The following is a 144179-nucleotide window of genomic DNA, read 5'->3' on the forward strand; positions in this document are numbered from 1 at the left end:
AAAATGTCTCCAGATACTGTTTAATACCCCCCAGTAGGGCAAAATAGAGCCAGGTGGCCAACCAAGACTTCAATGCGGTGGTGGAGATACACACCTCTTGCCAAGAGTGCCAGTTTTGATGGGTTCAGCAGACACCTTCCTTCAGAGCAAGTCTGCTGCACACCTTCTGGCAATGGGAACTTACGAGAAAACATTTTTATCTGTGATGATTTGCAAATATTTAATATGTTATTATCATTTGTGGATCAGAGCATCTTGTGCTTCCTAAACTTTTTGCAATGGTAGCCCAAGCAACTCTTCCAGCCCAACTTGAGTCTGAGATGGTTATCACAAATGTGCCCATTAGGTGGATGGAAAAGCGAGGCCTGGAAGGGTTGAGATGCAGGAGCAAGGCTGAGACAATATGGCACTGGAACACAGACCTTTTAAGCCCTAAGCCCTACAAAACCATTAGACTTTGTTGCTTTAACATTTCTTTTCTGGGGAGTAATTTGGCTGATTTTATCAGAATCTCCTGCCAGCCATGTGGTTATTACATTCTTGTTGCTTCTGTAGATTTTCTACCGGATAGCTGGGTTTAGGGAATCCTGCCCCTGAAGTGGGTCCACTGAATCCAGGATGCCTTGCAGATTCTGGCTGGGTGGCATGCGTGTTTCTATCACTGAAAAGAAACAATTGGACTCACTCAGGGGACTGGAATCTCAGAATTTCTTTGCTTTTCCAAAGGCATGGCACTATTTTTGTATGGCACTATATTTTGCAGATGCAAACAAGGGCTTTGGCAGGCAGAGGTGGGCCCAGCTGGGAAGACAATGCAGTTAACAGAAAGTCATTGTGGAGACAGTGCTGGTTAGCCCAGCTGCCGCAGGTTTGGGTAGACTCACAGCTAGCAGCGGGCCAGGAAGTTTGGGAAACATCATCAGGCTCTTCCGGAAATGCTAATGAGCCCCCACTCAGCTGTTGCTTTACCTGTCTGTTTGACGGGATGTGTGGGTGGGCATTGCGCTTGCCCGGAAAGAAAGCAATAACTCAGGCTGAAACCCTGGGCACTAATAAAATGCATCCAGAGGAGATGATGATGGCTTTATGTAGGAGTCACGAGGTCTTGGCAACAGCAAAAACAAGAGAAAGTGAGTTGGTAATGGGATGATCAATAGCACATTAAAGTACAGTAAACCCAAATTAAAGTCAGTGTTTAGGAACCAGCAGAGGCATTGTTCTGACTCTAATTGTGGCTTCCATTAAATAACCCTCTTTGTCTTCCAGCTTCACTGCTAGTCCTTCTATCTCCAAGTACAATAATGCCACACATTGGGTGGAAGTTGCAGTCAGCAGTAGTTCTCAGTACCTCTAATTAGCAAAGGTAGGAGGGTCTGCAGCAGCATGGGACAATTTCTCAGAGATTGCTACTAGTATCATCTATGTAACAAGCAAGTCAGCTCTCACCTGTTTTTAGATTTAGCCACTGCCTTCTCATACATCTGCATCCCAAATAGACCCTATGGTGTAACTGAATTTAGATCCTTTCCTCTTGAGCAGCATTATGAGTTTCTTGAGGTTGCCATAACAAATCACCACAAATGTGGTGGCTTAAAACAGCAGACATTTATTTTCCAGCAGTTTTGGAAGCTGGAAGTCTGACCTCAAGGTATCGGAAGGCTTTGCTCCCACCGAAGGCTCTAGGGGAGGATTCTTCCTTCTCTCTTCCAGCTTCTGGTGGCTGCAGATGTTGGCTTGTGGCTGCGTGGCTCCTGTCTCTGCCTCCATCTTCTCATGAACTTCCCTTCCCTGTGCATCTCTTCAAATAACACCTTTTATTGGTAGCCGGGCGTGGTGGCGCACACCTGTAGTCTCAGCTACTCGGGGGGCTGAGACATGAGAATCATTTGAAACTGAGAGTAAGAGGTTGCAGTCAGCTGAGATCATGCTACTGCACTCCAGCCTGCACTCCAGGGGGACATAGCAAAACACCATCAAAAAAAAAAAAAAAAAAAAAAAAAAGAAGCCTGCTGTTGGATTTAGGCTCCACCCAGATAATCCAGGATGAGTTCTTCTGAGTTCTTCACCTACAGATCCTTCACTTGGTTCTTTACTCTGCTGTAGACTGAATGGTTACGTCCCCCTAAAATTGAACATGTTGAAATCCTAACCCAGATGTGATGGTATTAGGAGGTGTGGCCTTTGGGGGCCAATTAGTTCATGAGGACAGAGCCCTTGAGAACGGGATGAGTGCTTTTATAAAAGAGATCTGAGGGAGCTTCGTTGCTCCCTCCACCATATGAAGACACACCAGTGAGTCGGCCATCTGTGAACCTGGGAAGTGGCACTCACCAGACACCAAATCTGTTAGCACCTTCTTCTTGCGTGTCCCAGCCTCCAGATCTGTGAGAAATAATTTTCCATTTTTTATAAATTGCACAGTTTATGGTATTTTGTTATAATTGCACAAATGGAGTAAGACATCCATGGATGTGACCCTTTTTCCAAATAAGGTCACATTCAGTGGTTCTAGGGGTTAGGAGGTGGAAATATATTTGGGGGGCCATCATTCAGCCCATGACAAACAATGATGCATCTGAAAGGCCTGGCGTGCAAGAAGCAGTCACTACTTACTTGTGCTTCTTTTTGTGCAATGCCCTATCATTATTGGCCTGTGGATCTACAGTCGTCAAGCCTGGGAGGGTGTGGCTGGCTACATCGCCTCTCATGTCTCTGCTGAAGGGCTTTCACGTTTCAGAGGAGTCTTTCATCCTGTTGGGGATCAACTCAAAGCTGTTGTCTGGACAGAGGTGGTTGGAAAGACAGCAGAGGCCCAGCAGGTGTGAAATGACTTATGGGCAGACAGATTTGCCCACATCTCCTCGGAGCATGGGGTCAGTCTGGGAACACAGGTGCCTGCATGTGGAGTGCTGTGTCAGGCGCTGTGGCCTCCCCTCAGGGTGTTGAATGTCTTTGACACCTGCTAGGGAAGGAGGGAGCACTACGGTCATCAAAGAGAAAGTGGAGGCTCAGCAGGTGCTGAATGAGCCTGATGACTTGCGGAGTCTGTTATCCCAGTTTCCCTAAGCCCTGTGCTGCTGAGGCCTGAAGGGAGGCAGGGGTATAAAGAATGGATGTGAACTGGTCCCCAGATAGAACTCTCTGCTCTGTCTGTCTCTGGGCTTCCTTGTTGAATCAGGAGACTGTTAGGAGAATGCGAGACTTCTGTGAGCCTATGAAAACATAGGCCTCAGTAATGGGACAGCTAGGGAGTTCCAGGTCCCAGTCTCCTGGCCAGCACCTGTAAGGACCCACACTTTCCTCCTGGTCTTGTGGACTGACTTCCCATCGGGATTTCTGAGCCTAGAGTCTCTCCTGAGGAATTTCCAAAGTCTACAACTCAACAACATATCACTAGCTGGTCTTAACCTGCTACCGCTAGGTTGGGCTCAAGTGACTGCTTTCCTTTTAAAACCATTGTCCTCTTTGACAGATGAGAAAATTGAGGCCCAGAGAGCTCAAGAAGCTTGCTCCCAATCACAGAGCTGATAAGTAGTAGATCCAAGATGCAAACACAGGTGATCTGCCCCCAGGCCCACACTCCTAGCCACTGCACACAGAGTCTCAGGAGCCCATGCTTCCAGCACAGCTGTGCTGGAATGAGTTCATGTACGTCTATGAGTAAGAGTTCTGATAATTTCTTTATTTCTTTCCAATTCTCCATGCTTTCTTGAGTAGTAGATGGTATTTTATATAATGAATACACAGTAAATGCTGAATCAAAATCAATTAATTATAGCATGAATGAGGCTAATTCTGTAATTTATCATAGTTATAGATTTTCTATATTTCAAATAAAGATGATAGAATTTGCTGCCTTGTAGCCTTAAATATAAGATGAGAAATGTAAATCCCAGCTCCAGTGCAATGCGCTTGCTGGAGAACCCAAGGGGGAGAAAACGAGACTGCCATTTGTAACTGTCATTGAGCACATTCAGCTGAATTCCAGGGACAAGTGTGATTCTATTTTGGGGTCCAGGAAGAGGCTATTTTGAACCTTCAGATCTGGGTTGCCTCCTCCCTTCTCACTGCAGCATCAGCTCTCAAGATAATCGTGGCATCAGACACATGGAGATGTTAACCCTACTGCAAGAATCCAGCTTATTAGTGAGGCCACCAATTCCACTGAAAACCCCGGATGCCCTTTTCCAGGAAGCATCTACCTGCCCTCTCATGAAATAACTCTCTCCTCCCTCTTTCCTTCTCTCCCTCACTATCCCGACCCACGCCCGATTTTCCAGATAGACTTATCTCAAATAACTTTCTGTGTCATTCTGTTCATGATGTAAAGAAAAATAAATTAAAATAGGACTACTTCTTTTGTACCAGAAATTAGTCTATAAAGATTGGCGTTTGTAACATGAAGGAAGGACAGAGCTCATGAAAAGTTCAAAAGAGGTGATTCTCAGATGAGCTGAAATTTTAAGAAGTCATGCAGTGGGGAGGGCCATATGATGGGAAAGTTCATGGGGTGGGAGGTCCATGAGGTGGGGAGGCCCATGGAGCTAGAAGGTTCCTAGGGTAGGGAGGTGCATGTAGTGGGAATGTCCATGGGGTGGGGAGGTCCATGTGGTGGGAGGTCCATGGGGTGGGAATGTCCATTGGGTGTGGAGGTCCAAGGGGTGGGGAGGTCTATGGAGTTGGAAGGTCCCTGGGGTGGGAGAATCCTGGGGTGGGAGGTCCATGTGGTGGGAGGTCCGTGGAGTGAGTAGATCCATGTGGTGGGAGGTCCATGGGGTGTTGAGGTCCATGGGTTGTGAAGGCAAATGGGTGGGGAGGTCCCTGGAGTGGGAGATCCATGTGATAAGGGAAGTTCATGGGGTGGGGAAATCCCTGGGGCAAATGGGAGATCCATGGAATGGGGAGGTTCCTGGGATGGGGAAGTCCGTGGGGTGAGAGGGAGGTCCCTGGGGTGAGAGGGAGGTCCCTGGGATTAGTGGGACTTCCCTGGGGTGTGGAGGTCCCTGGGGTGGGAATCCCACAAGATGGGGTGATCCTTTACTGACAGCCTCTCTGGTCCTTGGTGTTTCCTGAAGCTCCAGGCAAAGAGCCAAAAAGTGGGTCAGGGTATCTCAGCACATGGAAGGGGAAGGGCTGCCCTGTGTTCTCCTGTCGTTAGCCTTCCTCTGCAGCATATCTTGTCACCAGAGAGCACATTTATTGACAGAGAAGATGATTGAGAAAAACAGGAACCATCTTTCTTGTTCAACTTCCACTCAAGTATATTTATTGAGATTTGTGATACATTAAAAACAAAAATAATATTTAATATTAAAATTTCACTGGTCATGTAGTATATAATTATTTTGGAAATCTCAAAGAAGACACCTTTAGCCAAAAAAAAAACCCAAACAACCTGGGATAATTACTGTTGACTATCCAGGGTTAATCTTTCAATCCTTTATCAATGTAATTAAAAAGTAGGTCAAATTGCAAATGTCTTATTATTTTTTTTTTTTGTCTTTTCTCAGTTCAGTGGAAGTTTATATAATAAAATCTCTAGTGGTGAGTGTACAATTTGATGAGTTTGACAAAAATATATAGTCATTTAGCCATCAGCACAATCATAATACGAAACATTGTATTCAGCCCCAAGTTTTTTTCTGTATGATTTAGCTATCAATCCCTTTCCCAAGCCTCCATCACCTGACAAACGCTGATCCATTTTCTATCACCATAGTTTTGCGTTTTCCAGATCATCATGTAAGCATCACCTTATAGTATGTAGTCTTTTGTATCTGGCTAGTTTAACTTAGCATAATACTTTCATGATTCATCCATATTGCAGCATACAGCAGTAACTTACTAGTTTTTACTATTGAGTAGTATTTCTTTGTATGGAGTTCTACAATATGCTTATCCACTTTCTGGTTGATGGACACTTGGGTTCTTTTCAGGTGTTGGCTATAACGAATAATGCTGCTAAGAATCAACAAACAAATATTTACATGGACATATGTATGTATTTCTCTTGGGTAACTACCTGGGAGTGGAATTGCTAATGTCTTATAGTAAGTGTGCATTTAACTTGGTGAGATATTGCCAATCTGTTTCCTAAAATGTCACTGGCATTTCCCAACCCATCAGCAATGGAGGAGAATTTTGGTTGCTCCAAATTGTCGACATCACTTGATATTGTCAGTCTTGTTAATTTTAGTCACTCTGTGGTTCAATTTACATGTTGCTAATGACCAAAAAAGACAAGCACCTTTTCATGTATGTATTTGCTATATGCATATATTCTCTGGTGAAGTATTTGTCCAAATACTTGGACTGATTTTAAAAAAAAACAGGTTTTGGTCAGACCCAGTGGCTCACGCCTATAATCCCAGCACTTTGGGAGGCTGAGGTGGGCAGATCACGAGGTCAGGAATTCAAGACCAGCCTGACCAGCATGGTGAAACCCTGTCTCTACTAAAAATACAAAAAATTACCTGGGCGTGGTGGCGGGTGCCTGTAATCCCAGCTATTCGGGAGGCTGAGGCAGGAGAATCTCTTGAACCCAGAAGGTGGAGATTGCAGTGAGCTGAGACTTCACCACTGCACTCTAGCATGCGCAACAGAGCAAGACTCCATCTCAGAAAAACAAAAACAAACAAACAAACAAAAAACTGAGGTATTTCCTAATTATTGAATTAAAAATGTGTGTGTTACATTCTGAATAGAAATACTTTACTGAATATATGTTACTCAAATATTTTATCTCATATAATATTGTAGTTTACCTTTTCATTTTCTTAATGGTGTCTGCTGTAGTCTAAATGTGTTCCCCAGAAACCATGTGTTGGGAACTGAATCCCCAAAGCAGTAGTATTGGGAGATGGGGACTTTTGGCAGGTGTTTTGGGCCTGAGGGCTTGGCCTTCAGGAACAGATCAATGCCACTGTAAGAAAGGCCTTCAGGAGGGGGTTGGTTCTCACCTGTCCTTTTGCCTTCTGCCACGTAAGGATGCAGTAACAAAGCCTTCACTAGATGCCACACCTAGATCTTAGGTTTCCCAGCCTCCAGAATGTGAGAAATAAATTTCTGTTTTTTAGAATTTACCCACTGAAGTAGGCTGTTCTTGCATTGCTGTAAAGAAACAACTGAGACTGGTTAATTTATAAAGGAAAGAGATTTAGTTGGCTCGTGGTTCCACAGGCTGTCCAGGAAGCACGGTGTGCTCAGCTTCTGGGAAGGAAGGCCTCAGGAAGCTCACAATCATGGTGGAAGGCATAGGGAGAGCAGGCATGTCACATGGCCACAACAGGAGCAAGAGGAAGATGGGAGAGGTGCCACACTTTTAAACAACCAGATCTTGTGGGAACACACTTACTATTGACAGGACAGCACTAAGAGCATGGTGCTAACCTGTTCATGGGAAATCTGCCCCACGATCCGTCACCTACCACAAGGCCCCACCGCCAACACTGGGGATTACAATTCGACGTGAGATTTGGGTGAGGACCCAGATCCAAACCCTGTCACCTGTTCTCAGGTATTCTGTTATGGTAACACAAACCAGATGAAGATGGTGGCTTTTGGAGCACAAAAGTTTTAAATTTTGATGATGTTTAATGTAATTTGTGCTTCCTAGGCCTTCATTTTAAAATCCTTGCTTTTCCTGAGGTTGCAAAGTTTTTCTCTCTGTTTTCTTCTACAAGTTTTATAGTTGTAGCTATTATTGTTAAGCCTATTATCCTTTTTGAATTAGGTTTTTTAATGGTATGAGTTTAGGTCCAGGTTTGTTTATTTTTAGTATAGATGTCCAAGTGTTCTCTCACTATTTGTTGAAAAATGTATCCACTTCCCATATGGAATTGCCTTGGCATCTTGTTGAAAATAAATTTCCCATATGTACATGTCCTGTTTCTGGACTTTGTCTTTTGTTCCATTGTTCTGTGTGCTTATGTGTACACCAACGCTCTTCGGCTACTATAACTTTATAGTCAGTGTTTTAAGTAGTGTGGACAATCAAATTTTGTTCTTTTTCAACATTGTTTGGCTTTTCTACATTCTTTGCACTTTAATGTAAATTTTTGAATTAGCTTATCAACTCTACAAATAATCCCGCTGGATTTTGATTGGAATTACATAAAATCTATAGATCAACTTATGGATATTTGCCTACTTAATATGTTGAGTCTTCTAATTTGTGGACATGGTATATGTCTCCATTTATTGGGGTTCTATTTACTTCTGTCAGCTAATATTTTGTATTTTTTAGTGTACAGATCTGGAACTTTTTTGACAATTTTTTCTTTATATATTTCATGTTTTGATGCATTTGTAAATGGTATAGTATTATTTTATTAATTATATTTATATTTCATTGTTAGTATACAAAATTCAATTAATTTTTGTATTATTGTATCCTGCAGCCTTGTTTGGGAGATTCAATAATATTTTCCAAATAAAAGATCATTTTATGTTGTTGGGTGATGTCTGTTTGTTTTTTGTCTTTTAATAAAAAAAGAAAAATCTTTGCTTTAAATTGCAGAACTTCAGTGTTCCTGAGAAGAAGAGAATGAGTTATTTTTCCCCTATGGACATAGAAGGAATGGTAGGAATTAGCATTTTAAGAAGTCTCAATACCCGATCATTCAGATCAGAGCACAGTGTCTTGCAAAGATGCCTCTTTCTTTGCTTCATTCATTCTATACCCAGTTGGCATGGTTGGAATAGAACAGGGAGACGGAAGAGAGCAGTAACAGATGGGAGGAGAAGAGCAACAATAGAAAGAAACCCCATTCTGCATTCATCCTGATTCTCTAAAGAAGGAAATCCTGGGTGCTTTCCAAGCCGCTTTCCAGGGCACTGCATGTGTCCCAGGCAGCCAAGTCCTGTTCCCACCCCTCGGATTTGAAGTCCCACACTTGTCAGGGAGGTTCCACAAAGTAGCCACAGACAAAAGGTGATATGGCCTGGAGCCAACTTCCTGCAGAGAGGAAACCCCATCAGCCTAACTGGAGCAAAGACTGTGTAATCCCAAATAATGGACTGAACATTCACGTGCCAAGGGAGAAGGGATTTACAAAAAGGGAATTAGGAAGTCAAAATTTGTCAAATTTTAATTGAGCACTGAGCTGGAGAAAGAAAGGTTACTTGTAGCATTGACGGGTCCTCAGTCACTGGAACTGTGCACTGCTCCTGTGTTGAGGAAACCTCACCCCATCCCACTGCTCCCTCCCTACTCCCCAACCAGGGCAGATCTCCAAATGTGGACCAGAGCACAAGGGCGAGGGGAGGGAAGAATGTATGGGAACGTCTGTTGACATCCCTCTTTTACTTTTCATGTTAGAGTTTCTTTTATAGCATCTGTAGCGCATTAATATAACACTGTAGACTCAAATGCAACACACACACATTACTGTACACGGTCAAAAGTATCTTGTATTGATGTCGAATGTCATGAAAAAGTGCGTAAACGTATGGTCTTGAGAAAGCGTTCAATTATATCCTTAGATCTGGTTTCTGAGCCTGTGTTTACTAGCATATTTGGGATTTTGTATGTGCTGTGATACTGAAAAGAAAGCCTGTCCAAAGCTGATGATCACACGTTGGGCTGTGGTGGTCCTGCCAAGGGACCTGCCCCTGACAGAACCAGCCAGCGCCTCTCACCTGCACACACTTGCTTTTGTAGAGACTTTATTTTACCTTTACCTTCAAGTGTTTTTTCTGAACTTTCCCCAAGCAGAAGGGCATCTGCATGGTGCTACCCTGGACCATCCCAGGGAGATTTCCTCTAGACAATCCAGAATAAAAATGGTTCCTCAGGTACAAGCCAACCCCTGTTGCTGTTCTGACCACCTACTGGTGTGTAACAAACCTCTGCAAAACACTAAGCAGCAATGTTATTATTTCTTGTGGTTCCCGGTGTTGAGGGACTCAGCTGGTTGTTCTTCTGCTCACTCTAGAGCCTACAGGCATTTGCACTTTGGTAGCAGCTGAGGCTGGAGTCACTGGAAGACTCATTTGAGATACTGGTGTCACCCGAAAGAGGTCCCCGATGCAGACCCCAAAAGATGGTTCTTGGATCTTTTGCGAGAAAGAATTTGAGGCGAGACCGTAGAGTAAAGTGAAAGCATGTTTATTAAGAAAGTAAAGGAGTAAAGGAATAGCTACTCCATAGGCAGAGCAGCAGCAGGAGCTGCAGGTTGGCCATTTTTATGGTTACTTCTTGATTATGTGCTAAACAAGGGGTGGATTATTCATGAATTTTCTGGGAAAAGGGTGGGCGATTCCTGGAACTGAGAGTTCCTCCCCTTTTTAGACCATACATGGTAACTTCTTGATGTTGCCATGGCATCTGTAAACTGTCATGGCACTGGTGGGAGTGTCTCTTAGCATGCTAATGCATTATAATTAGCATGCAATGAGCTGAGGTCACTCTCATGGCCATCTTGGTTTTGGTGGGTTTTGGCCAGCTGTTTTACTGCCACCTGTTTTATCAACAAGGTCTTTATGACCTGTATCTTGTGCCGACCTCCTATCTCATCCTGTGACTTAGAATGCCTTCACCATCTGGGAATGCCACCCAGTCGGTCTCAGCCTCATTTTACCCAGCCGCTAGTCAAGATGGAGTTCCTCTGGTTCAAACACCTCTGACACTGGGACAGCGGGCCTCTTTAGCTCTCCATGTAGCCCCAGGGACCCTCCTCATAACCTCAGGGTCTCTCCGTGTAGCTACCGGGTCTCCTGATGGGCCCCCAGTGTCTGTCCATTTAACCTCTGGGTCTCTCCCCACAATCTCTCCAACAGGGTAGCTGCACTTCCAGTAGAGCCGCTCAAGGCTCCCAAGAGCATGAAAACAGAAGCTTCTAGGTCATCTCAAGGTTTAGACACTGGTACAGTCTCGCTTCCAAAACATTATTGTTCTTCATGAAAAGACCATAGGCTGGTCTAGAGTCACAGTGTAGTTCCCCGACTACCTGACAGAGTGAATGTTGGAAAATGGTTTATCCAAGGCCATCCACAACCCGTTATCATTCGGATTTAGGGAAAATGATGAAGAATCAAACTTTTGGAGAAGACCAGGGTATATTTTATATCGAGATAAAATGACAGGTATATCTGAGCTATATGTAACCATCTGATATCGGAAATGAGATATGGCTTTTTTTTTTTTGAAACTAAATACCACATATTTATGATCAAAACACAAAACAAATTAGTAGAATTGAGGATGTCCTGAGATAGCCACTGCCGTTTCTTGAAACTTTTGGTTTTTAAGTCACAAATAGTAGAAGACAAATAATTCTTGTTAGGATCATCTGCGACAGGGATAATCTTTTTCTCTCACTGATTTTAGAGGCTTTGAAATGGGCTCATAGTGATTTGTCATTGTTTTTCTTGTTGTTAAGGATCTCTCCCATTTTTGGTTTATATCTGATTGTCATGTAAAGGCTTTTAAGTCTGTCTGTGGGTTGTAGATAAGATTGAGTTAGCTAACCACCAAATTCAATTTTATTTGCTTAAATAAAACTATTTATTTGCTTCACTGAGCAGAAGTGGAACTCTGCATAGTCTTCTTCTTAGGGTCTGGATCAATTGAGACAGTGACTGGATCTATTAGAGAAGAAGCTTCAACTGTGCCCTTCTGCTCTCTACCTAAAGCGTACGTGACCTTTGCACACTTTCTTCAGCACTATCAATATGCACAATGTGCTATTTCATGCTCAAAGAGTGACAAGACTGCCTGTTTAATGAAGAATTGGCCTATCATATTTCTTTTAAATTTCTACTAAAATGCTAGCTGGAACTAGATAGCTAAGAGCCTTGGATATGACCTTCAGAAAGTTCCACTGGAATGAAGATCTGAAATAATTATCCCAGTGTATTCCATTTATTTATCCACTTTTTGCAGTTAGTAGATATTTACTCTGCACCTAGTAGAGCTCATTCAGACACAGTGCTAGGCACAGATGCAGAAAAGTTTTCAGAAAGGAAGTTGGTGTTGGACTGGGCCTTGGAGGGAGCACAGCTGGGCACAGAGTAGAATTAACTGTAGAGGGGGCAATAGGGGCCCACAGGACCTGGCATAATTAGCACATGTCCTGGAGCAGGAGTCAGCAGGATTGGTCTAGGAGGGGTCAGGTAGTAAATAACTTAGGCTTTGAGGGCTGTCAGGCCTCTGAGCCCAAGCTAAGCCATCATATCTCCTGTGACCGCAGGCATAAGGGGCCTGAAGCAACTGAAGAATCACAAAAGAAGTGAAAGTAGCCAGTTTCTGCCCTGACTGATGACATTCCACCACTGTGATTTGTTCCTGCCCCACCCTAACTGATTAATTAACCTTGTGACATTCCTTCTAGACAATGAATCTCAGAACATCTCCACTGAGTACCTTGTGACTCCTGCCCCTGCCCGAAAGAGAAAAACCCCCTTTAACTATAATTTTCCACTACCCACCCAAATCCTATAAAACAACCCCACCCCATCCCCCTTTGCTGACTCCTTTTTTGGACTCAGTGTGCCTGCACTCAGGTGATTAAAAAGTTTTATTGCTCACACAAAGCCTGTTTGGTGGTCTCTTCACAGGGACAAGCGTGACGGGGCCACATGGCCTCTGTTGCAATGAGTCATCTCTGCTGTGAGCCTGAAAGTAGCCATAGACAATATGCAAATGATACTCTCCTTATGTTACACTAACACCTCACTTAATTAACATAGGTGGTGGGCCAGTTTGGGCCCATGGATCACGGTTCATGGAGCCTTGTTCTAGAGAAGTTCTCAAGCCCTGTGTCCCTACAAATCTCCTGGGAGGCTTATTAAAACAGATTTCTGGATCCCACCCCCAGGGCTTCTAATTCCATTGGTCTGAATCATAATAGGGCCTGGGAATGGGCATTTGGATTCCCAGTGACAACGTAGCTGAGGACTCCCAGCTTGCTTCATTTGCATTCACCTTTCTTGGTAACTTAGTGCTTAGGCTTTCCCCAAAGCCAGTCCTCTGAGCCATGACAGGTGTTGATGGCAGGTGTGGCTGTTTGATCAGTGTACGTGTGTAACTAGCTGAGCTAGTTCCCAGATTTGACTGCCTGTACCCTGTCCCTTCCTTGTTTCTCTGTACAGCTACAGCCTCTCCTCACTGATCTTCCTGCCCAGATGGATCCAAATGCCCTTGACTGGTGTCATAACATGCTGGGTGGGTTAAGGAACAATATTCCCTCCCCTCTAGGTTCTGAATTTGTTGAGAAATGGTCATAAGAGACAGAAAGGGATCAGACATATCATTCTTAAGATAATAATCATTGCAAACACTTGTACAATACTTATGAGGGCCAGGTATTCTTCCAAGGGCTTTACCAGCTCATTTACACAGCATGGCAATTCCATGAATTAGTGAGGGTGACTGTCACCGTTTTACTGATGCAGGCAGCAAGGTATGGAGAGGTGAGTCACTCCTTAGAGTAAGTACAGTTATGATTCCCATTTTGCCAATGTGCATGCTCAGGTACAGAGGCGTGAGTGACTTGCCCAAGGCCACACAGGTAGAGCTGGGGGACCTGTCCTGCAGAACTACTGCTGGGTCTCAAGGTCAAAGTTTGCTCCCTTGACCTCTGCTCTCAACTACTCCTGGTCAGAGGAGACAGGTCTCAGAGGCCCGAGCAGGGAGTGCCGTGAAGTTGCTAAACAAAGGAGAGAAGAATGCTGTTTCTCCTAGGTATACAGCCAAGACTCTGTGACCACACAGTGGAGCTATGCACTGTGGTGACTTTCCCCACCTGGACAGGTGACGTTCCTTTGTTAGAGGTTTGTTATTTTTCTTATAAGCACTGCCATCCCATATTCAGGCAGCATATGCTTTTGCATAGTTTTCATGGAATATTTCTGTAGGCCTCAGGTCATAAAGTTGAGTATGGCTTTAACATCAAATACTTTATATCTGGTGTTGAGAAACAGGATCAAGGCAAACAGTGTAAGGAGGTTTTCATCATCATGCTGTGAGGTTGTAAGTTGACCCAGGGAATCGCTGACTCCATGTGGAAACTGGCCACCTTTGGAATTCTGCCACATATTTAAAAGTCACGCTTGTGATTTAAAATTTACTTATTTTTACTCTTTTGTAACATGATTCAAAAATTCATGAGATAAAAATCATTTGGCATTTTAACAGTGCTGTCTGACTCATGAGACATATTTATGATGGATCTTTCTTGTGTAGTCATTGCTTCTAAGGATTTCACAAATCAAGGGGTGGTTTCCTTGATGTGAAACTCCTGTGGTGTTGAAGGCTTACAAAGGCAACAACACTGAGCCTCCTCTGGAGCCAGGATCCTCTGCACGGAGGTGCCTTTCCCAGCTGCTGTGACCTGGGTGCCTTCCTCGTATGCGTGTCCTGGTGGCACTGGGAGTCCTCCAATGCCTGCTGCTCTGGTCCCTCAGGATCTCGTCTTGGAGGAGGTGGATGGAACGCCCTTGAAGGAATCCCACAGCCCCTGGGCATCCCCATTGCAGAGCAGCATTTCCCACTGGCCTTTTTTAGTTCCCTTTTGGATCTCAAAAGGCCTATGCTTTCTTCTCTTCATAGAGAGTTCACTTTGGGCTACGTCTCCATTAATTCCTAAATTGTGTCTGAGCTGGATTGTTATCCTCCTTTAGCTCCTTGTGCTCAATCATCACTGTCCTGCCAGTGTTCTTTCAGTGATTGTGTGGTTTGATGCCACAGTTTGGTTTTCCTTTTATGTTCAATGTATTAGAAAGGCTATGCATAAGGACCCCATCTCTGCTGACTCATTTATTGAGATGGAGAAGCTCACTATGGGCATGACTAGGAAAGTGTGTGCCGTATGTGCACTGGCCACTGGGCGCGGTGGGAGAGAAAACAAGGGAGACGAGAGTAGAATGCACGAAGGACTTTGGAAAAGAATAGAGACATAATTTCTTAATCAATGGAGTCTAGAACTTCAGCCTTAAAAATAGTAAATCATATTTAAATGTTATTTATATAAGCAATGATAAGTAACACAATATATCAAAAATCATGCAACAGAAAAAAACATTGGGTGCTCTTAGTGGGAGGCAAGGTCCAATATAACTTTGACCTGCAAAGTTTAATAAGCTTTGTGCATGCAATTTCCGTTTCCCACTAGAAGATCATGAGAATAAGATTTTGGTTGCTGTTTTATTTTGTTTATTTTTATTCAGTTGCTTTGTTTGTTTGAAGTGTGACATGAAAATGTTACATGTTTTGAGTGCTGCATCTTGCCAAGGGCTTAGCTACAGCAAGGTCAAACCAAAGTAGGCTTGTCCACAAGAATAAGAAAGGAGCTTGGTGGCCCATAGAACATTGCTGTACAGAGGTGTGGCATTAGAGGCCACAGACGGGGGGAACCAAGTGCATTGAAGACTGGATGCAGTGTATGGTTCTATAAGACATCGGGGTCAAGTAAGGGGGGCATATGGATCAAGCTCTGCAGAGAAATAAAACCAATAGAAGATAAATATATACAGATACACACACACACACACACACACACACACGTTACTGGTGGAGGGTGTCCAGGTTCTTGGCATCTTGAACAAAGAATTGAAAAAAATGCACAAAAAAGCAGGAAAAGAATGAAGCAACAAAAGCACAGATTTATTGAAAATAAAAGTACACGCCATGCAATGGGAGCAGCCCAGGCAAGGGGCTCAAGTAACCGGTTACAGAATTTTCTGGGGTTTAAATACCCTCCAGAGGTTTCCCATTGGTTACTTGGTGTACACCTTATGTAAATTAAGTAGTAACCTGCAATCAATCTGATTAGTTGCAGAAAGAGACCCATCAAAGGCTGAAGTGAAGTTACAAAATATACCCCATGCAAATGAAGACTTGGCCCACAACCAGCTTGATTGGTTGCAGGAGGGGACCAATCAGAGGTACTTTCAGTTTTTCATCTGCCACTCAGAAAAGCGAGGAGTTGCAAAGGGAGTAGCCTCTGGTCTTTTTGCTACTTGGGCCTGGAAAATTGGTGTTTTCTTTTGATTTAGTTCTAGGAAGTCAGTGTGAATCGGCCTTAGGTTTCCTGCCTCTGGACCCTATTCTCCTGCCTCATATATATGTATGTCTATATATGAAGAGATCGATAAGGTATTGGCTCAGGGAATTATGAAGGTGAGCAGCCTCCTACTCCACCATCTGCAGCTGAGACCCAGAAAGGCCAGTGGGGTAGTTCAAAGGCCTGAGCCAATGATGTACATTCCAGAGTGGGTCTGAAGGCCTGAGAACCAGAAACCCCAGGGGCATGAGAAAATTGACCTTCCAGCACAAGCAGTCAGGTAGAATTCATTCGCCCCTCTGCGTTTTTGTTCTATTTGGGATGGACTGGATGAGGCCACCCTCACTGGTGCCTCTTTGCTCGGTCTACTAATTCAAACACCAGTCTCTTCTGCGAACACACTGAAATCATGTTTAATGAGCTCTCTGGCCCAGTCAAGTAGACACATAAAACTAACCATCACAGAGGGTGATGCTGGAGGTCTGGACAAGCAGGCAGATGGTCAGCGCCAGAGAAGTCAGCTGTCAGATGTCGCGGGCTGGAGATTCCCCCCATTAGGGTGAGGTGACTGGCATGTAGAGACAGAGCCCCTGCTTCTGGAAGAACAGGAGAACGTTTATGAAAAGAGTAGTAAATTCAGCAGATGGAAGCCCAGGAGGAAGTTTGGGCTCAAGGAGGTGCTTGGAGCTTGGGGCTGGACAGAAGCCTGTTATCCAGGAGGGACACCAGATCATAGGCAGAAAGCAGCAAAGCAAGAATTTATGGACTCACTCAGCAACCCTCTGCCCAGTGAGGGGCAGGCGTTAGGATGGGGATGGGCTGGGCAGGTGAGGGGACGGATGGTCCCTAGGGTACCCGTGGCAGAGCCAAGCACAGTGCTGCTGCCAGTCTTGCCAGTGCCTCCCAGAGCGGAGGCTGCATGTTCTCTCATCCTCACCCAGCCTGGAGCATCTGACTACATCGATGACAGAATGTTCCCTGTGCCAAAGTACAGCCTGGCAACAGAAATGCGATGCTGTTGTATTTCATGGTGAGTGCTGCCTTGTGCAATTGCACACCATGAAACTTTTTATGTATTATAACGCTATACGTTAGCTGCACATGATAAACCTGTGAGATAATGGGGTAAAGCAAGATGCAAGTTCTGAGCGAAGGTATGTGAAGTGTGGAGAAGAGCAAGGAAACATTTTGCCAGATATAAACCAGACAGTAGCCTTGCTCCTTGGATAACCATGAGCATGAAGCCATAAAGAACAAAATCCTCCCTTCCAATTCTTTCCAGCACAGGTGGAGAGACAAGTGCATATGACAAAAGTTGGCAATGCAATAGAAGATGTGTTATGGTCAGTGCTGGCAGAATGTTGAAATGATGTAAGTGTGGCCTGCTGGTCAGCTCAGGCTGGATGGTGGGCATGTGAGGTGTGGGAGAAGGATGGCAGGCAAGAAATACCCGTGTCTGGGTGTTTCGGGATAAGAAACCCTTTTGGTTGGCTATGGTGACAGCAGACCCTTACCCAGGACACATCCAACTGGAAGTCCAGTCATCCCACTAACCAGGCAGGGCAGACCTTCATGTGGGGCCCAAGAAGCACCTGCCTTGGCTTCTCTTTCTTGCCATCTGCCTTTCTTTGTCCATGATATTCACAGTTCGTTACTGATCCACTTTGAACTGCTTTTCGCTATCAGGTTTGAAAAATGTGGCCAAGTCTCTCACAGCTAAGCTGAAGAGGGCAATTTGACTAAAAGTCTAGGATGGGGAAGAAAATGTCTGCTTTTCACTCACTGCATTTTCTACTTACGTGATTATTTCACTTTGCTTGAGTTGGGGAATCTTGGCCATTCCATAGTGCTGGTGTCCACAGGTGCTTCATCCAAAACACACAGGCAAGCAAACCTCCCGTCCAATTTGAAGGTCCGAGAATTCGGAGTGCATTTGGTTTGGGATAGTCTGTGAAAGCTCTCTGCGTTTCCAATTTCTTGGTAAGACCTGACAACTGTAATGAGCAACTGAGGCGTGAGTCTCCGTCACCCAGGTTTGTTAAGCCAGCTCTAGGGTGAATCTAGGGAATAATATAAGCAACAGACACATAGGTGGGTGTTTTTTCTGAGGATTTTAGGAGGTTTAGGATTTACACACCTTTGAAAAGGGGGTGGGAGGCATGTATAAGGTAGGCAGTAATGTGAATGGTTATATTTCTCTGAGACTTCAGTTCAAGCTTATTCAAAGCCCAGGACAGCTTTGAATGTGGCCGGCCTCACACAAATTCCTAAACTTTCTTAAAACATTATGAGATGTTTTTGCAACTTTTGTTTTTAACTCATCAGCTATCATTAATGCTAGTGTATCTTATGTGTTGCCCACGGCAATTGTTCTTCCTCCAATGTGGCCCAGGGGAGCCAAAAGATTGAACACTTACGCTTTGGTTAGTGTCGAGTAAACCTACATTTCACATAAAAGGTGAATGTCTAAAGAGAAAAAGGGAGTAAAGGAAAAGTCAGTTATGTAGAGATCTCTGGGTAGGTGGAGAAATGAGTCTGGATTTGGTTCTGCTCTGCTAAGGTGAGTTTGAAAGGAACATTATTGACGAGGCGTGGTGGCTCACACCTGTACTGCCAGCACTTTGGGAAGCCATGAGTTCAAAACTAGCCTGACCAACGTGGTGAAACTCCATTTCTATGAAAACAAAATACAAAAATTAGCCAAAGATGGTGGCACACGCCTGTAATCCCAGCAACTCAGGAGGCTGAGGCAGGAGCATCGCTTGAACCCAGGAGATGGAGGATACAGTGACCCAAGGTTGCACCACTGCACTCCAGCCTTGGCAACAGAGTGAGTGAAATTCCGTCTCAAAAAAGAAAGGGACATTATCGGTGTGGAGTTCTAGCAGCTGGACTTAGATTGCAGACCTGAAGTTAGAATTGGCGTGTCCTTGTTTATTGGAGGCCAGCAAAATTTGACTTGTCAATGATTCGTCAGGGCAGCCCTTCCAGATACCTGAGGCCTTTACCTTTTAATGGGGATCTGGCTGATGTCTAATACTAGTAACAGTCATTCATTTGTAAGAGCAGGTTTCATGACTCAGCTTCAGAGATTAATGTTTGTTTTTTTATAACTTTGCGGGGGTGGGGGGATGCATCTTGAGATTTTTATTTTCCTTTACAAAGCAAAATAAACAAACAACAAAATGCTTCTATATCCCGGGCTGGATGGAATGCCTGTATACTGACTTTTGGGGTCTCTAGGTGGGTTCCATGTTTGGATGTAGTCAAAAAGGACTGGTGGAGCTGACCTTCCCCTCCACCAACCTCCTCAGCTGTCAGGGCTCAAGGCTACAGGAACCTAAATGTGAAGATCTATCCTTTAGGGGTACTGGGTCAAGGGAGGAAAACACAAACCTTCTTGGTATGATCAGATATGCTTGGGACATGTTTCCACCCCAGCAGCTTACAGAAGTAACTTCATCTTGGAAGGGTAGAGATAGATATTTATTTCTTGTCAGGAAAACTGCATGACATCTTACATTTCTATGTGATTTTCAGAGAATGTATTTCTCTCACAGTTCCTTTGAAAACACACATTACATGATCGATTATATAACCATCCCAGCAATTTTGAAAAGAGTCAGGGAGAACATTAAAAAAAGAGAGACAGTCTCCCATAACATGAGCAAAATGATCTGCTAACACAGCTTGTCAGTTACCTTATGGCATCTTTTGCTCATAAACGGGATATTGTGCTTTATAAATCAGTTATATCCTCGCTGAGTTTTAAGCATATGTTACAGTAAATCAGTGGAACTTGACTGGAGAGTGTTTTAATTGAACTTGGAAGCAAAGAAAAGAAAAGTTTGTACGATATAGCAGACAGTGCAGTTTTTCTGGGCACCAGGTGATACTTGTGAATATTTAACTGCCTGGAGTCAGAAAGCATGTATGCGAATGTTGGTTATTTATCTCACAGAACGATCGCCCTAACAAGGCAGTCCATTTCCAAGTTGCACGTGTGGCTGGGAGAAGACCTTCTGAAATGAATACTCACCCCCTTACCTCCCCAAATTAGCCTCCTCCCTCTGCTCCAGAAGCTTCCTAACGGTCTGTGTGCAACTGTGCAATTACAGCAGCCTGTCTTAACAAAGCTGTGTGATCACCAGCTTCGGGCAAACGCTTGTGATTGGAGTGGTGCGACGTGTTGTCTCACCCTATTCACAGGGAGTTTCTCGTTTTTCACATGCGCCCACTTGTAAATGTCTGTCACAGGGTTTCAGGCCATTCACCACTTATGCATTTGCTAATTGTTCCTCATTCTTCTGTGTTTCTTAGCCCCGGATTTTTCGTATCCATCTGTTCTAACTAAAATCTCTCTCATCAAATTGAAAGCCCCTCCAAATGATTTCTTACCATTTTCTCCTAATTGCCACTCTAGAGACCTGGCTACCCATTTGAAATCTCTTTTTGAAATCTTGATTATCTGTAGGAAATATTTTTTTTCTGACATGATAGAAGCAACCAGTTTTAGTGCTATTTGGGATGCTTAAGTAACTACAGGCTGGAAATGGGAGATTCTTTTTCCTTTTTTCCTTCTATTTTTCTTTCTGTCCTTCTCTCTCTGCTTCTCTCTTTCTCTTTCCAAATATTTATTGTGAGGCTGCTGGGTCGCAGAATCTGTTCTGAACACTGAGGACACAGCAGTGAACACAAGAAAACAAATCTGTTTACGGAGCTTACACTTTAAAGAAGGAAGAAAGGCAATAACAGACGTCTCCAACATCTATAGCCTGTATGTACATATTGTAATAAAGATACTTAGGTGAGTGTGTGAATAGATGCAGGCACAGAGGTAGACCTAGATGCGGGAGTAGACGGATATAGGGAATGTGCCTAGCCAGGCAGGGAAGAAGGGCGTGAGCAAGCCTGTGGGAGGGGCAGGAGGCCAGGGTGGACAAGATGCTCTCTAGGGCTTTTCCAGACACAGCCCTGAGGCCAGTGAGGGAGGAGCCTCGGATGAGGACAGGAAGAGGGGCAGCGAGAGGAGGGAGCCATGATCGCCACCATGAGGAATGGGGAGGCCGGCCTGGCAGGAGCTGGGTGAGCCAGGGGATGAAGGAAGTCAGAAAGGGAGCAGGGGCCACAGGCTGCAGAGCCTTGAGGCCTTGGCAAGAGGCCTGGAGCTTTCCTTGAAAGTGATACAAGAAACTTGCTAGGTGAGTTGATTCGAGTCCACGTTAAAAGTGACTCAGGGGGTCACGTGAAGAATGGATGGCAGGAGTGGGTGACTTAATTACGCTGTTTCTATAATTATTAAGTCATTATTATAAGTTAGGTAATAAGTTTTAATCACACTGTAAAAGTATTGTAGCTCCGTTTATAACAAGATTTAAATTCAGTGCTTTACATGTAATTTAGCTTATTTCTCATTTTCTCCCACTACACCAGCCTCTATTTGATTCATCCTGGAGTTCCTTAAGTTCCCAGCATAAGACCCTCTAGACCGTGCGAGCGTCTTAGAGCCACAAGTGCAGGTGTAGCCGAGCCTCTGACCTTGGCTGCCTGGCTGTTCTTCAGATGCCTGCGTGTGCTCCCGCCTGGGGCACTTCGAGGGTCCTTCTGCCTGGAGTGGTCTTTTCAGAGATGTCCTCATGGTTCTCTCCCCAGTCCCTTAGGGTTTGCTCAAAATCAGCTTTTCAGAGACACCTTTCTCTGGCCACCCTATGTGAATATGTGACTCTCACCAGCGTTGCCCATCCTCCTCCCCAGATTTATTTTTCTCCATAGCCTTATTACCATCAGATATGGCAAATGTCTTCCATATTAAAAAACATTCGACTTCACATAAAACTTAACCGTTTTAAAATGAACAATTCAGAGACATTTAGTACATTCACAATGCTGTGCAACCATCTCCTCTGTCTAGTTCCAAACATTTCCATCACTCCAAAGTAAAGCCCTTTACCCACTAAAGAGTTTCTTCCCATTCCTCTTCCGCACTCCTGGCAGCCTCCAGCGTGCATTCTGTCTCCTTTGATTTATCAGCTCTGTATGTTTCGTATGAATGGTATCACACAGCATGGAACTTTTTCGTTCTGGTTTCTTTCGCTTAACTGATGTTTCTGAGAGTCATCCATGTTGTAGTGTGGTAAGTACTTCACTCCTTTTTTGTTTTTTTTTTTTTTTTTTTTTTGAGATGGAGCTTCGCTCTGTTGCCCAGGCTGGAGTGCAGTGGCTTAATCTCAGCTCACTGCAACCTTCACCTCCCAAGTCATTCTCATGCCTCAGCCTCCCGAGTAGCTGGAATTACAGGCGTATGCCGCCATGCCCATCTAATTTTTTTGTATTTTAGTAGAGATGGCATTTCACCGTGTTGCCCAGGCTGGTCTTGAACTCCTGAGCTCAGGCAATCTGCCTGCCTCCGCCTCCCAGAGTGCTGGGATTACAGGTGTGAGCCAGTGCACCTGGCCATACGTCACTCCTTTATAAGGCTGAATATTATTACACTGTATGTGCACGCCACAATGTGTTTATTTGTTTTATCTGTTGCTGGACATTTGGGCTGCTTCTCCCTTTTGGCTGTTAACAAAAACACATGCAATTTATAAATTTAGAAAAAGAGAGGGGACTTTGTTTCCTATAAAGGGCTACGGCCTGCAAGGTGGCCATCCCATAGGCTGGGAAGCACAGGCTCCAGCCAACACCAGAGGAAGAGCTGGGCAGGAGCTTTATGCTGAATGGGCTGTCTAAATACACATATTCGACAGGTGACAGGAGGACCTGTGAATATTCGTAAGACTGGTCCTGACGCATATGTATTACACACATGCATGTAACATACGACCCATGCTTGCTTTGGGGTGGAGACTTAACATTTAAATGTATTACGGTTAGGCCCTGTATGTCAAGAGGTCTTTTCAGGACACGGAAGCGTGCAAGTGTGTGGTCTCTATAACCCCGTCATAACTGGTCCATGGTCGGTGCTCTTCTTATCAGGAGGAAATTACCAAAATCAGTCTCTTGTCCAATAAAAGCTGCAGCTATGGCTACTGGAACAGGGGGTGAGTTCACGGCCCTGAGAGGGATAGGCTACAGTTGTTTTGGTATTGTTTTATGTTGAGGCCAGTGCTTGTTTAACTGCTAGAGAAAAAGAAAAAATGTGTGGTGGTTAGAACATAGTTTATTCTTTAAGTATAGGAGTGTGTGATCTAAGATTTTCCTGGTATGGCCTTGGGTCCTATTTATCATTTGGTATCTTGTTGCCACAGAGTCTGTTCTGTCAGTCTTATGATCTCCATTTTAACATTAATGTTGCTTAATTGTTGTGTCCAAACCATAATAGGAAGGGGGTATAATGAGGCGTGTCTGACCTTCTGTCCCATCATGACCAGGAGCTCAGTTTGAAAGATTTTTGGGGTCCTCTTGGCCACAAGGCGGCTGGGGTCAGTTGGTGAGGGGCTGAGTTGAGCTAACATGGCTATTGTGAGGAGTACTGCTATCCATGTGTGTATGTGAACTTGCTTGATTTCCAGTTCTCCTGGGTATGTACCTGGAGTGAAATTGCAGGATCTGTGCCCATCAACACTCTTCTCTCAGGCTACCCTTGTTCCTGTTGCATCAAAAAAGCAAAATATTGCTCTTGTCCCAAGGCTCTGGCAGCTGAATGGTGACTTATCCTTCTGTTATAATTGCCCTGATCTAGGTCACATTTCACTTAAAGGGGATCTGGCTCAACTAGAGAAGATAGCAGGATCAATACCCCCAGTCATTTATAAAACTCCCTCCTGAAATCACTTAAGGAAGCTCTTTGAGCATGGGTTCAAACCCATTATCAGTGATGGACCTTTAAAATTAGTATCTTTCTTCTAAGGAGAGCAAAGAATATTCAGATATTGTTAAGAAATAGAAAATTGCAAGATTAAAATAAAAACAGATGCCTGTAAATTATAATTCAATTTTTTAATATTTTATCCAACACGACAGTGGCAAAATTAAATACTGGGATTTTCAAGGAAAATTATCTAGGTTCTTCTGTAAGTGGAGGCAGAGTTTTTGGAAAAGCATCAGTTGGGAATCATTAAGATAAAGTTTGCCAATAACTAGGTGTTTTGGGTCTAACATTGGGAAGTTACTTTGCTTTCAATATCTGATGTAGACTGCGTAGTATAATTTCTGTCACATCATGGGCAAAAGTTAAATGAAGTGCCAGATCAGTGGATCCCAAGCTTGACTTCACAATGAGTCGCCTGGGGAGCTTTTGTCCAGATGAAGCCTGTGTCTTCCCTGCAGGTATTCTGCTTTAGTTCATTTAGGAGTGTGGTTGGGGTATCTGTATTTTTAAAAAGTCTTCCTCCTTCCTGTCACCTTCCAGGTGCCTGTAATGTGCAGCTAGACTTGAGCATGGCTGTCCTAGGGTATCTCAGAAGTTCTTTGGGAAAAAAAGATGATTTATTTGATGATGCTAAGTTTGCAATAAGAGAGTTGAATTTTTATGTACAGCTGACATTGTGCTTGATATCCCCTGAATGCATATTTCAAGAGCTTATGTCTTAAACACATATTTCATTTTATTTAGGCCAATTGGAGCATCTAGAAGCTTGCATCTCAAAATGAAAGCAGCATTGGCCAGCAGCGTTGCCCCCACCTGGGAACTCATTAGAAATGCAGCCCCTGAACAAAGGCATGAGCTTGATTGCAACCGTGTGGTCATGTACAGGCAGCAGTGAGAGCCTCAGACACAGGAGGGCTTGGGGCATAGGAGACAGACTATGTTGAGGGGAAGGACAAGGGATTCTGCATTGGATCTTGTTGCCATGATGATGCCAAGAATGCTGTGGAGTACAGCAAACAAACAGAGTATGGATGGTGTTTCCAACACGACTATAAGACTCTGATCAACCAAAAGCAAATGTTCATTGTGCAAGACTCAGGCAAAACCAACGGTGTGGATGGAGTTGCTCCTGAACCACCCAGCACGTAGACCTGGCCACGTCTTGTCCGGCCACGTTCCCCTTTTCTGCAAATGGTAGCTGAGAAAATGGACAAAGTTTAAGAAACATGTTTCTGATTGTTCACCTTCAAAAATGGAATTGATGCCATCCCAAGCTGGGCTGCATTTTATAGAATAATTCATTTTCTTGTTTTATTCATTGCCTGATAATATACAGAGAAGCCCTGCTGAGTGGCCCTCGTGAACAGTAAAGGACTTGGCAAGCAGTGAATGTTGAGTGAATCTGGAACACTTGCACGTTTCTTTTCTTTACGTAGAATTACACCAATGAGCCATGGGCTCTTGACAGACTCTGGGAGTTTTCTTTCACAGTGTGGGGAGTTGAACTGCGGTATGTATCAGAATTTCATGCACACTTACATAGAGCTTAGATGCCTTGTGTGAAACTGTGTCAATTGCCTTTGCTGAAAGGGGAGAAACAAATTGTAGAAGAGGATTGACTTGGTCTGTGCGCTGGTCACACTTTAGATAAATAATTATTGGCAAAAGAATCTCAGTAGAAATAGGTGCTTCCAGTAATTAACCACAACTATTCAAAGGCTCCCATTCCCACAGCAGCAGACAGGATTTAGATCTATAGGAAATATTTCTTAACATAGACAGTTATTAAAGATCAGAATGAATTATTAATCAGCCTTTGCTGGAAGTCTTTAGAAAGAGAATGGGTTTTAATTTGCCTGGAACATTTTATTGGGATTCTTCCCACAGCCAGGATGGTGGCTGTGATGCACTTAAGCACACTCAGAGTCCTCAGATGTTGGAATTTACTTATGAAACTGAACTGGCAGAAAGGCTGTGGGTCAATACATAGGAAATATAAGAGGAAGGCAATGAAGCATCTCAGTAGCCATGTGAGTTTGGTTGGGAGGGTGTGACTTGGGGAAAGACTGAAGAAAGAGATCAGTAATTCATTCCCTGTCATATTGTCAACAGTGGATGTTGCAAAGCTCTTCCTCTCCATGAAAGGAAAGAATGAAGAAAAGAGGGAAGAGGAAAATAGGAAGGGAGAAAAAATGAACATAGGAAGGAGGAGGGAAGAAGGAAAGGCAGATGGAAAGACAGAAGCTGACATTTACCGAGGTTTGACTGTGTAGCCAATGTAGTTTGCATTTATTACATCTGGTGGGCTATGCCTTTGGATCATTGTCTCAGTTGCATGGATAAGGAGACATTTATCTTGCATTTACCTTGATGAGAGGTCAGAGCCCATTTCCTCTCCAGAGCACCCATGGCTACTCCCTTCCATGTGCAAGAATGCCTCTGCCCCTCAGTTCACGAAGAGGAGAACCATCCCATGTACCTGGTGTTCCATCTCATTCTGCCTCTCTCCTGCTCCCTTTCTCTGTTCTCACTATTGAGGCAATAGCTCTGCTGGACTTCCTTTATCTCCCCTCCGCACCTTCTACCTCCCTCCCATGTTCCTTTTTTATCTTCATTCGTTATTTCACTTTCACCAACTGCTCTCGTCTCTCTTTTCTTGAATAGCTTTTCCCATGAAATGCCTTTTTTTCCCCCACAAATGTCCATGGAATTTCTTCCATTGCTTTCATTGCCAACTTTCTAAAAGGAATAGTGAAACTCTGACCCCCACATGCCATCTCTCCCCACCCACTCGCCACGGCTTCCCTTGCAACTGGGCTTTTGCTCTCACTGCCCTAAAGGAGTTTCTCAGAAGTTCACTGAAGGGCTGTCTTTTGGGCCTGCCTGTCCTTTCTCTACTCTTGACATGTTTGACCAGTTTCTGCTTCTTAAACTGTCCCTTTTGGCTCACGCTGTTCGGAAAGCAGGAGCCTAGGAGAGCTAGAGTGACACCATTTTAAAATCAACTTCATCTTAAAAGTAGCAAGGGACATTCCTCGCCAGTTACGATCCAGGGTCCTATGGTGTTTACAGCCAAAGAAGCAGCTTGGAATGCAGGCAAGGACAAACTCCCAGGACAACAGAAAGTGCAGCTGTCCCAACGCCCATAACAATAGATGCTTTCAGATAATTATAGTTATGCTTTGATGTACTTACACACTAAAATGTCAAGGATAGTTTTCTTTAAATAAAATAATAAATTTTGTCATGCTGTCGGCCCACCCGCACATAGGTACAACTTGGTTTAGTCTTTACATAGACAACTCCTATATAAGAAAAGCTTAAAACAAAGTTGGTGGGTTCCTCTACTTGATTTCTGAGGATGCCCTACCCTGTAATGGTGTCGTTTTCAATATACTCTCTCTTCTCACTGCACTCTGTGACTCGCCTTGAATTCTTTCTTGTGTGAGATTCCAGCACCTTCTCTTGGGGTCTGAATTGGGACCCCCTTTCCTGGCAACAATGTGGCCATAGTGTTCATGGTCCTCTTCCTACCTTTTTAACCAAATTTGCCTCCCTTCCCTTAAAGACGTGTGTGAATCTTCATTAATCCTGTCCTTCTTAGTGATTGCACATGGTCTTGGGTCTTAACCATCATCTCTAGCAGATGATGAGCAAGTCCCCAGCACTCTTCGTGGTTTCTCTTCTGAAGGCCCACCAGGTACTTCAGCTGTCCCATAAATAGCTCAGGGTCAATATAACAGATCTAAACTTACTTCGTGAAATCTGTTTCTCTTCTCATTTTCAGTCTTCTAGGCTAAGGGTCTGGTTATTTTGACCAATTGCTCCCCCTTGTCCTCTAAATCTGATCTTGCTCCTTTTCTTTCTAGTTCAGATACAGATTTGTGTAGTTCAGGTTCTCATTTCTTCCTGTCTGAAGTTTTGTAATAAGATCCTGTCTGGTTGGGACATCCACGGTGTCTATTCTGCTTGTTTAGGTTTAACACTTCTCTCATGTAAACGGAAACTGTTGATGTCCCCACTGGACCTGTCCAAACATATCACTTACTTGCAGGGTGCTGGAGTTGGTATACCCCAAGGACTGTTCTAAGTGAGGCTAACAGCTAAGCCACAAAACATGTTGCTCCATTAACAAATAAGCTTGGAAAGTTCTCGGCTGCACAAAGTTAAACAGAGTGTTTCTTTACCCAGAACTTCACAGATCATTTAATATATTAATGAACACTGTATTTCCAAGAGAATACACCAGATTCAGAAATTCCCAAATTTTATGGTCATATGATTTCCTTGTGTGTTGGTGGGTCCATGCATTTATATCCTCAATGTGGGGAAAAGAAAGAGAGATCAGCCTGTTACTGTGTCTATATAGAAAGAAGTAGACATAAGAGACTCCATTTGGTTCTGTATTTGAGATGCTGTTAATCTGTGACCCTACCCCCAACTTTGTCCTTGCAAGAGACATGTGCTGTGGTGACTCAAGGCTTAATGGATTTTGGGCTGTGCAGGATGTGTCTTTGTTAAACAAGTGCCTGAAGACAGCTTGCTGGTTAAAAATCCTGCCCGTCCCTGGGCAATGGAACATCTCTGTGTAAAACCCGATTGTATGCTCTGTTTACTGAGATAGGAGAAAACCGCCTTACGGCATAAGGTGGGACTTGCTGGTGGGACTTGCTGGAACAATGCTGCTAAGAGGTTTATGGAGATGTTTACATATGCATATCAAGGCACAGCATTTTCCTTTGAACTTATTCATGTCACAGAGATCTTTATCCATATGTCTTACTGCTAATTTTCTCCCTTCAGTGATCCTATTGTCCTGCCACTCCCTTATCTTTAAGATGGTAAAGATAATTATCAATAAATACTAAGGGAACTCAGAGACCGGTCCTCTGTATGCTGAGCTCTGGTCCCCTGGGCCCACTTTTTCTTTCTCTATACTTTGTCTCTGTGTCTCATTTCTTTTCTCAAGTCTCTCATTCCACCTAACGAGAAATGCCCACAGGTGTAGAGGGGCAGGCCACCCCTTCAATATCTCCCCAGAAAACAAACTTTACTTCTAACATGAGCATTTTTTAATCTCTTTATTGTCTCATGTCATTTCTTTGTACTGTATTTTCATGTCCAAATTCTACTGATTTCTGAAAATTTGGTTTAAATATCCCCTTTTTAATGAAGTCTTCATTATTCATTAGGATGTTTTAGATTGTGAATAATGGAAGAGATAACTTCCCCCCCAAAATAAAAAAAGATAGGAATTTATTGCCTTACATCAAGGGTCAGTGTAAACTGTGGTCCATAGGACAAATCTGGCCTGTTGCCTATTTTTGTAAAGCTCATGGCCTAAGGATGACTTATACTGTCTAGTGGTTGAAAAAAAAGTCCAAAGAAGAACAATATTTCATAACTCATGAAAATTATGTGAAATTCAGATTTTAGTGTTTGTAAATAAGTTTTCTGAAACGTACCAACATGCCTTCTTTAATATAATTTCCAGGATTGCTCTCCAAGTGCAATGGCAGTGTTGAGTAGTTGCAACAGACACTGCATGATATGCAAAGCTAAAAATGTTTATTATCTGATGCTTTATAGAAAAAGCTTTCCTATATTGTAGAATGATTTATAGTCCTTAGGGCATATATCCAGTAATGGGATTGCTGGGTCAAATGGTATTTCTGGCTCTAGATTGTTGAGGAATCGTCACATTGTGTTCCACAGTGGTTGAACTAATTTACACTCCCACCAACAGTGTAAAAGTGTTCCCATTTCTCCACATCCTCTCCAGCATCTGTTCTTTCCTGACTTTTTAATGATCGCCATTCTAACTGGCGTGAGATGCATACGTATGTTTATTGCAGCACTATTCACAATAGCAAAGACTTGGAACCAACCCAAATGCCCACCAATGATAGACTGGATAGAGAAAATGTGGCACATATACACTATGGAATACTATACAGCCATAAAAAAAGCATGATTTCCTGCCCTTTTCATGGACATGGATGATGCTGGAAACCATCATTCTCAGAAACTAACACAGGAACAGAAAACCAACACCACATGTTCCCACTCAAAAGTGGGAGTTGAACAATGAGAACACAAGAACATGAGCGAGGGGACCATCACACACCAGGGCCTGTCATGGGGTGGGGGGGTAGGGGAAGGATAGCATTAGGAGAAATACCTAACGCAGACGAAGGGTTGATGGGTGCAGCAAACCACCATGGCATGTGTATATGTATGTAACAAACCTGCATGTTCTGCACATGTATCCCAGAACTTAAAGTATAATTAAAAAAAAAAAGTAAAAGCTTTCCCAGCCCTGGCTTAAATAACTGAGCGGGTGGGCAGTCCAGGGGAAGAACAGAGCCCCACATAATGCTTTCCAGGGCTCCATTGACGACATCACAGGCACTTTCTGTCTCTGTGTTTCCTGACAATTCCCTTAGGCAGGTTCTCCCACATTCCTGAAAGAACTGCCAACAGCTTCAGAGCCACGTGTACTTTATTCCCAATGAGCAGAAGACAAATGCCATTGTCCCAGCATTCTCAGCAAAGTCCTGAGGTTTCTTCCACCTGGAAAGACTTAAGCAGATGACCCCCTCACCCCACCAACAGACCCATGCGTCAACCGACTCCTGTGTCCATGGGCACAGGTGGCAGGGCTTGGCCTGGGCATGAGCTCCACCCCTGGTCCCTGGAACTGGAATCATTTCCCAGGGCTGTGGAGCTCCTCAATGTATGCCAGAGACTTTCGTGTAAGAGGAGAGGAAACCGATGCCAGGGAGACAGTGTGACTGTTTGTTCTCATCGTCTCCGTTCTTTGACATTCGACTTCACTTCTGCATATCCCCTTCATAGAGATTTATCACTCACTCCCTCAAATTGTGTTTTTGTGTGTGATATCTCAACTCCTTACTGAGAGCAATGATCCTGTTTTCCCAATGTTGACTATAGTCCTTGTGCCCAGTGGGCACTTAATGAATAGACTGCCAATGATACAAACCTGAAAGGAAATGGAGAGATTATCCTTTACAGACTCTGGAATATTACATGAATGCAGGGGCACCAAGGCTGGAACTAGGGCAGGAACCCTTATAACTTGTCCAAGAAAAGAGAACCAACATTAGAATTAGGTTAAACACAGTGAAATGATTTTGTCTCCAGAAAGTGATTCAACATTGATGGGAGCAGCGATGACTCATGCCTGTAATCCCAGGACTTTGGGAGGCCAAGGTGGGTGGATCATCTGAGGTCAGGAGTTTGAAACCAGCCTGGCCAACATGGTGAAACCCTGTCTCCACCAAAAATACAAAAAATTAGCTGGGCGTGGTCGTGGGCCCCTGTAATTTCAGCTACTTGGGAGGCTGAGGAAGGAGAATCCCTCGAACCCGAGAGGCAGAGGTTGGAGTGAGCCGAGATCCTGTCATTGCAATCCAGCCTGGGTGACAGATCAAAAATCCATCTCAAAAAAACAAAAAACAAAAAAACAAAACTTTGTTGGAGCAGATGCTGAGTTTAAGCCCATGGTAAAGAAAGAGAAAGGCTGATGATGAGCCTATTGCCTTGCTCTGAAGTGCCCTGCCTCCCTCCCAGAATCCATGCACCTCTGTCGCAGCTCTAGAATCCTCCTGCTGATTTGGTCCCTGCATGGTCTAAGTCATGCATTAGGGTACTCCATTCCTGGCTAAGACAGTGAAAATGTTTGATAGCAAAGAAGCTTCTAAAGAAATGTAATATTATCAGTCAGTTATCTGAACTCAAAACACTTAGATAAAAGTCAAAGGGTACCCAGATCCTGGTTATCACAGTGTCTATAACTTACTTTATTTCGTCATGGACTGTGTGAAATTCTGTGTGGTCACTTTATGATCCTGACTCATGCCTGACTCTTTGCACTCTGGACAAAACCCCTGGCTCATCCAGTGAGCCACTCAGGGAGGCTCATGTACTTCAGACACAGGAGAGTTGGGTCATGGAGGTTTCCCTTACCCTGGAGCCCAATGTCCTATCCTCTTCTAAATCCCAGGAGCTCTTGGAATGATTCCAGCCCATGAGTCAGCATCTCGCAAGGTTCCCAATTTTGTCTTTTCTTAACAATTCTAGTACCTTCTTTCATTCAAATAATAGGCTTGAAAAAGTTTGAACAGCAAATATTATATAAAAAAGCTATTTGGACTTCAACAATATCTCTTGTATATTATACATCAGTAATAGGTAAAATATCTAGAGAAAAACAGCAAAAGTGTTGCTGTTGTATGAAATGTCAGCTTTTCTATTTCTTCCTTGAGAAAAAGACTGTTTCAATTTATCTAAAGCAGCTCCTGTTTTATTCAAACACACTTGAAAATTGTATCTCTATGCTAACTTTTACAAAACATTAACAAGTGAAGATCTCTGTGAAAGATACATTTTACTAAAGGCCAGTGGTTACATTGGAAACGCTGCAAAATTATCTTACATACACAAGTAGTCTAAAATACGGCTTTGCATTGATCCTAAAATGGAATAGACTCAATAATATCTGATCTCCTAGAATCTTTGTAAGATTGTAATTTATAAAGCAACAGAAATTCTCATAAACTCAGCATCTGGAGCAAGAATATTTTGCAATGCAAATTTCAGTACATTCTACATTTATGACTATGAATTAGTTAAACACACAGCTCCCCATGCTATTTGCACATGCAAATCAGAGGAAAGAGTGTCACTATAGATTTTGTATTTGGAGTCCTTACTCCCATTGTGCCTTGCCTATCTGTAAAGCAATCTGACTTGATGATGTGAGACAAAAATTACCAGGTGAATTTAGAAACAAAGCTCCCTCTTTTCCTTTTGAATCAGTAGCATATTGTCTCAACACCTTTTTTGGATTTGATCTACAGCAGATGCTCAATAAAGGAGTACGTCTCATGCACATTCAGGATGCAAATTCTGAGAATTTATAGCCATGCTTATTGTTTTAGTTCGCTTGGGCTGCCATAACAAAATGCCACAAACTGGGTTGCCTAAACAACAGAATTTTATTGCTTCACAGTTCTGGAAGCCTGAAGTCTGAGATCAAAGTGTCAGCAAATTTAGTTTCTTGTGAGAGTTATGATGAAGAATCTGTTCCATGCCTCTCTCCCAGCCTCTGGTGGCTTGCTAGAAATCTTTGGCTTTTCTTGCCTTGTTTTTCTCTGCCTTCCTCTTCATTTGCAATTTCCCTGAGTGTATGTCTTTGTGTCCAATTTATAAGGACATATTTTTATTGGATTAGAGGCCAGCTTTACTCCAGTAGGATCTCATCTTAACTAATAATATCTGCAAAAACCCCTTTTCTAAATAAGGTCACTTTCTGATGTTCTGTGGGTGAGGACTTCAACATAAAAACTTTTTGGAGAGACGTAATTCAACCCATAATGCCCATGAAGAACAACCACCACACACACCAGACTCATTCCTGTCATTAAGATCCTATTTTCCACAGACGTCCTGTTCTAGCACCAAGGTGCTCAGAGTCAGGTGCATATTTTTACCTGGTGGGCTTTAAAAAATCATGACCCTCAGGTTTCCTCTTAACCCAATTAAATTTTGATCTTCCAAGGTGGAACCAGGCACCAGTATTTCTTCAACTTCTCAGATGTGTAGCTTTGGTTGATGGTCATAACCCTGTTAATTGGAGGTCTTCCCATCCTCGTTCCTATGGGACATGCCTACTCTCAAAGAAAAACCAAAGAGATCTTTAATATCCCTAAACAGCTCTCTAAAAGCCTGAGCCTTCACTCAGATTTCAATCAAGTCACACTTAGTATGCCATGCTTACTGAATATGCAGCATGGTCTGGTGCCTTGTTTCACAGCAGTCGAGAAGCACAGAAGCAGGGAAATCCAGCAGGCTATTGCAGGATGCTCAATGACAGGCAGGGAGGTGGTCACTGACAATTTCACACTGACAATGTCACCAGACATTGAGTCCATCCCTAAAGAACTGAGAATCTTGGGGGATTTAACCACGTCAAAGCAGTCTTTCTTACATTATTAACTGAAGAAAAATTATTGCCCTTTAGAGAATTTTTTTTTTAATAGTGGAAAAGAAGAAGTCAAAGGAAGCCAAATCAGGGTCTGGCATGGTGGCTCACACCTGTAATCCCAGCACTTTGAGAGGCTGACATGGGTGGGTCACTTGAGGCCAGGAATTCGAGACCAGCCTGGCCAACATGGTGAAACTCTGTCTCTACAGAAAATACAAAAATTAGCCGGACATGGTGGTGCATGCCTGGAATCCCAGCTACTCGGGAGGCTGAGGTGGGAGAATCACTTGTACCCTGGAGGAAGAGGTTGCGGTGAGCCGAGATTGTGCCACTGCACTCCAGCCTGGGCAACAGAGCAAGACTCTGTCTCAATTAAAAAAAAATTCAGAAGCCAAATCAGGACTGTTAAGCTGGATGCCTAGTGATTTCCTATCAAAACTTTTTGAAAATTGCCCTTGTTTGATGAGAAGAATAAGCAGAAGCATTGTTGTGGTGGGGAAGGATGCTCTGGTGAAGCTTTCTCTGGTGATTCTCTGCTAAAGCTTTGGCTATCCTTCTCAAAACACCGTCCTGATAAGCAGATGTATTCTTTGACCCTTCAGAAAGTCAATAACCAAAATTCATTGAGCATCCTAAAAAAACTGCCTTGACCCTTGCTCTCAACAAATCTTCCTTTGCTTTGACTGGGCCACTTCCACTTCTTGGTAGCCTTTGCTGGATTGTGCCTTGTTTTCAGGATCATACTGGTGAACTATGTTTCATTTCCTGTTACAATTCTTCAAACAAATGCCTCAGAATCTTGGTCCCAGTTGGTTAAAATTTCCATTGAAAGTTCTGCTTCATCTGTAGCTTGATCTGGACACGATCATTTTGGCAACCATTGTGCAGAAAGTTTGCTCAGAAGTTTTCAGTGAGAATTGTGTAAGCTGAAGCAGTTGAGATGTCTATAATGTTGGCTGTTGTTTCTGCTGTTACTTGTCAGTCCACTTCAGTTAGATTATGAACAAAATTTTTTTTCCTCAAAAACTGATGTGGCCACCTAAGACTCCAGTAAAAACAAAACAGGTTAAAAAAAATGATGTGGATGGTCTGCTGCTGTGGGTTTCACCTTCAACATCACCCGTTTCCCTCCTAAAATAAGCTATCCATTTGTAAAGTGCTAATTTCTTTAGGGCACTATGGTCTCATAAAGATTTTGTACAGCATAAATGATTTCACTGTTTTTTCCAAGCTTCTCCATAAATTTGATGCTTGTTATTAATTCAGTTTTAGCTGATTTCATGTTGCTCTGACAGGGGCACTTATCAAACTGATGTCTTACCCTTCTTAGTACCTCAAACTAGATTTTGTTTAGACGTATTATAACAAGTTTGTATAAGTTTATTTTGGTGCAAAAATTTTTTAAAATCTATGCCTAGAGTTTTAAAATAATTTGCATTTTAATGAACTTTCTGAAGACCCTTCACATCATCTTCATGAATTTTTTTTTTTTCAGAACTTGAAAAAATGCAGTCTAAGCAAGTCCGGCTTATGTGTTGGAATAAAACAGAGCAGATATGTTTTAATGAAGACTTGTTTGGCCTAAGCCAGTTGGTACATGTACATGTGAGACATTTATACCTAATGTGGACATACCTGGTGTGCGTGTAGGCTTTCTCTGCAATTATCCTGCAAGTTGATTACCCAAGGGACTCCCAATCACAACTGCCCACAAGGTAGCCTTATGCAGGGTGATCTAAAAGCATGACCTCCATGAACCCAGCCCCAGGAACAGTGGATCAAGAATCCCATCCCAATGTGCTAGGAAAGCACCAAGAATTTCAAAGCAGGGGAAACCACGCATAGGAAGAGGCACGCTGCAAGGTTGCTATGAAAAATGGCATGTGACCATCTATATTCTAATCAGGTGCCTTCAGCTCAGCTGTTCTAATCAATCTATCTAAGCAAAAATCTCTTTAGCAATGTTCTGCATAAAGATGACAGTAGAATAAAGTCCCTGACCAATGACCGAGGTCAGAAACATCTTAAAAACCACCTCATCAACCTGAGTCCAGCAATGAAGACGCACAATAAGACAATGAGCATATTCTTCCCATTGTTCGAGTAAACCTCATCCAATTCTGCAAGTAAAACAGCAGATGTATTCTATAAAATACCAGATTCATGCAGTATTATCAGGAAATGGCATTTTCATAAGAATTAATCTTCCATTCCCTGACATGCACCCCCTCTTCCACTAATATTTCTTTTCTTCTTTGGTTGATATGTCTCTCCAAAAAGATTAAGTGTTAAGATTAAGATTAAACACATTAAATGTTTTCCTGCCTTCTTAGGCAGCAGCTGCAGAACTGGCTTTAACCTTTCCCCGATGTGCACATTCATTATGATAGATGTGTTCACACAGAGCCATGTGTGCTGCTGGGCTCCTGGCTGCTTCTCCCAGTGTGAGGTTGTTGGTGATCACCTCCCTGCCTGTCACTGTGCCTCCTGCAAAAGCCTGCTGTATTTCCTCTGTTTCTGTGCTTCCCATCTGCTATGAGACAGGGCATCAGATCACACTGTATTAAGTAAGCGTGGCATAGTAAGTGTGATTTGATTGGAACCTGAGTGTACTTCAACTATTCATCCTTCCCTTCTTCTAACCCTTGACAACCAGTGCTCTTTTTACTGTCTCCAAAGTTTTGTCTTTTTCAGTATATCATGTAGTTGAACTATACTGTATGCAGCCTTTTCAGAATGGCTTCTTTCACTTACTAATATGTATTTAAGGCTTCTCTGTATATTTTCATGGTTTGATAGCTCATTTCTTTTGAGTGCTGAATAATATTCTACTGTCCAAAAAGTACCACAGTTTATCCATTCACCTACTGAAGGACATTTTGCTTGCTTCCAAGTTTGGGACACTATGTATAAAACTGCTATAAACACCCTTCTGTAGGATTTTGTGTGGATATACAGTTTAAACTCTTTGGGGTAGCTACCAGGGAGCACAACTGCTGGAGTGCATGGTAGGAGTGTGTTCAGTTTTGTAAGAAATTGCCAAACTGTCTTCCACAGTGCCTGTACCATTTTGCATTCCCACCAGCAATGAATGAGAGTTCCTGTTGCTCCACATCCTCACCAGCATTTAGTGTTGTCAATGTTCCAGATTTTGGGCACTCTCACAGGTGCAGTGGTATCTCACTGTGGTTTTAATTTTTATTTTCCCAGTGACATTTGAAAAGAATCATCTTTTCATATACTTATTTGTCATCTATATCTCTATAACTTCTTTGATGAGGTGTCTGTTAAGGACTTTGGACTGTTTTTTAATTGGGCTGTTTTATTACTATTGAATTTTAAGAGTTCTTTGTATTGTGGATAGAAGTCCTTTTTCCAATATATTTTTTGCAAATATTTTCTCCAGTCTGTGGCTTGTCTTCTCATTTTCTTTGCATTGTCTTTCATAGAGTAGAAGTTTTCAATATTGATGAAGTCTACCTTAGTAATTATTTCTTTCACAAATTGTGCTCGTAGTGTTGCATTGAAAAAGCCATTGCCATACCCAAAGCCATTTAGATTTCCTCCTGTGTTATCTTCTAGGAGTTTCATGTATTTACATGTTATATTTAGGTCTCTAATTGACTTGAAGTTAATTTTTGTGAAAAGGATAAGATCTGTGTCTATATTCCTTTTTTGTTTTGCATGTTGGATGTCAAGTTTTTCTAATATTATATGTTGAAAAAACTATCTTTGTGCCACAGTATTGCCTTTGCATCTTTGTCAAATACTACTTTATTATATTTATAAGTGTTTATTTAGTATATTTATAGGTGTTCACTTATATTAGTTAACTATATATAGTTTACTATATTTATAAGTATCTATTTCTGGGCTCTCTATTCTGTTTTATTGATCTCTTTGTTTATTTATTGACCAATATTATACTTTCTTGATTACTGATAAGTCATGAAGTCGGGTAGTGTCAGTCCTCTGATTTTGTTCTTTTCCTTCAATATTTTGTTGGCTATTCTTGATATTTTGGCTCTCCATATAAACTTTAGAATCAGCTTGTCTATATTTGCAAAATAATTTGTTGGGATTTTGATTAAGAATGCATTGAATCTACAGAAGAATGTGTTGAATCTTCAATTTGACATCTTGATAATATTGAGTCCTGCTATTCGTAAATTTGGAATATCTCTCCATGTAGTTCTTTGATTTATTTTATTAAAGTTTTGTTTTATTCATGTAGATTTTGTACATATTTTGCTAGATTTATCCCTAAATTTTTTTTGGTGCTAATATAAATAATATTGTTTTTGATTTCCATGTGTTATTTGCTAGCACATAGGGAAGTAATTTACTTTTGTATATTAACTTTATATTCTGCAACCCTGCTATATTGGCTTATTTGTTCCAAGATTTTGTTTGTTTATTTGTTTTTGGATTTTCTACACAGATAATTATGTTATATGTGAGCAACAATTATTTCCCCTCCCCCTTCAGAATCTGTGCACTTTCATATTTTTTATTACATTATCTAGGACTTCCACAGTAATGTTGCAAAGGAGTGATGGGAGAGGACATCCTTTCCTTGTTCCTGATCTCAGTGGGAAAACTTCTATTAATAGTTTCTCACTATGAGGTATGATGTTAGTTGCAGATTTTTGTAGCTATTCTCTATCAAGTTGAGGAAGTTTCCTTCTATTCATAGTTCGCTGAGTTTTTATAACATGGTGAGTAGATGTTGGGTTTTGTCAATGCTTTTTCTGTGTCTATTGATATGAACATATAATTTTTCTTTTTTTCAGTTATGTGATGAATTACATTAATTGATTTTCAAATATTGAACTAGCCTTGCATTTCTGAGATAAATCCCACTTGGTCATGGTGTATAATTCTTTTTATACATCATTGAATTCATTTTGTTAATATTTTGGTGAGGACTTTTACATCTATATTCATGAGAGGTATTGGTTTATAGTTTTCTTTTTTTGAAATGTCTTTGTCTGGTTTTGGTATTAGGGTAATTCTGGCTCCATAGAATGAGCTAGGAACATTTCACTTTGTGTCTATTTTTTCTATTTCTAATTCTCTAAGAGAATTGATATAATTTCTTCCTTAAGCCTTTGGTAGAATTCACCTGTGAACCTATCAGTGCCTGATGCTTTTGTTTTTCAAGGTGAAAAATTATTGATTCAATTTCTTTAATAAATATAGGCCTGTTCAGATTGTCTATTTCTTTTTGTGATGGTTTTGAAATATTGTGCCTTTCAAGGAATTGCTTCATTTAATGTAGGTTATCTAACAATTTTAACAGTGATTATTAGCATAATGCAGAATTCAAAAATAGTTTAATAAAAAATTATTTTCTTTTCTTACACACCTGAGGAATACCAAGTCCATGATAAACACTAGAGGGTAAAACCATGAAGTAAAGAAAAAAAATTTCAGTTCTTTTTTTTCAGACACCTGGCCGCAAAAGGAGAACTTATTTCTATAACAATAGACATTCTAGAATAACCAGTTAATGCAATTTAACAGGTAAAAACAAACAAAGAAAATGAAACTATGTAAGCATAGTTTGGAAAGAGCTGTCTTGAAAATAGCATAAACAAGAAGAAAGAGCACAAGACCTCATTGAGTTTAAGCTCAACAAGAATCCAGAGGGAGCCTATATTGGTCCTTTCTCATGCTGTTGATAAAAACATACCTGAGACTGGGTAATTTATAAAGAAAAAGAGGTTTAATGGACTCGCAGTTCCACATGGCTGGGGAGGCCTCACAATCATAGCAGATGGTGAAAGTCATGTCTTACTTGGTGGCAGACAAGACAGAATGAGAGCCAAGCAAAAGGGGTTGCACCTCATAAAGTCATCAGATGTCATGAGACTTATTCACTACCATGAGTGCAGTATGGGAGAAACTGATCCCATGATTCAGTTGTCTCCCACTGGGTCACTCCCACAATGTGGGAATTATGGGAGCTACAATTCAAGATGAGATTTGGGTGGGGACACAGCCAAACCATTTCAGTGGCACACCATTTTAAAGTTGACACACAATCCTGAGCCACATTCAACTAAATCAGGGAAAGAAATAGCTCTGTCCTCCTCTGCATTGACTGTTTCCTATCTGGAATCTTCAGGGCCCAAGGTGTCAGACACTCTTTGCCAAGTGAATTAAGTAAAAATGAGAACTTTATTCTATCAGCTCTTGTAAACTTGGTAAAATATAAAGTGCAAGACTTTTTAGTAACATGAATTCTGTGTTAAAACAAATAATATTGTGACAAATCCCTTAAGATATGTTTCAAAGTCAAATACGCAGAGGATAGTGATACCACTGACGACTTTGACTGTACTAATTTGTGTCTTTGTCTGGATTTCCCAGGAAGCGCAGGCAAGCCTGTATTACTAGGTGCAGGCAGCTAGGCTACTAAAGAGGCTGGAAGGAGGGCCCAGGGGTGTGAGGTGGGCATGGAAGGAAAGGGAGCCAGTGCAAGGTGCCTTTTGCAAAGGCTGCCACCTGATGTCAAGGGCTACTGACCACTCCATGTATATCAGTACACATCTCAGGACCTCACATCTGGAGGAAAAAGAAGAATTCAGCCATCTATTACACATGGTTTGAAAGTTTCACCCACCTCTTCTTGGGAACTTCAAGTTGTGTTTGGCAAGTGTCTCCGTGTCTCCCAGAAACCCTGAAGCAGGGAGTGGAGCAGGGGCTGTGCTTGGTGGAAGCAGTAGGGACAGAAGATAGAGGGGAAGGACCATCAGATTGCCCCTGTGGGAGCTTGGTGAAGACCACACCACACAGTCTCAGTCATTGAAGAGCTGGCTGGAAGCACCCAAGGACAAATAGCTAGGGGATGCTAAGAGAAATCGAAGTGATATGCTAGGTCTCTGCTTTTCCAAACTTGCACTTGATGTTGGGAAAAATATTCCTTGGCAGAAGATAAACGGCTTCAACATGTGGCTTCAGAATACAGACTGGAGCCTTACCAAGCACACACTTCCACCACGACAAAGGAGCCTTGTGACCGACTTTCTGTTTTCTCCTTTTTTCTATAGCCCCAGAAAGACTTCCTCTGAAAGTGCCTGAAAGAAATCAAGGAGTAAGGGAGCTCGTGAAAGGGTAGAAAAGTTACCATTCTCTTTTCAGGGGTGCAGGAGGGGACTCAAAGATGAGGAGGCTCAGGAGCATGGCAGGAGGGCGAACAGCTTCACCACAGGCATTCTCTCCGTGAGTGCCACACACTTACCTTGCATTTGTTTCCCTGTATTTTGTTTATTTTTATGTGAGAATCATTTCTATATCAGTTGCACAGAACTCCTCTTTGAACCAATGTGTTTCACAGTTGTTTCCAAATGAGAAAATTTTCTACTTCCCAGCCTAGAATTCTGAAATTAAAAAATTCTGTCAAATTGTATTTTTAAAGAAGTCTGGATCAAATAGCAAACCAAGTGAGGAGGCAGCTGTGTGAACATATCATCAGATCAAGCCCACCTCAGGCTGGCAATGGCTTCTGCAATGCTGAGCTGCCCGAGTCCATGGCATGGGCTGGCATGGGCTGCCTCCCAGCAGAAACTGAGATTTGGAGGCCAGGACAGGACAAATGCCAGCTCGGGATCAGTGAGAGAGAACCTTGCTGGAGTTCAAACAGAAACTAGTACCATCTATGGTCATCCAAACTAACTGCAAAGTGGAGGCACTAGGACATGTCGGACAAGTTGGGACAAGGAAGGACGGGGAAAGAGAAAGAAAGAGAGAAAATGTGTGTGCACATGTGTGCATGTGTGTGTGGGGGGGTGGGGATGAGGTTGGATTTGGAAGAAGGTAAGAGGAAGAAGATACTGAAGAATAGAAGTTAGGAAATGAAACAAGAAGAATTTCTTTCAATTCTAGTTTAAGTGGTTGACAGCCAGCAACCTGGCTAGTCTGTAACATAATGGTCTCGTGTCTTGAGAAAGCACCAATCTTGTAATTCTCAAAGTTTTATCATTTGAACTTTAGATTTATATGTTACATGCTGGAAAACATATCCTCATATCTTAATAACAGGAAGACCTACACAATTCATGCTAAGATACAGAACTCAAAATCCCAGAATGTAACTATGGCATGGTAGAGTACAGGTAAGATGCTCCCACCTGGACTTGCCTCACTTGAAGAGACCATTCCCTGCTGTTGTGTTCAGGGTCCTGCCAGAATGGAGATCAGTGCTGCAGTGGATGCTCAGGACTTGTGGGGCCAGTGGATGCTTGGAGGGGGGCCCTGGGACACAGCCCCCTTGTAAGTCAAGATGGAGAGTGTGACGCCTTCCACCTGCTTCCCAGGCTCCTCCCCCTTCCTACTCACCCACTCTCCTTGTTTCTCCCTTTCCTCCTTTTCTTGCTTCCCTTTAATCCCAGGACCAGTGTGGAGCTCCACGCCTGTCCCTTTAACAAATGGGAGCTCACAGCAGATCGAGCCTCTTGGCAGCCTGAACCTGAGAAGCTTGTCATGCATTGCGAAAAACTCTCAAACAGCCCCTGAGTTCATCTCTGCTTTTCAGTATTTGAAGGTGAGGCTTAATTTCCAGGTGTGCTTTCAACTTCAAGAAATATAGTATCTTGCTGTATAAATAAATAAAGTCAGATTTTTTTTTTTTAAGTTTCATCAAACACAGTCTGTATCAGACCCTTTGGATTCACACTGCTGTTTGAAAAGGGTAAACATAGCATCTGCTTGTTTATAAGCAAATCACGGTCACCGACATCTTCCCCATGACTCTGGCCTCTCCTGGAAAGCGTGCCCCTCCTTGTGGCACACCGCGTTGGCCACCACACCATCCAGGTACTTGTCCCAGCTCACGCGCTGTGCCTGAAGCATTTCCACTCAAGCATCACGGCCCATGCAGCAACAGAAAGGCACACCATCCATTTCCCAGTGCCAGTGAGCACTCATCAGAAAAGAGAGCTGCTGAATTTCTAATGAAGTGCAGGAGAAAGGGAGGGTCCCTAAAAACAGATGTTACAAAAATAGCCTGTGTCGTTAAGGCAGCAAAACAATATGAAAATGGGATGAACTTGAGGACAGTGTGTATTTCCATAATTTATGGAAATGGCTTTTCCCTACATTTCATGGCCGTTGGGAGCTCCATTAAGAACCTGCCCCCTCTCCTTCTGCCTTTGTGCCCTCAAATTAGAAATCACTACATCATTCTGTGTTTTTTTGTTTTAATCCCATTTAATTTTTTGAAATGTAAGCTGTTGTTTTCTTTCATTTGGGTGTGAGAGTGATCCCAGCATATGCAGAAGGCTCGGCAAAGCCTGGACGGGAGGGAGGCAGGATCAGGAGTGGCTGCTGGCGGGTTCTGTTTCATGAGCGTCAGGCAGCAGGCTGCCTTCATCTGGGGAGGGGTTTTTCCAAAGAGTTCTCCTTCTTTCCCTGGCGGCGGGGTAACTGATTGGCAGAATCCACAAGGCCAGGATCTTTGTCAGCTGCCTCTTCAGCACCGGGACCTGACTTAGTTGCCTGGCAGGCATCATAAGGGCAGTTGTAATCTTGTCCGCATGTGATTATTTTGAAAGGAAGACAGATATTGTGGGCACAGAAAGGCATCACTCCAGCCCTACTGTGTGGCATGTGAGTGAAGTGAGTGAAGGGCAAGTGGAGGACATTGCTGGGGCTCAGCCTGGACGAGGAGTGCGGGACGGGTTCTGGATTCAGGGAGGAACCACCCCCTCACACCTTCACAAGTTCTATTTCCTATGTGGACTGTGAAGTGTCAGTGGTCCTGTCACCTTGCCTTTTCGCTTTCTCTGTGCACATGCACTTGTGTATTGAGTCCAAATTGTCTGCAGAGGCACCATGCTAGACACCAACGAACCCAAGGTAAACATGATACACTGTCTGCATGAGGTGTTCCGATGGCTCCAATTCGAGTTGATGAATGCCGTGCTAGAGACACGAAGAGGACCCAGGAGCAACGGCTCTAGCAGGGGCGCCCAGGGAGAGCTCAGAGGCGGTGGTGGTTGTTTCAGATGTTAAGGGGTAAAGAGGAATTGAGCAGACAGGAGGAGGAAGAGCTTCCAAATTGAGAACCCATTACCTACCAAGAGGGGAGGCCCCAGGAGTGAGTCTGGTTAGTGTGAGAGGAGCCTGGGTCAGAGGAAAGGAGGTGCCTGACACAGCAGATGGGAGATACGCAGTGAGTGATTCTGTGATCTTCATTTTTAGTTGACTTTACTCTCAAGTAGTCAGAGACTTGTTGTGGTTTAAAGTCAGGAGGTGACATAATAAGACATTTGCATCCAAAAGCTAACACAAGGATAACATGGAGATGGAGTTGAAGGGGATGACAGCTGGGGTGTGTGTTGGTATATTGGGAGCAGCACGGAATCTGGGGAGTGTGTGGTCCGTGCGTGGAGAAGCAGCATGGGCTTGGTCCACAGCACTGGCATGGTAGGTGTACAACTCGGTGAACATCTGACGGGGTGGAGGATGGAGGACGAGGCTAAGATTACTGGCTTGGTGATGGAAGGCAGAGCTGTTACAGTAATTAGGACAAGAAATACAAGGTGAGGAGGAAGAGAAAGAGATTCGTTTCTACCTCGTGCCACGTGAGAGGGGCCTGTTTATTGTGCCTCTTGTAGAAGAAATAGGTGGTGTCTTGCTCTCATCAGTCGTCAAAGTCAGAGAATTATAGTCCTGGGGAAACAGAAGATACCCACACGAATGAGAAATGCACAGAAACTTCCAAGTAATAACAATAAAAGGGAAACTGTAGCAAGTTGGCCAAAGCAGCAAACATATTAAAGAGGGTGAAAAAGAGGAAACACACACAAAACTAGTAAATTTAAGCTAAGAGGATGGGAATAAAACCAAGTAAATCAATTCAAGCATGAATGTGTATAATTTTTTTCTTTCTTGCTAAACTTTGTATTTGATAAAATTTCAACTTTACAGAAAAGACATGAGGCTATTATGAAGAATTTCCTGTATAAGCTTCATCAGAATCATCCATTTTTATTTTATTATATATACTTTATTTTTAACTTTCTGTACATTTGTAATATTTTTCTGACCTATTTGATGGTAAATTATAGACAAGGTGACCCTTGACTCTTAAATAGTTCAGTATGAATTCCCTGAAAAGCAGGATTTCTTCTAACATAACCACAGGAAAATTATCAAAATTAGGAAATTCATAGGCATTATTAGTATTTTGAGATGGAATTTCACTCTTGTCACCCAGGCTGGAGTGCAGTGGCATGATCTTGGCTCACAACAACCTTCGCCTCCCAGGCTCAAGCAATTCTCCTGCCTCAGCCTCCTGAGTAGCTGAGATTATAGGCGTGCACCACCATGCCTGGCTAATTTTTGTATTTTCAGTAGAGACGGGGTTTCACTATGTTGGCCAGGCTGCTCTCGAACTCCTGGCCTCAGGCGATCTGCCTGCCTCGGCCTCCCAGAGTGCTGGGATTATAGTGTGAGCTGCTGTGCCCCATCATAGGCCATTATTGAATCGATATTTCATATTGATAATTTACCATTTGTCCCTATAATGTCATTTATAGCAAATTTCTTTTTCCTGCTCTGTATCCACTTCAGGCTCACACATCACTTTTAGTTATCATGCATAATTAATTTCCTCTGTTTGGGAGAACTCCTCAACCTTTCCCTGTCTTTTAAGACACTGACCTTTTGGAGGAACCCTGGCCAGTTATTTCCTAAAGTGACCCTTGGTTTGGGTTTGCCTAAGGTTCCTCTGCACTAGATTTGGGTTAGATTCAATTCAATTTTGCAGGACCTTTATGTAAGTGATGTGTGTCCCTATATGTGCATCATATAAAAAACATAGAATATCGTCTTGTATCTTTGCTGGTGAGGTTCCCTTTGATTGCTTCACAAAAGCAGGGTTCACCAGGCTTTTCCACCATAAAGTTACTCTTTTCTTCCACTCATAATGAAGTCATTTGTGGAGAGATGCTTTGGGTATTAGTCCATTTTCATACTGTTATGAAGAAGTACCTGAGACTGGGTAATTCATAAAGAAAAAAAGATTTAATAGGCTCAGAGTTCCACATGTCTGGAGAGGCCTCCCAATTATGGCAGAAGGTAAATGAGGAGCAAAGGCATGTCTTACATGGCGGCAGGAAAGAGAGCACGTGCTGGGGAACTGCCCTTCATAAAACCATCAGATCTCATGAGACTTATCTCATCTCTTCACTGTCACAAGAACAACATAAGAAAATCCTGCCCCCATGATTCAATTACCTCCCACCAGGTCCCTCCCATGACATGTGGGGATTACGGGAGCTACAATTCAAGATGAGATTTGGGTAGGGACACAGCCAAATCATATAACTTTGGGACCTTGAACATGCCATGTTTTTTGGCAAACTTTCACTGACTAGTATTAGCAGCCAGGGATGTGGGGGATGAGCATTGCCTCTGATGGAGTTTGGTGTTTATCTTTCTATATATAGACAGTTCCATGTGGTTTCTCTATAGTTGTGCTGAAGGTTTGAATGTGGGATTCTATTTGTCCTTTTTTTAAAAAATTTACAAAGTATTTTTGATGGCTGTGGGGGAAGATTCAAATCTAGGTCACTGCTTTTATTCTTGGGCTACAGAGAAAAAGCATTTTTCGATTGGGTTAAACCAAAGAAACAAAAATAAACAAAACACTAATAAACCTGGCTAAATTATGTCTACAAAATAATAAACAAAACCAAGTGAGTAAAAAGTGGAAGGTTGAAAATAAAGGGGTTCACAAAAAGATTCCAGATACAAGTAAACAAACAGGAAAGCTATGGAAAAAACTTTAATATGAGACTGGGTAGAATTTAATGTTGAAAACTCTAAACAATATAGAAGGATTTTATATTAATAGCCAGAGTCCTCATTTATAAATAAACTGCACCCATAATAAACCATAATAAACCAAACAACTTAACATTCAACATGTAACAAAAATAAGAAGTACAAACAGAATAGTTATGGTGCAAAGCATGCACAAACATCACTCAATCACATATTTTCACTAAAAAACAAAGAATATAGATTAATAAACAAATTTATAGATGTATAAGTAAATAACAATATATAGATATAGAGAAATGTATTTTCTTCAGAGAGTGCTTTATACATGTGCATATTGCATAGGGATTATTTGCAAAAATGGATATGTACTTACCTATCAAAGTCGTAACTCATTTACAAAAGTAGTTTTTTTGTAGTTCATATTCTCTAATTATAAGCTAATAAAAGTTAGAAATAAGTGATAAAAGGCAACAAGAATACCTTACTTCTTTCCATATTAGCAACAACTCTTTCAGATAATCATGAATTAGAGAAAATCAGAACTGAAATTAAAGCTATTTAGAAAGCCACAAGATAGAATGCTTATATGAAAACTTATGGAACAAAATAAAAATGCTGTATATAAAAACTGCTACCACTATCAAAGAAGATTAAACTAAATATAAAAAATATTTGTATTCATCTCAATAAGTTAGAGAAAAAATGAAGAAATAAAAAGATACTACGAATAATGTAACATGAAATGATGCAGACAATAATAAAGCAATAATTTCAAATCTAGGTTAAAAATAAAGACAACCATTCACAAGTTTCATTAAGCACATTGCTGGAGTCATAAGCATGTGCCTATCAGGGGAAATTACCCATCATATGAAATGCATGAGCAAGAATGTTGGGGCTACTAATTGTGTATCATCTTGCAGCAGTTCTTCTACTCTCAGTATACCTAGGAAACTACCTGGATGCTTTTCAGATGATCTGACTACAAGCAAGATTTAATCACACCACAGGCTATCTCCTTCAAAAGCAGTTTGGGGCAATTTGTATATTGTGGAGCAAGTGATTTCCTCCTATATGCTTTTGGCTGTGAAAAACTGAGTCCCAACCTCTGCTCCTCCTATACCTCCTCTCCACTCTGCACACATCCACATGTGCCCTCCTTCCCTTTCTTGGCCAGCATTTGATAGCCATATCAGGCAGAATGGACATAGATGGAATACATTTGTTTGAATCCACTCCAATATTCTGAGCCTTGGTTTGAGTACTGCTTGAAAGAATCAGATGTGCTATTTCCATGACATTATCATACAGGAAAGTTCTCAGTATAGTACCTCAGAAATTGACGGCATGCTTTCATTTAACACAGATGTTTATTTTTGTCATGTACCCAGAGTTGAAAAACAGTATATGTAAATTGTAAAAATGCACAAAACACCGTCTTCTCATTTCTGCATATAAACTAAAGGAATTTTGTCAAGCTAGATCTTGTAGGCATTATTAGAGAACAAGCCAGTGTGCTGATGTCGAGTGGAAGACAGCAAGTTTAAGTGCAGCACTGTGAGGTACCCTGGTAGAACTGATGTTGGATCTTCCTGAGTCACAGTTTCAGGAACTTAAGAGATGGAAGAGTGCAGTGTCTCAAGCATGGACTCAGAAACCAGAATGCTTGATTCTTGGCATCATTACTCATTAGTTGTATAGCTTTCATCAATCAGTTCTTCTTCCTAAGCTTGGTTCCCATATGTAGAAAGGGCATTGTATTAAGCCATTCTCACATTGCTGTAAAGAACTACCTGAGACTGGGTAATTTATGAAGAAATTCATAAACCGTGATTCAACACCTCTCACCAGGACCCTCCTCTGACATGTGGTTATTATAATTCAAGATGAGATTTTGGTGAGAACGTGGAACCAAACCATATCATTCCACCACTAGCCCTCCCAAATCTCACATCCTTCTCACATTTCAAAACCAGGAGTCTCTCAAAAGTCTTAACTCATTCTAGCATGAACTCAAAAGTCCAAGTCCAAGTCTCATCTGAAACAAGGCAAATCCCTTCTGCCTATGAGCCAGTAAAATCATAAACAAGTTAGTTACTTCCAAGATACAACAGGGGTATAGGCATTGGGTAAATGCTCCCATTGCAAAAGGGAGAAATTGGACAAAACCAAGGGGCTACAAGTCCCATGCAAATCTGAAACCCAGAGGGACAGTAATTAAATCTCAAAAATTTCATGAGAACTCATTATCATGAGAACATCAAGGGGAAAATCCATCCCCATGACCCAATCACCTCCCACTAGGCCAAACCTCCAATTTGATGTAAGATTTGGGTGGGGACACAAATCCAAACTATATCATTCTGTCCCTGACCCCTCCCAAATCTCATGTTGAATTGGAAGAGGAGCTTGCTAGGAGGTTATTAGATTGGGGATCTCAGGGGGATTTTCCCTTTGCTGTTCTCATGACAGTGAGTGCATTTTCATGAGATCTGATGGCTTAAAAGTGTGTGGCACTTCCCCCTTCACTGTCTCTCTCTCTCTCTCTCTCTCTCTCTCTCCCCCCCGGCTACAGCCATGTAAGATGTGCCTTGCTTCCCCTTTGTCTTCCATCATGATTGTAAGTTTCCTGAGGCTTCCCTGGCCATGCAGAACCATAAGCCAATACAACCTCATTTCTTTATAAATTACCCAGTTTTAGGTAGCTCTTCATAGCAGTGTGAAAATGGACTCATACAGGCATGGTATTAATGCTTTTCTTATATGGTTTCCTTATATAGAAATTAAATAGGTTACAATGTAAAGTACTTAGAACACTGACTGACACACAAGAAGAGCTATGTTTAGCTGTTACTTCAAGCTAGATCAATACTTTGGTAGAGTATAATGTTAATAAATTACACATTTGTTATTTCATTTTTATGATGGAGAAAAGATATGGAAAACACTGAGTCTCAATAAATCAAGATTTTTCTCATGAGGATTATTATCACGAACATGAGTTTGAAGAACTAAACTTTCAGTATTAATGGTATGAATAGATCAGGCAATTTTCCCCACAGTAAAGAATAATGAAACTGAACAAAATATTGAAACAATAATTTCAGGACACTGAGGAACAATCAAATGTAGACAAAAATGTGAGAAACACTTTCCCATGAAAAACTGCTACCGTATTAGGTTAAAATGATGAGTGTGTAGCATTCTTGCCTATGGACATTTTCATCTGGTTCTGGAAGCAGAAATCCAAGCTCTATCACCTATGGATGGCAAACTTGGCTGTAGGTGATGGCAGAGAAGCTATATATTTAGCTGGAGAAATTTGGAAGCAAGAAAGCATACAAGGATTGCGACAATAAACTCAACGCACATCCATGGTGACTGCTGAATTGCACTTGCAGGTTGGGACAGAAAGAGACTGGCATAAAGCAAAATCCTGGGGAGTCTTACGAATCTGATCCACTCTTGAGTGTGTTCCCCAACCCACATCAAGCTAGCAGCCAAACATGGAAGTCTGGCTAGCTTGCACTGAAGAGTAACATCTGCCCAAATTATTATCTGACCACTAAGCACACAAGTACGTGAGAGAACTGTATGGGTTCAGGCTTAAAACTGTATGAACAGAAACAGTAGTGATGGCAAGGGGATAGACTTCAAAGTTTGTGCCCAGGTAAATTAATTGTCTATTAAAACAACCAAAAAGCCTCAAAGGCAAAATAGAATACAAAGTTGCTAAAAATGTGTTCTCTATAATGTTCAATTTCAAAGCAAGAAGTACTAGGTATTCAAAAACATAAAAAATAAGTCACATGCTAAGGGGAAAAAAGCTATTGATAAAAACCATCTAATTCAGATTCAGACTCCACTAGATCTAGCAAACAGATTTTTAAGTTACTATTACCTATATATTCTAATATTTTCAAAAAGTACACATAACTAAAGGAAAATATGCTCATAATATGTAAACAAATATGGAATCTCAAGAGAGAAATGGAAACTATTTTTTAAAAAATAAATGAAAATTCTAGAACTAATTAATACAATAATTAAACTAAAACACTAGATGGATTCAATAGCAGATTTAATATGTAAGAAGAAATAGTTAACTTGAAGAAATATCAATAGAAATCATTCAGTGAAAAAACAGAGAGAAAATATTTAAAGAGCAGTAAACATTTTCTCAGCTCTCTGGGATAAAAACAAGAACTCAAACATATATGTAATTGGAGTCCAAGAAGAAAAAAGAGAGAAAGAGAGAGTCAGAGAAAATATTTTAAAAGCTAAAGGGTGAAACTTTGCAAAGTTGGTGAAAGTTGTAACTTACAGAATATTAATGAACCTAAAATAGAACAAATGCAAAGAAAACAAAATCTACACAACACAACAGTCAAAGTGATGAAAGTCAAAGATAAAATCTTGGAAACAACAAGAAAAAAATTGACTTATTACACACAGTGGAACAATAAAGTTAACACCTGACTTCTCATTATAAACAGTGAAAGTGAGAAGACATTTGAATGGTGTATTCAAAGAGCATATTGAAAGAAGAAAAATCAAAAATCCCTGAAAAATCCACCGGGCAAGAACTCAATATCCAGTAAAATGATCTTTCAAAAAAAAAAATGCACTCTCAAGAAAGTAACAGAAAATGTATTGCTAGCAGAACTGCCCTACAAGAACTGCTAAGAGAAGGCCATCAAGCTGAGTGAGTGTCTCTAGATGGTAACTTGGAGGTAAAAGTTAGAACAAAGTACACCGGTAAAGGTAAATATGTGGGTAAAGCTAAAAGAGATGTTTCTTTGTTTCTCCCTCTTAATTTCTTTAAAAGACATATGGCTGTTTAAAATTGTGACACTGTATTTTTGGAATCAATATGTATGTATATGAAATATGCATGACAAGAATCTCACAAAGAAAAGAAAGGGCGTAATGAAGCTATGATGTAACGAAACTACAATATCATTAAGTTTCAGTATTTTGCCAGAAATAAGTTAATTTTAAGTTAGATTTTGATAAGCTAGAGCAACCACCAAAAACATGTACAGAAACATAGCTAAAGAGTAAAAATTAATTAAAGTATATACTAAAATATTTGTTTAAAACAAATGAAATTAGTAAAACTACATCACAAGAACAAAAAAAAAAAAAGAAAATTACCAAATGGCAGGTACAAATTCAGCCCTGTCAATATTACATTAAATGGGAATGGAGTGAACAATTGAATCTCAGTTAAAAATTATCAAACTGGATGATACAGCAAGATACAGCCATATGTTACCTCAAAGAGATGCACTTTACATTCAAAGACATACCTAGGATGAACATAAAAAGATGTAAAAATATGTACCCTGAATATATTAACTATACGGCAAATAGAATAGCTATTTAAATATCAGGCAAAGTATATCTTAAGGCAGCGCCAGAGACAAAAATAAGCATTTCATAATGACAAAAGGGAAATGAGAACAGGAATATATAACAATTATAAATATTTATGCACCTAAAAACAGATACCCAGAATAAATAAAGGAAAAACTCACAGAATTAAAAGAGAACTAGACATATTAGCTATTATGGTTGGAGATTGTAATATGCCTCTGCTAGTAACTAATAGAACAAATCCATACATATAGAGAAGGCAAACAGCACTATGAACTAACGACTTAATTAAGATGGATAAAATACCCTACCAACAGAAGTGTCTACATGCTTTCCAAGTTTGACTAGAGTTTTCACTAGGATATACCTTATTCTGGACCACAGATAAAATCTCAATGAATTGGTCTATATGTGCATTGTTATGGCAGTACTTTATCCTCTTGGTTACTATGATTTTATGGCAAAATTTGAAATCTGATAATAAGTTCACTGATTTTGTTCTTTTATTTTAAAATTATTTTGTTACTCTAGGTCCTTTGCATTTTCATATACAATTTCAATCACTTTGTCAATTTCTATAAAATGCCTCCTGGGATATTGATAAGGATTATGTCATAGCTATAGACCAATTTGAGGAGTATTCCCGCTGAGGATTTCAAAGAACTCAATACATACATCTCCATTTATTCTTTTCTGTTAGTTATTTTGTGGATTTTAATGAAAATTTTCTGCAAATATATTTACTCTTAGTTTTTTTATGTTATTGTAAATAGAGTTGTCTTTTAAAATTTCAATTCTGAACTTTTCATCTTCTAGTGCAGAAAAAGATAATTTTTTAATATCAACTTGTATCCTGTAATGTTGTTGAACTCTCTTATTTGTTTTACTGCTTTTACATTCTTTAGGACTTTTCGTATTCAGAGTCATGTTGCCTGTAAGTAGAGGCTAGTTATTCCTTTCTCGTCTGTATGTCTTTATTTTTTCTTGCTCAATTGCTCTAACTAGTACGTCCTACACAACACTTGATAGAACTGATGAATGTGGGCATCTGTGTCTCATTTGTGGTCATAAGAACATTAGCCTTTCTCTATCACACATGTGGTTAGCTGGAGGTTTTTCACAGATGCTGTCAGGTTGAGGAATTTCCACTCCTAATTTCCTGAAAGTTTTTTTCATGAGTGAGTACTGAGTTCTGTGCAATACTTTTTCTGCCAGGGGGATCTGAGGAAAATTTTGGGGATGATGTGACTGCTTTAAAACTTGATTATTGTGATGATTGCACAACTGTGTACTTTTACCATAACTCAGCAAACTGCTCATGCAAATTGAATGAATTTCCTTTTGCATAAAATACACTTCAGAGAAGCCATGTGAGAGTAGTTCTGATGGGGATAGATCAGCAGGGGATGGCTTTATTCAGCAATAATGGTGATAGCAGTTCTAATAATCGTAGTTACTTAATAGGCCTTGCAGTAGGTATTAGCTTCAATCCTAGAGTGGTCCCTACAGGAGGCAGCACCTTGTGCCTGAGGGCAAACAGCTGGACCTGCTGGCTGCTGCGGTGCCTGGCGGAGCACTTTGAGTACCGTCTCCTAAAAGGGAGGCTAAATGTCTATTGCCCTTAAGTTCATGAAAAATAATTATAACAATAATTTATTCATTCCTCATAGACTATAAGCTACATGAGGTTGTATGTGTATAATCAAAAATGCATGCATTTGTATCTTCACAAATGTTTTTTGCATTTATCCCAATGCCCTGTAAATAATGTATACCAAATACATGTTTAACAAATGAATGAATGAATTATTTCTAAAAAGCCAATCTCAAAATTTTGACAAGTGCAAAGCAGGAAATGTACGACCTAATATCCTGTACTTCTAAGACAGCAGGCCCTCCCACTGCAATTGCTTTGTCTTCCATTAGTACAATATCCCAGACTATTGGCAGAGTCCACATCACGAAGCTTCTCCTTCTATGTTCTCCCTTATTGGACTAATGCCACTCTACTGACACTTTTAAACAATCCATGTTGTGTCATAGTGGATAAAACTGAGCGGAGCTGCACCAAATCACAGCTTTACCACGGTGTGATTTTTGAATGAAATGGTTTAACTTCTAGAAGTCTTAGTTGGTTGCTTATAAGGTGGGAATCCCAGTAACTCAACTTACAAAGGCAGTGCATAACGTAGGGTACCTGGCAAAGTACCTGGTGCAGAGTTCTTGCTCCTGTGTGTGACGAGTGTGTGTGTGTGTGTGTGTGTGTGTGCATGCGCATGCATGCACCATTACAGTAACTACCAACTCCTCAACCATTTAAATGGTTTGCAGACTGCAAGCTTTCTAGTCTGTAAAGAATTTATTCTTAGAAGATTCAGTGCTCTGAGTTGCAGTTATCCGGCAAACAAACGTCGAAATTAAAACGGGTAACAATCAGTCATTCACTGTCATTTAGACCAAGTATCCAAAGGACTAGGAGGCGTATCCAAAATGTCTACTTTTATTTTCATCTGAATAAACATCCATAAGCAGAAGGAGAATATTTGAATGTACTCGTGACTTTAGGCATGAACGAAATCTCTCCTTAATTTCACTTATGAAGCATCTGAAAGTCATCTTTGAAAGGAAAATGTTTCTCTGTTTAATGAACCGTCTGTACTTTGGGGCTTGTGGCAGGGAGGCCCTCGCTCTGAGCTGCTTTGGAGAGGCGGCGCCGGACGCTGCCAGCTGCCAGGTCATCAAGGGCCGCACTGCGCTTCCCATTTTTGATGATTTTATCTCCAGCTCCAGTCACACGAGAAGACTATCCCTTTGATTGAATGATTTATAGTATTTCTTCAGGGGATTACAAAATTTGTGGGGAACATTTTTCAAGGTTTCTCATATTTCAGACAGGTGGCAGCCTATTTTTAACAATTACTTCAGGTGTTTTCCTGTTTTCTGCCCCTCAAAGGAACTGAGTTCTGTTTGTCTTGCTTTTCTGGACCAGGTGGGGTTCCAAAGTGCTGGGCCAGGCCCCTGGGCTTGCATTCTGCTGGGCGAAATGAATGTGCAGGAAACTCACCTGCCTTTTGTAATGAAAACAATGTTGTGTATTTCTCTGGAGTCTAATAGGGATTACTTTTGAGTGATGGGATTGGGAAGAATAATTTTTATTTTATTCTCTCTCTTTCCAAAGTCTCTACAGTGAACATGTTTTACTTCTGTAACAGAAAATAAGTACTTTCATTTCCCTAAAGATAGCTATTATAAGTTATGGACTTCGATCACTGATAAATAAATTGAAGACTCAGAACATGTTAAAATTGTGCTTTGACATTACAGCCCACAGATCAGTTAAAGGCACATTAGGCTTAATTTTGTTTTCTAAGAACTTCAAAAATATGTGTAAATACATAAAACATTAAAAAAGGCTTATGACACTTTAGAAAACTAGTGAATTCAGAGACAAGGGAGACATATGGTGTTTGTATACATAAATAGCAAAGTTTTAAACTTATATTGCTTTTATTTGCATATCAATTTGGATTTCAATATAATATGCAAATTGAAAACTCAGGTATCTTAGAGGGATTATCTTCTCACATTTTTATAGCATAATAAGTCACTTCCAAATCCTTTCTAATGAATTTACTACTTGTTCTAAATGTAACTATATCGGCGTAGAGCCAGTGGAGGGTTATTTGAGAATTTGGTTTGTGCTCTGCAATGGCACAGGGAACAAGAGGGGGTGTTGTGTGGAGGAGAGGAAGGGGTTGGGGGTTGGGGGCTGGGGGATGGTGGAGGTTTGCTGTTTGATCCAGGTTTTTCTTGCTCATCGGGCCACTTTCAAAAAACAACAGGCAATCTGCATGGCTGGGCAACTGGGTGGTTGATGGCCCCTCGACCCCCTCATGTCCCAGCAGACACCTTTTACATTTTGCAGCTTCTATACTGGCAAAGCCCCGTAGAGGTGGGTGAGAGGAGGGTGGAAGTTTAGGCCTTTCGAGTGAGGGAGGTGGTGCATCAGAGGGGTGGGGAACCTCCTTCTGTTGTTAGAAAAGAGCCAGGGAGCAAGGCTCTGGCAGCTGGGATGGCAGAGCCAGGCCAGCCGCTCTTCTTTCCATTTCCTGCCACAGAGCACGCTGCAAGCTCTAAAGATGTTCAGAACTTCACATTTTTCCACTTATAAATATGGATGTGACTTTCACACTCTTATGGTCACACCCTTTTATTCTCACCCATTTTTTGGATTTCCACCATCACAGCGGCTGAAATTTGGGCTAAGGGGCTGAAGAACATGCAGAGCCTGGAGCTGGAAGGAAAGTGTCTAAAAATGAGCTGAGGAGCCTGACCTGGGGGCTGCCGCTGACAGCCTGTGCGGACTTAAGGCTCTTTCTTTGACGGGCTCCCAGAGCACACTCTGCGCACTGAGGCCTCCAGGGAAGGTCACTGCTGCCCCTGCTCCCCCAGACCCTGGCCGGGACATTTCTCTGAGCGGATGGAGCCCTGAGGGTCTGCTGTCAAGGGCACTCCACACACTGAGCCGGGCATGAGCCAGTGGGGTCATGCCAAGACGTCCTCACCTGTCTGGTAAAGGACAGTCTCACAGTACCCGGCCTCACAGCAGCTTCTCCAAGGAGACTTGGGGGCTTCCAGCACATTCGGCCCTCCCTGAGGTGTGTGTGTGGTGGAGGCTGTCTACCTCTAGGTACAAATGTCCTAAGCAGCACCCTGAGTACCTTGGTGAACAGCCACATTCTAATGTCTAACTCGGGCACTGCGTCCTGCACGTTTCCAGAACACAGATCTGGGTGATGGGACTGTTGCCAGTGGGGTGGTCGGTGGGCATTAGAGACTCTCTTGTTCCTCCTTTTGCTGCCAGTTCAATGTGCTGCCTGCTTCCTCAGAGGGGCCACGTCCCATCAGAACTTATGCCTCATCGATTCTGTTCCCCAGGGAGTGGACCGTGGAGAGATGGGTGCTTGAGGGGACAGAGGAGGCCGGAGGTTGGCGAGAGTCACAGCAGCCAGCCCAAAGCCAGGGCATCTGACACAACAGTGGTTTCGTAGCAGCTATGTGGCCGATGGAAAATTGAGCCTGCACACTGTGGAGTGCCTCATTCCCTCCACCGCTCTGAAATCAGGCAGTTCTGGGATCCTGCCCTTGGGTGAGTTCCACAATCTCACTGAGCCCGACTCTTCTTATCACTGAAATAGAGTTTGTAGTGGTGGTTGTGCAGGGGCTCCTGCAAATCACAGAGGAGGTGATGTGAGCATCACCAAGAGCAGTGACAGGCACATTGAAGGCAGCTGGTCCCGAAAACAAGTCTCTAACTCCAGGCTCCCTCCCAGCCAGCTCGACAAGTCTTCCTGAAGATGTCAGCACAGATCCCATGGAATATGTCCAATCCTTCTTCCTCCCGGCAACCGGCTCCCATCCTGTCTTCCCTAACTCTGGGTCTTAATCCCCTCGGGCTACTGTAGGAGCCCTATAACAAAACTCCATGGACTCAGTGGCTCACACACTAGACATTTATCTCTCGTAGCTCTGAAAGCAGGAGGTTTGGAGGCCCTGGCAGATTGGGTTCCTGGTGAGGGGCCACTTCCTGGCTTGCAGAGGACGGCTCTTGCTGTGTCCCCACAGGAGGGCGAGAGCACACTCTGGGGCCTCTTTCTCATCTTAAAAGAGCACTCATCCTGTCAAGCGTGCTCCACTCTCATGACCTCCTCTGAATCTAATCACCTCCCAAAGGCCTCACCCCAAACACCATCGCATTGGAGGTGCAGGCTCAGCCTGTGAATTCAGGGAGGACAAAATTTTCAGTCCATAAAAAAGAGTGTGGCCACAGTCTCCAGGAAACCAGAAGACTCCAAGTCCTGCAATCCCTTACATGGGACCCCCGTGTTCAGCAGATCCTGGACTTTCCATGTCAAGCCTGAGCCACCTCCTCTCCTGCAGCTCCCTGCACTAGGCTCTCTTCTCTCTGTCACCTGGAACACTGCCAGGGCCTCCTCACCTGGTTTCAGGCCCCTGCCCACTGCTACCTTCCTTGAGTGACAGCCCTAGGCCCTGGCTACTTCCTTGTGGGTGGTGGAATAAACCTGGAGCTCCTTAGGAAGATCAAGAGGGCCTTGCCTCAGACCAACTCTCTTGCAGCACTCGAAGCCTCTCCTGTCACCTGAGGCCTTCAGGCCATGGGCGCCCTTCCCTTCACGGTCTCTGAGCTCCTCCAGGAGGCACCTGCCCCACCGATGGCTGCTTTTCCACGTAGGCTCCTCCTCCCCTGCTGGACTCCGAGGGCCTTCGGGCTGGCTCCGTGTCTGTGAACACATGGTCACAGGGCACTCAGCACTAGCACCCTCAGGAAATGCTGCAGAGTGGAGTAGTTAATAGATTTCCCAGCAGTGCTACTCTCATGGTGGAATCCAGGCTCTACAGTGAAAATCCTTGAGGGACTTTTGAACCCACATCCTGAGGGGCAGCTGGTGGGGTGGATCGCTGTGCAGAGCTGTGCCAGGCACCTCTTCTATTGCTGCTTCAGCAACAGCGTAGATGGCAGCATGTCCCAGATAAGCATTAACAGTGCATTCCCGATGCACATTAACAGTGCACCTGAGAGGCAGACACGAGAATGGGCAGAGCCTTCACATACCTTGTTCAAAGGAGGGGGCTCCGCTCTGGAGTCTGCCCTGCGGGTGGCAGGCAGGTTGTTCTCTTGACTCTCCTGTCTCTGGGGATTGCAGTGAAATGTGGTCAGCACAGAAGGACTGATGTGGGAGCACCCAGGCTGGCAGCAGGGACAGGGAGATTTTATTGCAAAGCCTAATAAAAAGAAGAGAGTCCAGTGCGATGATTAAATCTATAGACAGTTCAGAGCTATAGTAAGATCTCTGCTTTCTCTTCACATATAGAATGTAAGTTTCTCTTGCAACTATTTGTTTCTTTTGTCCCCCAGGAAAATAGAAAATAAATATAATAAGAAAAGAGGAAAAGCAAAGCCTTTTCCAAGGAACATGAAGAAACTGCAAACGACATTATATTTGCAATGTTAGCCTTTCTGGCATGACATTTTTATTTTGCTATTGCCAATTACATCGGAAAATGAAAGCCCAGTGTACACCGTGACTTCCATGCTGAGTGTGGCCTTTCACGGGAGCTCTAGGGTGCATCGAGGTTTACCCAGCAGCCCCCAGACCAATGTGGTGTCAAGGACTCAGTGGCTGTGAGGCTGGGGTAGGGGCTGAGGGTGACTCCAGGCAAAGTGCATTCCTCAAAGAACAACCTTTTCAGTGCAATGGCTGGGGACTGAGACGTAGTTCCTCAGATGAGGCTGGGGCCAACAACAGGGCACCGTGCCCACTCCTGGTTGGTTTGCTTTGGAAAGACATTTTAAAGAGGCGGCCACACTCTTTTTTATGTCTATTTATTTTTTTTCTTCCTCAAACTCAGCTTAGGGGTACTGGGACAAGCAAGCAGAGAACTGATGAGTTCCAAATCCTTTAGGATGCAGACTGATATATAAATGTAACATTCTTCAGGTATAATTTAATGAATTAAATTTTTAAGTAAATTTAAAAAGGACAAGTTACATAAAGATTATACTAACTCAAATCATGGAACAGTTTTCCGACGAGAGCATCTTCCTAAAGCTTTGCTCTGGGAAGGCCTGGGGTGATGAGGCAGGGCCTCCAGGCTCCATCTCTTCCCTCCAGGATGAGCCTTGAGACCTCAGAGTTGGTTGGTGCAGTGGCCTCTGGTCGCTGGGGGCAGGAGATGTCGTGTGCAGAGGGAGGAATATCCATGAGCACGTGTTTGTTGGATACCTAAATTTGCATGTCAGTTTGAGGCAACTGAAATTCACTTAACAAGAGGTGGCAGGGCAGCAGAAGGGAGCCGAGGCGGCACAGGAAAGGTGGGAGCATGAGAGGCCGGGAGCAACCACCTGTCCCTCTCCCCACCCACAGCGACCTGCTCTGCAGCACAGACATCGGAGAGAGGGAGAAGTAGCCAAGCATTCCCTTTGTGTCTCCTCTAGTTACTTGCTCTCCTCCCCCACTCAAATCTTCACACCCCGGTTTCTAGAATTTTCCATGCAGCAATGTCTTTTGCTGCCAAGACCGACGTTTCACATCATTTTCCAGGTGTCTTGTTCAATCTCTATTCAGAATGGGGAAAATGGCAGACAGCTTCTCAGCAAGTGCCACAGCTTGCAATTTTGCAGAGCAACGAAAATGAGATTAGAGCCTAATGTGTCTAGACAGCATATTTAAACAACCAGAAAGGAAACACAGATATCTGTGGCTCACAGTATTGGTGCTACGTGGTTTTGTGCTCTCTGCTCCATTTTCTTTCTTGATTTTCCCTAAAGGGAGCCAAGATGTGCGGCGTGCACGCGTTGCAGCTCTTGTTTTGTCTGCTTATTAGTGCTGGATCAAATCAATTCACCAGCATCTAAGAATCAGCACTTCTGTGACTTAAAGCTTATCTTCCTATCACCCAGAATGTGCCAACAATGCACAAAAAAATCTCTTCTTTCTGGACATCACCTACTGGTGATGACTTCCTTCATTTATCTGTAACAACTCATCCTTAATTTCTTAAAACATGGAAGAAGAGTTACTATATGTAATCAAAAGTATCTGAGACAGGTCTCAATAGATTTAGAAAGTTTATTTTGCCAAAGTTAAGGACGCACCCATGATATAGCCTTAGGAGGTCCTGATGGCATGTTCCTAAGGCTGTCAGGGTACAGCTTGGTTTTGTACATTTGAGGGAGACCTGAGACATCAATCAATGCATACAAGATGCACATTGGTTCAGTCTGGAAAGCTCTTACACAGAGCTGAACTAATTTTTAAAACATAGTTGAAAGAGTGCTTATGTATTAAAATTAGATTGAAGGAGACAGGTATTTCTGGGAACCTGACCTTATAAAAACCTGAGCATCTAACAATTGTAATGGTAGCTGCCACTTAGTAGAGCTTTAAAAAGGCGGGACAATTCGAAGCATGATAGGGTGGGGGCTTCCAGGTCATGGGTAGAGAAGAGACAAACGGTTGCATTCTTTTGAGTCTCTGATTAGACTTTCACTGAATACACAATTTACATAGGAGAGGAGGGGTATAAGAATAGTCACTTACGCCTTAGTCTGGCTTAGTGAATCTGCATTTTTACATTAACAGTAGGGTAATGGAAGCAATCAGCTATGCATTTGTCTCCAGTGAGCAGAGGGATGACTTTCTGTCCCTCATCTGTGCAGATAATCTTAACAATTTACATTGCCAGGGTGAAATTCAACAGAACTGTTTTAGGGTCAAGATCTTGAGGTCCACAAGGAATTTGCCTGATGTAGTTCCAAGCTTGACTTTTCCCTTTGGCTTAGTGATTTTGGGGTCCTGAGATTTACTTCATATATACATTACATATGTATGTGAAAGGAAAATAAAAAAACTTGTACTTGGAAACATTGGTTCATTTTTTTCACATGTATAAGTGAAACAAATACAATTTGTCCACAAGGAAATTCCTTTCATAATATAGACATGAAAGAATGAACCAATGTTTCGAAGTACATGTTATATAGGAAGAAAAGTAAGTGTTTCATGCAAAGTAGAATAAGCTAGCATGATGCATGTAACAAGGACAGAGAGACTTTGAAGGAGGAGGAGGGTCAGACAACGGTGTCTTTGTCTGTGGAGGACATTGAAGTGGGAACATTCATGGACCACAGGACGGTGAAACCAGGTGCTGAGCAGAAGGCTGTAGTTACCTCCTTTCGAAATATTTTTATTCATAGAGAAATAATTTTTCTAAGGGAAGCACTAACTGAACACAAAATACAAAACCCATAGGGGACGCACCCACAAATTATCTGCAGTCTCACAGTCGTGCAAGCCTCCCATCTGTCCCCTTGCTGGCCCCCACCTCTCCCCAGCAGAATGTCTTTTCACCTCTACTTGGCCAAAACCCTGGGTGCTTAACTTGGAGAAAGAGCTCAACCCATCTGGCTGAAACCTTTCAGCAGGCGAGGACAGAGAGAACCACCAGAAATAGAAGCATTGAGAACATTTTGGGAATAATGAGAGGGAGAAGTTCAGATAGAAAGATATTTTTCAATCCTGTGGTTATTTTTAATGCATCTTTACATTCCTGCAAACAAAACTGAATGGAATTGTATTCCCTCATAGAGAAGAGTTCAAAGGAAAATATTAGACCAAAACAAATAATACAACAAGTTCTGTCAAGCAGATTGAATTTCAAACATTCACTTTAAGATATTTGTGAAGAATTTTGGTCAACTATCCTAAAGTGAAACAATGACAACTGGGCAAGAGGAAGTTCTCCAAAGCATCTGGAATGCTGTCCCATCCGCCCAGGGACCCACTCACCGTTCCTGACAGTGTTTTTTGAGGAAACTTATAAGTTTCCATTCCAAAGGCCATGAATTTATTTTCAAACTAGAGAGAAAGCATCTCAGAATGGCGCTGGCATCAATTTTGTACCAGCTCTCTCCATCGTCACTATTCTCTTCTTAAAGGCATTTTGAATCAGGATATGGGACAGGATGGTGGGGGGTGGTTAGATAGGATTTTCCTCATGCCTGTTGAAAATATATTAGTCTTCCATTCAATTAAATGCTGGTGAGGCAAGGGCTACCTGAGTGATGTGATGGTGTTGGACAATCTGGACTCCTGCTTAGATTCTTCTCAGTTATAATCACAACCCTAAAGGCATAGCTCATTCCGTCTCCCTGCCCACTGTGCATGACGTTCCGCATCCTGTTAGAAGTTGAGATCTTCAATTTCAGTGCTGGTATAGCTCCTTTTTCCAACCATGAGCATAGCAATTCAGGTGCACTGACAAGAGAGTACTTGATGGAGACATGTCTAGTGTCTTATGTTACAGAAATAAGTCATTGAAAGAGACACAATTACCAAAGCTAGAGATAAACACATGTGTTTTCCAAATAAATGGGAAGAGTAAGGACTTTATAATCAGCCAGACTGGAATTTAATCCTCAGTTTAATCCAAGGTTCTGAGAGTTCTCTGCACTTCCCCTTTCCTTATTTGCTAGGTAGAGATAATGATGTCTACCTCTCAAGGCAGGTGTGGAAAATGTACATCACAAGACAATTGTTGCATGTAATAACCACTGTAAAAGAACACTTCTATTACACAGAGCTGAACTAATTTTTAAAACATAGTTGGAAGAGTGCTTATGTATTAAAATTAGATTGAAGGAGACAGGTATTTCTGGGAACCTGACCTTATAAAAACCTGAGCATCTAACAATTGTAATGGTAGCTGCCACTTAGTAGAGCTTTAAAATAGCTCTAAACAATTTGCAAATGCTTACCTACTTATTTCTTACTCACCTTAAGAGATAGGTAATAGTATCATTTCCAGTTTACAGATGGCGTAACTGAGACAGGGAAGTTATAAAACATTCCAAAGTGCGTGCATCTGCCAAGAGGGACTGGGATTTGAACCAAGGCAGAAAGGCTTGCAAAAAAACCCACCAAAAAACAAAAACAAAAAACACTAAGAAACAGGTAGAAATGTTGGATATATTATAGTAAATATACTTTTAAATATATCAAAAATATATCAGGAAAGCATGAGAAACATCCAGCAATGCCAACATTTGAGAGAGCCTTGAAAAGAAGGGTACAGGGAGCAACTTTCACTGCTGTTTCCCATTAGGCACAGAAGACAGGGAAAGAAGACTGGGAGTTGGAGTGACAAATCTGTATAATCAAAGCCATGGGTCTACACAAGATCTATGGCATAAAATTATGACCCTGAAAGGACTACATATTCAATGAAAAGGTGGAGAAGAAAAATGCTGATTAGTTCGAAAAGCAAACAAGTTTAGTTTTCTTGCCTATACCTGAGCAGAAGGAAAATTGTGCTTCCAGAGAACATGTAACAAGGGTCTGCCAACCAGCTGGAATGCATGTCACCAATGCACGAAGGTAATGAATTTTCAGAAACGTGGCACACAGCTGGAATACCCTCATGGCAACCAAAAAAGAAACACAGAACTACCCTTTAGGGACTCACTTGAAACCCAGTCTACCCAAGATTACCAGACATAATGCCCATTCGAGATGAATTCCCAATGCAACACCCAAGGAGGAGATTCTACAATGACAAGAGCTGAAAGACACAATCAAATTAGCATGAGATGTCCAAGAACTTCAGATGATAGAACTTCAGGGTGAAACTATGAGATAAGAACATTTAAAATAATTAAAGGCATAAAGAGACCTCAACATGTAAGGAAAATGTAAGATACAAACAAAATACCAGGTAGATATGAAAAATTACTTAAGAATAAAAATGAAAAATTGAGTGGATGAGGGAATAGGAAGGTTACACAAAGCAGAAGAGAGATTTATGAAATGCTTAGACATATTAGCACTGAATAATTGTTTTTTTAAAAAATAAAAATATAGCATATATGTGTATATATGTGCATGCACACATACATACACACATGTGTACATATACGCTTAGCAGAAATGAAGGACAAGACTATTACTTAACAACATAAGATGTAATCTGAGTTCCAGAATGGGAAATATAGAGAATGAAAGAAAAGAACTATTCAAAATATACTGATTAGAATTTTCTTCAGAAAGAGGGAAAATCTAAATCCTCCTAAGCAGAACTCTCAATGAATCCAACTAGAAAATAAAAAACACCCAACACATACCAAGAGTATCATAGAAAAACTATAAACTCAAAGAAAATAAAAAGATCTTAAATTTGAACAGTAGGAGAAAAAAAACAGGTTTACTTATATAGTGAAAATTTGCCTGACATAAAACTTATCAATATTAACAATATAAATTACTTGGTAATAAAATATTCTCCAATGTATTAAATAAAACATTCTTTTTTTGTGGAGTTCTATACCCAGCTAAACTATAATAGTGCATGATAAATAATGTCATTTTCAGACAAAGATCGAGAAATTTCACAATTAACTAAAATTTTGTAAAAGTAAAAGAGAAAGAAGAAAACTGAAGTCACAATAAACTGCAAGAAAGAATAGTTGGTAAATCTAATGACCATCAACTGTCTGAAGCAATAAAAATAATAACTATTATTTTTCATCATTTGTTCATCATGATGAAAAAGAGGAACTGAAGAACTGGGCAACAGTATTGCATAAAATAGGAGTTCAGTGATCTAAATTACCACCTTCACTCCTGAGGAAGAATACAGAGATTAACTTACTTTTTTTTGTTAAGTCAAACATATATGTTGAAATTTTGAGTGCTGTAGGGTGAGGGATCCCCCTCCAGATTACTTAAAGGTGTGTGTCCACTGCCTGAACCCTGAAGGCTGGGCAGCGAGCCAAGGCCACAGTGCCCAGCTGAGGATTAGGTGTCCCTGAAAAGCCAAACATCCCAGAGACAATCTGAGAACCTCAGTTGTCCCTGAGAAACCAAACATCCCAGAGACAATCTGAGAAAAATAGTCTCATTATTCAAACACAGCAGACTAAGAGAAAATTAGCTTAACAGCAGTTTAGAGGGCTGAGTGCAGTGGCTCAGACTTGTAATCCCAGTACTTTGGGAGGCTGGGGCAGGAGAATCATCTGAGCATAAGCATTCGAGACCAGCCTGGGCATCATGGTGAAACCCCATCTCCACAAAAAATACAAAAATTAGCCAGGTGTGGTGACTCACGCTTGTAATCCCAGGTACTTAGGGGACTGAGGCAGGAGAATTGTGTAGACCGAGGAGTTTGAGGCTGCAGTGAGCTATGTTCATGCTGCTGCTCTACAGCATGGGTGATAAAGTGAGACCCGGTCTTAAAAAAAAAAAGAAGAAGAAACAGTAGCTTTTGAGACAGGAGGTGGCACAGATCTGTAGGGCTGTCTTGCTGTGTCCAGGAATACCCTACACATAAGTCCTAATAAACTCATCTACTCATCAAGCTGTGCTGGTCCATAACTTTCTTCACTCTCTTGGTTCCTTTCCAGTTTGGGGGCTGGGGGGAGGGGAGGTGTCACAGTCCCAAGTTTTTCTTGTAACAAGTGTGGCCACAAAAAGGACTTGCAAGATAATGTATAATTTTCATGTTATTTGTAGAAATAAAATGTACAGACATTTGATTAGTATGATAGACAGCAAGAAAAAGACAAAAAGTTCAGAAATAAGGGGAGATTTTAACACCCCTCTCAATTTTATAACTGATATACTAATATGTACATTAATAATTGACTAGTTTGATTGAATAAATCATACATAGTATGGAACTCTGTCCTCAATTACAATTATTTTTGAACACATATAGAACATTATAAAAACTGACCTCCTATTAATGAATGAATTTCATCAAATACTAAAGAATATCTGTCTGAGGAACACATATAATGATAAGGACACTTTAGGGTAAAAAATCTAAATAGAAATATTCTAAAACTACTGAGAAAGAGACAGAGAGACTCAGAGAAAAAGAGAGAGACTGAAAGAGTCAGATTTCACAGGTTACTTACAGGGAAATGAAAATTCGGTTGAGAACATTCTTCCCAATGCAATGACAGATGCTAGAATATGTGAGGTAGAACATCTTCAATGTTTTTGAAATCCTTGGGAAAAAATTATTTTGTGTCATAATACTGGATCTTGCTCAAGCAACATTCAAGTATAGGAGTTAAATAGTTAAGAGTGTAAGAAAAATCTTCACAAAGTGTACAAACCACAAACACTTTCTGGGAGCATTTCCAAAAATTTATAGAATAAAAATAGTACCAAAATACAAAATAAAAACTATAAAAGAGAAGATGTTGTATTAGTTCACTTTCATACTGATATGAAGAATTACCTGAGACTGGCTAATTTATAAAGGAAAAGAGGTTTAATGGACTCACATTAAAGAGGTTTAATGGACTCCACATGGCTGGAGAGGCTTCACAACCATGGTGGGAAAACCTGCCCCCATCATTCTATTACCTTCCGTCAGGTCCCTCCCATGACATGTGGGAATTATGGGAGCTACAATTCAAGATGAGATTTGGGTGGGGACACAGCCAAACCATGTCAGGTGTCAAACACAAGAAATAATGATGTGTAAAACAATACTACCCAGTAAAATTTTTGGTTGATTCTGAATAATGTGCTTTAGTAAAGTAAGTTAACAAATGCAAACCTGAAATAAGTTCACAAATGCTTACAAGGTGAGACACAATGGAAGTGGATGGGGAATCCAAATGTGGGAAGGTTTTTGCCTTGTTAGAGGAAGGAGGTGAAATCTAAACATTGATTACATGCTTTTATAGACTAACTGGATAATTAAGGGTACTCTAGAAAATGTACATCAGATTTACAAATTCAAAATTACCGGAATAAAAGTTGGAAGAAAAATCTCCATAAAAATGAACTCACAATGAAAATAAAATTAACTGCACAAGGAGTCAACTCACTGTAAGACAGAATCAAATAGGCGAATTAAACCCTCAAGAACTTCATACTCAGGAAGGAGTTATACAACAAAGAAGCAGGAGGATCACTTGAGGCCAGGAGTTTGAGACCACCCTGAGCAACAGAGTGAGGCCATGTCTCTACAAAAAAAATTTTAAGAATTAGCCAGGCATGATGGTGTGTCTTAGCTGTAGTCTCAGCTACTCAGAAGGCTGAGGTGGGATGATCACTTGAGCCCAGGAGTTCAAGGCTACAGTGAGCTGTTATTGTGGCATTGCACTACAGCCTGGGCAACAGAGTGAGACCCTGTCTCAAAAATAAATAAATAAATAAATAAATATAAAAATTACCTTAAAAAATAATGTCGAAAATTATTGAGGAGATTTTTTTAAAGTGTCGGGTTTGTGATGGAAAGGCAGGTGACTCTGAAAAAATGAGGATTTAATAAAGAATTAAAGATAACTTCTGGAAATTAAAAGTATGATTATTTTTAAAAAGCAAAAAAAAATGTTGAACAGCACACTGAATACATTTGAAAAGACAAGAATTTATTGGAAGACAAGTATGCAGAAATCACTCAGAATTAGACGTGAAGAGATGTAGTGATGGTTATTTAAGGAAATGACTGAATACGGCTCAACGGGAGAAGGCTGAACACATTCTGATTGGGAGAATTTGGGGCCAGAGTCGGTTTTCCAAAAGTAGTGGCAAAGATTTTTTTCAGGCCCAAGGAAAGACCTGTTAAGGAATCATCCCAAGTTCTGAACAGAATAAATAAATAAAGCGCACGCGCACACACACACACGTGTGCAATTTCTTAACACCAGATAGAGGAGAAAAGCCTTGAAGGCAAACAGAGAAAAGAGAGATTACTCATAAAGGAATGACAGTTTCACTGACATCAGGGTCTTCATCGTAACAAAAGGAGTTTTCTTCAAAGTGCTCAAGGCAGATAACTGCCAATTTAGGAATCAGAAAAGTCAAGACACAGGGAAATGATCAGAAAGACGCTCTCACTCAGTGGCTTTTGGTAATTGAAGGAAATCCGTGATGAGGAATTGAATTCAGAATAAAGGAACTGGATGCTGGAAGCAACAGTGAGCAGTAAAACTGTGTAGAGACGTTGGCTAATCTAGACAAGTATTAACTGAATAAAATACCAATGCAATTCAGTGCGTTCATGTCTTCAGGTATGAAAATCATCACGCCCAGCTCCTTCACAGGCCCACAGTGGCCTGCAGAGGTGGCTCCTTGCCTATCTGGCTAACATCATCTCCTGCCTGTTCCCCTTCATTTACTTGGTGCAGCCACACAGGCTGTTCCACTGATGAGCCGCGGCGCTTCATGCGTTTGCTTACACTGTTCAAGTTTAAGTTTCCTCTGCTAGGCTGTGGGTATCGTAACAACGGCTCACAGAATATTGAAGGGAATAAACAAAGCTTCTGATAGTCCTTTAATCCACCCCACAGCACCGAATGCACAGCAGTCTGCATCTGACAGTTTCCTCAAGAGTTCTGAACCACAAAGATTTTATCCACAGGAGATGCAGACAGGCACACAACGTTCACTCCATTGTTGCCTGATAGGTAGGGTCTAGGTATTACTGAACACACTAGGTAGCTTTGTCTTTTGCATGCATGAAGGGCTCTCCAGAGACTGCCCAGTAAATAGCACCACCTTACTTTAAGAAAGTCTGCTGCTGAAAGTCTAAACTGTTAAAAACATTGATCTACATTGGATTACTCTCAGTAATAAAAAATTACCTGCAAGTTTACTCTGCATACCAGCCTCTCCTAATGCGTAGCATCAAAGTCATACATCCAGATATTTTCTCGTGCAAATTTTGGAGACATGTCTATTCATTAGAATGAGACCATTCTCTGAAAGCAAGTTTACAGAGGCTGATACCCAGCGTTAATGCACCAGAGAGAGGAGTCACCTGCAGTGAATTGGAAAAGTTCTCACAGGAAAGCAAAACTGGCACCATCTCCTTTCTCATCAACTTTCATTTCACCAGCTCCTTTTAACATTCCTAATAATGAATGTGGCGTTTCTACAATGCAGGTTATTCCCTGGCATTTATGCTGTTGCCTGAGCTTGCTGCAGCACGTACTTTTCCCTTAGTAACTGCCCTGTCATGACACGGAATTTACCTCGTTTGAAATAACAAATACCCACAGTAAAACCATGTCATGCTAATTTTACTCTTTTGAGGCTTGGGAGAAAAATGGATTCAGCACAACTTTCCCAGATTTAACAGATGAGTAAACACTTTTATTTGTATAAGGAATAATTTTAGATAGTGATTAACATTTATTAAAAAGGATCATTTGACATGAACTAGAAAATAAGAAAATGATATACTGTAGGGGGAGATTATGGACATAGGCATCGGCAAGGAGAGCGTGTATGTAGCTGTGGTTTTCTCTTCTTTTGTGTTTATATTGAATTTCTATAATCACAGAGAGGTTTACATTCTCTTAGTCTCCTCTCTCTCCCTCTCTCTGACACACATGCAGGCACACACAGACACACACACACACAAATAGGTTACTTATTTTGAAAAAAAGAAAATATATTCATATGATGAAACTATAACTTAACTTACAAATGCAGTGACATCTTGGCCATTGTCTGCTAATTTATAAGTTTTGATTATTCAACAGGATTAGACACTCTCGGGGAAGAAAGACATTGCTAGCAAAATAATTATGCATATAAATTTGTAGGCATAAGATAGGAATTTTTTTTCAGATTCCCTCAAGCATATTTAAATTATCTATCCAGTGGCTTGCCAACAACTGATATATGCTAGTTAAAATAATAAATCAAAGCTCCTTGTTAAAACAATAACTCAAACTCTTCATTAATTTAATTAGATCCCACTGACTACAATTAACTTACACATATGTAAACACACTTACACCTACACACAGGTGTGTAAGTTACCTGAAGAATGACTTCTGAATCTCTAACTTATGATATTTCATTGGTCTGAATCTGAACCATCTGTATACTACAATTATATTATTATTTCTTTCACTGTTAATTCAAAATTCTTCTATTTCCTTGCTTTAGGCAGAATATCCCATTTCTATTCTTGTATCCAGGATACAAGAGCTTTTTAATTTTGATTTTTTTGACACACCAAAGAAGCAAATCTCTTCTTTTTTCCACATTTCAAAGTACGTAAAGTATTGGATTTAACTGAGTGATAGACTTCAGGAATACTATTTAGGAAAAAATGTTAATAAAAGACAGGATTATGGAAGCGGATGTGTCATTGGGAAGCCCATATGTGATTTCCAACCAATGTAGGTAGCTCTTTCTGTAAAAGTTTTATCACTTAAGTAAAATGTAATCAGAAGACAAGCACAAAACTTTACAAGGGCAACTTTATTTTACACTTAATCCAGATTCTCAATTCGGGGAAGAACCGTTGCTTGAAGTTCAGGTGGGTTGCTGAGGAATTTTTCTACAGCTTGAAATTACCATCGTACTTTTCCTATTTGCTCTTTTAAGATAGCTAATCGCTATTGAGAGATTTTCAAGGTTAAGGCAATCCGTTGAGTCATGATTCACTCACAAAGAACAATCCAGGAACTCTGTATTTAGCAATTAGAAAATTAAGGTTCGTGTGACACTGACTAGTGATAAGGTTTGTGTGACACTGACTACCTGTCCTCAGTTGTCTAAGACTAAAACTCATGAAAAATTTAAAAGTTAAGAGTGCAGGCAACAGACAGAAAGAAGAAGGAAGCTAGCCATGGCACTACCAAGAAGCAAATGCTATAAAAGAGAAATGCTCCACAACTAAATGGCCTGCAGAGGAAAGCGGGAGCTGTTTTTCTTGCCTACTTAATAAGAAAGGGATAGCTCACCATGAGCCCATGCAGTAGAAACCAGAAGAATCAGACTGTGGGAATGTGTGAGCCTGATAAGGTTGATACTTCTCTGCATTTCATCAATAGGACATCATAAAAGGTCACTGAGAAATTTTTGGAAGAATTCTTTGTTTTTGTTTGGAAAGCATGGTGCACTCCCATTTTTTTTCACACTCAGTCATCAAGAGCACGACTGAAATGACTTTGAAGGTTTTTCTGAAGTCAGAAGAGGCATCAAGAAGGGACTGGAGTGAGCTAGGGGAGCATGGCTCACGGCATGAAACACAAGTGTGGCAAGGCCGACAAGTACTCAACTTGGAGTCAGGGTTTATCTGCCTCTATTGCCACTAGTGCTGGCTGAATGGCTTAATTACCAGCTCTGATCAGTAATTATTGGTTGAGCATGCCATGTCAATTATTATATTAAAATGCTGAGGAGGGTTAAGTTTTGCTGAAGTTTGGGCAAATCACATAGCCTCTCAGTCTACTCATCTGAAAAATAAAAATTAAGTTACTGAAGTCTTCAGGTAGCCACAGTCAGAATAAAGTTCATAAATGTGCTAAAACAATAAGACAGATAATGAAAAATTATTCTACACCAGTTACTGTGCTAAATGCCTTATCGACTTTATCTTATTTAATTCTAAAGCCATATATAAATAAGAATGACCTGGGAAACTTTATCAGGATTGCTTGACAAGGACAGAGCTAGTATTAGAAGAAGGGAAAGGGCATATGCAGAACTATGACCCTTTCTTCACCCCAGCAGGAGGCGTTATGCCCATCATCAATTTCCTATTGAATTGGCACCTTTTCCCATGAAACATAGAGCAAAAGGTGCACAGTTCCCCAGCTAGTGCACAGTGTCCTGGTGCCTCCAGATATCCTCTGGCTCAAACATGCCTTTGTGAGATACCAAAAATATAGAGGATTCATGTACCCAATGTCTGTACCTACTAGATGTAAACCAAAAATGAAGTTCTAAGCCATGCAACTGACTGAACAGACCTCCCTCACTTGGCCAAGGGAATCCCAAAGAAAACCTGAAAAGCTAGTTCAGGCCTGGGTGGGAACGGTGGTCCTGAGAACATGTATCAAAGATGGTTGGGTTACAGCTTGGTTTTATACATTTTAGAGAGACAGAAGTTAAAGACAAAGATATAAATCCATGCATATAAGGTATACACAGGTTTGGCCTGGAAAGGTGGTACATCTCAAAATGGGGATCTCACAGGTCATAGGTAGATTCAAAGATTTTCTGATTGGAAATTAGTTGAAAGAGTTAAGCTTTGACTTAAGAGTTAAAGTCAGCAGAAAGAAATGCTTGAGTTAACATAAGGGGAGTGGTGGAAGCCAAGGTTCTTGTTATGTAGATGAAGCTTCTGGGTAGCAGGTTTCAGAGGTAATAGATGGTAAATGTCTCTTTTGGGACCTTGAAAGGTGTCAGATTCTCTGGAGAAGACTTACTAGGGTAAGAAGATTATCTACAGAATGTAATTTCTCCTACAAGAGATGGCTTTGCAGGGCCATTCCAAAATATGTCAAATAAATATATTCCTTCAGGGCCTGTCATCCGTCATGTGATGCTATACCAAGGTTGGGTTGGAGTTGGGTATCTTATTGCTACAAAGAGTCTGTTATGTCAGTCTTACAAGTTGTATTTTATCTGTATTTTAATGTTAATGCTTGTCGGCTGTGTCTACACTCCAACGGGAGGCCTTATAGCAAGGCTTTCCCAGGCCTCTAGCTTTCAGACAGCTGACTGTAGAACTTCACAGCCTCCAAGACTGTGTGACCCAGCCTTAAATATCTTAATTCTGTTTCTTGGGAGACTCCTAAGACAGAAATTGGTATCAAGAAATGGAGCTGCTGCTGTAACAAGTGCCTAAGAATGTAGAAATGACTTTGGCACTGAGTGATAAGTAGAGGCTGAAAGAGTTTGAGGTTCACAAAAAAATAATACTTTTGTGAAAACAAAATATTCACATAGAAAACAGCACACAACTGAAGTGGATGACTTGATGAACTTCACAAACCTGCACAACCCTGTAGCCAGCGGTCAGGTCAGGGATCAGGACATTGGCTGCACTTCAGAAGTCCCGTGTATGCACCTGTCTCTCACTCTCCCAGGGCCCTAGCATAGAGTGGCTGTGGCTGCGTTTGTATCTGATATGAATGAAATCCTATACAACACACTTTCTTACATGTAGGATTTTTTGCTCAGCATCATGTTTACGAGATTTGCCCACATTGTTGTGGTTAGTTGTGGGTTATTCGTTCTGAAACCTAAACATTTTTAACTCGAAAATCATGTGGAAGCCTGATGTGCAACAGAAAGAATGCCCTTGTTCTGTATAACTGGACAGCAGCAGCGAAGGTCTGTTGAGGTCTGCAGGGAGTCAGCTATCAGCTTAGCAGGTAGAGGGTTTTTGATTATTACTGCCCCAAGCAGCAGATGGTTGGCCTCAGGGAGAGCTCACGTTCTTCAAGCATGGTCAAGCTGGCTTTGCAGAGCACGCTGCATGAGAGAATCCTCAGTCTGGTTGTAGAACAGACTGAAGTTCCCATTCAACTTAAAGATTCCAGAATTTTTCTTATATGACATATTTATAGAATACCTACTTAATTAGGGGACATGGGAGATAGAGCTTGTGTATGCCTGTGCATTAGATGCCTCTTGTGCACCACAGCAGACTATCCAGGGATCTGTTTACGGGGCCTTTGGCCAATGGTTCCAGCCCCAGCAGCCACGACTGCGGTGCTTCACTTTGTGTGGTTTCCAGACCCCTTCGTATAGACACAACCCAGTAGGCTCATGACTTACACGACGACCTCACACATTTCCCAGCTGCCTTTGCTTTTCCAGGTTCTACTGGTCCACACATGCTTGGACCGGAAGTGTGGGGATAAATAATGCCTATAGGGAGAACTTGTCGCCAATGAGAGAGGGAACTGGAGGACAGACTATTTCTCTTTACTTCCCAGAAAGACTAGTCTGAGGAGCAGCCACTTATGTGGTCTCTGGGGAGATAAACCCACAAGTCTGAATAAATAGTTGCACTTAATAACAGTGGAGGTGAGTTCGCCAGTGCCCCTTGCTCTGGCCTGCTGCCCTTTCCCTCGCTGCTGCTCCTGGGGTGACACTTCTTAATAAGCGGTAGTACACAATCCTGTTGTCTGACTCTGCTGTCTGAAGCCAAGACCCTGGGCATCTTTTTGAAAAGATGACGTTAGATGGAAATGCAAACACCAAACAAAAAGCAAAAGGAGGCTGGGAACAATGGAGGCAACAGTGACTAATTCTCATTGTGGGGAATGAGAAAGACTTCATGGAAAAGCATTGGAAACTGAGTTCAGATACACAAGTGAACATTGGCATCCAGGAAGTGAAGTCAAGCAGGAGGGAAGACTGAGAGCAGGGTCCTCTGTGTTCAAGCTGGGCCCAGCACGAACACAACAGGTTGGGGCCTTCACCCTCTTTCAGTGCCCCATGCAGTGACTGGTGGAGGTTGGCGGGTGAGAAACGGCCTCCTTTACAGCTTCCCTTGAGGCTGGAGTGTTTCGTGATGTGTGACCTCATCCCCAGAGCCAGTTTGTTGAAGTTTATTGGGGAAGCATGGTCAGGTAATACGTAAATGCTCTGTATCCATGGAGGCATTGGGATCCTCATGGTGGTTAGATGCTTTCAGGTAAATTTCACCATGTTTTACTATGTCTACATTTTTTATTTTTTATTTTTTTGAGACAGAGTCTCACCCTGTCGCCCAGGCTGGAGTACAGTGGCTCCATCTTGGGCTCATTTCAACCTCCACCTCCAGGGTTCAAGTAATTTTCGTGCCTCAGTTTCCTGATATAGCTGGGATTACAGGCGTGAGCCACAACACCTGGCTAATTTTTTTTTTTTTTTTTGTAATTATATTAGGGATGGGGTTTCCCCATCTTGGCAGGTTGGTCTCGAACTCCTGGTTTCAAGCAATCTGCCCTCCTCAGCCTTCTAAAGTGCTGGGATGAGAGGTGTGAGCCACCGTGCCTGGCTTACGTCTACATTCTCGAGCTTACATCTGAGCAATAGCTTCTGCATAACCAGCAAGGAGGATTCACATGGAAGCAGGAGAGACAGGAGCTCTGTTCTTCACATTACCTTCCTGGAGACACAGGAGCTCTGTTCTTCACATTACCTTCCTGGAGACACAGGAGCTCTGTTCTTCACATTACCTTCCTGGAGGCACAGGAGCTCTGTTCTTCACATTACCTTCCTGGAGGCACAGGAGCTCTGTTCTTCACATTACCTTCCTGGAGGCACAGGAGCTCTGTTCTTCACATTACCTTCCTGGAGACGCAGGAGCTCTGTTCTTCACATTACCTTCCTGGAGACACAGGAGCTCTGTTCTTCACATTACCTTCCAGAGGAAGGGTGGGTGAGACATGGTGTTTCCCGATGGGCTGCCCTAAACCCATACAAAACTCATGTTCTAAGACTGCAGGGAGAGCAAAGGCTGCCAAGCATCTATTGAGTGATAAAAGGTTTTCCAATTAAGATTGTGCCTAGGAGGCCAGGCCCTCCTCATCAGAACCGGGAACGGAGCAGAGAGCTTGGCAACCACAGTGATGAAGAGGGTGGAGAGGGCAGTGGTGGCCCCTGGTCACCCACCGAGACTTCCTCCAGATGGGTCCAGGTTAGAATTGCTCCTACATAAAACAACCACCCAGGAGGTTCTAAAAAGTACTACTCAGTCCTTTCATTTGCTGAGACTTGCTGTAGGTAGAAACTGTTATAGCTGCAGGCCATGTGGAAACAGAAATAAAATCAAAGACAAGGACTTTGGCCTTGGGGAGTTTCTAGGTAAATGCAGCAGTCTTTCTTTTTGTTTCAAGGATGAAGATCCCTTTCCTGCTTCTCTCTCTGCTATTGAATTATAAATCATGGGCATTGCTAGTATACACTGAATTTTAGATCTGAAGCAGGAATTTTTCCTGAGGGACCCATGTCCCCAGAAATTATATGGAAAAATATTCTGTGTTCCCCACTCACCCCCATCTCTGGGAGACTTTCCATAGCTTAATTTATGATCACAAAAGAATCACGAGCCATTGATTTAGAAAAAAATGTAAAAAGACATTGCTTAATCTGACCATGACCTCAATTTTCCTCCAAAGTAGAACTGAGATGACCCTGATTCTACTTTCAATTTGCATGTGTGTGCGTGTATACACACACACACACACACACACACACACACATCAATCAAACTAATTTTCTACAAACTGAGATAGAATACTGGGGCATCCCTTGGACTTGTATCCCGCAAAGTCACTGACATTAAAAGAAATTTATTTTTCTTGTCTAAATATAAAAGCAATGATTTAAACTTATTCCTGCAATTAGCTAACTTATTGAAATATTAAATCAACAAACTCAGAAAGAAAGAGTCTCTGATTCCAGTGAGTTTTCCTCCCGTTATGAGTAGAAAATGTATGAGTAGGCAGCACAGAATTCATTGCATTCACAACACAAGCGCAGCCGAGCCCATGCATACACAGGCTTTTCTTTCATCCTCCTTCTCTCTGGAGGTTATGGGCTGCATTGTGTAATCGCTGCAGCAGGCTGTAAATGATGTATTAAAAAAATCCCATGCCAGGGAACTTAGTTGAGACTCTGTGTTTGTGGTTATTTTTGCTTCTGAGGCTCAGAGAAAGCTTATACAGAGAGAGGTGCAATCACCAGGAGCATAAAATAATGCTTTTTAAAAAATCAATACTGCTCTTCTTTCTTCCTCCTCTTCTTTCCCATCTTATAGGAAGAATGCCAAACACAATATTTCAAGAGAAACAAAGATGTTAAAATAAAAGATCAGTCATCCTCAAAGGCAGGTTCTATGATATATTCTTTTAGGAGACCAGTCTACCTCCATTGGAGTGGCCCGTCACACATTCACTCCTCCCGTAGTTGGCCTGAACCTAGACTGATGCTCTGCAAACACTGGTGATCATGCATCACTATCAATCAAACATTTTTGAATATATGCCTGTGTATATATTTTTGTATTTATGATTTATAATACATTATTTCATCAGTAGCTGATTAATCTCAAAGCATTACATATAGACTTTGACCAAGGTTATTGATTAATAATAGCAGATGTAAATCTATTTTAAAAATAAACTTCTTGCCAACTTCGAATGTTTCGGCCAACTTTGTGGCAGTGTAATGACTAGGTTATTTGTTTCATTCAACAAATACTTATTTTATCACTATCGATCTTCCCCTCTGGCAAAAGATAAGTTCTATCAGGGTAGAGGTTGCATCTGTTTTGTTTACTGATGTGTTGTTGGTGATGGGGAGAGTCCTGAAAAATTGTACATAATTAATAGGTTTGTAAAGCTGATAGGAGTGCAGTGCCCTTTTAGTTGGGTTTTTCAGGGAAGGCTTCAACAAAAGGTGACATTTGCATCTAGATTTGGAGGATGTGAGAAGAAACCATGAAGACAGGCAGATAAAGGTTGTTTCAGGTGCAAAGAAAAGAGTAAGTGCAAGGAATTAAAAAAAAAATAATTTGCTTGATAAAAATCTAACTCTAGGAACAAGCATCAGCTCTGCTAATTTTTTTGTTGCTCGCTTATGCTGTCATTTCTTTGGGAGAATTACCTGTATTCCTATAAATCATCTTGAGCTTTTTTATGAGGCACAGTTATGAGACTAAGGAACAGTTTGATGCTTTGGGGTCTTGCTTTTAAGATTTGTTAGGCAGGGCAGGCGTGGTGGCTCACGTCTGTAATCCCAGCACTTTGGGAGGCTGAGGTGGGCAGATCACCTGAAGTCAGGAAATCGAGACCATCCTGGCTAACACGGTGAAACTCTGTCTCTACTCAAAAGACAAAAAAATTAGCCAGACGTGGTGGCGGGCGCCTGTAGTCCCAGCTACTCAGGAGGCTGAGGCAGGAGAATGGCCTGAACCTAGGAGGTGGAGCTTGCACTGAGCTAAGATCATGCAACTGCAGCCTGGACAACAGAGCAAGACTCTGAGAAAGAAAGAAAGAAAAGAAAGAAAAGAAAGAAAAGAAAGAAGGAAAGAAGGAAGGAAGGAAGGAAGGAAGGAAGGAAGGAAGGAAGGAAGGAAGGAAGGAAGAAAGGAAAGGAGGGAGGGAGGGAGGAAGGGAAGGAGGAAAGAGAGAGAGAGAGAAAGAAAGAAAGGAAAAGAAAGAGAACGGAGAGAAAGAAAGAAAGAGAAAGGAGAGAAAGAAAGAGAAAGAAAGAAAGAGAAAGGAGAGAAAGAGAAAGAAAGAAAAGAGAAAGAAAGAGAAAGAAAAAAGAAGGAAAGAAAGAGAAAGGAGAGAAAGAAAGAGCAAGAAAGAAAGAAAGGAAAGGAAAGAAAGAAAGAGAGAGAGAGAATAAAGAGAGACAGAGAGAGAGGGAGGGAGGGAGCGAGGAAGAAAGGAAAGAAAGGAAAGGAAAGGAAGGAAGGAAGGAAGGAAAGAAGGAAGGAAGGAAGGAAGGAGGAAAGGAGGAAAGGAGGAAAGGAGGAAAGGAGGAAAGGAGGAAAGGAGGAAAGGAGGAAAGGAGGAAAGGAGGAAAGGAGGAAAGGAGGAAAGAAAGAAAGAAAGAAAGAAAGAAAGAAAGAAAGAAAGAAAGAAAGAAAGAAAGAAAGAAAGAAAGAAAGAAAGAAAGAAAGAAAGAGAGATAGATATGTCAGGTGGGACTGCCAGTCAGTCCAGGGATAATTACTCCCCTGTGATGAGGCAGATCTGACTGAGTACTCTATCCAATGTCTCATGAACAATTCGGGCTCAGAGTCCTGGTGGTGAGACCAGTGCTACGTGTGCCCTGGGTGAGCACTGGGCATTCTTCTCCAATCCTTCTGGGTGGTTCTTTCCCTGGCCTTGGGTAGTTTTCTTAGCCACAGGAGCTGGTCAGTACACAGCTGACTATCTGAGGACAGTGCTCTGAAGATCTCAGCAGCTCTCTCTCCCTACAGCCCTGCCCTCTCTTCTTCAGTGATGCAAATTCTGATGACTGGTATCTCCCACACTCTCAGTGATGCCTCTCTCCTCAGGTGGTCGGCCACACTCCCCTGTTTCCCCTGCTCTGTGCTGCAGCCTGGAAAATCTCTCTGGATAGTAAGCTGTCACATCCTTGGGCTCTCTTCATGTTTCCTGCATATCAAGAATCACTGTCCTTCATTGCTTGATGTAAACTGTCCTGAAAAACAGCATTTCGCAAATTCCTTTTTCCGTTGTTTCAAGGGAAAGGGTATATGCAGTCTGTGTGACTGACTCCTTGTCAGCCAGAAGTGGACGTCTAGAATCTGTGTCCACATGGAGGTGTGGATGGAAGCCGTACCTGCATCCCCTGGGGCTCTTCTTTTGTTTTTGGCCCTGGCTGGGGGCGACTGGGCTAAACTGTTCTGCTCTCTGGACTACCGAGGTGCAACTGATATCTCTGTGCACACACTTTTGAAATCAATTTTCTATTCCCAAATATAGCTTAGTAAAATTAGGTGATACAATCTTTAAATGAACTTCTTGTGACACACTTAAGCTGCAAAGCATGTCAGTAAGGCAAATAACCTAGTGAGGTGCCACTGGCTTCCTCTGGGTGCCTGTCTTGATTAGAGATCTGATAAGAAAACATTACAGATAACCCTTTCCTTTCTCATTAAGATTTGATACAATGAGAAGCTCTTACATTTTCTTTCATGGCTCAGTGGTTCATCTTGCTCACCCCATAGGTCCCCACATCTGACTTGGAAAAAATTGCAGTGGATAAAGCCGGCCTCATGCCTCTTTCTCTGAGATTACTAACACATTGTTGATGAAACCATTAGAAGTGAAATGAAAAGATTCACAGGGGCCGCTGGTACCTCTTCAATTATCCAGTTAGTGTTACAGCGACGTTCATTCTCTGAGATTTAGAGAGCTAAATGTTCTGTTTTTAAACCTGATGGGACATAAAGAAACAGAGATATTTGTCCAGTTTCATGTTAGAGAAGGACATGTAACCAGTTCTCCACTTTCTAAACAAAGAGAAGGCTTGCCTTGATGCAAATAATTTTTTTTATTCTTAACTTTCAAAGGTCAAGATGGCAGAAACTACTGGATGCATTTCCACTCGGGCTTTTCTTCTTGACCCAGAACAGAATTTAATCTTTTCATAAAAGCACCACCACCTAGATTTTTCTTTATCAATTAGAACTGTATTTCGGAACCTTGAATGCAAGTATTAATCATGTTACTATAACCCTTCTTCTATCGAATGATTTTCTACAATCTATAAGAAGAAGTGTTGGCTAGGTAATATGTCCAATGCTTGTGCTAATTTCCTCTTAATGAATTCATATGGGAACATTAGTAGCAAGAGTGCCCAATTTAATCTTCATCCCCTAGAATCTTTAATGCTTAAGTTTCTATCTTTAGACCCCATATTTCACCAAGTGGTTAACTTGCTTGTTGGCATTTTCTTGCCTCAACTTAAATTAATGAAGCCTCTGTAGTAAAAAATGACCTTCAATACATATGGTTTCTCATTTTCCGTCCACTTACAGTTTAATAGAAAATGTCCATCTGTGATACTATTAAATGTGTCTAGCTGGGGTGAGAGAGTACAAGTATTTTAGAAGCTGGGTGCAGTCACACAGGTACCATTAAAAGAGATTGAGATATAATTAACATACAGTAAAAACACAGATTTTGAGTGTTCGGTTTGGTAAGTTTTTGACAGTAGTATAACTGTGTGGCCATATTCAACACAAGACACACAGTATTTCCGTCCTCTTAGAAAGCTCCACTGCATTCCTTCCAGTCTGTCTCCCACACTGGTCTTCATAACCACCATCTTGTTTTTATCCCTGTGGATCAAATGCATCATGCAGTATGTACTCCTGTGAGATGTGCCAGTGTGGGGATTCACTGGAAAGGATGTATGCATAAGTATTTTGTTCCTTTTCCCTGCTGCTTCCCCATTTTACAGATACACTACAGTGGTCTACCTGTTGTTCTTTCAATAGACATGTGAAATTTTCTCAGTTTTTGGTACTTATAAACTTTCTTATACAAGTCTTTTTATTGACATACGTTTTCATTGTTTTTCAGGAAAATGCATTGGAGTGGAATTGCTGGCCATGTATTTTGCTCATGATCTTGAATTAGACATGATCAGTAAATGTCATCTCATCTCTGATCCATGGAATGACAACTGAGATATCTTGAAAGCTGGAAGGACTTGTTATCCAGGGGCTGAAATTACTGGGAGAGTCACTCACTTCCTGTCTAGTGAGGTCGACTGGTGGCCAGTATCCTAGCTGTGGTGTCATCCAGAGCACACACATGTGCTTTCTCTTTGAAGATGCCTGGCTTCCTCACAGCATGGCAGCTGGATTCTAAGAGCAAGTATTCTGAGAAAACAAAGCAGAAGTGCACACCATCTATCATGACCTACTCAGAAGTCACATAGTGTCATTTCCGCCATACCCTATTGGTTGGGGAAGCCACAAAATTTCACCTAGGTTTAAGCCTACATGGGTGCTATGGCCTGAATGTTTGTGTTCCCTCAAAATTCCTATGTTAAGGTTCTAACCCTTAAGGTAATAGTATTAGAAGATGGGGTCTTTGGGGGGCACTTAGGACATGAGTGAAGAGCCTTCATGATTGAGATAATGCCTTTATAAAAGAGACCCCAGCGAGCTGGCTTGCCCCTTCCATCATGTGAAGATGCAACTAGAAGGCACCATCTAATGCAATATTTCTGCATTAAAATGTAGCAATTTTATTGATATAAGAAGTGTAGTCTATTGTCACTATTTATGGTAGTTATAGTCTGCAAAGTCACTACAGATGATGAATTAGTGAAAACTTAACCATTGTTCCTAGGGGAAGTACAGAGGTAGGTTCCTGTGGGTCTGCATTCTTATCAACCAGTCAATACATAACTTTGTTTTATGTGTTTCTGTTTAAATATACTATATTTTCATACATTGTTGATTCATTAGTATTGAACTCATAGCCAACAGCACTGCAATTCACACAGCATAACAACGCACTATAAGTCACGCCTGAATGAGGCTTCAGATGCATTTTCTCCATAGGGTGCATCCCAGCTTTCCTGTGCGTAGGAACACTATTTCAGCATTTTGCTTGGCGGACATTTTAAACAGCAAAATCACCACCAAAAAGCCCAAAAGTGTGGCACTACATAGACCACAAAAAGGACACTTTTCTACAGTGGGAAAGCTAAAATAATAAGACATAATGCCGTTTCATTCAACCTCAGCTAACAGTGAGCATTTTGAATGATTCAAATGTCACTGCTTTGTGCACGTCCGCAAATGACCATTGATTCAAGTATTGATTTTGAGGTTATAACTAAAATTTAGTGAGTTCCATGTTTTAAATTTCTTTTTCTCATCGTCTATAGCTTCTTTTGCTATATTTTCAAATTCATTGATTTTTTTGTAGTTTTTATTTTTTGTTAATAGCATCCAGTGACATTTTCTTATTTCTATTAAATTTTTGTTTGATTCCAGATGCTGTGGATTTTATGATTTTGAACTCTGGATATTCGCTATGGCTTGAGAGCATGGTGGCCTTGGGCAGGCATGTAAGCAGACACACTATTTGAGGGTCAGCTTGGTCCTTTGGCAGCTTGGTTTTATGTGTCTTTCAGGACATGTCTGAAGTAGTCTTTAACTCTAGACTCTTTTATCTCCACTTTTGTGGGAGGGACTCTTACTGATTTTCTGGGGACTCCACAAAAATGCCCTGTGTAGTCAACAAGATATCTTTGTACTGGGTGGCAGGAACTCAAATGATTCTCACCACCCTGTGGGGATTTTTCAGTTCCCAACTACAGGTAATTGTCTGAATCTGGCAGTAGTCCTTTTCCCCGTGTCATGAAATGTTCAGCTCTTGCATAGGCAGAGGAGCATTCAAAGACCCAAGGCGGGGTCTCTCTCCCACAACATGAATGCAGGCTGAATATTCCTTATACAGAATATTTGGATTTTTAGCAAAACTAGTTTTTCTCATACTCTTTGTTAAGTATGTCAGCATTTCCCCACTGATTTCCAAAGTTGCCTATCTTTCCACCTATGGCATGCTATTTCTCTTCATTTAGTTAGCTCTTATTTTATGACCAGTAATAATGCTTCATATATTTACCCATAAAGTTATTGCACTACTTTTGTTAAATTTAATCCTTAACAGTATGCACTTTGCTGTTTTTTGTAATTTTTTTTTTTTTTTTTTGAGATGGAGTCTTGCTCTGCTGTCCAGGCTGGAGTGCAGTGGCACAATCTCAGCTCACTGCAACCTCTGCCTCCCAGCTTTAAGCAGTTCTCCTGCCTCAGCCCCGCAAGTAGCTGGGATTACAGGCTCCCGCCACCATGCCCAGCTAGTTTTTGTATTTTTAGTAGAGATGGGGTTTCGCAGTTTTGGCCAGGCTGGTCTCAAACTCCTGACCTCATGATCCGACTGCCTCCGCCTCCCAAAGTGCTGGGATTACAGGCGTGAGCCACCGCACCTGGACGTAAATGGTACTTTTTATAATTAGACTTTCTGTTTGTTGATGATTTATTAGAATGCAATCCATTTTTATATACTGATTTTACAACTATCAACATTCTAATTTTTTTTATTAACTTCAAAAATTTAACTCTAGTTTCTCTAGGGCTTTCTATGCATACAAACATATCGACTGTTCAAGTCCTTAATGTTTATTTCTTTATTCCTGCTTCATAGTGCTATCTTAGACACCCAGAAAATAACTAAAAATATATAGTGAGAGAAAGCATTTTGCTCTTGCTACTCACTTTTTAAAAATTTATTTTATCTTTCTATAATTAAATATCGAGTTTGTCGTAAGTTTTTACCTTTTATTACAAAAAGAAAAATTTCTGTTCTTTATAGTTTTTAAAAAAGCTTTATTTTGAATGCTTATTGAATTTAATTAAATACATTTACTGTATGTCTTAAGTTAATTGTTTTTGATCTACAGTTTTTAGTCTCAATAGTGGATTTTAAAATGTTTATCATCTTTGCATTCTTGGTATAAACCCAATGTGTTTATGCCATTTTTTTTTTAAATACCTAACTGGATTTAGTTTGCTAAGATATTTAATATTCTTGCTGCTATGGTCAACAATGAGATTAGTCCGTAAAATTCCTTCCTTATAATGTTCTTGTCCCTGTTTTAGCAACTTCATTCTTAGATTTCAGAACGTGCTTCTACTTCCAGTCCTTTAAACAATTTTTTAAATGTTAGAATGTCTGTTCTTTGAGTTATTGTTAGAATTTTCATCTAAAACTGTCTGACTCTGAATGACATTTTGTTTTGATTTGCTTTGGTTTTGGTGAATTTTTAAATACGAATTCTATACTTTCATACAGTTTATTCTGCTTCTGATCTTGAGTTACTTTTAGCGTCATATTATAGTTCCTCCACCCCAGGGCATTGTTCATTTCACTTTATTTTCTAATTTGTTTTACTACACTGTTACTTTTAATTTCTCATCTTACAAAATTTCATAAATTTATGGGTTTTTTAAAAAAATTTTTACTTTATCATTCTAGCTAGATGTTTTCTATTTTATTAATTTTTTCCCCAAATAATTATCTTATTGGGTTTTTATCTTTTGTAAAAAAGTGAATTCTTTGGGCAAGTGCAGTGGCTCACTCTTGTAATCCCAGCACTTTGGGAGGCCAAGGCGGGTGGATTGTTTGAGTTCAAGAGTTTGAGACCAGCCTGGGCAACATGGTGAAACTGTGTCTCTACAAAAAGTATAAAAATCCCCGTGGGTAGTGGCTCACGTCTGTAGTCCCAGATGCTCTTGAGGCTGAGGTGGGAGGATCCCTTGAGTCCAGGAGGCAGAGGCTGCAGTGAGCTGACATCGTACCACTGCACTCCAACTTGGACGACAGAGTGAGACCTCATCTCCTAAAGAAAAAAAACCCAAAAAAAACCATTATTTATGTATTTTATTAACTTCTGCTTACTTCTTATCACTTTCCAATGCTTTCTTTATGTTTATTCATTTGTTATTTTTTTAACTTCTTGAGTTAAACAATAATACTAAATATTTTCTATCATTCTTTTTTGCTGTCAGTATATTTCTAAATATTTCTGTAGTTCTTTCTTTCAAAAATTAGTACTGTTATTTTCCATCTCTAGATATAGTCTAATTTTCATTGTACTCTTCTTTGTGGTACAAGTTCTACATACTTTTTGGAAATTTCTTAACATATAAATTATTTCTTTGAATAAATTATAACTTTATTGCATGTGGTTAGAAGGACTAGCCTGTGAAGCTTATTGTGATTGGTTTTCTTATCTATATAACATAATAAATACTAATAACTGTTCCAATGTTAGTGTTTTAGGGTAAATGGTTCTGTATATGATTTAAAAATCAATGTTTTAGGCTGAGCGCGGTGGCTCATGCTTGTAACCCCAGCACTTTGGGAGGCTGAGGCAGGCGGATCACGAGGTCAGGAGATCAAGACCATCCTGGCTAACACGGTGAAACCCTGTCTCTACTAAAAATACACAAAATTAGCTGGGTGTGGTGGCATGCACCTTTAACCCCAACTAATCGGGAGGCTGAGGGAGGAGAATCATTTGAACCTGGGGATTGGAGGTTGCAGTGAGCCAAGATCGCACCACTGCACTCAGGAGGCTGAGGCAGGAGAATTGCTTGAACCCAGAAAGCGGAGGTTGAAGTGAGCTGAGATCGCACCACTGCTCTCCAGCCTGGGCGACAGAGCAAGACTCTGTCTCAAAAAAAAATCAATGTTTTATAAAGTTTTATAATTGTGTCATTAAGCTATCCTTATTGTGTTAAACATATCATATATTTAGATCTCGATTACTGAAACAGGTTGTCTTAATTATCTCCCACAATAATAATACATTTTACATTTTTCCACTTGTAATTCTGTTACTGTTTTTTTTCTTTTGAGTTAGAGATAGAGACATGCATATATAAAGCATTTGTATGTTTGTATAAAAAATAAATATATGAAAACACATATGTATTATAAATATATACCATATAAATGTTCCTATCTATTAAAAATTGTAAATTATATAAATATAAGTAATTTTCCTGGAAGAAGTTACCCGATGTCATTATGTTGATATTTTTATCCTTGATTACTTTGCCTTAAAGTCTACTTTTTCTTAAACTAACATTTTTTTTTTCCTAGTATTTCCTTTGATTCGGTTAAAGTTTGCACTATGGTCTGAATGCTTGTCTCCTCCAAAACTCATGCTGAAATGTACTTGCCATTGTAACAATATTAAGAGGTGGAATCTTTAAGAGGTGATTAGACCTTGAGGGCTGTGCTTTGTTATAGGGTTAAGGCCATTGCAAAAGGGCAAGTTTGACCCCTTTTTGTCTCTTTGCCCTTCTGCTTTCTGCAATGTGATGGCACCGAAGGAAAGTTCTTACCAGATTTTGTGGCCTTAACCTTGGACTTCCCACCTCCAAACTGTAACAAATAAATACCTGTCAATTATAAACTACCCAGGCTGTGATATTTTGTCATAGCAGCACCAAAGGGACTAAGACACTTGGTTTACATTTTTCTATCTCTTATTTACAACTGTGTGTTTTGCCTTTTGGAGTGATTCTTACAAAGAATACATGGACGATTTTTGAAAAAATGCAAACTGATGATCTATGTGCTCTATAGATCACTTATATTAATTTACTTATATTATACATCACTTATATTAACTTGATTATTGATCTACTCAGGTTTATTTCTGTATTTTCCTTTCTACTTACTCTTTTTCTACATTCTGTTTTTCTCCTAATTTGCCTTTTCAGCAGGGCAGGGGGTGACTGACTTTTAATTATTTGTTTGCATACCTTTTTTCTTAAATTCCTATTTTTTTTCCTCAACTGTTTTGGATGTTTTAAAGTTTATTTTTTTACTACTACTATTATGCTTAAAATTTTAACATTCATACTTGATTTTGAAAATGAAGAGCTAATCAAATATCTAGCTTATTTCCAAGCCACATTTTCTTAGAATCATTGGAACTTAGAATCACTTACTCCAGCTGCCTTTATCAGCAGTGTGAAAATGGACTAATACAGTAAATTGGTACCAGTAGAGTGGGGCATTGATGAAAAGATGCCAAAAAATGTGGAAGTGACTTTGGAACTGGGTAACGGGCAGAGGTTGGAACAGTTTGGAGGGCTCAGAAGAAGACAGGAAAATGTGGGAAAGTTTGGAACTTTCTACAGACTTGTTGGATGCCTTTGACAAAAATGCTGATAGCGATATGGACAATGAAGTCCATGCTGAGGTGGTCTCAGATGGAGATGTGAAACTTGTTGGGAACTGGAGCAAAGGTGACTCTTGTTATCTTTCAGCAAAGGAGACTGGCAGCATTTTCCCCCTGCCCTAGAGATTTGTGGAACTTTGAACTTGATAGAGATGATTTACGGTTCCCGGTAGAAGAAACTTCTAGGCAGCAAAACATTCAAAAGATGACTTGGGTGCTGGTAACAGCATTCAGTTTTATAAGGGAAGCAGAACATAAAAGTTTGGAAGATTTGCAACCTGACAATGTAATAGGAAAGAAAAACCCATTTTCTGAGGAGAAATTCAAGCTGACTGCAGAAATTTGCATAAGTTAGGAGGAGCCCATTGTTAATCCCCAAGATAATGGGGAAAATGTCTCCAGTGCATGTCAGAGGTCGTCACAGCAACTGTCTCATCACAGGCCTGGAGACCTAGGAGGAAAAAGTGGTTTCATGGGCCATGCCCAGAGTCCCAAACTGTGTGCAGCCTAGGGACTTGGTCTCCTGCATCCCAGTTGCACTAGCCATGGTTGAAAGGGGCCAATGTAGAGTTTGAACTGTGGCTTCAGATGGTGGAAGCCCCAAGCTTTGGTAGCTTCCATGTGGTGTTGAACCTGTGGGCACACAGAAGTCAAGATTGAGATTTGGGAATTTCTGCCTAGATTTCAGAAGATGTATGGAAATGCCTGGATGCCCAGGCAGAAGTTTGCTGCTGGGGTGGGGCTCTCATGGAGAACCTCTGCTAGGGCAGCGCAGAAGGGAAATATGGGGTGGGAGCTTCCACCCATGGTCCCTACTGGGGCACCGCCTAGTGGAACTGTGAGAAGAGGGCCACCGTCCTCTAGACCCCAGTGTGGTAGATACACTGACAGCTTGCACCGTGCACTTGGAAAAGCCACAGGTACTCAATGCCAGCCCATGAAGCAGCCAGGAGGAACGCTGTACCCTGCAAAGCCACAGGGGAGGAGCTGCCCAAAACCATGGGAACCCCCCTCTTGCATCAGTGTCACCCAGATGTGGGATATGAAGTCCAAGGAGATCATTTTGGAGCTTGAAGATTTCACTGCCCCTCTGGATTTCAGACTTGCTTGGGACCTGTAGCCCCTTTGTTTTGGCTAATTTCTCCCATTTGGAATGGTTGTATTTACCCAATGCCTGTACCTCCATTGTATCTAGGAAATAACTAGCTTGCTTTTGATTTTACAGGCTCATAGGCACAAGGGACTTGCCTTGTCTCAGATGATACTTCGGACTGTGGACTTTTGAGTTAATGCTGAAATGAGTTAGGACTTTGGGGGACTGTTGGGAAGTCATGGTTGGTTTTGAAATGTGAGGACATGAGATTTGGCAGGGGCTAGGCACAGAAAGATATGGTTTGGCTCTGTGTCCCCAACTACATCTCATCTTGAATTGTACTCCCACAATTCTCACCTGTTGTGGGAGGGACCCGCTGGGAGATAATGGAATCATGGGGGTAGTTTCCCACACGCTGTTCTCAGGGCAGTGAATTATCCTGCTTTTGTGTCTTCCTCATTCTCTATTCTATTTGCCTGCTGCCATCCATTTAAGACAGGACTTACTCCTCCTTGCCTTCTGCCATGATTGTGAGGCTTCCCCAGCCATGTGGAACTGTAAGTCTAATTAAACCCCTTTCTTCTGTAAATTGCCCAGTCTCAGGTATGCCTTTATCAGCAGTTTGAAAACGGACTAATACACCATTCATGAGGGATCTGCCCCCATGATCCAAATACCCCCCACCAGGCCCCACCTTCAACACTGAGGATTACATTTCCACGTGAAATTTGGAGGGGACACACATCCAACCATATCACTAATTATACTATATTTTAGGGGTTTTTTTTTTCTTCTGATTTGGAATGGTTTTTGCCTGCTATGTTTTGTAGTTCTGAATTTTGCACTTTTATTTGGTAGAAACTTAGCAATGCACGTACTAGATTAATAATGTTTTCTTTCCCAGAGAATTTGTATTTGCCATTGTCATGTCCCCCAATATTACGACAGACTAGAAACTTCTCTACTTCTTGCCTTGGTGGCTTCTAGTTTATGAAACTATAAGCTCAAGTCATAAATCCGTGAGTGAGCAGCCACTGGTTATATGTTCTCAGGACACATTTATTTCATCCTAGATTCTAGGTCTGTATAACTTCTCTGTTATCTCTCTTTGGCACATGTGTATTTTATCTTTCTTGTCCTTAGTGAGATGGTAACTTTCAAGGTTTCACCTTGGTTTAGGTGGCTTAGCTCAACTCCTTGCCCTTTGGGGACGCAATGCACATCCCATTTCCACATGACAATAAAAAATATTGATAGTTACTAAGGTCAGACAACATCCCCATGGCAGGCACAGCCCCAATTCTATCATTCCTTGTTCAGTCTTTTCTGCAAGAAATTTAGAGAGTTCTCATCATACTCTGTTAGTCTAGCTGTACGTTCAAGAGAATTTTTTTTATTTCTAAAAATGTTGTAACATTATTACAGACGGATTAGGACACATATAATCAGAAACAGGAGATTATAATATAGTAAAATACTCTGATTTTGATATGTTTATTTATTTCATCCTGTCTTTAGCTACTTTCAGCTTCCTGGTCATCTCGGTTTGTTGTTTTTATCATCTAACCTTTCATTTACTTTTTCATTGAAACTATTTTTTGTTTGTTTGTTGTTATTGTTGTTGTTTTGAGACAGAATTTCCCTCTTGTTGCCCAGGCTGGAGTGCAGTGGCATGACCTTGGTTCACTGCAACCTCTGCCCCTGGGAGTCAAGTGGTTCTCCTGCCTCAGCCTCCTGAGTAGCCAGAATTACAGGCATGTGCCACCATGCCCAGTTAATATTTTGTATTTTTAGTAGAGATGGGGTTTCATCTTGTTGGCCAGGCTGGTCTCAAACTCCTGACCTCAGGTGATTCACCTGCCTTGGCCTCCCAAAAGTACTGGGATTACAGGCATGAGCCACCGTGCCCAGCCGCTAGGTTCAATTCTCTTCCTCAAAAAGTTTCAGGAAGAGAATAAAGAACTACCACAAATCTTTAACCCAGATTCACTCACTGTTTCCATGAGACCCTCTTCCTTTGTTTTCCATGTAGCCATCTGTTTATCTGTCTATACGTTTATTTCAAACCACTGGAAGTAAGTTCTAGACATCGCACGCACATCTTTGCTCCTAAATACTTGAATTTATATTTCCCACTAAGTGAGCAAATATTTTGCTCTAAAGTAAGGTAGGTCGCTGGGTGAGCGTTGATATTACCTATATAGAAAATAATGGAAGAAGCATAGCTTTTAAAGGGGAAATACCGAGCTTGAGGTACCTACACAGATATTCAAGAGCCTCTTCAATGTATGGACACTAAGCTCAGGAGACAAGTCTGGGTTGGAGAAAATGATTTATTAGAAATCAGAAGGAAGGTGAGTAGTGTAAGCCATTTGTGTGGATAAGATCACTGAGCAAGAAGAGAAGAAGTTGGCCTGGGGAAACAGAAATATTAAGCCCAAAGTCGGCTAGAATAAAGAAGATGAACTAAGGAGGGCAGAGTTCTTAGAAGGGCATGGCGGCTGCACAGGAACTGTTGAAGCAGAAGACAATGCTTTCTAGGACGGCTCTGTCGCAGGAAGACTAGACTACCCTCCCCAACATGTTAACCACGTTTGAAATGGAAAACACACGAAAAACAACAGTGGGGATGAGGGATGGTTCTACGCTGAAATAAGTTTCAGAAATGACAAGATTTTAAAAATCAAAAAGTTCTTTAAGGGCATAAAATATAAAATATCTTAAATTGGGTAAACCACAGAAATCCCTCAGGGAACCTCCTCTTTGTTAGCAGCACCCCAACTACCAAGGAGAACTCTCTCAGGGTTAGTAAGTGGCGTTTGGGATGAACATTCTCTATCCTCACTCTCAAGTCAGGTTCAAAGGATTTCTCCTCATGGCCCTTAAGTTATGTCTTTAACTCCTTCTAGAGAATGATGTGACATAATTCATACTCTGTGGGATTAGCAGTAATTCTCACCATCTCACCCCCATGACCCCCAACAAGACACGCGCACACACACACACACATCACACAGTTATGACTTTCTTTTCAAAGGAAAGATGAACCACTTCTTCGCTTCTTTCAGGTTAGCTTCTTGGCCTTCAGCTCCATGGGAGAGACAGAGTTCGGGGAGATAGTTTGGAGAAGGCCAGTCCTTCCTCAGAAATTTGTCTTCTCCAAGGTAGAAGACCCCAAAGACAGAAACACATTTGCACTGTGTTCTTCTGAAATTAGGACGTGTCCCATTGAGGAGCTAATGAGAACCTAGGTGTTACTGTGTTTTCCTGTACAGCTTATTCTTTAATCTATTCTTGAAATGAATAGAACCTACTTGGTTTTTCCTGTTCTCAAAGACTCTCAGGTTTTCCGGGCAATGGGAATATTCTTGCATTTTGAGTGGACAGACATGCTTGGCAATATCTCTGAGGGCCCTTGGGTAGATGGAGGTAACTGTGTATCACTCACTCACATGCTGTTTTTACTAAACACCCATCCTTGCACAATACAAAGATTTATTACAAAAATAAGCCCATCCCCTCCAGGTGCTCACATTCTAGAGGAATACACAGACTGGGCAGTGGACAGTTATACCTGCTGTCTTCTGAGCTGTCACAGAGGTGAACGCAGGGTCTGGGGGGCCTCGGAGCAGTGCCTAACCAGATTGTCATCTCTTGCTGCTCACCTTCAGCACTGCAGGTGCAGGTAACTCTGGAAAGCCATGTGGGAAGGGCCGCAAAGAGTAAAGCTGAGCTTCTTTGCTGGAGGGAGCTGCATCTCCAGGAAACAGGATGGGCAAGCCTGGTAAGGAAATGAAACAAGCCTTCCTGTGTCCCCTGAAGACAACGACTCTGAAGGAGGGAAAGATGAAGGATGGGTTTGAGAGCAGTTCAAAGTAATTGAGGGTAGAGCATGGAAGGATTTCAGTAAGTCTAGTGGAGTCAGTGTGGTCTGTTTTTGAATCTTGGAAAAGGGCAGGAGCAGGTCTATGGGGAAGCCTGTGCAGGGATATATATGACGTGCAGAGAAGAGAGAGGCCTCCGAGAGTGAAGGGTGGCACCATGGGTTCCCATGTTGGAAGTGGATAACTTTAATTGTATTTAACAGAAGATTTTAGCAGCAGGTAACAGAAGGTCAGTTAATTAGCCATGTAATAGCCAACATCTAGGGTTTTATTAAATTTTAGAGGCAGTACTGAGACATTGTTAAACTATCTCAAAAGAAATCAAGCTCAACATGAGGCCTGTTGAAGATTATTCGTCATGTCTCTGGACATGTCCACTGAAGTCTGGAAATATCAGAAACAGGAAAGTGTTTCAAGTTACCCCAGTCACTGGGAGCTGGTGAGAGAGGAGTTGACTGAGAACAAGGATACAGATGGAAGAAGTTTAAAAATAGGCAACCAAATAGACAAACAGATTCAGCGTGATGGGTTAAGGACCCTTCAAATCTCAAGGATCCAGGAAGAACGTGGAGACAGACAAAGGCTGTGCAGGTCCCTTCATCCTTGGTTTGAGCTTGTGGCTGGTCAGTGGTACCATGCACTCACTCACTCACTCACTCACTCTACTTTTACTGAGCACCAAGCCTCGTACTTAGCATTGGAATACAAAAATTTATTACGAAAATAAGCCCATGCCCTCCAGGTGCCCACATTCTAGAGGAATATGCAGGCAGGGCAGTGGACAGTTACACCTGCTGTCCTCAGAGCCGTCACAGAGGTAAACACAGGATCTGGGGAGCCTGGGAGCAGTACCTAACCAGCTCAGGGCTGGGTTTGAGGGGAAGTGCAAGGCAGATCCCACCCCAGCTCTCTATAGCAGTCAGTGCCTGGGTCCTTGCTCTCCAGTAAGATCCTATCCTGCGGCCCTGGGAGGGTAATGCCTTGCCTTTGCAATAATGTGTCAGTACAAATGACAGAAGCAGACCTCTTCCTCGGGGTGCATTCTGGTACGATGAACATAGAAAGAGATCATTGAGCACAAGAGGGTGAGGGTAGGGTGTTGAGGAGAAGGGTGTGGAACTGGGACCAGGTTGCAGCAGGGAACAATCTCAGGTCAAGCCGCTGGGCTTGTGGCTGTGATTCTGCAAGGTCTAGATGCAGGATGGCACGTGTGCCTCGTGATGGGTGAACATCCTAACCTGTTAACGATCTCATGATATTACATGGAAAATGAGATTTCATTTTAACCTGAGGTGTCTGAAGTGATCTGGGCTTTTACTTATTTATCTTTTTTTTTTTTGAAACATGGTCTTGCTCTGTCACCCAGGCTGGAGTGCAGTGGCTCCATGATGGCTCCCTGCAGCTGCAAATTCTTGAGCTCAAGACTTTCTCCCATCTCAGCCTCCTGTGTACCTGGGACTACAGGTGTGTGCCACCACACTAGGCCAATTTTTTGACATTTTTGTAGAGGCAGGGCTCTCACTATGTTGCCCAGGCTGGTCTTAAACTCCTGGCCTCAAGTGATCCTCACTCCTGAGCTTCCCCCAAATGCTGGGATTACAGGCATGAGCCTCTGTGCTGGCCTGGGCTTTTAATTGTCTTTGTTCCTGTTGTTTCCGCCTACCAAGGACACTTACCCAGTTCTAGGAAGTCTCCCTATTGTGGACTTTTGATGGTTCCAGATCCCTGCCCTGAGGGTCTCTGCTCACTGACTGGGGAGGGGAGTCCACAGGGATGCTCACTTTCCATGGAATTGAAATGACTACTTCCTCCCTGGGTGCTGGGGCTATCGGTGCCTGAACAACACCAAACCGAAACTCTGCTCAGAGCTCTGCACTGGTTACCCTCTGCTGTTCGGCGGGGCTCCCTCCTGCTTTCTCCTTCCCTTATTTATTTATTTATTTAGGCCCTGTGCATCTAGTTCTCTCTACTAGACTTATTAATATCATCTCCCGGCTTCTACTTCTCCTTTTAGAAAAGCAACCTTTCATTTTTCTTCCCTTCTTCCTCTGCCATTTCCTTAAACAATGGCTCACACAGAGATCCCCATACTTCTGCTTGTCATTCATTAGGTCTTTTCGATTCCGTTTTTCTTTACTTGAGCGAGTATTTATTCAGTGCCCATTACAGGAATTCTGAAAGAAGGAGTTGTTGAGCTAAATGCACACACAGACATACTTGGAAATAAATACTATAACTAAAAAAGGGTTGTAAGGTAATAAAGAGAAATACATGATTGTCACTTAAATGAATGTTGCTGGTAACAGTTATTGTGCTTAGAGTAGTCCAAAAATTGTTCATGAATTATTTATTTTGAGTTCCTGAGGCAGGACTTGAGCCAAGATTTCAGGGAGTTTATTTGGGAAGAGCAGAAATCACTGGCTGGGACTGGGGAAGTGGGACAGAAAAGGGAAGGTAGTCTACAAAGTGCTCATCATTCAACCAGCCACCCTGGTGGGAAATGGGAGTTAGTCCCCAGGAGATACCTGGAAGATTAGTGAAACTTGCATCTTGCCTTTCCTCTGCTCGTTCATTGGCTGCCAGGCATGACAGGCAAATCCCTGCCTCGCAGAGCTGGAGCTTTCTTACATGCAGATCACGGGATTCTTCCAGCTCTGAAATGTAATGAAAATTCACTTAACATAAAACCGCCAAACCATTCTCCTCTAAAGACTCTCTAAGTTGTGTCCCAAATGGTGTATTTCATCTAGATTTTCCAAATTTTCTCTCTCTAGGTCTCTCAGCTTAGTGCCACAGTTTCACACTGTAGGATTTTTATTGTCAGTCTTGCAGGATTAAAACATTAAAAAGCAGAAAAATACGCAAGTCACTTCTATAGTCAAATGCCCTTCCAGCTCTCTGCGGAAGCATCTCATCCCCATCACCGCAGGGTCCCCTCGGGCGTTCTCCAGCATAAAGGTGCTCTTTGAGTAGACAGTTATTTACATTCCTACATGTTTTCCTACAGTCTCAAAAAAGTAAGTTGTGCAGTGTTTCAAGAATCACAACATCTTTGCCACTGGCTTGGCATGATTCTGTGCCACCTTTCACAGGTGCCCAGCAGGCTACACCTATTCTGTGCCACATCCCAGGACCTATCAGTGCAGGATGCAAATGTTGCCACGATAGAATGTATTATGCACTGGAGCAAAAATACATTTTTCTGCACTGATAATGGTTTTAAATGGTGTGGCAGAGATTGCCTGGTTTTCCCTCAAGCCCATCTCCTTTTCTTCAGGACACTGTCTAGACCAGTGTCCTCTGAATTTAGATGAGGCCAGGTGACCAAGTCCTGGCAAACAAAACTCTAGAAAGTGACGGATGCCACTTCCAGGACTGGCTTATAAATTTCCCATCCCTAGATGCCTCAAGAAGGTGAGAGCCACAGGAAAAGAAGGAGTCTGGGCACCAGCTCGCAGAACTACCTGGCTGGACTTCACAAAAAGGAAAATGCACTTGTCTTGGGTTAAGCTGCCAAAATCTCGGGGTCCTATCGGTTCTGCATTAGTGAGGGTCTGTAAGAAGCAGATGGCACTCTTCAAACCATGAGCAAAGGGAGCTTGATGAAGGGCTATTTAATTACACGATGAAGCAGGGGTAAGAAAAGCTGAGGGTTTAAGGGTTGCCTCCCAGGACCAGCAACACCTGGAATCTGTCACCGCCCCTAGGTCTGAAGGACAGGGGAGGGAGCTGTTACTGGAACCTTCAGAGATTTTCAGCTACAGGAGAAAGCCTCCAGACAGCAGCCATGGTCCATGAAGAACTCACTGAATTTTTTTTTTTTTTTTTTTTTTTTGAGACGGAGTCTCGCTCTGTCACCCAGGCTGGGGTGCAGTGGCCGGATCTCAGTTCACTGCAAGCTCCGCCTCCCGGGTTTACGCCATTCTCCTGCCTCAGCCCCCCAGTAGCTGGGACTACAGGCGCCCGCCACCTCGCCCGGCTAGTTTTTTGTATTTTTTAGTAGATACGGGGTTTCACCGTGTTAGCCAGGATGGTCTCGATCTCCTGACCTCGTGATCCGCCCGTCTTGGCCTCCCAAAGTGCTGGGATTACAGGCTTGAGCCACCGTGCCTGGTCAGAACTCACTGATTGTTACACTGCACTGCCGGGAAGGTGAGCAGAACAGGTGCACACCTCACCCACTCTCCACCACCTCCAGCCATCTCCACCCATTGACAGGCCACCACCTCGAAGCCATCTCCACCCATTGACAGGCCACCACCTCGAAGCCACGGGACAAGGGGACCCATCTGATACACCTTATGAAGGCGACACTGGGAGGCACAGAGGGGGTTGTGGGGGTGGAGAGAAATTTCAGGGGACAAATAGGACTCATCTTCATCACAGTTATCTTAAATGAGTCAGAGCAAATTGCGGTTTGCTGGCGGTTCACGGCATCCTTGGTGCCACCCACAATCCTACACTGTAACCTCTCTTTAATCCTTTTTTCTAAAATGTCCTGAGTCTGGGTTCTATTACCCACAAAAAGGTTCACTTTGACCTGCCCATCTATGGCAGGTCAGCATTTTATTCCCATTTCTTCCTTAAAGCAACGGGACTCTAAAAATCCTCACTAGGCTTTTTGAGTTTCTAAAATAATTTCAAGCTCCTAATCTTCTTCTCAGATTTCATGTCAGTTCAGCTTAACCATCATCTAGGGGTCATTCTTACCATATTTACAGGTACCAGGCCTTTGACAGAGATGAGTAATCCTACATTACTGACTTCACCTATTTATTCCACAGATACTGAGTGAGTACTTGAGCACAGGAATGCTGTATTTAACAGCTTGCCTTATCCCAGGCTCTGTGCTGAGCACTGGGCTAGGTACTTGCAATAAAAATAACACAGTGTCTCCCACTTTCCAAAGCTCATGGTTGATAGTGCACCATCCCAAATCTTTAGAGTCATCTTAAGCTGGGCTCAGACCTGTCCCTGTTTCTCCTAGCTGTGTAAATATTTCTTAGAACTCTCAGTTCTCAAACGGTGAATGGTAGAGGGGATAGTAACACCTTCATCAGTTAAGTAATTGTAGAATGAAAAGAGATAAAGTGGGCATATGCCCTCACACATAATAGATGCTTCTAGGCCGGGCGCGGTAGCTCACTCCTGTAATCCCAGCACTTTGGGAGGCCAAGGCAGGCGGATCACAAGGTTAGGTCAGGAGTTTGAGACCAGCCTGGTCACTGCGGTGAAACCCCACCTCTACTAAAAATACAAAAAAAAATTAACCAGACTTGGTAACGTGCGCCTGTAATCCCAGCAACTCAGGAGGCTGAGGCAGGAGAACTGCCTGAACCCAGGAGGCAGAGGTTGCAGTGAGCCGAGATCACGCCATTGCACTCCAACCTGGGCAACAAAGCGAGACTCTGTCTCAAAAAAAAAATGTTTATGGCAAGGAAGGGTATTACTTCCAATAGTTGGGAGATGAGCCAGCTTGACCGGTGTTTGCCGCAGTGGAAATGGGAGAGGTCCGAGCTTGGTGGAGGGCAAGCAGTGTAGCATGGGATCAGCAGGGCAGCCTGAGAGGAACAGTGTGGCACTGATTTCTGGAGCTAAGCAGGAGGAAGGAAAAAGGACGAGAGAGGGTTTTCCCTTTTTGAAGGAGAAGGGGAGGACATGAAAAGCTACAAGGTCACCCTGTGGCTGCTCGCATCTCTCTGAGAAAGATCTGAATAACTTTCCCCTTGAAGTAGATGGCACCATGCACTAAAATAGAGGTGATGGTGAAGGCGAAAAGAAAAGCAGGAAGCAGATGATGCTAGGGAGTGACCCACACTCTTCAGGGCAGAGCTTTCCTCTGCAAGTCTGAGTTGCTTAATTTTATAGTTAGCTCATGGGAGGTTAAGGCTGGACAAGAGCAGACCATCTCAAAGTTCACTCTTCTCTTTCAGTGACTCGATGACACATTAATAAGATGTACTATGTTATAATGGGGTGGAGGGGTGAACGCTACTACTACTACTAATAACAAAAATAAAAATCAGCTAATATTCAACATCAGAGCAATTACTATGTGTCAGCTGTAACTGCTTTATATGGTTTATCTCGTTAGGTCTTCTCTTGGTCTCCATTTTATATCGCGTATTTTTACATCTTGCCATGGAAGTTTAGTGAGTTTAAACAGTTTGTCCAACCACATGCACCTGCTGATGGTAGAGACAAGATTCACATCCAGGAGACAGTCCACCAAGCTTTGTTATCCAACCCACTGCCACACAGCATCTGGGGAGAGGAGACAGAGGACTTCAGCTGATGATTCCTGGGGAGGAACTGCAGGGGAACACAGGTCATCACTAAGCTCATCTAAAAGGCATGAGGTCTTTGAGAAATTCCGAAATCTTAGCTAAAATTTCAGCACTTTCAAGACCTGCATCACCAACCTCAAAGCCACTGCTGCTGGATATTTATTTCTTAATAATTCAGCCCTTTAGCAAATAGTGTTTGAGTGCTTACGACATGCTAGGCACTGGCTAGGGCTTCAAAATCCATCACCTTCACCCCTCGTCCTCAAGGAGCTCACAGTCCAGTGGGGACGGAAAATCAAGACTCTCCCACCGCAGGGACCCTGAAGGCTGCTGGCAGGGGGACTTTCTTTGAAGTGGGTAATTCAGTCAATGACCCACATACCCTCAAAGGCAGCTCTCTGCCCCTCATCCACAAAGCCTCTTTAGGCATCTCTCCCAGGAGGAAACTAAAAAGGCACTGGAGAACATGGGAATGAGGCACGTCCAAGTTTTAGTCCAGAGATCAAGAGAAGAGAGAGCAGAAGACACAGAAAGGATCAAAGACAGTGCTGCAAATAGCTACGAATTAGGAAACAGAGGCTCAGTGTGTGTCTTCAGCGAGTCAGGCGTGGGTGGAGCTGCTCAGGGTGTAACTAGAGTTAGAGCAGCCTCTGCCGGCCCAGGACCCACAACAGTGGACCCCCATGTGGGAGGGTGAGCGCGTGGACAAGAGGCTGGAGGAAAAGGGGCAGGATGTACTGGAGAGGGGAAAACAACCGAACAGGAGCAGGGGAAGGGAGACCGTGTTTTGAAATGATCTCGATGTTCCTGCTTGTATCAGACCATTGTTTATAGCCAGGTTTGTGTTTTGTTCTGTTTTGTTTTGTTTTAGATCTCAGAAAATAAAAGGAAATTCCATGAAAGATCTACCTGCTCATCACTTTAAACCTGGAGGCCTTTTTCATACCTGATGATTCTTCCATTTGCATGAAAGACTGATAAATTGTATTCACTCCTGCCTTTGCCTTGGCGTCTGCCATGGAGAAAGAAAAACCCGCCCTGCTGCCTCCATGCCCCTCTAAGACACCCAGAGGGGACCTGAATAAGATGAAGGCCCTTTGGGAAGGCTGCGTCAATCCTCTCCAACCTGAACTGGTGTCACTTCCTACAAAGAAACTCCATACAGGCTTTGGAAGATCCTTCCACCCTTGTTAAAAATCAGTTTCCAGTGACAAATAGTCTTCTTTAAAAAAAAAAATAATTTTTTCCCTTACAGTGTCTGTGTTGTGTTATCAGGACAATCCACGTTTGAAATAGGGCACTGTTTTTCACATCCTTCAGTCAGTTTTCCTGCTGCCCTCCCCTGAATTCTAGCAGAAAGCTGAAGACAGGTAATTGTGAGCTTGCTGTCCCTAAAATGGGCAAACATGGATAAAAGCTGCTAGAAGGTCCAGGCACCTATCTGGATCCTTCCTCCTGATTACATTCCAGGCAGAAACCACTCCTGGAGGCTGGCTGAGAGACAGATGTGGGAAAACCTTGTGGTTTATCTCATTCTTCTACCTGCCAATTTCCTTTAGTAACCTGTCCCTCACCCCATTCCACAGCCACCTCTCTGCTATTGCAAACATGCCCTGACATTATAGAATACCGGATACCAGAAAATATGGCTGCTGCTCTCATCTGGGGCACTTGCAGTGAATCTCGGACAGCTTCGTAGCCCTGTGTATTGGGTGTGGCTCCCAGGACCCTAAATTGGAATATTTTGTGTGAGAGCAGGCTTGGGGTGGATCTTACTAGTAGTGAGAGTTGTTCTTCTTTCTTTCCTGTCACTTGGGGTAACATGGAGGTAAAGAGATGGAGAAAAATGGAACAACCCACTGGAGAAGTGATTGTCTTAGAAGCAGAACTCAAAGGAGTCTTTATAGATGATAAATTAGCATATGACTTGTCCTGAAACCTATCAGTAGTGCCCCAAGGAAATGAGACATAAAATTTGACATGAATAAATATTTAAATAAGTAATCTGATTCCATAATGGAATTCTGACCATGTTAACAACGACGATGGCTATAACAATGGAAAAATCAGTAATAAAAATCACTATCAGAATTTTCAAAAATTCTGAAATACAACATAATAAAGCAGGTTTTCCCCACATAGAAACCATGCCATAGTTTCCATGGCTTCCCTCAGTATGAGGGTATGTAGAGCTATGGGTGAGACGGTGAGTTCTAGAGACACAATGCCACTCACCAGCTGGGTAACTTCAAGCAAGTCGCCTAGCCTTGGTTTCTCTGTTTCCATAATGAGATAATGATAGTGCATTCCTAACTGAAATTGAAAGGCCTAGCTAGAATTATGAATATGAAGCAGTTAGCAGCCATAGACACTTAGAAAAGCATTTGCCACATTTCTCTCTTTCACCTCCGTGAGCACTTCCCAGTAGCCCCATCCAGACTTAGAGCCTGTTGCCTGCTCTTCCTTCTGCCTTTGACATCAACATCTGTTTTTGGAGAGCACAGCTGAATGCTGGGATTCACATGGCCTGGAGCCCCAGTTGCCTTGCTGCAGCCCTCCTGTTCTGGGTATGCCTGGCAATGTATGCACTGAAAGCTTCCTGGTGTGTGGGGCAGGGCTGTGCAGGCTTGTCCTGGCTGCCTTGCTGACCTAGGCAGGTGGCTTCTCTACTCTGTGCCTCTACATTTCCCCTCTGTAAAATGAGCAGCCCTTCCTATTCCGGCTTTCCTCAAGGATAATGAGAAAATGCAAATGAGGCATAAGTTTCAGCACAAGTGACTCCTTCAAGAACAATTGTCTACTAAGAGAATCCCTGAAGAAGTTCAGTAAAGATTTGCCAGATCCTGCTAACCAAACCGCAGCCTTTTTCTTCTGTGATTTCTTTTCTTCTCACTCTACCTCCTCTACCATTTTTGACAAGGCCCAAGGTCGTGGTCAGGCCAAAGCTAAATGGGAAAATCCACAATCTCTTGGTCTCAGATAACCTCCGATTTCCTTTCCACCTGTAAAGGGTTAAATGGTAGCTCCTGCCAAAAGTTGTCCATACCCGAATCTCTGAAAACTGGGAATATTACTTTGTTTGGAAAAAGGTGTGATTACATTAAGGATCTTGAGATGAGTTCCTCCTGAATTATCCCGGGGGGCCTAAGGTCCAATCACCTGTTTCCTGATAAGTGTGAGACAGAGGCAGCTTTGAGAGGATGGAGGAGAGAGCTGTGTAGAGCTGGAGGCAGGCACTGGAGAGAGGCACCCACAGTCCAGAAATCCTGGCAGCCTCCAGACCTGGGAGAGTCCAGGAGGGATTCTCTCCCAGACCCTTCAGAGGGACTGAGACCCTGCTGACATCTCAATTTCAGATTTCTGGCCTCTGGGAGTGTGATAGAATACAATTCTGTACTTCGAAGCCACCAAATATGTGGTCATTTGTTACAGCAGACACAGGAAGCAAACACATCACCTTTCATTCCTCCTTTAGCAATAAGCCCTGGGACACACAGTGCCCAGTGCCCATCCTGCCGTGGCTGAAACAATCTGCAGAATCACTGATCCTGTCATGTCAACAACATCCCATGACCTGTGTAGAGTGTTCTCATTCTGATTGCATGGAGGCTCCTGGCTGCTGAGATGTTTTAGAAAGTAGCTCCCTTGTGCTCACTTCGGCAGCACATATAGAAAGTAGCTCCCCGGTATGGCTATGGGTGCCCATTCCCCAAGCTGGCCATTCCCCTCTAGGTGGCTTTAGCCTTTGTTGGCTGCTGGACCTGGATAGAGCAGGACTAACTTGTCTGTGGGACAGAGTCAGTTTGATCTGAGCACCTCTCTGTCTGCTGGTCTATCCCAGAGTCCCTGTCTGGCCACACCAACTTGTAGCATGGCCACAGTTAGCAGAGGCACACACCAGTGGCCAGTTCCATGGCTTGTTCACTAGCAGATCCCACCTAACAGGGAGTTTCTGCAGGTGGGCCCCCACTGGCATGCACTTGCCTGCAGCCTCCCCCTGCTGCTTTGCTAGCATGCACACATGTGCTGACCTCACTGTGGGTGCACATGCAAATGTGTGACCTGCCACCACCCTGCCACAGGCACACATGCATGCAGGGACCCCTGCTGCCCCCCTGCTGCTCACCAAAGGCCTTTTGCCGGCCCTCTCTATTGGAGTGTTGTTGCCAACAGACTTGGAACACCTTGGCCTCTCCAGCAGAGCAGGTTCTTAGACCTGAAGGGCCAGAGAAAAAAGCTGCAGGCCTGGTCCAGTGCCCCAGTGCTACAACGTACAGCCCAGGAGTGGTGAACTGAGACTTGGTCCCCTAAAATCAACCAGAAATGAAGCCAATCAACTAAACCCAACTTATACCGAAGTAAAATCCCCAAGGGCATCAAAGAATATAAAAGCAAAAAAGCTCCATTAAAAGACAGCAATATCAAACATTAAAGGAACATCAGCCCACGCAGATGAGAAAGAACCAGCACAAGAACTCTGGAAACTAAATGGCAGAGTGTCTTCTTACCTCCAAAAGACCATGCTAGCTCCCCAGCAATGGCTCTTAACCAGACTAAAATGGCTGAAATGACAGACATAGAATTCAGAATCTAGATGATAATGAAGATCATGAAGATTCAGAAAAAGTTAGAATCCAATCCAAGGGATCTAAGGAATCCAATAAAATGATAGAAAAACTGAAAGATGAAATAGCCATTTTAAGAAAAAAAAAATTGATCTTAATGCAATCAGAAGAATTAACAGCAGAATAGACCAAGCTGAGGAAGGAGCCTCAGTGCTCAAAGACTGGTTCTTGAAATCAATTCAGACAAAAATAAAGAAAAAAAAATTCTGAAAAATGAAAACATCTCCGAGAAACAAAGGATTATGTAAAGAGACCAAACCTGTGACTCACTGGCATCTCAGAAAGAGATGAAGAGAGAGCAAATAACTTGGAAAACATATTTGAGGATATTATCTATGAAAAATTTCCCAGCTTTATGGAGAGGTTGGCATGCAAATTCAGAAAATTTAGAGAACTCAAATAATATACCATAAAAGATGATCATCCCCAAGACAAATACTCATCAGATGCTCGAAGGTCAATGCAAAAGAAAAAATGTTAAAGGCAACTACAGAAAAAGGGTAGGTCATATTCAAAGGAAACCCCCATCGGTCTAACAGGGAACCCTTCAGCAGAATCCTTACAAGGTAGAAGAGACTGGGGGCCTATATTCAGCATTCTTAAGAAAAATAAATTCCGACCAAGAATTTCATATCTAGGCAAAATAAGTGTCATAAGCAAAAGAGAAATAAAACTCTTTACAGACAAGCAAATGCTAAAGGAATTCATTATCACCAGATCTGCCTTACAAGAGGTCTTTAAGGAAGTGCTACACTTGAATATGAAAGACTATCACAGGCCACCACAAAAACACACTAAAGTACATAGCCCACTGACACTACAAAGCAACTATAAAATTCAGTCTACATAACAACCAGCTAACAACATGATGTTAGGATCAAATTCTCATATACCAATATTAATTCTGAATGTAAATGGGCTAAATGCCTCCACTTAAAACGTACAGAGTGGCAAATTGGATAAAGAAGCAAGACCCAACAATGTGCTGTCTTCAAGAGACCCATCTCATATGCAAGGACACCCATAGGCTCAAAGTAAAGGGATGGAGGAAGATCTATCAAGGAAACAGAAAACAAAAAAGATTAGGGGTTGTAATTCTTATTTCAGACAAAAGACATTAAAACAACAGTGACCAAAAAGTACAAAAAAAAAAGGCATTACATATTGATAAAGGGTTCAATACAACAAGAAGACCAAACTATCCTAAATATATATGCACCTAACACTGGAGCACTCAGTTTCATAAAACAAATTCTTAGAGACATAAAAAGGGACTTAGATAACTATACAATTACTGTGGGAGATTTCAATATCCCCTGACAGTGTTAGACAGATCATTGAGGCCAAAAGCTAACAAAGATATTCATAACCTAAAGTCAACACTTGACCAAATGGATCTAACAGACATTACAGAACACTATACCAAACAACAACAGAATATATATTTTTCTCATCTGCACGTGGCACATACTCGAAGACTGATCACATGCTCCACCTTTAAGCAATTCTCAATAAATTCAAAAACACTAAAATCATACTAACCTTGCTCTTGGATCATAGCACCATAAAAATAGAAATCAATACTAAGAAGAGCTCTCAAAATCATACAATTGCTTGGAAATTAAACAACCTGCTCCAGATTGACTTTTGGGTAAAGAATTTAATTAAGGCAGAAATCAAGTAATTCTTTGAAACAAATGAAAACCATTGTACAATATACAGGAATCTCTGGAACACAGCTAAAGCAGTGTTAAGGGGAAAGTTTAGAGCATTAAGTACTGACATCGGAAAGTTAGAAAGATGTCACAGTGACAACCTAACATTACCTCTAGAGGAACTAGAAAACTAAGAGCAAAACAACTCCAAAGCAGTAGACAAGAAATAAACAAAACCAGAGCTGAACTGAATGACATTGAAACATGAAAGTCCATATAAAAATCAATGAAACCAAAAGCTGGTTCTGTTAAAGGAAAATTAAGACTGATAAGCATGAGTTAGAATAATAGGGAGAAAAATAGAAGATCCAAATAAACACAATCAGAGATAACAGAGGTGACATTACCTCCAACATCAAAAACATTTAAAAAACCGGGGACTATTATAAACACTTCTATGCACAAAAACTTGAAAACCTAGAAGAAATGGCTAAATTCCTTGAAACACACAACCTTCCAAGATGGAACCAGGAAGAAACTGAATCCCTGAACAAACCAATAACAAGAAATTGAATCAGTAATAAAAAATATACCAACAAAAAAAGCCCCAGACCAGACCAACCCACAGCCAATTTCTACCAGACATACAAAGAAGTACCGGTACCAATCCTACTGAAACTATTCTTTAAAAATTGAGAAGAAATAATTTCTCCCTAATTCATTCTATGGGGCCAGAATCATTCTGATACCATAACTTGGCAGAGACACAACTAAAAAAGAAAACTTCAGGCCAATACCTTGATGAACTTAGACACTGGAATCCTCAACAAAATACTAGTTGAGCATTTTGGACTGACAAAATCGGGTCCAGAGGCACATCAAAAAGCTAATTTGCCATGATCAAGTAGGCTTTATTCCTGGGATGCAAGATTGGTTCAACATATGCAAATCAAGAAACGTGAGTTTCATCATACAAACAGAACTAGAAACAAAAACTTTATGTTATGCCAATAGATGCAGAAAAGACATTTGATAAAGTTCAACAACTCTTCATGTTAAAAACCCTCAACAAACTAAGCACTGAAGAAACATACCTTAAAATAATAAAAGCCATCAATCATAAACCCACAGCCAACATCATACTGAAAGGGCAAAAGCTGGAAGTATTCCCCTTAAGAACCAGAACAAGACAATGTTGCCATCTCTAACCACTCCTACTCAACACAGTACTTGTCATCTTAACCAGAGCAATCAGACGAGAGAAAGAAATAAAGGCATCCATATAGGAAAAGAGTAAGTCAAACAATCTCTTTGTGGACAATATAATTCTATATGTACAAAACCCCATAGTTTCTGCCTAAAGACTCCTAGAACTGACAAACAATTCAACAAAGTTTCAGGACATAAAATCAGCATATGAAAATCAGTAGCATTTTTATATGCCAACGAAGTCCAAGCTAAGAGCCAAATCAAGAACACAATCCCATCCACAATAGCTACAAAAAGAATAGAATGTCTAGGAATACAGCTAACCAGGGAGGTGAAAGAGCTCTACAATAAGAAAACTAAAACACTGCTGAAAGGATTTGGAAATAGCATGAACAAATGGAAAAAACATTTCAGGCTCATAGCTAGGAAGAATCAACATTGTTAAAATGACCATACTGCTCAAAGCAATTTAGACATTTGATGCTATTCTTATCAAAATACCAAAGTCATTTTTCACAGAATTAGAAAAAACTATTCTAAAATTCATATGGAACCAAAAAAGTGCCCAAATAGGCAAAGAAAATTGAAAGCAAAAAGAACAAAGCTGGGGACATCACACTACCTGACTTCAAACTATACAACAAAGATACAGTAACCAAAACAACATGGTACTGGTACAAAAACAAACACGGAGACCAATGAAACAGGTTAGAGAACCCAAAAATAAAGCCGCCCACCACAACCATCTACTCCTCATCAGAGTCAACAATAACAAGCAATGGGAAAAGACTCCCTATTTAATAAATGGTGCTGGAATAACTGGCTAGCCATATGCAGAAGATCCCTTCCTTTTACCATATAAAAAAAAATTCAATATGACTTAATTGAATTCAGAACCAGAACCTGAGATGAAAGTTGGAAGAAAAAAGTTTTTAACATTTAATATGTTTTTCACAAAGCTTGAGTAATAAATAAAATGTGTATAAAAGTAAAAAAAGAAAAGAAATAGCTCCCTGGAATCCATGCCCCCCCTCCCCATGCCACACAGGTGCCCACTTGGGATTTCAGTATGCACAGATTTCTAGAATAATTATTTCATGCGAAAGTTGCTTTAGATGTTATATTAATTTCAACTGCTTCCATAACAAATTACCACACACACTATGTAACTTACAACAATAAAAATGTATCGTCTTACAGTTCTGTCGGTCAGAAGTCTGACAGGGGTCTCATGGGTAAAATCGAGGTGTTGGCACGTGTGCATTTTTCGTTTTTGTTTTGTTTTGTTTTGGTTTTTTCCTGGAAGGTCTTGTAGCAAATCTTTTCCCATTTCCTATAGCTTCTAAAGGCCACTCAGATTTCTTAGCTTGTATCCTCTTCTTCTGTCTTTGAGTCAACATCACACCTCTTTGACTAAACCTAGCTGGGAAAGGTCCTAAGGACATGTGTGATTGGGCTGGATTCACCTGGATAATTCAGGATAATCTCTGCAGCTCAACATTAACTCAGTCGATGTGCAAAATCCCTTTTGCCATACAAGGTAACATAGTCACAGATTCTGGATGTGGATATCTTTGGGGCTGTTATTCTGCCTACCAGAGGTTTAGGAACTGAGGCAGAGATACCAGTGACAAAGAGAAGGCCTGAAGTTATTACTGATGTTTTGGAAAACTGCTGGAGCCACTTGAGGTGCTCATGATATGATACCAAGCACCCAGGGCCAGGCCCTGCCCTTGTGCTGTTGACAGGTCCGAGAGCATCTCTGATGCGGGCACACCCATCAGTCTCTTTGCTGACCTGGATTACCCATTCAGAGGCTGTTCAACATATCTGTGTGGATCCCATTCCTCCAAACAGCCTTGGCCCACGTTTTGGACTGGCCCTAGAGTGACCCAGCAGATAGGACCAAAAGGGGAAATGGCGAAGGAGTTTCTTGCTGTGATCCTCTTCTCACAGGTCTATTTTCCTAGATTAGGGATCTTTCCAAGACCCAAGGCCTCTCCTTCCAAGGTGGGGATTCATCTTCTTTGGGTCATCTATTAATTGTAACCTGTGTTTTTTGTCGCTATTTTGATCCACATGAGCTGTAATTATGTGTTCATAACGTAAAGGTGTTTTTAGACACACTTTCTGCATAAAGAGTGTTTGGGTCTGCTGAGGACACAGCTAACTTGAGGGGCTTGCTCTCCCTAAAATGAAAATAGCATTACATAACCACATTTAAAACTGCAATTTCAAACAGAAAGAGGAGGCAGAGAAAATAACTAGGCTGAATCATCAAATGTTTTTAAAAATCCCAATATGTAGCCTGCCTCGTTAAAAGTCCTAAAGTGCAAGTACCTGTTATGAAACCGAGACACTCAGAGAATATTTCTATCTTTAAACCATGGAAATCCTGACTTCATGCTTTCTCCCCACTGTGCTGTATATCACACATCACTTTGGGTCCTGGCAGGAGAAAGCCATTTCCAGCTTTACACATCATCTGAAAAGTCTTTATATTGTCCCTCACTCCTCACTCCCTGAAAAATGATTTTTCAGAAAATGTGAAACGAATCTAAAGCGTTACTTTCAATTGCTGACTGTGACTTTCAGTTAAAACACAAGTTAAGCCTGGGCACAGTGGTTCATGCCTGTAATCCCAGCACTTTGGGATGCCAAGGCAGGTGGATAACCTGAGGTCAGGAGACTAGGCTGGCCAATATGGTGAAACCCTATCTCTACTAAAACGACAAAAAAAAAAAAAAAAAAAAAAAAAAAAAAAAGATAGCTGGGCATGGTGGCAGGTGCCTGTAATCCCAGCTACTTGGGAGGCTGAGGCAGCAGAGTTGCTTGAACCCAGGAGGCGAAGGTTGCAGTGAGCCAAGATGGTGCCACTGTACTCCAGGATGGGTGATGGAGTGAGACTCTGTCTCAAAACAAACAAGCACCCACTGGTTAAATTCCTTAGCTCCTTCCATGGAGGACTTGGGAGCAGAACTAGAATTCAAAGCCATTTTCATCGCATCAAAGAAGACTAGGTCACGAATAACATGGGAAAGTTCTCTCCATCTCACTTTGCTGCAACCTCTGAATGCATTGAACTAAGGTTTGGGGGAGGGTTGAGAAAGATGGAGTTTGTGAAGGTGAGGAAATGGCAGAGGAAGGCAGAGACACTGGATGGAAGCAAAGCCACTTGCTGAAATGCTGAGTGGTATGTCCAGTGTGCAAGGAAGATGGTGACCACCTGACATGTGTGGAAGGTGTGAAATGATGGTTTCTTACTGAATGAAACGTAGTAAACACACAGCACCTTGGCAGTTCATGCCTCCGTCATGTGGAGAGGACCACACTACGCTGTGATATAAGCATTCTACAGCTGTTCCTTGAATAACGTCGTTGTGTTCAATGTTCATTCAATATAACATTGATGAGAAAAACATAATCACTTCCTGGCCTGGGCCACTGTCCGTGTTCTTTGCGTATCTCCCCATGCCTGCCTGGAGCTTTCTCCAGGTCATCCGGTTTCCTCCCACATCCTGAAACTGTGCAGGTTTGGCTCATCAGCATGCCTCAGTGGTCCTCGTGTGAGTGAGTGTGGGTGTGTGTGAGTCACCCTGAGACGGTATGGCCTCCTGACCAGGCTGGTGCCTGCTTTCTGCCTGAACTGCCCTGACCTGGAATAAGCAGATACATCATTACGTTCCTTGTTTCAATTAATCTTTCTTAAATGTATGTATAGCTCACATTTATTTCCTGTTTAATACTGGAAGTGTTCTGGTCTTTATTTAGAAGTTAGGTGATGTTTTTGTGACCAGAAATATACCATAGGAAGATAACTATTGCTTATGTCAATTAGCCCAGGGTAAAACTGGGTTTGTTATACATTGTTTTGCTGAATGTCACAGTTTCCAAGAACCTGTCGATGACCTTAAGTGAAGACATAGTATTTTACTTTTGGTTTTGCAGTGTGACCTCGTGGACATTGTTGAATTTCTTTGTGTTTTAATTTTAAAGCCATTCTTGATGGATGCTACCCTGTGGCCTGTTAGAAAAGCCTTAGTCTGGGAACATCCAGGAACAGTAACATCAGATGCACACCGTCATCTGAAAGTGTGAGAGAGATGCATGTGGGTTTTCATCAACCCAATGCCTCTGTGAAAATCAATCCTGGTTTTTAGAGTAATCCAAAGTCTTGTTTTCCCGTCATTTATGTTCCCACCTGTTGCTTTGTTTGCATGTCTTTCAATTGCATGGTAACTCTGATCTTTCACTGAAATACCAAGCTGAATCAGAAAGAGAACAGGGTTCAGAATCAGGGCCCTGGGGCTAGGATTTTAGCACAGCCATTTCCTTATTGTGTAATTTGAGGTTAATTCTTTAACTTTCAGTTAATCATCTCTCTCTCTCTCTCTCTCTGTGTGCGTGTGTGCGTGTGCACGTGTGTGTGTGTGTGTAAAATAATGCCTATCTTAGCCAGGCATGGTGGCTCACACTTGTAATCCCAGCACTTTGGGAGTCCGGGGTGGGTGGATCACGAGGTGAGGAGTTCAAGACCAGCCAGGCCAAGATGGTGAAACTCAGTCTCTACTAAAAATTCCAAAAAATTAGCTGGGCGTGGTGGTAGGTGGCTGTAATCCCAGCTACTCAGGAGGCTGAGACAGAGAATTGTTGAACTTAGGAGGCAGAGGCTTCAGGGAGCAGAGATTGTGTCACCGCACGCCAGCCTGGGTGACAGAGTGAGACTCTGTCTCAAAAAAAAAAAAGTCTATATTAAAGAGTTATATCAAAAATTTATTTTGATACAGTTTGTTAAAAGGCTTTATGAAATGTCACAGTGATTCAGTGCTAGAATTAATTGATGCTGTCATTTGGATATAGTTTGTTTGTTTCCATCGAAGGTCACATTGACATTTGATCCCAATGTGGTGGTGATGGGAGGTGAAGCCCAGTGGAAGATATCTGGGTTCTAGGGGCAGATCCTTTGCAAGTGGCTTGGTGCTGTTTGCAAGGTAGCAAGTGAGTTCTCTCTCAAAAGACTGTGTTAGTTCAGAGAATAAATTAGTTCCCTCAAGAGTGGCTTGCTCTAAAGTCAGGACATCCTCAGGTCTCTTTTCCCTTTGGCCTTTTCTGCCATGTTGTGACATAGCACAGAAGCCCTCACCAGAAACCAAGTTCGTGTCCTTGAACTTCCCAGCCTGCAGAACTGTGAGCTAAATAAACTTCTTTTCCTTATAAATTACCCAGTCTCGGGTATTTTTATAGCAACACAAAATGAACTAAGATAATTGATAATCTTATTTAATTTTTTATGCCTTATTTCACAACTTTTCACATGCAACCACTTTGTTTTTTTATGATTCTAAAATTTCTTGCAAAGAAAATATAACCTTGTATAGAGTTTTAAAGATACACTTTAACTTACCCACTGAATTTTGATTAAATGCTAAGAACTGGGTCTGCCTTCCCTAAATCCCCTCTGATTTTTGTAACGTATCTAGTGAGAGGAAAGTTCTGCCTTCTCCAATGGCTTTCTTCTTCAGCTCTCCATTTTGAATTGACTTGGATACTCTGCAGCAGAATTAGAATAGGTAGGGATTTTTAGATTAAAAATGATTGCAAATGAAGTTATGCACCTGTGATGGTTAATTTTGTGTCAACTTGGCTGGCCATGAAGTGCTCAGATATTTGGTCAAACTATATTTTGGCTATGAGGGTGTTGTGGATGACACAAACATTTAAATTGGTAGACTGAGTAAAGAGATTACCCTTCACCATGTGGGTAGGCTTCCTCCAATCAGCTGAGAGAACAGTAATTTAAATAGAACAAAAAGACTAGCATACCTGAAGCAAGAGAGATTTCTCCAGCAGACTGCATTTGGACTTCATCTGCAACATGAGCTCCTCCTTGCTCTACAGCAAATGGTCTTTAAACTCAAACTGGAAACTACAGCCCTCCTGGGTCTCAGCCTGCTGCCTTCAGACTGTAACTGCAGCATCAGCTGGCCCGCCCTGAAGACACTGGACTTAGCCTCAGCAATTAAATATACCAATTCTTTACAATAAATCTTATATGTGGGTGCATGTGTGTGCACATATGTGTATGCATACACATACTATTGGTTCTTTTTCTCTGCAGAAACCTAATACAGCAATGTAACCCAGGACTAAAAAAAAAAAAAGAAGAAGAAAGAAAAGAAAAGAAATCACTGGATAATGTTTGCTCTTATCCATTAGCAATTCTGATGTGCCTCATCTCATATCCTGTGCCATTCAAGAAGGGCCTCATCAAATAAAGAGATAGGCCTAGTGCGATAACGGCTCTGAAGTAGCCCAGAGTCGCTACATTAGACAAATGCAGGGAAATAAACACAGAATTTTTTTTTTTTTTTTTAGCATTTTTCTAAGATCAACAAGTACACAAAAAATAGAAAGTCACTGAGAGTGTTCACTTCACAGATTTCAGTGCACTTATAAAATAAAATTAATGCCTCATTTTGGCTTCTAAATACCCAAAGTAATGAGCTTTCTGGTGCTATGCATTTAAACACACAAACAAAACAAAAGTAATATTATTTTGATCGCTTCAAGAAGCTTCAGGCAGATTGGTCTACATGAGGTTTATATGTTCAGTGACAAAATGAAGATACAGAACTATAAATGTATCATGATCTAAATAATGTTGACGATATATAAATATTTCCCATGTATACATTTATATGCATGTATTTAAGTATAGCATATATATACATACACAGATATGTAAATTTTATGTAATTATTTAATATACATATGAAAGAAGCATAGCTAATTTTTTTTTTCTTTTGAGATGAGATCTTACTGTGTTGCTCAAGCTGACCTCAAATTTTTACATTTAAGGAATCCTTCCACCTGAGCCTCCTGAGTAGCTGGGACTGCTGGCACACACCACCACACCCACCTTTTTTTTTTCACCCAATGCATTCACACTAACCTGGCTAATACTTTAAATCAACAGAATTGAAACACCCCTAATTACTGACATCTCTCTCAGGATAAAATGCACCTGGTTCAGCGTTTAACATTCAGTAGCAGCACGATGCCTGCACAGACATGATGCCCAATACATATTTGTTGAGAGAAGTCGCTCTATTTTTCCATTATTTTCTTAGCATTGTGTCATGAGTATTAGAAAATGAAAAGACTTTAAATGTGTATTGTAAAAATATGTTAAAACATTGTGAAAACAATTTTAGATTTGGTTCAACTGAATTCAGTAAGGATCCCAGTCAGTGTGACTGTCTCTGGCCCACTGCACAAAAAAACAGAGAGAAGTTAGCAGGGAATGAGGGTTAGTCCAGCCCCAGAATGGGGAAGGCATCTCCAGTGCCCTGCCCTTCTGATGGGGAGGCAGAGATGCCCCCGCTGTTATCTGGAACCAGAGAGAGGCAGGATTGGCTGCTACATAGGGCAGCCCCCAAAGGCCCACTCCTCCTGTCGCAAGACAATCTAAATCCTTGGAGTTCTTTAGAAAGCGTTTCAATTATGGATCAAGTGATATAGAACTATCCCTATTATTCTTCTTGTGTTGATTTTTATAAATGTGCACTTTTAAAAAGTTCACGCCAACACATTAAAAAATTTCATAACAGCCCAACTATTTAGTTAGGTGGCTCGTGCCTGTAATCCCAGCACTTTGAGAGGCCAAAGCAGGTGGATCCCTTGAGGTCAGGAGTTCGAGACCAGCCTGGCCAACATGGTGAAACCCTGTCTTTACCAAAAATATAAAATTTAGCTAAGCGTGGTGGTGCACACCTGTAGTACCAGCTACGCAGAAGGCTAAGGTGGGAGAATTGCTTAAACAGGGAGGCAGAGGTTGCAGTGAGCTGAGATCACACCACTCCGCTCCAGTTTGAGCAACAGAGTGAGACTCTGTCTCAAAATAATAATAATAAAAATTCCACAAACAAAGATATCACAATAATTTTTGTGTCTGTAAGATCTTTAGATGTGCCAAGGTTTTCTTTCTTGAATTGAGTTTATTGAAAGCTGGGTTTCAGCTTTTGAAAGCATTGCTTCGTTTCTGCTTTGCCTTTACTCCTGGCTCTATGCCCTCAGAGCCTAGCTGAAAATCTAGGAAGCTCCTCCCTCACAAGCTCTGAAGTCCAATTTTAGTCCCTCTCACCCATGAGGCTGCCTAAAGCCTCTCTAATTTTGGAGACTCTCTGTTCTCTCCTGCCCTGTGTCTCCCCCACGCCTTGTTTTCTACATCACCAGGCTGTCCTTACTAATTAGCAAATGCCTTGAGGCAAAACTCTTTGGTGAATGTTGAGGTCACCTGTGCTTTCCTTCCTTCGCTGATCTTGTCTTTTTTTAAATGTTAAAATATTTATTTGACAAATGAAGGTTGTATATATTTCACATGTTCAGGTGATTATTTGATATTTGTATGCATCGTGTAATGATTATCACAATCAAATTAACATGCTGTGCATTATGCCCCCAGAACTTGTTCATCTTACACCTAAGTTTGTATCTTAGATATTGTCTCCTAATTTCTTCAAAGCCTAGGTAGCTCTTCACGTCTTGTTGAGATTCTAAAACATCTTACATTTATTAATGAACATGGAGAAGGCCCTTCAGATGATTCAAACATGTTACACTGTGGGGAATCCACCCTCTGAGGAATTCACTGTCTTTTGAGTCAGTTTATATTATCACCATTATGCCATTTTCCTACTCCAACAGTAACAAGAAGTAAATATGCTTAGTTACTCTGCCATCCAAGAGCTCACAGTAATTAAATTTGTTTTTTATATGCTTGGAATATATACATCTATTGGAGCTTGTGAATAGGTAGACGTTGGAAAGAATTTGGAATACAACTGGCAGGCAAAAGCAAAAAGATTAGATCCACATAAAAATTTCTGTGATTTAGAGACTAGCGGTAGATTAAGGCAAGTCTATGTCAGTTGGGAGAGTTTTCTTTTTTTAATTTGTATTTGGCGGAATTAATGACCAGGAGTGTTTGAATAATTATGAAAGCAAGAAAGAGGCAAGCAGAACCAGATGCAAATCGCTTCGTTCACACAATCACACAGGACTTGCTAGACTCACAATAGCGATTATTCACATTTTTATACTTTCGCCTGTTTTTCATGTCTCAAAGTGGCAATTTACTTTTCTGGCAAGAGGAGTGTTTTGGTTGGTTTAAATGGTAATGTGAGACAGGAATAAAGAAAAACTGCCAATCATAGACTCCCAGAATTATCATAAAGGCAATCTCCTATCATGGTGACAGGCCTTTTTAAGGAATTTCCAGTATGTAATTGTTGTTTTGATGTAATAAGCTGGTCAATTGCCAATAGGCCATGAAGTAAACACTTCAGAACACATTACGCCACTTGGGAATAAAAAGAACTCTCATCGCTTGATCACACGAGTCCATTTGAATATGGCCTCCCTGCCAAACTATCTGTGAACCGTTGTCAACGTCAGCAACCCCAGACACAGGACTGACTGCCGGGGCTCTTGGGATGAGTGGCCAGGGTCTCCTGCTTTGCCACACCAACTAACTTGCCTCCAACCTCAATGGGAGCTCCTTTGCAGTCTTCTTGCCGATTTTTCCTACTCTATCTAAATGTTTAAATGCCTTTGAGGTTAGTCCTAACTTTCCTCTCTTCTCTTCTCTGCAATTTTTGCCTAAATAAGTTATCTATCCAACTGACTTTAAGTATCATCCAATTGTCCAGCACTGCCACGCTTCCAAGACCAATACTGACCTTGCTTCAGAGCTCCAGATTCAGTCATCTGGTTGGAGATGCAATGGAAAGAGCTAGACGTATAATACTCACCTTACCCTTAGCGTTTTTAGACATGATGCCCCGATCCCTCACAGAACCTTGAAGTTAGAGTTGTCTTTCTAGAACTTGCCATGGTTTTCCAATTCCCTAATCCTCAACACAACTTCAAATGAATGACTATGCTAGTAATGGCTTTCTGCCACCAAAGTTCATCTCCTTCATTGGTGACATCCATTAAATCCACATTTCCTAATCTCATTTGCGGTTAGATGTGGCCTTAACTAAGCTCTCTCCAACAAAATGGGAATGGAAGTGGTAACAGCCACATCTGTTTATTTTGAAGGCTCAAATATATAAGAGAGTGCTGTATTATTAAACATAGAGGGCTTGGAAACTATCTCCTTCATTCAATAAATATTTCTTGAGAATCCACTATGTATAGATACTGTACTAATTGTAGTTATTTGGTGGGACACCAACAGGTAAAAGGAACCAACGTATTCCTTGAAAGCAATTTACTTTCTAGGCTGACCTATTTCACTACAAGGTAGCTCTGAAGCTTCTATAAGCAGGATAAAAAATACATAGAAAAATTATATTATTGTTTTATTATTTTATCTGTGGCAATTTATCTTTACAGAGAATATTGGCATAGTGTAGTCAAAAAAGAACAAGCAATGATGTCCCATATTAAGCTTAAAATCTTGATTCTGCTACTTGACAGCTTTGTTGCCTTAGTTAATTCATTATCCTCTCTAAGCTTCTAATTTCTCCACTGCTAAAAGAAAATAATAATGGCCACCTAGAAGGATTTGTGGCATATGTTTAGAGAAAACTGCTAGTTTCCTCTATCATATGTACTGAATGTTCCAGCCACCCACTACACAACCCTTGCTATTCAGAGTAGTGATTATGCTGAAATTTCAAATACTTAATCCTGTGTTTTGTGCTCCTAAAAGACAACTTTCAACTAACACAACATAGGATTTTCAGTACAATTTTTATTTAAAACATAACACAGTTAGGAGTTAATAGTTTGCCTGGAACAAAATTACATTATTTGAGAGCAAGGGCTCCAAAATTTGCCCTTTATCATGACACAGATCATTATCATTGAAAGCTAGGCTGTTTTTGTCCCAAACTACAAAAAGAGACAGGCAAAGCCAAGAACTCTTGACACACATAAAAATAATTACATTTTCCTTCTATTACATGATGTCAGTCTAACCATACAAGGCAAAAAATAAGAATCTCAAAAGTTAACGGATGTTCCAGGTAGAAGCTCCTAGCTGTGGACACCCATGGCTGCTGTTGATGTCTCTGGCCAGGCAGCCGTGAAGCCACTTTGGTCTGGGTGAGGGAACGAAAGCGACATGTGGTGGGCAGTGTGATGCCTTTGAAAGGACAGAGAATGTTGGGTTACCCAGCAAAAGGCACACGTGTTTGGTATCTGAATTAGTCATCAGCGCCACATCTAACCTCTTCTTCTTCATGGTAACCTCGTATTTATTATGTCTCCACATGCAGAGGTATCACGTTTATGAGTATTATTTTTACCAAAATTCATGTCTCATTTTTCGTTTGAATGAGGGTCAAATCCCCTGGATGAAAGGAAGTTTGGGAGGCAGAAGGAATATTTCTATTTGTACTGTAAGGAAAATGCCAAGCTATCATGGAACACAAAGGTGGAGACTGTCCCTCAGCTCCACTTTCTGAAGCCTCTGCACTTTGGTGGATGGAAGAAGTGAAGGTGTGGACATCAGTGGATGACCAGATCTCCCCGTGCCCCATGCCTGGTGGGATCAAGGGACTAATTGCAAATTGCAAAAACCCACACAAGGCCAAAGAGACTGCATGAAGCAAATCCTTACCATTGCCAAAACCCGCCTGGCAAGTTCTATTGGGAGAAGGCTGTGTGTGGGAGGAGTGTGGGTGTGAGTTCAGTAAACTTTGAAATGTATGCATTTACAGTAGATTATTTGGCACCCAAGGCTTTCAAGACTTTCAAACATAGTTCAAATTAAATAAATTCTGAAGATCAAAGTGTATATCTTGTGTGGGAATTAATAAGAATATTTAGTTATGTATATTTATATATACTTTGTAATATATTCATATAGGTTATAATAAAATTCTTACACAAATTTTATGTTTGTTACATATCGAGGGAACTGTGCTCACACACAGAATGTGGGAATTAGGGGCTGACTCCCACCCCCCATTGGTGTTGAGAAGCGACTGCGCTGATTTGGGGAAAGCAGATTCAATGACCTTTTTTTTTTTTTTTTAAATTATTATACTTTATGTTCTAGGGTACATGTGCACAACGTGCAGGTTTGTTACATATGTATACATGTGCCATCACACACCGGGGCCTGCTGTGGGGTGGGGGGAAGGGGGAGGGATAGCATTAGGAGATATACGTAATGCAGATGACCTTTCTTTAAAGCAGCTCACTGCTTTCATCCATCAGAGCTTTGGGAAGGCACAGCTGCCTGAAGGAAATGGTTGTCCATGTTTTCCAGGATTGTAGCAACCGGAGCAAGATCCTGTGGCTTCCCCGCCTGCGACATTTCCCTGTGAATGTCAGATTTTACATATGCAGATAATGATCCTGCCCGAAGGAAAGGCATAATAAATTGTGATGCCTCTTTCCCTGAAGCCAGAGGGAGCCTTGTCTCAGAGAGCAGAAACTTGTTTTACGATCTTACTTCAGCAAAACCAGTGCATCTCAATGATCTAAAGGATGGGTAGTAAACATTTTCCAAATGTTGTCAAACGACTTTGCCTGTGGAGGTGAACTAAAGCCTTGCTAGTATAAATAGAGGGAGGACACACACTAGTAGCCCCTGTAAGCACCTAAGAGGTTTGGGGGAAGGCAATGAGGGAGAAGTCCAGCATGATTGCAGGCTCCTGGGAGACTGGACAGGCTGGATGACCACATATTAGAAGACAGAGAGAAGACTTGGAGGAAGGGGCAGGGAGGTTTTGAACAGGCTAAGCAAAATGAGCTGTGCAGTGGGACTTTGCATGTGTGTGTTTGAAGCTTACAGAGGCTTGCAATAGAGAGGCACACTGGGGTTTGCTGTGGAAAAGTTGTGTGGGCAGAGGCTGCAGAGTCAAAGAATACGACTTTGAGTCCTCTCTCTTCTGCGCGCTCCTTGTAGGCTGTGAGTGTGTGTTGAACCTCTGTCTTCTCCGGGGTCCCATGGCAAGAAGGAATGAAAATAATAGCATTTTAAAAGGGTTGACTCACGAGCTGACCCAGCTGAGGCTTGGAGAGCAGAGGACGTGCTCGGTTATCCTCAATGACTGCCAAGATTTATGTAATGCTCTTTTACAGCTTTCAGCCACAATTAGTGCTCAAATGTACCTATTATTTTTTCTTGTGGGAGTTAAAGCCACAGACATGAAGACTTTGTGTTAGGAGATAGAAATCAGAGATGACCAGGAGATAAAAGAAGAAACCAGGGGTAACTCTAACATCTGGAGGGAGATAGAATTAAAAAAACTTGAGAGAATGAGGGAGAATAGTGGCCAGCACTGGGAGACCAGCAGGCATAAGAAGTGGTTAGAGGGGGCAGCGTCATCAGAAGGACCAGCCTGTACCAGGAGGGACCCTTGTCTTAGTCTCAGTTATTCCTTGGCCAAAGGTTCTTAAAAGTTTAACATGCATGCACATCACCCAGGCATGCGGTAAACAGCTGCTGAGTCAGCCAGCCTGGCTGTGGTCTGACAGCCTGCATCTCTAACAAGCTCCCAGGAGATGCTACTGCCCTCTGCAGAACTCATTTTAAGTAGCTAGGACCTAATACTGGTGGCTGCTTTTGTGTGTGTGTTGCTGTTGCTGTAGTGAAGAATAGGCCACCCACCACTCAGGTAGTAAGCAAATAAGAACTCTTACCTCTGCGCAAGCTTCTCATCTTTCTCCACCAGCAGAAAGGATTCCCAAGGGGCTGATCTTACTCATGTTTGTTCCTGGCTTAGGACCTAAAACTGAGAAGTTTCACCCTTAGGCATATTGTCCTCCCTTGGACACTCAGTTCGGTCCCAGGCAACTAAAGCCCATAGAGTAGGCTGCACTAAATCTGCTCTCAAAAACCATCTGGGACTGAGCCTCATTGGGGTTCCGCTTCTAACCACAGAGTCTGCAATTCTTAAAAAGCTCTCAGGATTTGTAACGTGAATTCCAAAACCTCAAGGGCTTTCGAGGTGGAAAAGTCAAGTACGTGAATTGTGCCTTTTAATTCCATTCTCCAGGAATCTTATTGTGTACTGCTGTGTGGCAAGGTCCTAGGTTCCTGGCAGGAAATAAATTATGAATGTAAAAGCTGTGAAGGTAAATTTATAGATGGCTTCTGTTGCACTTAAAATTAGCATTTGAAAATTGCATTGGCATTCTAATTCCACCATGTGGCTGATCAATTGCTTCCCGGTTAATTTGCTCTCCTCTGTGCTGCAAGCTATTGCTTTCAGGGAACACACGTGTCTATTTGTTCACCGCCTCTTGCAAGGAGACCCCAGGTTTAGATGTGTGGTGCATCTTGTATCACGGGTGGGAGGCTGGGAGTGGGCTTTGGGATGGGGGAAGGGAAGCAGGAGATAATAAATTGTCTGTCCCAGGGCTCCCGAGAAGGAGCAACTCACACTATGATGGGTGTCTGTTAATCCCACCTGAAGAAGAGTGGTGGGTCCCAGACACAAAGTAATCCATCATTTTGCCCAGGCTAGAACTCATTGTCTCTTAAAGAAAATTAAACCTCATCCTGCTTATTGTAAATTTATATAAAGTACACATAAGTCTCCATAATACCGATTTAAAATTAGGTCCCAGTAAAATACATGTAAAGAATAATATCTTTTTTAGTAAAGACGTCTCAAGAATTATCATTTTTAAAAATTCTGCATTGGTATAATCAGTGACTGCTCCTTCTTTGACATTTTACATCTGATAATCATGTTGAACTTGTTCCATCTCTGGGACAAACTGGATAAATGAGCAGAAAGATGTCAATGCTGGACAGAGCACTAAATAAAACATAAAATGAGACTCAGAACAGAATCCAAAGATGTTAACAGCATTTGACCATGAGGTATATTATTCATACTTTCCAGAACCAAAGCCAAAAAAACGGGCCAATATTGATTTACAAGGTGGAAGAGGGAAGGTGAGGAGCAGAAAACTCAGCTGATATTTCCTCACTCAGAATACTCTAATGTTAGGAAGTGACAACAGAGTCATCTCTGGTTCTGTCCCTACCTCCCTGGTGACATGCAGACCTCACTTCTCATTCACATTCTCCCAGTGCTCTGCCTACCTCACCTGAGTTCCAAGGTCATGGATGGGAAACTGCCTTCAGAGACCAATAAAGTCCATATATGTTGCTGTAATAAAGTCAAGGTTTAAAGGAAAGTCATCTTTCTGTTTTTCCTCCTAGTTTTCACCACTGCTTCTCTATTCTGAGGTCTCCACCTGCATTTCCTTCATCTCTGTTTACTTCTCGACCCACCGCTGGGTTTTGAACTCCATCATGGCACTCAACTGGCTCCCCGGAATGTTGCTGATCATGTTAGTCCATTTTTATACTGCAATAAAGCAATATCCAAAACCAGATAATGTATAAAGGAAACAGGTTTAATGGACTAACAATTCCATATGGCTGGAGAGGCCGCAGGAAACTTACAATCATGGCTGCAGGCATCTTACATGGCAAGAGAGAGTGCAGGACAAACTACCATTGATAAAACTATCAGATCCAGTGAGACTCACTCACTATCACGAGAACAACATGGGGAAAACCGCTCCCATAATCCAATCACTTCCCACCAGGTTTCTCGCTCAACACCTGGGGATTAACATTGGCGATGAGATTTGGGGGGGAATACAAAGCCTAACCAGGTCACTGATGGTTTGCTGATTGTTGACCCAGTGCCACCTTTGGTCCTTACCTTGCTGGTTCTTTGAGCCGTGCATGACACTGCTACTACCTTCCTTCTTGTTGGAATTCTCTGCTCATTTTGCTTCTGGGACATGATGTTTCTTGCTCCTCTTCGTGTTTCACAACCTTTTAACCTTGGTTTCCTGTTGAGCACCTCTGCTCCATGTGAATTTTAAATGTTGGGATCCTCCTGGGTTTCACCTTCCCTTCTTTGCTAACTCAGCAAATAGCTCTGGGTGATGCCCCCTGCTTTTCCTGACGTCTGTAATAAACCCATCTGCTGATGACTGTTCAGTCTATATCCATGACTCAGATCTCTATTCTGGGCTTCACATTCACTTAACCAATTGACTGATTGACCTCTCTCCATTTGGACAAAGCATAGGCTCCTCTCATAGCTCGAAATATCTACAATCAAGCTCCTCATCTTTCTGAAGTTGGTTCCTGCTCCTGAATTCCTGAGCTGTGACTGTCCAGCAGCTAGCCACCCCAGTAGCAATCTGTCACTCACCCTTAACCCATCTCTTCATCTCACCCTGTATCCAATCCAAAAGTAAATAAGTTTTGCCAATGTTATTCTCTCAGTGTGTTTTCTTTTCTGCTATCCCTAACTCTTCTGGATTGCTGTGCCTTGGCACTTGGGTCCTACTCACTCAGAAGGCATGTCTCACTCTAATTACCTTCTCCTCCGAGATTAGCCTGACAGGTGTGACTCAGCTAAGCACCTGTGCCTGTCACCCTCTTAATTATGGTCTAGGGATGACTCTACAGCCCCTAAAGGGAAAATCCAACATTTAACTTTGTCCAGGACTACATGTGTATTCTCAGTTCCCATCCCTACCCATTACTGTCCTCAATGCAGTTTGTTCCCAACCCCGGAGTTATTGTCAAAGCATTTTACAACTGGCCATGTAGGGAAACTGATCAATCAGAATAGATGCTGACCACAGCTGGAGTGGGGTCCATACTGTGCCCTCCCGGTGCTGCACAGCAGGAGGATCATCCTGGGAGGGGTGGTGGGTGCCCTGGAGGGTTCAGAGCAGAGGCCTTACTTAGTGCCCTGCATTTAAGCATTTCAGCATCTTCATACCTGCTGTGTTGAACCTGTACACACCAGCTCAGCATTAGACCTAACCTCACATGCCCACCTTCTCACGTTGCTTCTCCTGTGCTCAGATAACTTTTATAAATAATTAAGTTTTAGCTCAACTGTGCTACTACCTTTGGTCTCTGTTTCTCAGATCTTTTCCCTGCCTTCCCCACCACTAAATATATAGTGCACTGTCCTTGCTAGTGTTTCTCAGAGCTCCTGCTCTTTTCTTTATCATCTTTGTTATCACTTGAATTATATTTTAAATGTCATTTAAATTTTTCTAATTGTCCCAATAGAATATAAGCTTGATGAGGGCAGGACATAGAAAACCTTGTCCAGCATGGTGTGTGGTGTACACTTAATATGTGAGCATGACTTATACAACTGTCAAACAGTAAGCAAATTTTGAAAACAAAAGCATAACACTTGAGGGATGTGTGATATTGCAACTTTACAGGAAGTAGGTGTGCTGGAAAATGTACACGTGGGACTCAAGTGATCTGAGACTGGTGGCTTATCTAGTCCTGAAGCACCCTGAATATGTACACTGGAAATAATTTCCTTACAAATGCCCAAAGCTTTAAATACAGTGAAGATGCCTTCCTTCCCTGCCCAGGATGTCACCTGGAATTAAGACTGGAGAGGTTCTTTGTAAAATACTAAGCGATGCTCATTCTAAGACACCGTCATTCAAATATGTTTTAATGAAGTATAATGTTGAGTTATTAATAAAAATGTGCTATTGTTTCATTAACTACACTTTGAAGACTATGGCTCTAGAATAAAGGAAACTTAATCAGGAGAAATATTTGATCTCTTCCTATCTTTATTTCTCCATCTTCTCCTTTTCTTTTGAAAGTCAGTTTGCTTTAAGATCTTCACCATAAAATGTCCTCATTAAAACAAGGCCTGAATTGGGAATAAAGAGCATGGTAGCTGAGTTCCCATTCCTTTCAGATTCCACCTTCAACTGCACCCTGCAGCCTTCCCATCCCCCACTCATTCTCTGGACTCTACTCCCTGCTCTGCACATACTCAGGAACTGTACTACACGGTGCCAGAGCAAACACACCCAGCATGGAGCAGAGGAAGAAACTGTTGTGTGCCATCATTTCTTCTCAGCAGTGCAGGTTTTCCGAGTTAGCAGAGAAGAGAGAATACAAGAGGAGAAGCCACAGCACTCTGAGTTTGGCCCAAAAGAGGAAGCAGATGATGTCTGTGAGGCTGTGATATATGGTTGGTGCACTAAAGTTATTGCACACAAATTTAAGAAAAAAAATCCAGCATTCCAGACTCTCTCTGGCTAACAACACAAGCTATTTTACAGATGTGAATATCACCTCTCGTATGAGGAAAGAAACGTCTATCCTACTTTGTTAAAGGCAAATTTGCATAGTTGGAAAAGGAACCACAGATGTGTTAAAGTATCAGCTTCCCAGCATTGGTTTAAGCCCATGGTGAGGAACTGCATCAGAACCAGTGGATGTCTTCCCTTATGTTCTAAAGAAGAGATACCTAGAGTGACTGGGAAAGGTCTGAATGACCTGTGCTGTCCACTTCCATTTTGGGCTTTGGAGGGCATCTGGTATTTGTTATCCAACCCTGGACATGAACTTCATATCACATTACCTGTGATGCCAGGGGCTTCCAGGTGGAAGCAGATATTGTGCATGCTCCTTTTAATCAAATGCAATTCAAGAAAAATACTCATTGTGTTATTGATCTGTTCCTTCTAATTCAGCTTCATAACGAATTCACTTTTATGATTTCCCTTATCTGTGGAGAAAGATGGCACATTCTGTTGGAAAATAACATGTGAAAACACTGTGAAAAGTAAAATAAATGTATGGGAGTATAATGTTTTCTTGAAAAGCTTGATTGTGAACAGGAACTAGCTTGGTTGGTGAGATCAGCACTCCATTATTGAATCATCAAGGATGGCTATTAGACACTATGGAAAATAGAGAAGGCCAGAAAATGCAGATTTTCTCTATAACCTGGAGTCTGAAGTGAGTGTTAACTGGCCATGTGACTTGGGCAAACGAATCAACTTCTCTGAGACATAATTTCCTCATCAATGCAATGAAAAAAATGAGACCAGATTGTCTTATTTTCTTAGCTTTATCCTTGTTTTTTAAAAATGTTATAATTAAATGATTCTCTTAAGAAAGTTTCTTTTTTCTTTTTTCTTTTTTTTTTTTTTTGAAGTAAGTTCTCACTCTGTCACCCAGGCTGGAGTTCGGTAGTGCAATCTTGGCTTCCTGCAACCTTGACCACCAGAGCTCAAGTGATCCTCCTACCTCAGCCCCCTGAGTACCTGGTTCTACAGGCATGCACCACCACACCCAGCTAATTTTTGTATCTTTCATATTGCCCGGCCTGGTCTTGAACTCCTGGGCTCAAGGGATCCACCCACCTTGGCCTCCCAAAGTGCTGGGATTACAGGCATGTGCTACGATATCGGGCCCAATGATTCTCCTTTTGTTTATTGGCTTTTCTTACTGATTCAATCACCAAGCATGTATTGAGCGAACCCTGCTAGGTGTTGGGTTCAGACCTGGTCGCTGGCCTCAGGAGTGTCGTAGTCTGCTGAGTCAAATTTTGACAGCTGAGAACAAGAGAATATCTACCTGGAGTGCTGAAATCCACCTGGATGTTCATTGTCTCCCACCTGAAGACTGGGCTCTGAGGCTCCTAGAGTTTAAAAAAAAAAAAAAAAGTGTCCTTTCTGGGTATTCATGAAGGAAGTCAGGATGGATAAAATTTCACAGAAAGTAGGAGCTACATAAAATAGTGGAAGATTCTTACCAGATTGCCAAGATCAATGCCACTCCCTGTTTAACTCCTGTAAACACATCCAACATGCTTCCACTTTTTGCATGTGATGGAGACTGCTATCCACCCTCCTCCTTGGAAGGGCAGACCACTTTCATCAATCTCCTGCATCCACTATGCTGCTATCACCTCCTCTTGGCCTTCTCTGCTCCTTCTCCTGCTCCTCTCTTGTACCTTATCTATTGACCTTTGGTTTAACTTTTAAATGAGCACATCTCAGATCCTGGCCTGTCAATTTTATGTATTTGATTCCCAATCATGGTGTCATTTGACTGCTTGTGGTCAGCAGAGAAACTTGGCAGGTTCCAGGGGTAGTTCTGGCTGAAGCACGCAGGAGACAGAATGAGGTTTAGGGCTCTACTTGGGACTCCTAGGTGGACACAGTGGTCAGCAGATTCCAAATGGTCACCAGGGCTGTCCCAGGGAACATTTCTTTCCAGTTAGGACCCTGAGTCATGATGGGGCAAAAACTGGAAGCCTGGAGTCCGCCTTCACCTGCTTTGGGTGTGTCCTCCTGTGTGTGATCCTGCAGTTGCTCATCGGCACCGAAATAAGGTATTAGAATTCATGGGGAGCAGCAGGTGACCTAAGGCCTCCCTGCAACGGTGCAGAGGCAGGGCCAGGAGTTCCTTGGCAAGAGGGGAGGAAATGAGAGGAGGAAAAGCCATAGAAGAACACAGAAGAGCAGAATAGCATGGCTGTTATGGAGATACAGTGAAGGTGTCCCACTGAGGTGAATGGAATTGGCTGGTTAGAGCACATTACCTTGGCAAAATGGTAAATAGCAGGGCAATGTAACATGATCCCATAGCTGTACTGTAATGTTTCATTTTACCTAATTCTGTTTTAAAAAACATTGACTAAACATTATTATTGGGCCGACAACAGTGGCTCACACCTGTAATTCTAGCACTTTGGAGGCTGAGGCAGATGGATCACTTGAGCCCAAGAGCTTGAGACCAGCCTGGGAAACATGGTGAAACCCTGTGTCTACAAAATAATTAACTGGGTGTGATGGGGTGCACCTGTAGTCTCAGCTACTCAGGAGCCTGAGGTGGGAGGATCACCTTAGCCTGGAGAGTTCAAAATTGCAGTGGGTTGTGATTGCACCACTGCACTCCAGTCTGGGCGACAGAGCAAGACCCTCTCTCAAAAACCAAAGCAAAACATATTACCAGCTACTGAACATTGGACATTGGGACAAGTGGTATTCATAGGAAAAACATAAATGCATTAATTTTGGTTTTTTGGGTTTCTAGAAACTCTTAGCTAAGATAAATACACACATACATGTAGTGTATATCACATATGACAATGTTTAAATATAAAAGATTATGTGACATATATACACATGTATCATATATGTGTGATGGTTAATTTTATGTGTCGACTTGGCTGGACCACAGTGCCCAGATATGTGGTCAAAGACTGCTCTGAATGTTTCTGGAAGCTGTATTTTTGGTGCGGTGGATATTTACATCCGTGGACTTTGAGTAGGGCAGATGGCTCTGCATAACGTGGATGGATCCATCTAAATCAGCTGAAGACCTGAGCAGAGCAAAACACTGACTTCCCCTAAGCAGAAAGGAGTTTTGTCAGCAAACTGCCTTTGGGATCCAACTGAAACATTGGTTCTTCCTGGTTCTCCAACCTGAGAGCCTCTGGATTTGAACTAGAACATCTGCTCTTCCCTGGGACTTCAGATTGACAGCCTTCAGACCGGAATGATAGCATTGGTTCTCCTGGGTCTGCAGACTGAGTCTCATCCTGCAGATTTCAGCCTGGCTTCCAGTCTCCACAATTCCGTGAGCCAATTTCTCCATAAATAACATTTATGTGCACGCATGTACACACACACACACACACACACACACACCATTCCCTATTGGTTCTGTTTGTTTTGTTAGGATCCTTAATTCAACCCCCAAGGAGGCAATACCTCCTAGGAGGTTGACAGCATCTGATATGGTTTGGGTTTATGTCTCTGCTCAAATCTCCTGTTAGATTGTAATTCCAGTGTTGGAGGTGAAGCCTAGTGGGAAGTGATTGCGTCATGGGGGCGGAATTCTCATGGATGTTTTAGCACCATCCCCTCCTGGCACTGTATAGTGATAGTGAGTGAATTATCATGAGATTCGGTTGTTTAAAAGTGTGTGGCACCTCCCCGCTCTCTCTTCCTCCCTCTTTGGCCATGTGAAACATGTCTGCTTCCCCTTTGCCTTCCGCCATGATTGTAAGTTTCCTGAGGCCTCCCCAGAAGCAGATGCCACTATACTTCCTGTACAGGTGAAACAATTAAATCTATATTCTCTATAAATTATCCAGTCTCAGGTACTTCTTTACAGCAGTGTGAGAATGAACAGCATTCCTCATCATGGGAAGACCTGTGGAGACATGTTCTTTAGCCTGTATCTCTGCTCAGAGATGAGCCAAGTTTCTAAGAGTCACCAGGGAAGTGAGAGTAACCCTAAACTTTGGCAAATCAAGAAGGGCGGGCCAAGGAAGGACCCTCCCTCTGCAGCCAGAGGGGAGAACAGGCTTCTTAAATGGTTCCACGTAGATTTTTAATAAGCTCATCCTGGTAATATTGGCCTAAAAGCAAATGGGTATTTTTTCCTAATAGTTCCAAATGAACGAACAATCTCATCGGCCTTCTTGTGTTTCCTAATCTGTAAAATTAGTGGTCCCTGTGTCTGGATGATCTTGGGGCTCCTTTCACATTAGGACTCTGTTCTCTGACTGATACTCAGATTTTCTAGAGAGAGCACAATGGGTTGAACAGATTAAGCCTCTGTGGCTCTGGGCTTGGGGTTAGGTCACATGAGAGAGGTCACCTGGAGGAAGCTTCAGTTCCAGCATCTGTGTCAGTCTCCCTGGGCTGCAGTAACAATTTACCACCAACTGGAAAAGCTTAAGACAACAGCACTTTATTGTCCTGGAGGCTAAAAGTCCAAAAGGACTGGCAGGGCCACACTGTGTCTGAAGGCTCCCTGGGAAGATTCTTTCCTTTCTCTCAGCTTCTGCTGTTTACCAGCAATCCTTGTGTTCCTCGGCTTGTAGACATGTCACTCCAAGATCTGCCTCCATCATCACATGGCATCCTCCCTGTGTGTTTCTGAGTACCTTTTCCTCTTCCTATAAGGACACTAGTCATGTTGGATTGAGGCCCATCCTAATGACATCATCTGAACTTGATTATATCTGCAAAGACTTTGTTTCCCAATAAGGTCACAATCACAAGTACCAGGAGTTAGAACATCAACATATATCTTCTTGGGGGATACATGTCAACCCACAAGGGCATCTCAGCTGTCCTGGCACAATACAAGGAATGAGAGCTTGTCAATCTGTCTTGCCCTAATTTCTCCTTCACAGCAAAGTGCTGAAGATATCCCAAACTGCATTCTACATTACAAATTTACAAGTGACTCTGCCCAACCCCATCTGAAGTGCTTGAAAGGAGAAATTATTTGAAATTCAAATTTGTACCAAACCTCCTTTGTAGGACCCACAATTAAGAATCATTTTTCTCTGCCATGTTTCTGTGCATTATGATGAAGATGAAAATGCACTTTATTTCAAATAAAGTAAATCAAGCCAAGCATGACCTAAAAGCTCTACAAATATTAAACATCCATCTAATTATGCATTAGACTGCTGTTATTGTTTAATTTTTAAAATAATACCTAAAATGCTCCCAGTAACTTACAGATAATCCTTTTCTCATTAGAATAATTACTAAAAACAAAACAAAACTTTGACTCTCAAAATAGAAATCTATGTAAATAGAGAAAGGGGAAGTTGAAATCCACAAAAATAACATTAAGAAAGGACCACAAATTCAAAGTGAGTTTAGAATGAGGAAAACTAAAGATCAGAACTATGACTCAGGGTCTTCACTGAGGTTTCGGCTACTTCATTTTAGCTCAGCTACACTGAGTATTTACAAGTGAAATTTCCTTGAATTGCAAAGACTTCAGACTTCTGGTCAACAGCTGCTACCCAAAATAACTACGAGTAGTAATAAGTGGTGTTTGTGGAGAGCTTCTACCCAAGGAACCTAAAGACATATGCAAGGCCAACAAGTTAATCAACAAGAAGCTGGTGGTTTTCTTTTTTTTTTTTTTTTTTTTTTTTTTTTTTTTGAGACGGAGTCTCGCTCTGTCGCCCAGGCTGGAGTGCAGTGGCGCAATCTCGGCTCACTGCAAGCTCCGCCTCCCGGGTTCACGCCATTCTCCTGCCTCAGCCTCCCGAGTAGCTGGGACTACAGGCGCCCACCACCGCGCCCAGCTAATTTTTTGTATTTTTAGTAGAGACGGGGTTTCACCGTGGTCTCGATCTCCTGACCTTGTGATCCGCCCGCCTCGGCCTCCCAAAGTGCTGGGATTACAGGCGTGAGCCACCGCGCCCGGCCGCTGGTGGTTTTCTTACAACTCACCTCTAGAGGAAGTCATGACGCATGTGCCTTCACAGACCTGTTGTTGTATCTACATGCAGTGACTGTTGCTCTGCTGTCCTTTTGCAGTGTTGCTGTGACACAGGTAAGCCACGTACAGTGGGCAGATTGCTAATAGTTTGCTCTACGTTACTGTTCCATGCACTTCCTTTGGAGCACTAAGCTGACATTGTCACTGACATTCTAATTCAAACCTCAGCTGGTGAACTGGCCTTGGCAGATTACACCCATTCAGAGTAGATCATTTTTAGACATCTGTGGAAAACTAAAGTCATTTTACAAGAGTAGATAAAAATAGAATATCAGTAATATGCATCAACAAATGAGACAAAAGGACATGGTTTGACATTCTATGAACTTCATAGGGATAACAAGAGATATATCACTAAATGAAAAGGTTATTACGGAATCTATGCATATTTTGAAACCTACAAACTCAACTGTAAGAGACAATCTGTTCTAATTCTATTTCCCATGTTTCTTTGCATATTTTTAAACATTTTCGTCCACTTTCATCAAGTTTTATAAGAGTTGTTGTAGAGGACTGCACACCTCTAAAAAGCAGTTGCCAAGCATTCAACATTATACAGGATCATATAATCTTTTTTGGTTATGACCATATTTATTTTTAAAAACTATGGAAATGACCATGGACCAAGTAGCACTGAAGAATAAAGACAGATTGTAAGAAAAAATAAATATTATAGGAGTTCAATTCATTGTAATTCTGGGATGTTCAATGGGTCAGAGAAAGGATTGCAGTGTGAGAAGTTTAAAGTGCTATAATATTAATATAAAATTTTGCTATGATCATTTTTTAATCAAACATTGAATTTTAAGTACAGTTAGAATCATGCCTTCGGGAGTCAGTGAGATGGCACACAAATGTCATTCTCAGTCAGGTGAGAGTGTGTGCGTGTGTGGCATTCCCTCTCACAAACAACACAAAGAAATGAAGCAGTATTTTTTGCAGTGCTGTCACACAGAGAGCCATCTCCTAATAATGTGGTCTCCCTTCTCATTCGCTTTTGCCTATGTTACAGCATGATTTTGAATTAAATTCAGTTGACACTTCCATAGATGGATTAAGCTTCTCATGTCCAGTATATTGTTCTTTCCTTGATGTGTGTCTCTTGATAATGACACACTAAATAACCAGATACTGTGCAATCTCTTCTACATTTTATCTCTACGTAAAAATATCAAACAAAATATTCCAAACCTCTCCACTCTGGCAGCAGATCAACATGATTTTATTCCTTACTCAAAATTCTTTACACAACAAATATTTTAAAATGATGCAAAACCCCACAACATTCATTGGGGTTTTGGGGTTTCTGCTTAATTATGAAATGAGCTCAGGTAATTGCCCACCGCCCTTAACAGTGGTTACACTAAAGATGAGAAAACAGGTTGAGTCCTGCTACAGACTGAGTGTCTATGTCCCCTCATAATTCATAGGTTGAAGCCTAAGTCTCCAATGTGGTGAGACCTTTGAAAATAATCAGGTAATGAGGGTGGAGCTCTCACAAATGGGACTAGCACCCTTGTAAGGAGAAATGCCACAGGGCTTGCCTCTCTCTCTCTGTTCTCCCCCATGTGAGGGTACAGCAAGAAGCTGGCCCTCTGCAAACCAGGAAGCAGTGCTCACCAGACACCAGATATGTCAGCACCATGTTCTTAGACCTTCAGCTTCCAGAACTGTGAGAAGTAAGTGTGTGTTGCTCAAGTCCCTAAGTCTACGATACCTGGACATAGCAGCCTAAGGACTAAGACAAGACTATTTAATCAGCAAGTAGGTGTGTAAGAATTGCAGCCCTGGTTGTCTGACAAGAGAGTCCTTGATTGAGCCATTTTCTACCCTGTTTACTATATACACAGACACAGCAGCTTTGCAGACATGCTGAACAACTTCTTTAAGATCTACTTTGGATGTTGTCCCCTGTCAATCTCATGTTGAATCGTAATCCCCAGTGCTGGGTGTGGGGCCTGGTGGGCGGTGTTTGGGTCATGGAGGTGGCTCATTCATGGCTTGGTGCCGTCATCCTGATAGTGAGTGAGTTCTCATGAGAGCTGGTTGTTTAAAGCGTGTGCCGCCTCCCATCTTGCTCCTGCTCTCACTGTGTGACCTGCCTGTTCCCAGTTTGCCTTCCACCAGGAGTAAAAGCCCCAGGAGGCCTCCCTAGGAGCCAAGCAGATGCTGGTGCTGTACCTCCTGTATATCCTGCAGAACCATGAACAAATTAAACCTCCTTTCTCTATAAATCACTCAGCCTCAGGTATTCCCTTATAGCAATGCAGTAACAGCCTAACACACTAAGTCTCTTAATTAAACTTGTGTGCAGCAGATTTATTGTGGAATATATTCCTGACATGTTTCCATTGATCATAGAAGCAAGACAGTCCAATGCAGGCTTTATTGTGTCACCCGTCACTAATCTAGTCACCAGACACCTCATGCCCAGGATTCTTGCTAAAATAAATACACTGCATGGAGTAAACTCTTAATTAGATGGGAAACGACTCCAGAATTATCATAATATATAGTCTCAAAGTAAACTGTGGATGAGAACAATGGTTCCATGAACACTACTGAAAGCCAATGGGAGTAGACACCATCTACACGTTTGAAAGGGCAGCTTAATTTTCACAGCTTCCTGAATTCATCTTCCAGTTTTCCCTACTGCCGAAACTCAGCTTAAAGTTCCAGAGAGAGGCATTTCATAGACCTTCCTCTTTCCAGTCTTTTATTTGGGTTTTGTGACATTCAAAAGTTCCATCAGCTTTCTGGGGTGTAGTTTCCTCTTAGTCAAGGCAGATGTGTCTCACATCACTGTTCTGAGGATTAAATCAGTTATTGTATATGAAATGCTTGGTTAATATAAAATATAAGATAATTATTCTCCTATCTTCTTTCTTCCCTCACTCTGGTAAAATTCTTTACCTATGACAACATGGTTAGTTACCCTCAAACACTGAGAAGGGTAAAGTGAAAAACTGGTAATTCCTCTCTTTTCTTTAAGTTACTGGGGAACGTTTTCCTACCTTCCCTCAATTCTGGCGCTTCTTCTAGGTTTTAAGCCCCACATTCATTATGTTGCTGGTATATGCAGAATTCTAAGTTTTTCACAGAAGTGTACCAACAAGGGTTTAGACAACCACTATGTGCTCCACCTAAACCCCCTTGTTGAGGAGCACATTTGCCTGTCAGAAAATGGGAGGTTCATGAACAATCCTAGGAGACAGTTATCTGCTAATGTGTTACTCTTCTCCTATGAGAACTTACCCCACTCTCAGATGTGTGTCTTGGAGGGCTTTGAAGTACTAGGAATTGATGAATCAATGTATCTCCATTTTGCATAGAAAAAAACCGGTTCCCATCACCTAACAACCCCCATTTCATAAGAAATATTCAAAATGCAAAGGACTGGAGATGACTGAGTATATAAGTGCGAACTTGGACACCAACTTCGAGAGCCAGGTACTCCAAGGCACCCTCCCATGACCTGGTCAGTTTCTGGGGGCACCTGTTATCCTTGGACAGGAAGCACCCATCATTAGTGTCAAAAAGTGCCTGATGGACCCAGATGTCTTCTTCTTTCCTGGCAGCAAGGGGGATACGGTAGGATGTATCACACCCTCCTGAGAGAACCCCCACTCTGCGATTCACAGCCGCCCTCCCAGGGTAGTTTCACTCTGTCGTGGTGACTGACAGGAGGATGAAGACACAGGGCATTTTAAAAACGAATAGGCCGGAATACAGCACAAACAAGGAATATAGAATTGTTTTGTGAAACTTTTGTTGCTGGTAGACACATCTAATGTGTGGGCAAGTATATGTGTGAATACTGCGGGTTTGTGTTCCATGAATTCATGCACTATCCATGAATATTCTTTCACTGAGTCTCCCAGGTTCAAAACCAAAACGCATAATGAGAGATTAATTATGTGAGGGAAGGTGAGCGGCTTGAAACAGACCAAATTCTTAGAATCAGTTGCTTATCTTTCTGCACTCTATTTTCTCAACTCAAAGATGCACAAAGGCACTCTTCTCAACATTTTGGAAATCAAGGTGCATCTTACAATGGATTTGTACATTTAATGCGGTTCTTTTCCATTTGTGCTCTGGAAAGCTATTATTAAGTCGATAAAATGCTTCAGAATCATTGCTCTCTGAAAATCAACAAAATAGAGTGTGTACTCCCAAGCACTGAGCTTTAGGAGATAAAATGACTCCCAACATAATATAAATCTTGCTTATCAAACAGAGAGAAATGAAGTGTCCTGCTCTAGGGATACAAGCTGCATTAACTTCAGAAGAGGACACAGGTCACCGTCAGTCCCTCTCCACACAGATAAGCGAGTGCCAGAAAGCTCTAACAGCTGTGTTCTGCAAGATCAAGATTGAGAAAATTGAACTCTCTTCTTGCCTCTGTTTCTGAAACAAGTTACTTCTGGCTCATCTCAATTCAATTTCAGCATTTACCTTGCTAGCTCATTTAAGTGACCTGTTTCCTATGGTTGGAAATGTACTTTGTAGTTAATGACATGATGAATCACGTGATGTATATATTTTCTTGTTTTGTCTTAAATGATTTCATTAGAAGCAGGCCTCAGACGGAAGACTTCAAGATCAAGCGTAAAGTCCTTTACTCATGCTGCCAAGCTAACTTTGAAAATTGTATGGTAATTATAAATATTTGATGTGTATAAATGTATCAGCCTCACAATCAACACATTGTTATTATTTATCTGGTTAATTTCAGAAACATACAATATCACAACATCATTTCTTCTGCATTTTTTTTTGTCTGTTTATGACTTGAATATATCTTATATGTGTTGCTTTACTAATTGTATCAGTAGAAATTTCTACTTTCAAGGTATAGAAATCTATACCCTACTAAGGGTATAGAATCAAGTAGAGTAGATAGGAACTTTTACCTTTTGTACCAGTCTGGGTTCTTTGGGAAGCAGATATCAAGATGGAGTTAGGAGTTAAGGGCTGCAGAGATGTGTAGGGAGAACACCCCCATGAAGGGTAAGGGAGCAGAGAATGGGAGCAAGTGGAGAGCCTCTGACCGTGAGAATGAGGCCTGGCAGCTGAGGAAGAGAGAGGGAAGAGGGGAGGACAGGGCAGGAAGAACCTCAGACTGTGGTGCCCCACTGAGAGCATCTGGACCAGCCCAGTGGGGAGTCCCAGAACACAGACTGATCTTCTGGGGCCCCCCGGAGCTGGACTTTCCTGCCAAACTCCATGAGAGCAGACGGGGGGAGGTGGAGCCTGGCATGAACAAGGCAGTGAACTCCAAAAGTGGGGCAACCGTCAGCTACCAATGCTCTAGTTCTGAGCAGCAGCTCTCTCTAGAAGGGAGAGGGGAGCGAGGCACCTCCTAGCAGCCACTCCTCAGGGAGCTCGCTCTTCAGTAGGAGGGAAGGAAGATAAGCAAATTAGTGCAAAGCACTGAACGCTCAATGACGAGTGCCATAGGGAAAAAGAAAGCAAAGAAAACTGTGTATTAGGGCAGGAAAGGTTGCAAGTTTCATGTGATGTTCTCACATTAATTTGTAATGTTTCTTAAGTTGCTGCAGGAAACAGGTGACTTTTGAGAAGAATCTGAGGGAAGCGAGGGAGGGAGACATGTGGAGATCTGGACCAAGCATCAGAGGCAAAGGGAACAGCTGATGCCAAGGTGCTGCGTGGAGGATCCCTTGGCACATTCCAGGAACAGTGAGGTGGTCAGCATAGCTCACGTGAACTGAGCCCTGGGGAGGTGGAAGGAGATGAGGGCTCAGGGTATCAGCATCAGCAGACTTTTATTCTGGTTGGGCAGGGAAGCTATAATCACCCAGTGGTTTCTTCCTGTTCACTGTGTAGACAAAACCAGTTGGCTGAGACCACGGTATTTTAGTAAAGAAAGAGTTTAATTAACAGGAGGTCAGCCATGTGGGAGAATTGGGAGAATCACTCAAATCAGTCTCTCCAAAGGTTTGGAGGTTAGTGGTTTTCAAAGGTAGTTTGGTGGGCAGGGGACTAGGGAAGGAGTGCTGCTGACTGGTTGGAGATGCCACCATCATAGGGGTGTGGAGAAAGGTTCTCATGCACAGAGTTTGCTGCTGGGTGGGGCCACAGGACCAGCTGAGTCATGAGTCACAATTCTGGGTGGGGTGAATCTGAAAACCATCTCAAAAAAAAAAAAAAGTGTAGGTTCTGTAGGAGCAATTGGAGAAGTCACAAATCTTGTGACTCCTGGCCATATAACTTCTAAGCATCAAGGGATCACAGAAACTATGCCTACGTTTTAGCAGAATTCGAGGCCCTCTCATAATCCTAAGTTTGTGGCCCTTATTTAGTCTTACAAAGGCAGTTTCAGCCCAGAACAAGGAGGCGACCAGTTTGGGGGAAGGACTACTATCATCCTTGCTTTGAAGTTCAACTGTAAACTGAATTCCTTCCATGGTTGGCTTGGCCTACACCCAGGAATGAGCAAAGACAGCAAGCTTGTGAGGGTAGAAGCAAGATGGAGTCAGCCATGGTAGATTTCTGTCACGATCATCATCTTTGCAAAGGTGGTTTCCAAGCCACAGGAGGCTTTCACGGGGACAGTGTTGGGTCCTGGCCTGGGAGCTTCACTTTCATACTTCTGCCAGAATGAGTCATAATAGAGTGTCGTGAATGTCCACGCATTTCCAGCTGCCCGCACGTGCTACATACATCCTCAGTAGCCCAAGAGTAAGTAAAAGGAATCTAAGGATATCCAGATACTTTGCTTTTTATTTTAGTAAATTTTGCAAAGTGAGACTTTTTCATAAAGACCTACAAATTGAGTATCTCTAATTCAAAAATATGAAACTAGAAATGCTCCCAAAATGGAAATATTTTGTGTGCTGGCATGAGGATCATTGGAGCATTTCGGACTTTGGATTTTCCTGTTGGAAATGTTGAACTGGAGTTAGCATAATGCAAATATTACCAAATCTGAAAAAAGAATCAGAAATCCAAAACACTCCTAGATCCAAACATTTAGGATTAGGAATACTCAGCCTGTAATCATTTACGCCAGTAACAGCTCTTGGTTGATCTTTCCCTCGTGTTGCTTCATTTGTTTATTGTTTGTTTACAGTTAATCATCATACTTCAAGTTCTTACACTTAATTGTGCACACTTATGTGCTAGTATTTGCTTCCACTTAAAGGCATTCCTGTTTCAGAGTTTAGATGAGGCTGGGAGCCCTGCGTGCTTCAGTTCACCCTCCGGTTCTCTTACTTCTTGTTGAAAGATGGTTACAACAAGTGTTTGAAAAACAAAGGACCCCCAGATAACCCAATCCCCATTTTTCCAAGCAGAATGCCTGTTAAAGATGCTTTTGGACAAATTGAATATTTTAAATTTTTGTGACATGGTTGAAGTTGATTTTGCTGAACAAGTTTACTTTCAGGTCCGTGTTTAATTTTACATGAAATAAGCCAATATATTATTTTGAAAATATTAATTTTCCCTGCTCTATTGTCCTTGAACAATGTTATTTAAAATGTTCACGTGGAAACATTATTTCCAGCATTACAAGAAACACTTTCTGAGTCATTGGATACGGTTCCCAGACACATTGTATTCAGTTCTATTTAAATATTTTGTGATACTGCCTCTCAGAATTCATTAATGGATATTGACATGTCTCTAATTTACAAAGAAAGGAATTAACTTTTTTAGAGGAGGGTAGCTTGCCAAGAAGCCAAGCTTGTGAAGGAGTGACTTGCTTCCAACCCTGATCTGTGTTTGTTCACAGCCAGGCTCTTAACCACCCTGATACTATTTCTCTTTCTGCCAAAACACTGGGATTTTCATTGCTGTTGTTGTCCTTGATAAATTTAAAACATTTCTCAAATGTGTCATGAAAAATCATACCCAAACTAGGTGTAACCCATCAATTTACCTGCTAACAAAAGACATGATTATATTTTGCTCTCCTACCAAGAAAGTAGTGCATTGATCTCTTGATTTAAGGCTTTTGTATTTCCCAGTAAACTTTCTGTATAAAGGTCATGCATCTCTTCTTAATTTTGTTTCTAAATATTTTATGTTTTTGTTTCCATTGTAAATAGAATTTCCTTATAAATAATGCATTTCAGGTTATTGCTGGTATGGAAGAATGTAATTGATTCTAGGTATATTTATTTTATGTCTTGCCTATCCATGAAATTTTTATTAAGTCTAAAGTTTTCTAACAGAAATATTTAAACTTTCCAAGGATGCTGTTTTATTTATCATGACTTTTTTTTTCTACTTCAGTTCTTAACCTTATCTTTGTTTCTTGTAGCCAAAGGAGCCCAAATAAAACAGAAACATGAACCAAGACCTACTCAAATCCGTCTGGAGGCCTATGCTGGTGAAAGGGAGACAGGGAAGTTGCTGAGGTCTCAGGAATACCACCGGAGGCTGAGCCTCAGGAGAACCCGAATCAGAGAGTTCCAGTGTGGGAAGTGGGAAAATTGTCCCGAAAAACACTCAGGCCCTAATCTTATATGGAAAAAACTTCTATCCAGAGGAGATTAAATTAAGGATCTTGAGATAAGGGAGACTTTTCTGGGTGACCTGGGTGGTTCCTAAAGCCATTGTAGGTAAGAAGTAGGCAGAGGGATCTGACTACAGGCAGAAGAGAAGAAGGCCCTGTGCTGGAAGGAGAGGGAGGCAGAGTCTGGGAGAGCCACTGCTGGGAGGCTGTTGGGCATGAAGTGGAGAAAGGGCCAGAATCAAGGAACACAAGGAATGCAGCTCTGGAACCTGGAGAAGGAGAGAAACAGATCATTTCCAAATCCCCATGAGGGAGCACAGTCCTGCCGACATCTCGGTTCTGCCCTGGGGAAACCCATTTTAGATTGGTGACCTCCAGAACGGTAAGCTATTAAAGTTGTACTGGTTTAACCATCAGGTTTGTGGGGATTTGTTACAGCAGCCATAGGAAACTAGCACACCAGAAACCGAGGCCAGCAGGATCGGAGCGTGTGGGCCTCCCCCGCCACACTGCTCCCCGGTTCGCCGACTCTGCTGCTCCTCCCCATGCACCCCTACCTCCATGAATTTGCCTCGAAAAACCCCACGTTTACCTCCTGCCTTTCTTCAGTCTAGGAATGTAGCCAAGATGCACAGGGGAAAATAACTCAAGTTTACAAGACACAGTTTTTTTTCCAGCCAATTTTATAAGGCCAGGCCTCAGGCCCTCATGGGTAGGTTAACCAGAGCTTTGTTGCCTCGGGGTCAGGTCCAAAGACAGAAGTGGCCACTTAGGGCTTTTCCTTGACCTGGGACTAGGCAGACATGCTTTCCCATTAGAGACTGTGGGAGGCAAAGTTTATTTCATGCCTACACCAGTCACTTTTTATGTTTTATGTACTAAAGAATTACCCACAACTTCCAGAAAGTGTTAAACAATGTTCAGAAAGAGTAGTTGCAAGTTACTAAACCCCAACTCAAACTGGTCTAAGTAAAACTGGGACTTTCAGGACCATAGTGAACCCCAGGCGCTGGTCCATGGTGTGGTGTGCCTCAGGTATAGCCGGGCAGCCTCAGCAGGCGAGGCCCTTCTGCTTCTCCCTGATCCTCCTGCCTCATTCATAGACAACATTCTTCACATGCAAGGGACAGTCATTTCTGATAGTGCCCAAGATTCACACCTTCCAAATCCAGTCTCAGAAGAGGAGTTTCCCTGACACGTCCGCCAGCTCTGCATCCAGGCTCGTGAAAAGGGACTTAGGTTCCGCAGTAGATCAGGTGTCAGGGAAAAATGAAGGAAGGAACGGCAGGAAGGAAGAAGGGGAGGAAGAAAGGAAGGGAGGGAGGAAAGGAAAGAAATGAAGGAAGGAAAGAAAGAAAGAAGAAAGGAAAGAAGGAAATAACAGAGTCCAAAAGGCTGGGACCAAGAAAGAACAGGGCAGCCTGTGAGATTCTTGAGTGGGAAGGTGGGGTTCCCTAGAGGTGATGGGACTAGAGGGTGGTTTCTAGCTGCCTGGAGAGGGGAGGTGCTGGCTGTTTCATCCAAATGTGCTCCTGGTTCAGCGTGCTTGCTTTACTACTGATTTTAAATGTATCTGAGGGTCATTATGATAGTAATAATAATAACAAGCACTTACATGGAGGTTGCTGTGTGTCAGGAACTGTTTTGAGCATTTCATTTTAAATTACTGAAACAATTATGATATACTGTGGATATTTGTCCCCATGAAAATCTCATGCTAAATTGTAATCCCCAGTTCTGGAGGTATAGGCTGGTGGGAGCTGTTTGAATCATGGGAGTGGATCCCTCATGGCTTGGTGCTATCTTCATGATAGTGAGTGAGTTCTCACAAGATCTAGTTGTTTAAACGTGTGTGGCACCTGCCCTCCCCTCCTCTCTCCCTTGCTCGTGTTTTCACAGTGGGATATTCTTGCTCCCTCTTTGCCTTCCACCATGATTGAAAGCTTCCTGAGACCTTATCAGAAGTCAAGTGTATTAGACTGCTTTCACATTGCTGATAAAGACATACCTGAGACTGGGTAATTTACAAAAGAAAGAGGTTAATTTGACTCACAATTCCACATGGCTGGGGAGGCCTCACAATTGAGGCAGAAGGTAAAAGGCACGCAGCAGACAAGAGAGAGAATGAGAATCAAGTGAAAGGGTTTTCCCTTATCAAACTATCGGATCTTGTGAGACTCATCCACTACTAAAAGAACAGTATGGGAGGAACCACCCCCGTGATTCAATTATCTCCCATCAGTTCCACAACACTGGGAATTCTGGGAGCTACCATTCAAGATGAGATTTGGGTGGGAACACAGCCAAACCATATCACTGGCACCATGCTTTCTGTACAGACTGTAGAACTGTGAGCCAATTAAATCTCTTTGCTATGCATTACTCAGTCTCAGGTGTTTCTTTGTAGCAATCCAAGAACGAACTAATACAATTTACTTTCACTTGTTAAATGATGATGGAATTGGGGCACAGAGATGTTAAATAACCAGCCCAAGGTCAACCAGTTTGCACTTGGTGGAGCCAGGATTTGATCTCGAGCACTTTGGCTCCTGGGCTTATTCTCTTAACCACTACTCCAAGAGCCACACTCTCTTATGCTAATAACATATTCTTCTCTTCCTATTCTGAGCAGTATACTTTTAAATTGGTGTTAAAATATTTCAAATGGCTCTTCCATAGATACTGAAGTGATTTTATGTAATCTCTTTTGGAGTTACAGCATTTTAATAGATTTGTTCATCTGGAATCACCCTTGTGTTTCTGAGATTTATCCTATTCTGTCATGGTGTATAGTTTCAATATGTTGCTGACGTGATATATTAGAGATTTTGGTTTTTATGGTCATAGGAATGCTTGGTTCTAAATCTCATACCCTTGTGTGCCTTATGATGAAGGCGGCAATGCTAATCTTCCATAACATTGTACCAAAGTGAGAACACAAGTTTCCACGTTTTAGATAGAAAACAAAACAATAAATATTGTTAAATAAATCTGTGGCTAGAACTTAAAGCATGAGCTCTACCACAGGGGAGACCTCATACAAGCCCGTATCTCTCTGACAGTCAGCAAACACTGGATTGGCATTGACTAGTTATATAAAAAACATTGGTAGTCACACAGAAGTTTTTAATATTTGGGGATGGTTGCATTTTAAGGACTAATTTAATTCAGGAAAAGCAATAACTTTAGGAGTTGAAATTTGACTCATCTTGTTTTTACACAGCTGTGGAGCTTGTCTCTTCACAAAGAGCCTCTGGATGTTTTTGTTAATGGCCTGATGTTTTCCAGGAGGTCTCTGCACACATTGGTAGATCAGGGAGAGAAGCCAGGGAGTGTAAGTAACAATGTAACAATACTTAACAGAGAGGCAGCACTTGGTGGATAATCCTATTTAAGACTTAAAATAACTGTGGAATTGTTCTAAGATCCAGCAACACCACTTCTAGGTGTGCACTCAAAGAATTGAAAGCAGAGCCTCAAAGAGATATTTGTATGTTCATATTCATAGCAGCATCACTCACAACAGCCAAAAGGAGGAAGCGACCCAACATCCATCCATAGATGAATGGATAAACAGAATGTAGGGGATTTTTTGTACTTTCGTTTGTTTGTTTTGTTCTGTTTTTGAGATAGAGTCTCAATCTGTCGCCAGGTTGAAATGCTGTGGTGCCATCTCGGCTCACTGCAACCTCTGACTCCCTGGTTCAAGCAATTCTCCTGCCTCAGCCTCCCAACTAGATGGGATTACAGGCATGTGCCACCACCCCTAGCTAATTTTTGTATTTTTAGTAGAGACAGGGTTTCACCATGTTGGCCAAGATGGTCCCAATCTCCTGACCTTATGATCTGCTCGCCTTGGCCTCCCAAATTGCTGGGATTACAGACATGAACCATTGTGCCCGGCCATATAGGGTCTTTTTATTGAAATATTATTCAGCCTTTAGAAGGAAGCTCTGACACATGCGACCACATGGGTGAACCTTGAAGACTCTTCAGTGAAATAAGCCAGTTACAAAAGAATGAATACTGTCTGATTCCACCTTTTTGAGGTACTTAAAACGGTCAAATTCATAGAGACAGAAAGTAGAATGCCGGGCTGAGAGTAGGGGAAACGGGGAGTTAGTGTTGCACGTGTGTCGAGTTTCAGTTTAGGCAAATGAAAAGAATTCTGGAGACGGGGGGTGGTGATGATTGCACAATGATGTAAATGTGCTTCACAACCAAACTGGACACCCGAAAATGGTTTAGATGGTAAAAGATAAAATCACCAAGTATCACGCGTTGTTTTCTTTATCTTAGAGGTGAAAACACTGGGCTGAGAGTCTAAGAGTCAGAAGATACACAAAACCAATAGCAGGCTGGTGTTGAACCTATGGCCTCTTACTATGTGGAACATGAGGACACAGGCATCACATTGAGAGCAGCAGGAGGCAGCCAGATGTCTAGGCAGATGGGGGTGGGTCCCTGGTGACACCCCACCTTTAAGCCAAAGACAGTTTGAAGCTTGAAAGCCAAGCTACAAGCTAGATCCTTGGACCAGACTGAGAACCTGTCTTCCTGTTTGGAGCATTTTCCTCTGATTGATCCTTATTCTTCACCTGTTTTACAAGTACCTACCCTTTCATAATTGGTTTTCTACACTATCATGCCTGCCTTTGAGGGATGTCTTGACTTCAACCTTTTTTGCATACGCACAAAACAATCAGCACACACTCCCCACACTCCCTATTCTGAGCCCATAAAAGCTCCAGGCTCAGCCATATTAGGGAACTTTTCCCACTTTGGGATAGGGGAACCACCCACTGCATCCCTTCTTTGCTGAGAGCTTTCCTTTCACTTAGTAAATTCTACTCCATTCACTCTCTGGTGTCCATGGACTTAATTCTTCTTGGTTGTGAGACAAAAACTCAGACCTAGCTGAGCTAAGGAGCAAAATAACCCTGCATCAATACTAACCAGGAAAACCCACTCCTTTTCAGTATCTTGGCCATAAAAACTGGAAGACAGATGTTGCAGGATGTAGGGGCAAGGTGCGAGACTGCCTTTCTTCATCTCTGCATTACAGTTCATGTCCCCTCAAATCCAAGATTCTTCAGAAATGGAAACATGGAGTGCTGGGAAAATTAATGTATGTGATTGTCTTACTGCATTTAGGTTGCTATAAAAATAACTTAGAATGGGTAATTTATAATAAACAAATATTTATTTATCATAGTTCTGGAAGCTAGGAAGTCCAAGATC

The sequence above is a fragment of the Chlorocebus sabaeus genome, chromosome 4, assembly GCF_047675955.1.
Source record: "Chlorocebus sabaeus isolate Y175 chromosome 4, mChlSab1.0.hap1, whole genome shotgun sequence".
Taxonomy (NCBI): Eukaryota; Metazoa; Chordata; class Mammalia; order Primates; family Cercopithecidae; genus Chlorocebus; species Chlorocebus sabaeus.